Here is a 118018-nt window from a genome sequence, read left to right on the forward strand (position 1 = left end):
GAAATGAAGAAGGTATAGGAGACTTTAGTCTCACTCCTCACTAGTTGAGATATTATTTGATGAGGGAGACAACCAAAAAGTGTCTTGTAATTTTACACAATTAGATATCCAAAGAACATGCATTTAGTGGTAATCAAGAGACCAAATTTGTTGAATAATTTTTTCAAGTGGATGATAAATATCTTACCTTTTCTTCTACTTTGTAGGTTATTCTACATTTCTTTAACCAATGCACTAAACAATATTATTTCTATTATACGTTTAGATATATATATATATATATATATATAGTAAGATCTCAATCTCCTATGTTTTGTTGCAAACTTAGTAAAGATTATGGTTCTTCAAGAAGATTACAAGCAATCATGTGTGTGACTGTGACTGTGACTGACTATAGGTTAAAAACCTACAAGGAAATATTTATATATATATATATATATGATTGGTGAATGGAGTTGGATTTGACAAATAAGAGAAATAAGAGACAAGCAAATTATGGGATAATCATTCCATATGAAAAAAGGCAGTGAGACTTACTTTCTTTCAACATCATCCTATGTGTCATCTTCCACATTTCCCCTCTCTCTCTATAGCTTCCTCCAAACCCTTTTCTTTTCTTCTCAATTCTCTCCTAAAAAACCTTCTCAATCTAGTGAGAGCACAATAAGACACATTAGATCTTAAATCTTGTCTTATAATTCCCTTTGGAATTTCACTCCACACATATATTCTAAGAGCTTCATCTTCAAAACCTAAGCTTTTTAGAATGATTGAGAAAATGGCCGACAATGAATTCTCAGATTGTTTTCTCCAAATCCCACTCCCCGGATCCAACCCTTCTCTTCTCAAGAAGAAAAGAAACCTCCCCGGAACTCCAGGTAAATTTCTTTTCTTTCTGTTTTTGAAAAAGTTATTCAATGTGACTGTCGTATTTTCAAAAGTCAAAACTTCTAAATCGTCGAAGTTTGTAGTAATTTAATTATATCTTATTTCTAAAGATCCGGCAGCCGAAGTGATAGCGTTGTCGCCAAAGACGTTGTTGGCAACGAACCGATTCGTGTGCGAAATATGCGGGAAAGGGTTTCAGAGAGACCAAAACTTGCAGCTACACAGACGAGGACATAACCTTCCATGGAAGTTAAAGCAAAGAAGTAGCAAAGAACCAAAGAAGAGAGTGTATGTTTGTCCTGAGAAAAGCTGTGTTCATCACCATCCATCAAGAGCTTTAGGAGATCTTACAGGAATAAAAAAGCACTTTTGTAGAAAGCATGGAGAGAAGAAATGGAAGTGTGAGAAATGTTCAAAGAGATACGCTGTGCAATCTGATTGGAAAGCACACTCCAAAACTTGTGGTACTAGAGAATACAAATGTGATTGTGGAACTCTATTTTCAAGGTATATATATGTATATATAACTCTAATTATTAGATGTAATTAATTAATTAACTAATTAATTATGTTTTAATTAGTATGGAAATTGTGTGAAACACAGGAGAGATAGCTTCATAACTCACAGGGCATTTTGCGATGCATTAGCAGAAGAAACAGCAAGAGTAAAAGCAGGAACAACAGTAAGCAATAATTTCAACTATAATTTAATGGGTGGAGGGTGCATAGAAGATGAAACAGGGTTATTCACGGGCCAACATTTTGGTTCAATTTTGAAGCCAATATCAGTGAAGGAAGCAACAATGACAATAAGAAGCAATGTTCAAATGATTGGGGGGCCGATGATGATGTACGGTGAAGATGGAATTTGGGGAAACCAATTACAAATGGGTGATTATTATATTAATCATAATCAAAATCAAGGGTTAGTGATGAATAATGGAGGAGGAGTTTCTTCATTATACAGCCATCAATTACAGCAAATGAATCAAACCCAGATGGGAAATATGTCAGCTACAGCTTTGTTGCAGAAGGCTGCTGAAATTGGGCCAACTTGTACTACTACTACTGCCACTACTAGATCTGCCCCATCACTACTACAACTACAACAGGGGTTTTTGTTTAATAATGGGGGTGAGTTTTGTAATTCTTCTAGTACTACAAGTAGACCAATTATTGTTGTTGAGAATGAGAATAATGGGAATGGGAATGGGAATGAGATGTACACTGCAAAACGGCGTCGTACTCAGAGTGAATTTGAGTGTGGAAGTGGAAGTGGAACAACAGGAACAGGGGAGACGAGGGATTTTCTTGGAGTTGGTGCCAAAACTATATGTCACGCTTCAGCATCAATCAACGGATGGATTTAGATGCCAAATTTCATGTCTTTTTATATATTTTTGTGTAATATTTTCTTTTCTTTTTCGTTTCTTTGACGCAATTAGAGCAAACAAAAGTTGACAAATAAAGTGAATCAATCAAAAGATGGGAATGAGAAAAATGAGATTCAAGTATCTACATTTATATAATATATATTTGTTGAACTTTGAAGGAGATGATGATGAGGAGCAAAGTTGAGATATATGGTCAATAGTGTGTGTTCTTTTTCAAGAGACCTAAAAGCTGGTTATATCATTTTTAAACAAATGAAGAGGGAAATCTGCATATTCACTTGAGTATCAGGAAAGCTTGTCCCTTGTAAAATGATGGGTTTTTTGTGGTTTGATAAAAGAGGGAAGTGGGCCAAAGTTTTGGAGGGTCCCTTTTTTTGGACTCAATTATTGCCATTTTTTTATATCTGTCTTCGTTGTTGTCATGTCAAACGTGGGACCTAAACAAACCTTAAATTATTGAAGGAGAGGCTACCAAAATGTGACTGATACTTTTATACTGCCTAAGATATATGGAAGAGAAATGATAGAATTTGTTAGAGTTTTGGTGCTAGCTGTATTTTTAAGTGTGGTTGTTGGTTATTCTGTTCTGCTTTTTGTCCCTTTGAGATGTTCGACATGTTGTTCTTCGAGATGTTTTATAGGATGTTCCACACATTGCTATTCATTTTCATCTGAAAATCCTTTCCTTATCTAGAAAATTTTAGCTGCTCATTCTTAATGATTTTTTCCTTCTCAGGGCACAACGATATGAGTCTATTTCTCCTTTTTTTTTTTTTTTTTTTTCCGTTATACATATGTAAGAAATTATTGTTCTCTTTTTAGGGTTACCACTTTAAAAGAAGAATAGTGTCATTGTCTTGAGTTTTCTTTATAAACCACAAGTATCTTAATCAAATTGATTGTGAAGCAAGAAGTATGGTAGATCTTGAGGTGTTCCTCTAGATCATCTTGAAGCTTTATTCATTATATGAAAAGGGATTCTCAAACTCTGGGGAGTCTAACTTCATCCAATGAAGTGACCTTTATTTGATGTTGGAAAGATTAAAGTTATCTTTGAGAGGAAGTTTCACATTTAGGGGGAGCTTAAGTCTTCATTTAGCAAAATTAGGTTGTTGTGTTATTGTAAAAGTGTTATACTTGTCTATAAGTACAACATTGTAATCACTTAACTATTCATTAGCGAAAATATATTTCAACAGGCACACTGCCCTCAAACGTAGGTGGTATTACACCCAATTGGGTTATCAAACTTTGTGTTCAGTTCTATTGCTTTTTTTATGTGTTTATATTTTATGTTCTTAAGATTTTTGTAACATTGTGTGTAACTTGTTACGTGATGTATCAGATAACCTCTTTTAGAAGTATCTCAAATTTATATCGAATGATTATAAACGGGCATATAGATTTTTGAACCCACATCTAACAAATATTATTTTATGATGTTATGACAAAAGCAATCGTCCAACAAAGAATAAAAATAAGAAGCTAGAAATTGACACATAGATTTATGTTGTCGTCTTAGCTATAACTAGAAGTAGAGAGAAACTGTTATATTACTACGAGGAGGAACATAATACATAATACCAAGAGTTAACGTAAGTAATGGTTAGAGAGTTCATATATGACCCCTCTCTTAAACCCTAAATAGAATAGGCCTAAAATAAAACTCAAAACGTAAACCGAATAATAATCTCTATAGCTATCGAGACTCCGTGAATAATCATTTAGAGCGTCAGATAATAAATTTAGGGTATCTCGTTGTAAAATGAGTATCACATTTGTAGTGACTTGAATAATTTTTCTAAAAAAAATAATAATAATAATAATAATAATAAAAAGAAGAAAAAAGAGCTAAAAAGCGGCCTTCATTTCAAACAAATATTTATAGCTCATTTGTTTATTCAAAACTGATATAATGCTTACTTTTCTATCAACCAACCATATGTATGTTATCAGTATATTTTTCCCCCATGATTTGTCTTCTTCATTTAATGATATGCTACCATCTTCAACAACACTTTTATTTATTGATTAACCTTCTTTGTTAAAGAATCTTTACATAAGTATATACAATAACCAAAAATTTTAGAATTTGAATCAAAGTAGATGTAACTAGCTAGTCTTGAAAATTGTTCTTTTAGCTTCGGATTTCAAAGCTCTTTTAACATAGGGTGGAAAATGAAAGAAAAGAAGTCTACATCTTTTTTCTAGGAAAAAAAAAAAAAAAAAAGAGAGAGAAGAAAAGTAAAAGTAGTATGAAAAGAAACATCAATGTTTCAATTTTGTGTATCAAATCCATGGTAAGCTTTAGCATTTTCCAAGACATCATTTAGATAAAAATTGAATGCTTTCGGGATTGGAAATTTTAGGATAGCTTTGATATTCAATAAAGGGCTTGAAAGGGTCTTGCTATAATGATAGCATAGTTTGACATGTAAAAAGAAGATGCCACAAAAGCATTTCTTTTGATTTTCGCCATTTCTTGCCGTTTACTTGTGTATTGATTTTGGAGCCAACTTTTTTTACAACCTTCAATTATTTAGATAGTCTATCAACCACTATCGTTGGTAAGAGTCTATTCGCGGTAAAAGTCTATCGTTGTTGATAAATTTTACCATATTTGCAATTGTTTAAAAAATGTTCTTATACACTTGGTTATAATCCTTAAAAATACTACTGAGTACAATTATCCTAATGACAAATATGATTGGAATAAAAAGAAATAGAAATTCTAAAATGGGAAATTGATTGAGAGTTAAGAGTTATGGATTGTGAGATTTAGTAAAAGAATGGAAAATTAAGATGTTGATATTGATACTATGGGTCAATTCTACGGATATATCGATAAAAACTTTTGTAAATCAAACAATTTATAAGAAACATTTAAATTAATATTAAGTTTTTTCATTTTCTACGTAAGTTATGGATCTAATTATTAATATATAATTGTGACTAATCGTTATACTTATATGAGATATGAAAGATATCTATCAAACTTTTGATACCGATATCAAACTGTCTAATATATGGATATTCGAGAGATATTTTAATCATTGACTTGGAGAAAGATTTTAAAATTCCACACATATAGTTTTCTTTTCCAAGAAAAATTAGGTAAGCCTTGTGGAAAGTAATTACTTGTAACAGTCTCTTTTTCCCTCTCCTTTTGGGTTTTATTTAGGTGATAATGACTAGTGAACCTTTGGGATTCTACAATAGTTTTTTGTTCTATAATCAGCTAAGATGTTAACATAAAAAATATGATCATAAAACCATCTTTAAAATGGGAAATTTTGAATTTTTGTCTACATTTTCTTTAATACTTTACTTGGAATGTTTATGAATCTTTACGCTAAACTTTTTTTAATTTTGTTAAACCGAACTCTAAATTTTAACGAGTGTTTCAACTATATGATTTTTTAAATTTTTTTTTTACAGTTTTTGTAACAAAAGCAAGATATAAGGTGATGAGTTAAAATTGAATTTTCTGTAAAGTAATTACATATAAAACTTGTGAAAGGAAAAACAGAAGTAGTACCTTTTTAGACGTTTGATACCTTATTTCGTATATGGGGTGACCATCATTTGAAAATTTTAGGTAAAGGCTGCAAAGACTTAAAATTTTACATAAATGTCAAAGTGACAGTGTTGGGGTTTTTTCACTCATGTGTGAAGGCCCACATGTAAGGCCCAATTGGCCATTAGGTTTTTTTTTTCTTAATTAAAAACTCAGCCGGTGAATTGAATACACACAAAACGAGAGTGTTTGTGAGAGTGACGGCAGTGAGAGAAAAATGGAAAGAAAAATCAGAAACAAAGTTATTTCGTTTCATCGTTTTGGAGGTGAATTTATAGTCAGTTGACTTGAAATTTTCATTGGATGGCTTTTAATACCAATATATTCGATCCGAATGGTACACATTTCTTTTACAATTTTATTTAATCTCTTCTATTGTTGTCGTTCATTGTTGAGCTTTATCTGAAATATGTATTGTGTATGTCTCTAATTTTACTAGAAAAAATTATAATCCAATCCGTTATTGATTATAATAGAGATTTTTTTACTTTAGTATGTGGCTTTTTACTCCTTGCCTTGAGGATGTTTTTTAAGTTAAATTGCTTGTGTGTCTTGGGCTTACGGGTGGAAACGGTTCAGTTCGATTTGGTGGTCAAACCGAATTGAATCGATTTATTAGTTCAAACCGAACCAAATCGAACCGCATAGGTTTCAAATTCGATTTCATGTTATATTCTTTTTTTAATTAAAAACGATTCGGTTCGATTCGATTTTGTTCTTTAATTTTAAATTCGGTTTTTTTTTTAAATTTAAAGCGGTTCGGTTTTACTCTTTTTTTAAATATATATATTAGTTAAATATGGTTCGGTTCAGTTTCAAATTCAGTTTTCGAAAGTGAAACCGAACTGAATCGAGTTTTTTAGTTTCACTGAGTTTTCGGTTCGGTTCGATTTGGTTTTTAGAAACGGTTCAGTTTTTGCGGTTTGAATGACCACCTCTTGACTATTATTGTTGTTTCTAGTTAATTAATTTCATATTAGATTAATACAAGAGAGGATAATTGGTCATAAAAATATAGTGTTTATGTCAACAAAGTGGTATCAAAGATATGGTCAATTAAATTGTGATTAATTAAATGTCTTATATTAAATACAGAAACTAGTTTCACTTAAGATGGTTGCTCTTAATGGGTCAAATTATCAAGATTAGAAAAGAAAGATGAAAGATATTTTATTCGTGAATGATTTGTATCCTCCAACCTGTTTTTCTAAGAGAAGCCTCAAGATAAAACTAATCTAGAATATTGCATTATATGAGACTTCGGGTAGAAGAAGATTATCTAAATCATATTTGTGAAGAAACTCATGCACAAATTACAAGGAACAAGTTTGAGTTGCTATATGTGCGAAAATTGATAATAATAAAATGTTTATGATCAACAGATGAGGACATTGAAGTATCAAGATATGGAACACCTATGTTAGATTACTTGAAAATATTCCAAGGTACCTTCACCTCCCTTCCCAAAATAATTTTGATAAGACCCAAATTGATAAGGAGGTAAAGTCAAGAGTAAGGAAGACCTTGCAAATTTGTAAGGGTAAGGTTCTATGAAACACAGACACAGATACGGCTACACGATACAGATACGATCGGATACAGCGATTCGTCAATTTTTAAAAACTAAGATACGGATACGTCTAAGGATGCGTCGTTTTTTATATTTTTTTAAATATATATATTTTTAAAAAACGAGGATACTAATACGTTGAAGATATGTTTTTTTTCTTTAAAAAAATCTATGATATAGATAAATTTAGCATACAAGTTGATGTTGAAGTACAATAGTTAATAAAATGCAATAGAAAAGTGACTCGTATTGCAAAGAAGAAGAAGAAGATTAGAGAGAAGTATGAAGATAAACGAAAAACTTATTATTGAAGATATCCAAATGGTTTATATTTTGGTGGACTTTGTGGGGATTCAAATGTGAAGATGGAGATTAGATGATTCTAGTCTAAAGTTTGGTCCGTTATTTATTTATTTTTTCTCTTTTAATTTTGGACTCGAGTAGTGAGCTTTTTAAATAGGTTGCCTAATTTTAGATTGGGAAATATTAGATGAATTACTTTGTCTTTTTTCTTAAAAAAAAAAATACGCATAAAAATAGATACGTTAAATCGGGTGTCAGATACGTATCTAGAAAATACCTAAAAGTATAGATATGTCAAATCATATGTCAGGTACATATTTGAGAAGTATCTGGAAGTATCGATATCCGATACGTGTCTGATACTGATTCTTTACCTTACATGTAGTATCTATACTTCATAGGTAAGGTTTTTTCAATGAGTAGGAAAGAGATCTTTTGCTCTGGCCATTTCAAACTACATAATGAGTTTTTAAAAACAAATTGTCAGATAATCTTTGTAAGGAGATTGGCTTAATGTGTTATTGGTTATACGATTCTTTATAGAGAACAAAGGAAAGATCCACTAGAGATATTTGGGCGTGGGGTTCAGAGGGTTAAAAGTTTTTAATCAATCCATGCTATCAAAACATTTTTGGCGAATTTTGAAAAACCCAAATACTCTCCTTGCTAAAATTCTAAAAGGTCGCTTGTTAAACACACGAGAATTGAGTCTATCAACCTTATTGAGGTATAAGCCCTTTAGATATAATACTAAGAAACCCCCAAAAGAATGGGGAATCAACCCTTATGATAGGCTAGGTTACAGATTAGTTAGATGGTAAAACAGATTAGGAATCAGATAAAACTTGTAGCTTCCATCAATCCTTGATCTTCGAATTACTACACAAATAAGATGAATTCCTTTTTTCTTGATATGTATTTGTTTGTTGATGATAGTGATCTTCAAGATGAATTATCTACAAGCTCCCCTCGTAGGAACTTGAATAGAAGGAGCTTTTGTTTTTCTTATGGGTTGCCTTCTATTTATGAGATGTTGATTTCTTGTCTATTTTTTGCTACTTTTGTAATTTTGGTTATGCCTCGATATAAATTTTTATGTTTTTTTTTTTTTTTTTTTGTGTCACCAGGTGAAGTTTACAGAGGAGCTCTATAGGTTAGACTACAAGCACCACATCTGTAATATGTTTATTATGGTTCTCGTTGATCATGGTAGATGTTTATCATTCCCAAGTAATGAAATTTGGTGTCTTTACGATTGAACATTTACAGCACAAAGTTCTGTTGAGCTGAAACTAATATTTGGGTATTGCTATTGATGGATCCTCTAATTTTATGCTATCAATTCCTAATGATTTTCTTGAAAATAGAGCCATGGTCATCTAGAAAAACAGAAAAAGCAAAACCTTGCATCCCTAAATCAGTTTTCCCTTTGCTTTTGTCAAGTAAAAGCAATCTTATTGATATTCTATAGCAGGTCATGTTCAAGCTAATACATTGTCATGTTAATTTATATTAGTCCATGTATAAGTTGTGAAAACATTCAACTATGAGTTTATATTTTTATCAGCAAAAATACCTATGATATACAACCCTCTGGGCTAGTTTGAATGACAAGTATATATACTTGATCCTTGATCTTTTTCATTAGTACTTCTGATTTAAATTTAAATGATCACCAGTAACATTATAGGATAATTTGTAGCTGAGTTCAGTCAAAATAAAGTGATATGTTGGATAAAACAGTAATTAAGCTGAAGAGATTCTAAGCATATGGTTTTTATGGCATATTGCTAGGTGAGTTAAAATAGTAGCTTTTCTTTGCACATTATTTTGGAGTCCTCCTCATGCCTTTTCTATGATATATGTTCACTATAAAGATACCCAACCAGTTTAGTTTCGTGGCAGTGAATCTAAAGGCCGAATGATGAATGAAATCACCCAACAACTAACTTAGCACTCAACACCCACCGGAGACAGCACTGGCAGACAACAGCACGAAATCACGCGACAACCGGACAAAGAACCTCACGATGCGCACGGTAGACTCTCGGAGACAACATCCAAGTCTGAGGCAGTGATCGGAGACTCACGAAATCACCCAAGTCTCACCGTGGTCGGAGGACGCATGCAGATGCGCGGCAAAGAGTTCCCTCTATGTGGCGACCGACTTCAGAGAACCTTACCTCTCCGCGACGGCGACCGAGAGGGTTGGTTTTACCTCAATCACAATTTCTCATCCTTCTCTCTACTTTCATTTCATTCCCTCATTCCAAAACAGTCATAGTCCATCACTCCCGGGTTCTCTGCTTGAGAATACGAAGGTCGCCATCGTGGTAGTTCCTGTTTCTAGTTCGAGAGATTCTTGAAGATCTGTCTTAAAAGGTAAGGGTTTCTAAAACCTATTTTTTAAAGCATGCCGTAATGTATGTAAATGCATAATTTGTTCTTTCTTTTATATAAAAATTTCATTCTATAAAAAATAAGAATTGGGACGATCCTACTTCCGTTTAAGATTCTCTTCAATGAGATCCTTCAATAGGATACTTATATCAAATATATTTAGACCATATTTTAAGTTAGTTACGTAATATATATTGCATATTAAGATATAGATTTCACGTATTTGTAACATATACACATGTATATTTAATTATTTTATAAATATATACTCCATATTATATAATAATAATACAAACACATAATAAATTAGGACATAAACTAAGACAAATGACATCCTAAGATTATTTGAAATAAACTCATACATGTTTGAAGCTGAAACAAAGGTAGAAATAAACCTCAAAGTAGATCAGAACTAGGGGTTGGTCGGCCAACAGCAAGCAATGGCCTCAACGTTCAACCCTTCAAACACTTCACAACACTCCACTAATTTACCATGATTTCATAATCACACACCATTTTGTGTTGAAACAAATTAACAAAACTTGGTTCTTGAACAGCATAGTCCCATATGAGCTTCCCATTTTCCATTTCCAAGACATTAGAATAACTTGGCCATTATCATCCGAGCTACAGAACCAACTACTCAAACTTTGTCATGAAAGCTATTGTAGCTTTATCCAGTGAAAGAAATAAGAAGGGTATGGCTTGAAATGTGGTTCTACGGTTGTGACGAAGGAGAAGGCAAAAGGATGGGATGAGACTGAACTTCACATCTTCAGTATCCTCATTCTCATGATCATGAGCTTGTGAAGTAAAGAAGCCAAAATGAAGAAGAAGGCGCATAAGGCGGCCAAGGCATTGAGCTTTGGTGGGTTAAATATGGAGTGGTGCAATTAAACTAGAGGCTCATGGGGTTGGCCATGACTATGGATAATATCTTGGATTCCTAATTCAACAGCACATTTTAGAGACATGGAGTTGATAAATTTCAAACCACGGTTCCAAACATGAGCTTGAGATTGAAGCAACTCATTCAAATTCTCTCCCATAGCTAGATTTTGTTAATTATGTGTGTAGTTCAATATAATGCTCAGCTTTGAGGATAGAGGCAACCTCCATAATACATTTAATGTATAATTTTCACTTCTTCAAACTTTTCGGAAAAATTTGTAGTAGTATGGGAGTACCATATCCTTTATTCATACTAGAAATTCGTTTTCATAATTAATTTTTTTTAATGTAAGTCAACGTTGGGAAAAAAAAAAAAGCTACCACAGTATGCACTCCTTCCATTCATAATTTAATTTATGGCACTCATTCCATTCATAATTTAATTTATGGGTTCATAAAATTTTAGATGCAAATGGAGGTAGACTTTTCATATTACAACAGTACCTTATATTTGTTAGTGGACTTCACGCTAATGTTCTTTAAAAAAGACTTGTTGACGTGGTGAACAATAAATGGAAATATAAATATAGTGCTGGGAAAATTTCTCCAACTTGTGCAAGCGATCATTAGGTATCTTGTGTGCTCATAATCAAACTATCTGCAGCCCTCTGTTGGAAAGAAATTTTGGAGGTTGGAGGAAATTTGGAGAGAGAATTGGGAAAGAGAATACTTGTGTTATTGAGCAGTTATAATTTTTTGGCTTGATACAAATGTTAAAATATACCTCCTATTTATACTTGTTGGCTTCCTTAAATCTATGACTAGGATTTTGCTAACACATTCATGATCTAATGGTTACAAATGTTTATTTAGACTATTCTCTAGAATTACTTATTTTTCTCATACTTTCTAGAGAATCCTATCAAATGTTCTAATATTTCTTACATGTAATTCTCTAGAATATTCTAATATTTGATATTTCTAGAATTTGGACTTTTGTTTGGACTAGGCTTAATTACTTTTAACCCAAAATCAAGTTTATTATTTTAACATCTACAACCCTCATCTATTTCTACTATCATAAATGAGACTACGACTTTTTAATAAGAAAAGAAGATTTAATTTCTACCTTGCTTAAATTCAATTTCGTCTATTCTTAAAAGTGGATTTTTTTTCTTTATGGTAAATCACATAGTTCTCTAAACTTTTAGGGTTATTATTAGATTTCTTAATGGTAAGTAATGAATACAAAATACTTTATATTTTCAACTTTGTATGTAGAATGATTCTAACCAATTCATTTTGAGATTGAGCCTATATATTTCTCTTGGTATTTGAGTCAATAATCTAAAGGAGCAACCCATCTTGAAAAGGACATGTTGAGGATCTCATAGAAAGATGAGTATATCTCATAATTTTTACAAGATACATATCTCACTCCTTTCATTACTAATTGGTTTTAAGATAATATAATCTCATATTTATCTATTAAAAGTCATTGAGTAGAAAAGTTGTCTTACTGATCTCTACTTTACTTTTAAGGAAGCGTCACTCACAACTTTGAACATCTACTAGCAATTGTCAATGCATAAAACATGCATTGAGCACCCTGGACTCGACAACCTATGTGTCTAACTCCTTCAAGATGCACTACGACAAATATGACTTATTATAGCTCTTGAAATAGCCTTTTTAAAAATAGGCTATAGAAACTCTAAAAAAAAAAGTTAAAAATCAAAATTTGGGGGTACGCTCGCCCAAAATTTCGTAGTTATCTGCCCAAACATGCAAAGTTTTGAGAGTCGCGTGCTTTACCCCTTCTTCAAACACACAAAACCCATATTTTCTTTTTCTCTATTTTTCTTTCCTTTCTTCGTCTCTCCACACAAAATCCCTATCTTCTTTCTCTCAAATCTCAACCCTTATTTTCTCAAATCACAACTTTCAGCACTTGAAATCCATATTGTTCTCATTCCTCTCTTTATCATTCTCAACACCGCATGATGCCCTAAAATGTGCGCCCACATTCCATCGTTGATGGTTGATTTTCCATCGTTTCCGTCAGTTGCAACAACTTTGGCAAGTGTGATTTTCCTCACTTTACTCATCCTTAGATCTATTTTCATTTTCTTTTTTATTTGATTTTGGATTTTCCCTTTTGCATTTTTCCATTAGTAATTGATTACTTTTTGTGTTTGGTTGCTATTCGATTATAGTTTCTGCACTTGAAGGAGATTGAGCTAGCTAAATAGAATGCAATTATGTATTGGGTTTTGTTTCCTTTAATGGTTGATGATTTTGTAACTCTAGTCTACAAATTTTATGCTAGAACTCGATCCTCGATCCGGTCGAAAACTCGATCCTTGATCCTCACTGTGAAGAGCTCGTCCCCACTATAAAGAACTCGATCCAGTCCAGAACTTGATCCTTGATTCGGTCCAATACTTGATCCGGTTCAAAACTCGATCCGGTCCAGAACTCGATCCTCAATCGAACTCGATCTAAGTCTTGGTCCTGTCCAGAACTCGATTCAAGTCTTGATCCGGTCCAGAACTCTCCCACTGTGAAGAACTTGATGCTCGCCCAGATCTACCACAAAATAAAACTCACTTGATGCTCCCCCACTCAATGCTCGCTCGATTCGAACATGAGAGACTTTTAAAGCGAGTAATAACATACAAATGCTCAAATTTCAGTTTAAAACATTTTTTAGAACATTTTGAATTATCGCTTTCTTATTCTTTTGATAACAAGTTTTCTCCTCTCTTGTTCTACACTATTTCTCTTCTCGCCTTCAATTGTTTATTGCTCTGCTTTTATCATGAGTATTATTATAGATTTGTGACTATAGACAAGTTTGGAATCTTTTTGTCAATGAACCGTAGGTAGGAAAGTATTATTTTAGCATGTTTGTCATGCTTATTTTTTGCTTTTTTTCTTAATGGGTAAATAAGTTACACTTTGTTCTATTGTTGATTTCAATATATTATTAGAATTGTAAAACATTTCCATATTTTACATATCGTTATAAATTTGTTTTTAACATATTTATTCATTGTGCCTTTGTTTTTATTTTACTACTATTTTCATATGTTTAGAGTTCATGACCATTGATTCTAGAATTATTGCCTAATTACTGGCATTCATTATTTCAATGATTTATGAAGTTTAAGGTCAACTTATCCTTCCTAACCAATGCTTATATATATTTGTTACATTGAGAATAGCTAAAATGAATGACAGACTCAAGAATTTAGAGGTAATTAATAGTTTAATAATTGTGTTTACATAACTTTGTTGATTATTAATGAACCACATATTTTTAGGGTTCTTTTTAGAGTCAAAATGACAATGATGTACTTTTTATATAATTTTGACATTCAATTATGGTTTTGGGAACCAATCTAATGCTAATTCACTTTTTATGTAAGTAGATGAAGGTCAAAGATGGAAGCTCGATTCCATGATGCTATGATCCTCAAAACTTGATGAATTTTGTATTTTGTGAACCTTGTATGGTTGAAAATTACATTTGATTTATTTTTTGTATTATTGGATAATTTTTGTAATTTCTAATGTAAACTTTCAATAATGAAAGAAAGGCATTGTATTTAATGTATATATTGTGATTATTTGATATGTGTCTATTTAACTTAAAACAAGTGTTTGTAATGTAAATGGACATAATTTCAATGTTGTTTGTTATAATATAAGATTAAAACTATTTATATAATATTGCCTTAAAAAAAGGTTATCATATGTCATTAAGGAAAGACTATTATATAATAAAGATAACATTGAGAGCACGCTATTATATGTTAAAGATAGCTTTAATGACTAATGCTATTGAATGTTTTCATAGCCATATATATATATGTTATATCTCCATACTCTATTATAGCATACATTATAGCTCTACAAAAAGGTTATAAAAAGTCTCAGACTTTTAATAATATGAGCTGTCAAAATGTTTGAAAAAGGTTATGAAAGGTTTTTTATAGCCTTTTTTGTTAGCTATTGTATCCATTATTTCTTGTAATGACGTCTCTTTCCTTCCTCCACCTTAGCTTTCTATCTGTGTCAGACATAGAGTTTAACTCCTCCCAATTTCCTTCTCCCCTTTCTTTAGCCTTAGACAAAGTATTTATAGTCTCACAAAACTATCCTCGTCATCAGAAGCCTTACTTCCTACTCGCCAGCTCCACTTCATCTCTATAAAGTTGTCTTAGTCCCTTTTCTTCTTGAATTTCGTCTACCCCCTTAACTTAATAAAATCTAATTTATTTAATTTTGCCTTACCTTAATTTTTATTCTTTTATTTTACAAAACTAGACAATTACTTTCTCTTACAATTTAATTTATTCTTACTTAAACTGTCTCATTATTAATTAATCACTTTTGAAACTTTGATTCAACTTTAGTCCAATTACTTCTTAATTCTAATTGATCCAAAAGATAAGGGAGGAGATCCTTACATTAAATAAATACAATTTTATGTTTGTTAAAAAGTTAACACATACTGAGCAAATCATGATTAATGAATCCATAAAGAAACAAAAATTCTTTTCTCCTAAAAAAAATACTACTCTTTGGCAACTGAAGTTTATTATCATCAATTTTAAAGATTGTTACATGTAATTCTCTAAAAGTTAGAGTTAAATTATTTTACCTGTCTAAAAAACTTGCCTTGAATGCAAGATAGTCATTGAATCTTATTGGATAAAGCTACGTGACCAAAGAACATGTTAGACTCATATATAATGATCCAAAAGATTTGGTAGGCAAAAATCAAATGTTATTGTATATATATCATCAATAGGATCGATGAATATTTTGTATATAAGTATCTTTACCTAATGCAACTTAATTCTTATTATTCTTTGAAATGTTCCAAAACAATAAGACTAGAGTTTAAAATCAATTAAGTAAGTTTATCAATACATTATGATTCGATCATAATGAAAAGTACAAAAACCTTACGTACTAAACCTAATTATTATAAAATGGGGTTATATTCCAACTTGAAACAATTTAGGTGAAATTGTGCTTCAAAATGAGGAAGAAGGCCTTGTTAAGACATGGTCATATTAATGATAAATATTTTATCAAACAGGATCACACTAAGTTACACACTATTGTCATACTCGAATTAGGATATGCAATATAGATCGCATTTTGAATAGTATTTCTTCCAAAACTAGTTGAGAAATAATTTTGGACTATGGAAGTGTTATAAACTTATTTACGAGATTTCAAGATTTTGGTATGTTAAGATACTCGCATAAAAAAAATCCAAATGATATACAAATCTTCATAGGTACACCTAAATGTAGGTGATCCTTGAAGAGAAATAATAATCTTTTATACAATCGTTAATAAAATAACATATTTGTGTGACAAATACTAATTTTATTAGGAATTTCAATTAAAAGATTAAAACCTATGATAAGGTTAAATAACTTGACGAACTAATTCCAAGTTAAACTACTTAATAATCGATAATTTTTGTTAACATTGAATTACATTTAAAAGTCAAATGATTTCTAATAGTCAACTAGATAAGTCTTCAACATAGTGGGACACTTATAAGATAACTCAATTTTCATCAAGTACTCACTTGAAGTCAATGTAGTCATTAAATTTCAAATGTAGTGAGAGGGTTATGAGATGACTCAACCATTGAAATGATTTAATGGAATCCAAAGTTGTCATATTAGATGGCAAGTGTTGAAGCACGTGATGAGAAGTTGTATATCAAAGTCATAATCATGAGATAAAGTATATACAAAGTAATAATCATGAGATAAAGTATTTATCTCAGTCTGAATCTATGGATATTCTTGATGGGGTAAAACCCATAGAATATGGATTTATCTACAAAAGATACCTTAAAGTGTAAAATATTAATATATAGACCTTCAAAGTAAGACTTTTGGCAAAAGGTGAAAACTAACGCTACAGTTAGTGAGAGAAATTAGATTTTGAGTCCATTTTCTCACTTGTTACTATAATGGAGTCTTTATGAATTTTTTATTCATTGTTGAATATGAAATATGTAAAAAAAAAAATGAATGAACCTTTTGTGAAAAAAATTTAATGCATCTACACAAATTTAGAATTTTTCAAAGACTCGGTACCAAAAGGTTTGCAAAATTGTATATATTCAATTGAGAAATGAATTGCACAATTAGAATCTTTGAATATAGGGGTTTGATATATTATCATGCCCATAACTTTGAATAAATAATAATGTTCTTGTATAGACAAGAAAATTATTAAATGTTAAGTGAAAATTTTATCATTGATGTCTAATTACTTATTATGAATGAATTAAAATTTTGATATAAAAGTTTGACTACCTAACCAATTTCAAAATGGATGATTTGAAATGGTATGAAATATTAGATGTCCAAATAGAGATTTTAAGGACATCATGTTAAACTTGTCTCAAGCATCTTAAATTTACAAAAAAAAAATTATTTTTTAAATGTTCGACGCAATAACTTCAAATAGAATGATAGTATATTGTTCTAAAGTGAAGATAAAGTCTATGGAAATGTTTCTTAAGACACCTTAAGTGTTGAAGATATATGATTAATTATCTTCTTTAAGTACGAGACAATTAATAAATGAAACTAAATTAACATTTAATATACAAGGTTAGTTATATTGGTTAAATCAAGGGTATGACCATTAAGTATAAAAGTTAACATTTTCTCAAAATATCTATGGACAATGAGATATTTGTGTATATGGAGTTTAATATTTGATCTTTTACAAGATACAATAGATCTTACAAGGATTTAGAGAAATTCATGTTAAGATTTATCCTTGTTGGTATATTATGGACTACAAGGGAATTATTTTCTTGTGAACTAATAATATGTGTAGTTATAATACATCTCTAAATTTGAAAACGGTTTTAGATATGAATTGGTCTATCACATTTTATAAGATAATAGTGATGCAAAAACTAAAATTGAGGATATTAGGACACACCAAGGGTAAAGGCAATTCGAGAGAAAGCTTCATGGTAGTGACCAATATGATTTTATGACACATATTTTGATATATATAAAAAGATTCTCTAGGCTAAAGTGTGTGAAGATCACCTAAAATGTCCAGGACTACAAGATTTGTCATTTATGCAAGAGGGCCAGTGGGAGAACTGTGGGGTTGATGCCCTAAAGTCTCATGTCTTGTAGTTTGTAAACAGTTTGTACAAACGCTTGTGTTGTATAATATATGTTATTTACTTCACATTTCGTTTTTTGCTCAGTTGTATGTTTTATTTGCTTTACCACAAACCAATAAACATGAAATCCTTGGTTATCTGTATGTAACTTAAACATGTATGTGGTGACATACAAGTAGATCATGTCTTGAGTGATAACCAAAATGGTTTGTAGTATATGGATGTAGGAGGGAAACCTTATCCTGGTAATGTTACGGACGCGGCCCGCTTTGTGGAATGGTCACAAGTATTGTGACTTGTCATAGATGGTCTGATCCTAATCATTCATGTTAGGGACATGCAAGGGGGGCGTCCTATACAAAGAGTTTGTATAAGACCTGACCACGAAGTGTTAACGTCTCGTTATATAACACTGTTCATGACAGAGACTTCACTTCACTAGGATGACCATAGGTAACATGACCTCAATCCTGAGTGAGTTAGGAACTCTTGTCATTGAGGGCGGCCCTTTGATTTGTATCGGTGTGAGTGGCCAGGTCGTCGATTCAAACCTACCATTTTGGGGATTCGTCTAATTTGGGAGCTGGGAACTCAACTACATAAGATGGAATTCACTCCTTCCCCGAGGTAAGGACAGGTAGATAGATAGCTCCCTTAAAAGCTGATTTCAGGGCTTGAACGATGTGGCACCACACACCTTCTCTTGGCCTGAGAGGTGTTCACACATAGTTGGACTATGTTGTATTGTTCATCAGAGGAATCAGTGATACATAAGGAGTGAGATGTAACTACAGGGACAAAACGATAAATTGGCCTAGCTATAATTACGAGCATCTATGAAGAGTCATCATACTCATGATTGGTTATATCCAATGGACATAGAAATATATCTGTGGTAAGAAGAGTTCAGTTGTTGGTCTTTAGTTGAATGCTTGACAGTTAACAGATGGTGGATCTCGTGGTGAAAGAGTTTAGTCAGCTATTCACAGACCGTTGGATTCGAGGAGGCCTGGGTAGTTGGGTAAAGTCGAGAATAAGTGTTTGGTCAGTTTGAAATGTTCAAATTGACAATAGGAAGTTCGATTATATATGATATAATTGGACTGGTTAATTATATATGATATAATTGGCTAAATGTATGAGATACATTATTTTGGAGGAAATTAGATATAAATATGATTTATATCAAGTAGAGGAGAAATTACTATAGTAGATATGTGATATCAAACTTTAGGGTAAGAATATAATATGATTATATTTATTAATTATTAATTGGTTAATTATATGATAATTGGCCTAAAATTTCTCTCGGACGTGCGTTAGTTGGAGTAGCCGCTTCGGTTATGGTAACCGAAGAATAAAATGAAAACTAGTTTCATTTTACAAAGATTCTGAAAATTTGACATCGGTGTGGAAACGTAAACAATCGCATAAGTCGAAAGCCTATACGATAGTCGCTCGGTGCCTAAACGATTGCACACCTCGCGCCTAAACGATCGCACGCTAGTCCTTAAACGATCGCTTAGCTTTCCTAAACGATCGCATAATGTGTCGTATTTGTCTAAACGATCGTTCATCTTTTACTAAATGATCGCTTTGTAAAACCTACACGATCGTGTAGCTTCTTCTAAACGATAAGCATTTAGATATACAATAGCTTCCTTTTCTCTCCCACTTGCTTATCGTCTACACGATTTGTTCTTCCTCCTATCTCTATCAAATGGTACCCACTCTCTTATTAGCCTGAGATGGACTTGGTTTATGGTAGGACCATAAACAGATTGTTCATTAAAGAGATTGAAAATACATTAGAAGTAAAAGGTAATTACAGAGGTAAAATGATAATTTGAGCTATAATTACAAACTGCTCATGATGGATCAACTTACTATAATTGGAGCTTCAAATTTATAGGTCCATTTGGTCCCCTGCTAGCTCACAACGAGTAAACAAGGACCAAGAGTTTTGAAAGATTTTGAATTGTTCAAATTAAATAAGGGAATAGATGTTAATTGCATATGATATAGTTAATATAGATACATTATAGTATAAAGTTAATTTTGAATGAGATTCAAAATTAAACTTTATAATAAAAAGAATATTTAATATATTTGAATATGATTCAAATATTAAATTAATATGAATTAGATTCATATTAAAACTATAGGTTATAATTTAATATGATTATGATTCATATTAAACTATAGGTTAAGAGAGAGATAAATATTTGAATAAGATTCAAATATTTAATTTAGTAAATTAATTTATTATTTATTTAATTGATTGATTTAATTCATATTTTAATTAAACTAAATATCTTAATTAATTAAAGAGGGAATGAAGTGGGTGGTTATTTCCATTCCACTTCATGTTGAAAAACAAGGATGGAAGTTTTCTTTCCTATAGAATTGTTATACACTCTCCCTCCCTCTTTCAATCTCTGTCAACCTTGATTTTACAGAAAAATTATTTTTCTAAAAAAACTATCCTGCAGATATAAAATTTCCTTCTTTTCCAAAAGCTGATCCCCACAACCTGGTCTTTGCCAAGAGAAAAGCATGGAAGACCTTATGCTAGCATCATCATTCTGTTCACGGCAAATTCGTTGTTGTGGAGTTCCATTTGAGAGGAAGAGGATGATTGCTGTGATTAGCAAGAAAAATGGTTCTTCAAAGGTCAGTGTTTTCTTCTTCCTTGATTTTTACTGCTAACCTATTGAAACGCATAATGTATATATTGTTTATTCTTTTTTTGTGTTTTAATTTTCTAATGAAAAAGAAGTAAAGCGTTCACTCGCTTTCACTGCAGGATTCGATCTCTTCAACTAGTATCAGAGCCAAATCGCTCTTTTGATTTTGTTCTCAATTTTATACTGAAATGAATGGTGGGTAGCATACTACATTTTGCAAATAACGACATAAATATTGGCACTTCTATTTACCGCTTTAATTCATTGATTTGATCAATATAAGGTCACTGTGCTTTAGACATTTATTCTGTAAATTGAATCAGTAAGTCCGAGTCGTTCGTGGTGAAGTGTTTTTTATGAAAAAGGCCAAAAACTAGAGGTTAAAGACGGATTTAGACCCAATAGATTTCTATGAAGAATTATGTCGTTTGTCATCCTTTGTACGTCATGAAAAATATTTGACTAATATTTGTCATTGTTTTTCTGTCATGGAAAGGTCATGGTAGTTTTCTCCCTCCACGAACGTCACAGTTTTCTTCGATGTTTTTAAGACAGTTTATTGTGTTTTAATTTAATGTTTTTATTAGGGTGCCAAAACGAATATAATCTTTATCTCACATAGGAAAAATATTTAAATCTCTACTATTGTTGGTGTTTTCTTAGAAATTGAAGTAATTTTGAATTTTTAAATCTCTACCACAAAAACAAATATTATGAGGACAATTGTATTGGGTGGTAATTTTAGTTTAGGGATCTGAGTTTATCACACATTTTTTTCCATTTTCAGATGTGGCAACTTTTCATCTTCACAGATTCGTTCTTAGCCTTCTCTCTCATTCTCAAGTTCCATCTTCTTCTCTCTCTCACGTGCCATCTCCAAGTTGTCTGGCCAATCACAGCTACCTGCTTTGTTGTACCTCTACTTGTCTGTCAATTGCCAACCACCTCACTCGTTGATTTCCATTTTCATTGCATTAAGCTCCCTTTGTGAGCTCTAGTAAGGAGAGGTTGAACCAAACGATTGTGGGCAAAGGTGGCGACTGTGAGGAGGTGGTGAAGCTAATCGGCGGTGGCACAGAGTTGGTAGGGGAAAATGTCGTCACATGCGTATTGCTCTCTCTCTCTTCTCTCTTCCTTTCTCTCCTCTTTGTGTGGCAGCCCTTCCCTTTCCAACATAAAGTAGCTATAGTTAAAGAAGATCTATTTAATTACAAAATTGCTACAAGTCTTTATTTACATAAATGTCCTTCAATTTAAAACACTTAAAATAACTAATGATTTTCAATTGTGTATCAACACTATATTAAGTATATCAAGTGTATATCAGTAGTGTATCAAGTGTATCAGATGTATATACTAGTAGTTTAATGTATCAATGGTATCAAGTGTATATCAATAGTATATCAATTGTGTATCAAGTGTATATCAGATGCATCAGGTGTATCCAAACTGTTTTGACGTTTCATGGGTTGAGCTTGTTTTTTGGTATTTTTGCAAAAGTAATAAGTCTGGATTATCGAACCAATTTTTAAACTTAATTTGTCAAATCTGCAAGAAGGCCATATAATGATTCCTAATTTTTAATGATTGAAAATTTTCCTTGAAATACCAGATACGTAAATTTCATTTCCCATATTCATTAACGTAATTATTATCTCACACAGTAAAATATTTTTCCATTATCTTTTTCCACACCTTTATTATTATATATTTAAGACATCAATAAGAAAAATCAATATATTATAATATAATGTCTTCTCTTTACATCTTGAATTATTAATTATACTAAACAAAACAATAAAAATTTCATTTTAAATACGTAAAACTTTATTGTGATGCTTTGTTTATTCATGTTGTACACCACAAGTTCTTACAAACCCTATGAAATAGAAAAGCAAAATTAAGTAGTAAAAATTTCAGATAAATTCTAGTGCTTATAAAAAAACTAATAATTGATGGGTTAAGGGTAGACCTCAATAAGGGACCTTAAACCCAACTTAGAAATGATCTTGTAATCACTAAAACCTGCTTTCATAAATAGATTCTTCCATTCTCTCTCAGTTCTTTCCTTCCCATTTAGATTGACCATCATCAAAACATCAAAGAAAAGTTGAGTTTCAGTTGACTCTCTGTCTTCTGTTTTGTTTTCCATTACCATGTCTATGATGACCAATTTTCCACCTCTCTCTCTGCTTGGAATTGCATCTTTACACTTCTTCAATATCTTAATGCTTTGTTCATCATTCCAATTGTGTAAAACCCACTGATTATCAAAATCCGATCAAACTTTTAATGTTGGAACATATGTAATTTCTCAATCATATATAAGAATATTATCGAGATAGCACCTTATAAATCACCAGTAAACTTAAAAACTTGATGGATAGAGTAAACTAGAAATACTACAACATTTGATATTCTTGTTTAAAAAAAAATAGAGCTTATTTTAGAAAACGTCCCATTTTTTGTTTTCTTTATTTTTAAATTTTCTTTTCGAGCTGGAACTATGAAAACAAGAGATATACTTTTATGTATAACACCTGCATATCGTACAACAAAAGTTTTTCTTTATTCTTAAAAAATAATTATGAAAATTATCGTCCCTGTGTGTCAAACCACAAAAATTCCTTTATTCGGAGCCGATAACTTTTATGTACGAGATAGGATGAATCCCTCAAAAACTTTTATGAAAATATTTGTAAAGACACCCAACGATGGTCAATACTAAAAAAAATAACATCGTAAAAGTTAGAATAGAAAACTAAAAATTTAAACTTATGATGGTCAATACTTTAAGAAGCAGATATATATGTACCTTGAGCAAAACTGCATTTGCTGGGGGAATATTTTCTTCAAACATATCTCCGCCAACAAACCTCAAGTTAGTTTGAGTTTGTAGTAGTTGGTTAGAGATCACATGTGGGAGATCAAATACAGTGCAAGTAATATGTGGGAATGCCTCTACAATGGCTTTTCCCATAACACCTACACCACCACCAACATCAACCAATGAGTTCAACCCTTCAAACACTTCACCACACTCCTCCTTCACTATTTTACCAATGATTTCAGAATCACAAACCATTGTGTGTTGAAACAAATTAGCAAAACTTGGTTCTTGAGCAGCATAGTTCCATATGAACTTCCCATTTGCCATTTCAAAGGCATTAGAGTAATGTTGGCCATTATTATTTGAGCTACAAAACCAACTACTCAAACATTGCCATGAAGCTATTGAAGCTTTATCCAAACAAAGAAACAAGAAGGGTATGGCTTGGAATGTGGTGCTACGGCTGTGACGAAGGAGAAGGCGAGAGGATGGGGTGAGACTATACTTCAAATCTTCAGCTTCCTCATTCTCATGATCATGAGTTTGAGTAGTGAAGAAGCCAGAATGAACAAGAAGGCGCATAAGGCGGCCAAGACATTGAGCTTTGGTGGGTTCAATATGGAGTGCTGCAACTAAACTTGAGAGGCTCATGGGTTGGCCATGGCTATGGATAATATCTGGGATTCCTAATTCAACAGCACATTTTAGAGACATAGAATTGATAAATTTCAAACTATGGCTCCAAATATGAGCTTGAGATTGAAGCAACTCATTCAGATTCTCTCCCATAGCTAGATTTTGTAAACTATGTGTGTAGTTTCAATATAATCCTCATGAGGACAAAGGCAACCTCCATTATATAATTTTCACTCACCATATTCCCTAATTTTGATTTCATAATTTTTTTTTTAATATTTATGAATTTCAAAAAATAATTTATAGAAATACCATAGCATGCACTCTCTACCTTCCACTCATATTTTAATTTAAGGTTTTACATAATTCTTTGGGTAATTATTTTAATTGATAAAATTATTGAAAGTATTTTTAAGTATAGCGAAATGTAATTGTCTATCAAATGATAGACTATGATAGATATCTAAACACTAATAGATGCGTCTATCGTGATCTATCTCTGATTGACAATAACATTGTACTATATTTATAAAGAAGTTGGTTTATTTTTCTCGACCTAAAAATAATCCTAATTCTTAAATACAAATTTTATGATAAGCAACTAATTGAGGTAGACTTTTTCAATAAAACTTTAATTGAGAGTAACTTTAAAGAAGCACGTTTGGTGGACTTTAAAGGGGAATATAAATGCAAGTATTGAAAATTTTATCCATTTGTCCGATCCATCATATCTTGTGTGCACGCGGCCAAACAATCTGGAGCCCTCTAGAGCTCCCATCTATCTCTTATATCATAAATGAGACTACGACTTCTTAATAAGAAAAATAAGTTTTAATTTATATTTTCCCCGACTTATCATTTAATTTTTGTAAAAAATTTAAATTTATATCATCCACATTTCTTATAATGACTTGCATCTTTATTAAGTAAAATGGTTTAACTTTTAGTCAAATTCCAAAGACAAACACAACTTTTTGAAAACTACTTTTTTTAGTGGCTCGATTTTTAAACCATTGATAAAAAGGTAGATAATAAAGAAAGAAATTTGAGGATGGAAGTAGCGTCGATAAGCTTAATTTTTAAAATCATAAATAAAAAAACAAAATGGTTACCAAATAAAGCCTACATTTTTTAAATCCAGTTTTGTTTATTCATAACGTGGATGTTTTTTTTTTTTTTGTTAAACTACATGACGAGTCTCTAAAAGTTATTGTATTTATTAGAATTTTTAATAGTAAAAAACTGTATACTAAAAGATTTTAAATTTTCAACCTTGTAATGTTTAACCAACTAGTTTTGAGAACAAACTAAAGGCGAATCATTTTGTACATATATATTTATTGATTTCCATTAGATACTAAAATGTGTTATTTACTTCTCTCCCAATCTCTCTCTAAACTTTGTTATTAGCATATCTTTAATAAGAGTCACTTTTAGTATATACATATTTGTCATTGATAACATTACCATTTACCCTATTGATTAGTTGACCGACATAAAAATGTTGACCGACATAAAAAATGCGTCCATGTGAGAGTTAACCTGGTTTTCAAAAATAAGTTTCTCAACTTTGCAAATGTTAACATTATCTCTTTCCATGTTTTGTTATTCTTTCTTTCACACCCTATTTTTCTTCTACCTCTCACTTCTTAAGTTGAAATTAAAGAAGAAAATAAAAGAAGAAAAGCAAATCTAAAAAGAAGAGAAACTCAAATGTTGCTTTTCTAATTATTTTTAGAAAAAAAAAAAAAAACTATTGAACTAATAGATAACATGAATTTTTTAGAAAACAATAACCTAATTTCAAGTAATAAATATATAATTTTTCAAACGAAAAAGAAGCTAAATATAGAAATTTTGATAGAAGAAATTAAGGAAGAAGAAACAAACTAAAAGAGCTCATAATTATGTAGAAAAATGCAGGATCTCATATATGGCTGTAGGAGCTGAATGTTACAAAAATCCAAATTTAAAAATTTTAACTATTAAATATAATTAATGTAATACCATTAATTTTAATTAATTTCTAAAAAAGTTAAAATCTTTTTACATTTTGACTTACTACTCAATCTTTCTAATTTTTCTTATATATAAATAATTGCTAATATAAAGTGTAATCTCAACAGCTTTAGAGTATTTTAATATACAATATACTATTTGTAAGCCAAAAAAACAAAAACTAAATGTATCCCAAAAATCTTATCTGGTAGGATATAAGAATATTTGAAACTTTAGTTATTATATTAATATAGTAAATCATACATTTTAAATTTTATTTTTTGAATAAGTAGGACCCTAGTTTTATTTAAGCAATTATTTTCAACGTATTTCTACACTTTTATTTTTAAAATGTTTTAATTGTTAAATTCAAAGAGTTCTTAACTTCCGTTATTAGATTTTAAGGTAGAGTAACCTAGCATTCAATTTTTAAAATAAATTGAAAATATTTCTTATATTCAAGTCTTTTCTTTTTATTGTTTTGACATTATTTAATTTCTAAATTTTATAAAGGTATCCAATTTTTGGGACAATTTTACCCTTGTGAATTTTTATAATACCTCAATTAACCTTAAATACCTCTCATCAGACTTTGAGGTCGATGGTACGAGCACTATATCAGTTTATTTCATTACTTTTTTTTCGATGTCTCATCCATTTATTCAAATTTCTTTTTTCTTAACATCCCCATCTCTCATCTATTTACATTTCTTTCTCCATGTTACGTTATTATTACTTTTGCACCCTATTTTTCTTCTTCCTCTCAATCCTTAAGTTGAAATTAAAGAAGGAAATAAAAGAAGGAAAATAAATCTAAGAAGAAGAGAAACTCAAATGTCTATAAATTATAAAAATAAAAGATAGAAGAGATCTTTATGTAGTTATGGAAGATAATGATCTAAAAAACTATTAGTATATATGAGTGGATTGTAGTCTCGTTTTATTTTAATAATATTTTTTAATGGTCCAAACCCTCTCAAAATTCTAATTAATTGCAATTAAAAAAGTCGTAATTGTTTTTAATTATTTTTAGAAAACAAAAACCATTACACTAATAGATAACCTAATTTGAAGTACTGAATATATAATTTCTCAACAGAAAAAGAAGCTAAATATAGAAATTTTAATAGAAGAAATTAAGGAAGAGAAAAAACAAACTACAAGTTGAGCATTAATGAAATTAGTAAAACATGATGTACAAGACTAATTTTCATCATTCCTTCCATAGACGATTTTTTGAATTAATTGGCATATATAATATAATATATTTGTTTAATAATAGTATTAATTGTATTAATCCTTTTTTTACTTTTTTTTCTTAAAATAAGTTATTTTAATAAATAAGAGTACATGAAACTCAATTTCTAATGGGTCAACGATTTTCACATGACAAAAAGTCTTACATGTGGCTGTCATGTGTAGCTTAAAATTGTGGACTTGTATGTGATTTTTTCTAAACCATATGTCGGGTCCACGATTTATTTAAACATTCATGGATTTGGTACACGTCTTTTCGTAATAATGTATCGGATCCACGATTTCTTAACTCTACTTTTATAATTATTTTTCCTCTAATCCTATTTTTGTGATTATTTATTAAAATAACATTAATTTAAAAAATAAATCTAAAAAACAAAGGAAAAACGAAAAAAAGAGTGAAGGGGGATGAATGATTCAGTTAATTACAATTGGACCCCCTTTTTTTTTTCTTTTTCCTGTTTTTAATGAAGAATTGAACCCTGTCTCTGTCTATTGTCTAATTACACAATTGTCTAAACAATTAACTACAAACATTTTAATATTTTTATATGGCTTATTTATGACAAGCATGAACGAATTTAATTTATATGTGAGTGGAGAAGTTTTGATTTAAATATTCCATTTATGAAATTTATGTGGGAATGTGGGATGATTCAATTGTATGTTTTTATTTATTTCTATAGACTAATTCTTACAAAAAAAAAAAAAAAATCTAATTCTAAATTTTGTCTTCATTTTAATTTACAACTCATGGTGGAATTAATATAAAATAATTTAGAATTTTAATGGTTTTGCAAATAATGAATAAACAATCTTTTATATTCAAGCTTGATTTAGTATTAAGAGTTAGTTAATAAGAGATAAAGGAATTTATGGATGGGTTGGGAGAGTGGAGATTGAGAGAGATACCGAAACATATCATTAAGAAAGATATTCACACTTAAAATTGTTTTTCCAACCTCCTCACTATTCTAGATAACTATGAAAAAATTGAAAAGAAAATTAGGAAGACATCTACAAATGGAGGATGAGGGAAAATTCAATAACAATCATAATTAAGTCCACAGCGTAGATAAAATCAACAACAACCGTAATTACGCACATGATGTTAACGAACACAAGAAATGAATTGACAACTTTGTTTCATTCAACATTTAAGTCATCAATCCATGCTAGTTTAAATATTCGATCATTGGGAAGGAAATTCTCTACATGTAATGCCAAGACAATTGAATACAATAGAGAAAACAATGTTGTAGTTTGCATAAAGAAATAAGGAAAAAAAATGATAAATAGTACTTGGGTCTAACCTAGAAAACCCATATTTATAGTGATATCTATGTATGCACAAATTATTAAGCTTGAAGAAGACCAAAAGCTTAGAGCAAATGAAAAGTGTGTGCCTTGAAGAAGATAAAAAAATTGAAGGTCATCATATTGAGGTTATTTATGAGTGTGTGAATTTTAATCTCTTTTGAGTGGGGCTTAACTTTTAAAGGTGAGTTTTTAGTTAGTTACTTTTTCCAAAAAAAAAAAAACTTAAAATAGAACTTATATTTTAAACACCGAAAAAAAACTTAAAAAAAGAAAAAAAGAAAAAAAGAAAAAAAGAAAAGAAGAAAAGAAAAGAATAGAAAAATTATTTCAAATGGTAAAACTATTGAAAATATTTACAAGATATAGCAAAATTTTAGAACTGTCAACGATAGACGTTTATGGATACTGAGAGACTTCTATCAGTGTCTATCAATGTCACTAATAGATACCAATAGAAGTCGACTAGTGTTTATCAACCTCTATCATTGATAATTCTAAAATTTTATTATATTTTGTAAATATTTTTATTCATTTTTACATGTGACATTCCAAATTTTTAGGTGATTTTAATTTAATTATTTGAATTATTGGGATGTATTTTTGAAATTTTGAGATTTAAAATTGACCTTACTTGTTAAGGTAATTCAATTTAAGATTTGGATAATAGATTTGAGGGATTTGGAAGTTTAGATTTTAATTGGGATCTAATGTTGTCGATTTAAATTGTTGAGACAAAATTTAATTAATTTAAGTTAATGTGATGGGAGAAAATGATTAAATATTTATATTTGTATATAGGAAAATGAAGTTTGATATGATTGGGGAAAGGATTAAGTGTATATACATACATATATATAAAAGTTATTTGTCTCTTCATGAAGCGTGCACAAAAAGAAAGGAAAATTAAACCCTTTATTCATCTTCTTCTTCCTCTTCATCGTGAACCAACAACCCAAGGTCTTCCTCCAGCCGTCTGGTTTCAGTCGCTTGCGTCGACCGTCATACACCGCGCCATGTGGCGCCTAGATCAGTCTCCAGACGCAGTCGCTCGTCCGTCTGTTCGCGTCGTGAGGTTCCGATCACACTGTTGTCGAAGTTTGCATCCTAGATCTGATTCACGTGCCAGACGTCGGTATTCATCGGTGTTGCCAGTTCTGTCGCCACCGATTTTGGGTTCACTGAAAATTCCTTCTTTGGAGAATATATTGCTATCTTGATTGGGTTTTTGAAGATTCTTGAACACCCATTAAATGTTAGCTCCGTTTTATTGATACTCATTGATTTTGGGTGATAGATTAAAGAATTTCGACACACTCAACGTGTTGTCCAGTAGTTTAGAGGTGGTGTCGGCAAGTTTTTTTTTTTCGGTAAGATTGGAGGTCATTATTAATAGTTCTTGGATACCTATTGATTATTAGACTAACTATAGATTCAATTGTGGTTTAGGAGGTCGGATCTGAAAGTTTTCCGTTGCTGTCAAGTGGAGTTCAAAGTTGATTTTGGCGGACTAACAGTTGAGTTGGTTTGATTTTGAAATTTCGGGTGGTTTTGGGTTAAACACTTGTTGGGTGAGCATTTGGAAGTATTTGGAATTATTTAGATTGAGAATTGGCGGTAGGATTTTAATTTAAATTTGATTTATGTTTTAGGATTTATTCAGGGTTCAAGGATTTTGCAAAGTTAAATTGAAAACATTTGGACTTAATTCCAAGTAACTGACCTTACTATCGGAACGCCTTTGTGCCAAAAACTTTAGTTCTTTAGTTTCAATTGGGATTAAGTGAATTTAGAAGTATGTTTTAGACACTAAGAATATGTTATATGTATGAATTATTCGGCTATGCACATGCTAGAATTTGTTAGGGTTGATTGCCCTAAATCTTGTAGAGTCCTTTGTAAATCTTTGTATGAACAAACTTGTATGTGATTGATAATATTTGATATTTTATTCACTTTGTCTATGAAATATGTGATATTTTAGTTGCATTAACCACAAACCAATAAACTAACATCCAACACTACGAGTATGACTCACTTTGTAGATGTTACAAATGTTGTAAAGTGCTACAAATGATCTGACACTGATCATTCATGTATTAGACATGCAAGCGGAGATATTCTATATAAAGAGTTTGTATAAGACCGAACCACGAAATATTTAGTCTCATTATATAATACCCACTTTCATTTCACTAGGGTGACCATAGGTAACATAACCTTAATCCTAAGTGAGTTGTTAACTCCTGTTTATGAGGGTAGTCCTTTGATTTGTATGGGTGAGAGTGGCTAGATCGCCAACTCAATGAGCCTACCATTTTGGGATTCGTCTGATTGGGAGCTGGGAACTCAGCTACGCAAGATGAAATTCACCCCTACCCCATGAAATTCATTCCTACCCCATGAAATTCACTCCTACCCCCATGAAATTCATCCTACCCCGATGCAGGGATAACAATGTGGCACCACACCCTCTCTTGGCCCGAGACGGGTTTAGTCATAGTAGGACTATGATCTATTGTTCATTAGATGGATTAGTGGTACTTAAGGAATTAGATGTAACTATAGGGGCAAAACGGTAATTTGCTCCAGTTGTACTTACGAGCAATGTGAAAGGTCATCGTACTATTGATTGATTATATCCAATGGACACAGAAATATATCTGTAGTACGAAGAGTTCAGCTGTCAGTCTTTAGTGGAATGTTTGACAGTTAACAGATGGTGGATAATGTAATTAAAGAGTTTATTTAATTATTTACATACTGTTGGAACTATAAGTCCATAAGGTCCCTTTGTAGCTCAAAATGATTTAGTTGAGAATCAGTTTTTGGTTTAATTTGAATTGTTTAAATTAATAAGAGGCAATTTAACTATATATGATATAATTTTTATAATGTATTAGATAAATTATAGTTTAAATTGGAGGAAAGAAATATTTGAATGAGATTCCAATAGTTATTAAATTTAATATAAATATGACTTATATTAAATGCCATAAAATAGAGAAAAAAAACTATAGTTTATATTGTATATGATGCAATATTAAAATTATAAGTTATAAATATAATATGATAAATTGGTTATCATATTTATTTATAGTATTTACTAGTTTGGATAATAATCCCTTTTTCTCTCTAACCACCTTAGTACGTGGTAATTGGTTTTTTATGGCAAAATGAAATAAAATATTTTATTATTCTTTTCTTCCATACAGATGTACAACAAGTTTACACGAAAATTGCAGAGCCTATACGATAGGAGCTTTTAACTACATGATTGAGAAGCTTGTTATATGATAGTCATCTTCCCCAATCTTCTTCCTCCTTCAAACTCACAACAAGTAGTTGAAGGTTCCAAGTGGTTGTGTCTGCATTTTAATTCATGTTTTTCTTGAAGAAAGTCTTCAAGTGTTGCTGCTGCGTTCGAGTTCATGATAGTTTGAGAGGTTTATGCGAAAAATCATTCTTCAAAGGTATAATCTCTTGAACCCTATTTCTTATTTAAAATGCATGTTTTAGTAAAAAGTTAGAATACATAAACTGTATGTTTGTTGTAAATTTGTGTTTTCAATCTAAATGAAATTTGGATGATTCGCTTCTGCTCAATGATCTCTTTAAAATCGAGATCCTTCAGTTGGTATCAAAGCAAGGTTCGCATTTTGATTCCAAATTCAATTTCGGTATTGAAATCATTTCCAGGTTTTGGAGAGTTTTAGTTTCTACCGTTCAACTGTTATGGATGGTTGGTGATGGATGTTTTGGGGTAGTATCTCTGTTTATGACTTTCTGTTTAAATTACAAAGTTAAATTTATAAGGGCCCCTACATTTTTGGGCATTAAACTTGCAATCCAGTCTGTATTTGTTCATTTTGAGTCGTTCGTAAAGCTTCAGAAGAAAGGTTGCAGTGCATTTCAATGGAGAAGACGAAACGGTGGCCGCCGTGTTGCTAGAGCTAAACAATTGTTTAGATTTTGCTATGCATTCATGTAGATTTTTCTACACGATTCGTGTAGCATCTGCTAAACGATCGCATAGTTAATGTTATGCAATCGTATAAAGTTTGCTACACGATCGTGTTAAGTTGGCTACATGATCGCGTAGGCACTTGATAGGTAGACGATCGCGCGATATATGATACTTGACGCAAAGTTTGCGTGCTAAATGATTGTGTAAACTATCATGCTCATCGCATGGTCAGTAGCACGATCGCATAGTATACGATACTCGGGGCACACTACACGATCGTGTAGACTATCATGCTCATCGCATAGACTTTAGCTACACGACCGCATGACATGCGCTACTCGATGCACGCTGCACAATCGCGTGGACTTTCATGCTCATCGCATAGTCAAAAGCTACGTGATCACTTATACACGATCGTCTATACTCAACACTCGTTACTTGACGATCAGGACTTTGCTACACAATCAAGCTGCAAGGGTTCTTGGTGGAGCGGTTCAAGGCGAGCAGTTCAAAACCTGGTTCACTTGTTCTGAACCGGTGGACTCAACTTTTGTAATAGTTTAGTCTTTTTATTTTTCGATTTTGAGATTTACTATCTAAGTCCATCAACTTTAATTAAATATGCATGTGATGTATGTTTATTTTATATGCCATAATGTATGTCATATAGTTTTAAAACCCACCATAAGTTATGCATTTATTTTCATGCATCATTTTATATTATAAATGTTATAATATATTAGTATGCATGATTTAAATTACATAAAGCATGCCCATGCATCATATAATATAAAAGTTATAATATATGTATGCATGCTTTATAGCATATCCATGCATCATTTATATTATAAATGTTATAATATAAGGTTGAATGTCTGTATGGAATGTATGGTATAGCTTATTTCATTACATGATAATATAAAAGTTATATATTAGTAATGAATGAACATTGCATGAAGCATGACTCTACCTTAGGTTAATTTATAATTGTTATAAACAACTTATGTATGTCTAACTTGCAATGTTAGTTGGTTTTGATTGTTTCATTTCTTATCAATGTTATAATTAATGAAATTAGAATTAAAATCAATAAGAGTTGCATGCAAACCTTAGGCTTTAATCATTCTTTTAAAAGTTTTTTAAAATTTGATTGAGATAGACCTAAGATCATGTTTCTAATAAGATTAGAAATCTATGTTTAATCTTTTAAATTGGTTTAATAGGATTAAATTGATTCCTAATAAAAGAATAAATATGTGATAAATGTATTTATAAGAGACCTTTTGTCTAAGGCTGGTTCTGGCTAGGTTGGGGTACTTAAGTCGATGGAAACGTCGCACCCCTACTTGGGAACCTATCTGGAAAGGTGAATTAGATAGATTTGTTACATACATGCAAATTTGATGAAAGTCTGTTAAAGAGTTTAATAAGACTTGAATCAAAGTTGTTTAATCATCAAAAGCAAATGTTGTTTTTGAGCAAATTAAATAAATCACTTAGTTAAAATAAGTAGCCATATTTTCTAAGTTAATGAACCCTGGGAGGAAAATGGAGTAATAATACTTCACTTTAACGTCTACATATTTTTCCCTAAAAGTTCACACCGTGAGATCCATCCTCGACCTCGAGGCACCATGGGTGTCCCCCTACAGGTGGTATTTAGGTAAGTCAATACCAAGGTGAATGGAGAGAGTGTTCATAGTAAGTTGGAGCGGGACATATGACAACATATCTCCCCCGTTCTCTCTCATTAGGTTGGATAAAGTTTTATGCATTGCCTCGTGGCATCGTGGGTGTCCCCGTAAAGGATGATAATTTTGCATAACTCTTTATTTGGTCTCCAGAAATGGATAGGGTTGCTTTAGTCTCTTGTCTTAATCGACTTTTCCCTAAAGTTGGCTCATTAGGGCGGGACTCTGGGACCTAAAATGAAGGGCTACACTTGCACAAAATTGTTAAGGATGTTAACAAAATCTAGACCAAACAATGGTGACTATTAGATTCAATTACAAGGAGTTGTTTCTATCTAATGGTTGAGAATGTCTCATTTCAGTGAAGAGGCACTTGATCACCCTACGGTGACTTTTGTCCTGCCTCACTGAAGCATCATTGCAAAATAGATGTAACTTAGGGCAGACAAGACTATTTTGCTAAAACATGATTAGTTTTATAAAACTAGTTTAATGCAAGTAGACTTAATTAAGTTTGTTCTGTTTCAACAATTATATTATGGCTACTGCGACTCATAGTTTACTTGTCGCCGACAAACTAACTGGCAAGAACTACACTAGTTAGGAAAATACAATAAACATAATTTTAATCATCGATAATCTCAGATTTGTCCTTCTTTCTATTCCAGCTTCTACTGCTCCTTGAAATGTTTGAGAGGCAAACGAGTGATGGACAACGACGAATGAGAAGGCCTAAGTGTACATCTTGGCCAACCTTAACGAAGTTTTGGCCAAGAAGCATGAGCCCATGGTCACTGCATGTGAGATCATGGAGTCCTTGGGGGAATGTTCAGACAACCATCCGCATAGCTCAAGCACGACGCTCTCAAGTATATCTTCAACTCATAGATGTAAGAGGGGTCATCTGTTAGGGAACACGTTCTTAACATGATGATTCACTTCAACGTGGCTGAGATGAACGGGTCTAACATCGATGAGACCAGCCAGGTTAGCATCATTCTGGATTCCTTACCAAATAGCTTCCTTCATTTTCGTAGCAATGTTGTTATGAATAGGATTGACTACAACCGTACTACTCTGCTCAACGAGTTGCTAACTTTTCAATCCTTGTTGAAAAGCAAGGAGAAGAAGGGTGGAGAAAATGTTGTTTCATCATCTAAAAAGTTCCACAAAGGTTCGACCTCTGGAACTAAGTCTGCATCTTCTTCCTCCGGCACCAGAAAGTGGAAGAAGAAGAAGGGTGGTAAGGGGAAGACTCCTGCTAACCCATAAGATGTTGCTCCAAGGTAGGAAATACCATTCCGACATAATATGAGGCGGGGTGGGCATCGGATTAGCAGTAAATACTAAAATAGCTTTTGCCCTCCTTAGTGCTCGCTAACTTATTGTATAAGAGAGTTGTGCTTCTTTTCCTTTTCCACAGGTCTCTCGAACCTGCAGATTGCTGCTATCCCCCGAGACATAGGAAATTCCCCTTCTCAGGTCAACTTCTAGTCATACTGACTTGGTAGCAGATTCTCGGCAGCATCCTTCTATTCACATGAACCGATAGGGTCTTTAGTTACTTACATTACTAGGGATTATCCCGTGCCTTTCTCCTTTCTTTTCGTTTTTGGTAAGTCATATATGATCTTCGGGTTTTCAAAAGGTGTAGACTTTCTAAGTGAAGGAAAGCACAACGAGATATTTCAGGATCAGAATGGATCTGAAGCTTGGGCTTACTACGAGTAAGTCACCGATAACGTACAAGTATCTTGAGGGAAAGGTGAAAATAACAGGCGGGAATTTCCATCCATTTCTATAGCGCAAAAGGGAAGCTTGCAGAGCTTTCTCGACGTCGACCAATTCCTCTACCCCGCTTCTTTCTCTTATCTTTCTTTCACTATTCCTACCCCCGAGGTTGCTTGGCCGGTCTCGAACCAGCTCTTAGTAAGCTTGGCCATGGCCTATTCGGCCATAGAAGGCGCTCTAGTGAGATCCTCACAGATAGAAAAAGGGGTAGACAACCAATGAGGGTTGACAAGAGCAAATGTTTTCATTGCAATCAGGATGGGCACTTGAAGAGGATCTGTCCCAGATATTTGGCAGAGAAAAAGAAGTCCAAACAAGGTAAATGTGATTTGCTTGTTTTAGAGACTTGTTTAGTGGAGAATGATGATTCTGCCTGGATTATTGACTCTGGGGTCACTAACCATGTTTTTTCTTCATTTCAGGGTATTAGTTCCTAGTAGCAGCTTGGTGCTGGTGAGATGATGATGCAAGTTGGAACCGGACACGTCGTCTCAGCTATAGCAGTGGGAGGTCTCCGGTTATCTTTACAGAAAAAATTTCTCATTTTGAATGATGTATTTGTTGTTCCTGATTTAAAAAGGAACTTATTGTCTATAAAGTGTCTGTTAAAATGTAAATATCAACCTAATTTTTCTTATAATAAAGTGTTTATTACTAAGAATGGAGTTGATATATGTTCTGCTCACCAGGAAAATAATTTGTATGTGCTAAGGTCGTTAGTAACAAATGCCCTCCATAACATAGAGCTTTTTAAAACTATCATAACTCAAAATAAGCAACTTAGAATTTCTTCTAAGGAAAATGCCCAACTTTGGCACCTAAGATTGGGACACATTAATCTCAATAGAATTAAGAGGTTGGTGAAGAATGGACTTCTAAGTGAGTTAGAAGAAAATTCTTTACCAATGTGTAAGTCATGCCTTGAAGGAAAAATGACTAAAAGGCTTTTTTACTGAAAAATGTCATAGGGCCAAAGAACCTCAAGAGCTAGTACATTAAGACCTTTGTGGTCCGATGAATGTAAGAGCTAAGGGAGGTTATGAATATTTCATCACTTTCACTGACGATTTTTTGAGGTATGGGTACGTTTGTTTAATGCAATAAAAATCTGAGTCTTTTGAAAGGTTCAAAGAATTCAAGGCTGAAGTTGAAAATGCATTAAATGATTAAAATACTTCAATCTGATCGAGGTGGAGAGTTTTTGGATTTGACTTTCCAGAACAATTTGATAGAACATGGAATAATTTTCCAACTCTCAGCACCTAGTACACCTTAGCAAAATGGTGTATCAGAAAGGAGAAATCGAATCCTATTGGATATGGTTCGGTCTATGATGGGTTACACTTCCTTGCCTGACTCGTTTTGGGGTTATATAGTGGAGACTGCAGCTTATATCCTGATCTGTGTTTCCTCTAAAAGTGCTGTTAAAGAATCTCTGGAGTTATGGAACGGTCGTAAAGCTAGTTTACGTCATTTTAGAATCTGTGGATGCCCAACGCATGTGCTTGAGGCCAAGCCTAATAAATTAGAACTGCGTTCAAGGTTATGCCTATTTTTAAGCTACCCCAAGGAAACGAGAGGTGGTTATTTCTATGATCTCAAAGAAAATAAAGTATTTGTATTGACAAATGCTACTTTTCTTGAGAAGGACCACATAGGGGAGCACAAACCAAGAAGTAAAATCGTGTTGAATGAGCTTTCAAAGAAACCCTAAGGACAACAGAGTGTTTGTGTCGACGAACACTACCTTCCTTGAGGAGGATCATATGAGGAGACTTTCTCGCCTGTTGTCATGTTAAAGTCTATCCGCATCCTCCTATTCATTGCCTCATATTATGACTACGAGATATGGCAAATGAACGTTAAGACTGCCTTTCTGAATGGTAATCTTAAGGAGACCAATTATATGGGGTAGCCCGAGGGATTCATAACCCAAGATCAAGAGAAAAAGGTTTGCAAACTGAATCGGTCTATTTATGGGCTGAAACAGTCGTCTCGATCTTGGAACATCCGATTTGATACTACGATCAAATCGTACGGCTTTGACCAAGATGTTGATGAGCCTTGTGTCTACAATAAAATTATTAACAGTTCAGTAGTTTTCCTGTATGTAGATGATATCCTACACATTCAGAATGAGATAGGTCTACTGACATCAGTTAAGAACTGGCTAGCAACCCAATTCTAAATCAAAGATTTCGAAGAGGCTTAGTTTGTTCTTAGTATTCATATCTTTTGGAATCAGAAGAATAAAGTGCTAGCGTTGTCCCAGGCATCGTACATTGACAAGATGTTGCTCAAGTACTCGATACAGAACTCCAAAAGGGGCCTACTGTCTTTTAGGCATGGATTTACATTGTCTAAGGAAATATGTCTTAAGACACCTCAAGAGGTTGAGAAGATTAGGTAGGTCTTCTATGCTTCCGCCGTTGGCAGTTTGATGTATGCAATATTGTGTACTAGACCAGACATCTGTTACATTGTAGGGATAGTCAGTAGGTATCAGTTTAATCCAGGATAGAGTCACTAGACCACCGTTAAGAACATCCTCAAGTATCTTCAGAGAACAAGGGACTACATGCTTGTGGATGGATCTAAGGATTTGATCTTTACTGGATACACAGACTCTGACTTTCAAACTGATAAGGATTCTCAGAAATCCACTTCAGGCTCAGTGTTCACTCTTGACGGAGGAGTTGTAGTCTGGCGAAGTACTAAGCAAGGGTGCATCGTCGACTCCACGATGGAGGTCGAGTATGCAGCGGCTTGTGAAGCTACTAAGAAGGTCGTTTGGCTTAGGAAGTTCCTGACTGATCTGGAAGTTGTTCCAGACATGTCTAGGCCCATCACCCTCTATTGTGATAATAGTGGTGCTGTGGCAAACTCCAAGGAGTCCAGGAGTCACAAGCACGGCAAACATATAGAGCGAAAGTATCATCTCATTCCTAAGACAATGCATCGAAGAGACGTAATAGTCACGAAGATCGCTTCAGAGCACAACGTTCTTGACCTATTTACGAAGGCTCTCATGACTACAGCTTTTTAGGGTCACCTTCAGAGCATAGGTCTATGAGAACACCCACGACAATACTAGGGCAAGTGGGAGATTTTTGTACTGGGCCTTAGTGCCCTAGTTTATTGATTTGTACTTGTTGTATTGTACACCCACCCACTTTAGGACAAGTGGGAGATTGTTGAGGTTGATGCCCTAAACTCTCATAGGGTCCTGTAGTTTGTAAACACCTATATTGAACAAACGCTTGTGTTGTAATAATATGAGATATTTTCTTCACTGTTGTCTATGAAACATGAGATGATTCAATTGCTTTACCACAAACTAATAAACTAAGATCCATGGTTGTCATTGTAACTTAAGCATGTATGTGGAGACATATAAGTAGATTATGCCTTAAGTGATAACCAAACTGGTCTGTTGATAACTGGTAGAAATACAAGTTATTAAAGCTCAAATTATTAAAACAATGGGAGAAAGTGATGGTAAATAGGCAATATTACGATTGAATACGCCAAACTAAAAGAAAAATTGCGATCGCTAACTCTCATCGCATAAAAGTAGTTAAACTGAGTTATTCTGTGCAGGAACAATGCGATAGCGCGTTTTGAGTTGACAATCCAAGGGTACTTCAAAGATGATCGCGTGATGACCTTACATAAAGGCAGTAGCCTAATGTAATAAAACGTGATGGGGCGTAAAGCCGATAACGGTCAAATCAGAAATTTAATTGAAAGTCGTTGAAGACCATACCGTTGCAAATCCATTTAACTTCCGGTGACCATCAGACGGTGCAACAGGGCATGGAAATTAATGCTGCCCATTTACACAATCATTAATGAGAAGAACTGTTTTGTCTGGAAGTCTATAAATACTCAATGCTACCAAATCAGGAGGACAACTAAGCGAAGGGAAGAGAATTCTTGAGAAGAAATTAATTTTTGGAAAGGTCAAGAGACAGCCGAAAACAGCACGGAGAAGAGACACCAGACCCTTGCAAGAGCAAGAGTTTAAAACTTGGGAAAGAATTGAAGTGATAAGAGTAGTGTAAACCTCTTTGATCTTTGCAACTTTCGAACTTTGGAGTATTGCCATTCCTCTTGTGAAGAAAGAAGTAAGCGTCGTATGAGCGAAGAAAATACTCCTGAGCTCAAGTATGACCCATAGATTGAGAGAACTTTTCGAAGGTAGAGAAACAGATGTAAATGGCAAGGAAGAGTCCATTAGATCATTCAACATGCTTCAAGAATTAAAAACATATTAAAAAATGCTCAAATTCAGATTGCTAATAATAAAGAAAAGTAGAAAACTCAAAAGAATTTACAAGAACTCTTGAAATAGAAATAAGATTGAATTACTTCACAAATTTATAGATAAATTCATGAAGAATTACAAATCAAAATCTAACCTAGGTAGGAAACAAAAATACCATAGAGACTAACTGATACAGAGAGAAATTTCAGCCTCTATCGAAATCATGCTTCCTTCTTTTAGCAAAAAAATGAAAGAAAACTATTTATAGCTGCAGGGATAACGTCACAATGTTGGGGTCAGCGTTGCAACGCTAAATCATAGAAAAAGCCAAGAAGCGTTTCGCTTAAGATGTGATGCTCGTGCTTGACGCTGCGTTATGTAAGGCATGTGCGGGTGATGAATCACGTTAAAATCCAAAGCATTGTAATGCTGCCCCGTTTTGCAGCAAAAATGAGCATTCTGTCTTTAAGTGTTGCTCGATGCCTCTTCTAGGGTTGTGACGCTGAAACTCGGTGGCTTTAACTCGATTTCTCGATGACATTTACTTGATGCTTTATGCCCTTAACCCGATTATACTTGCTAGTATTTTGGTAAATACTCGATGCTCGATTACTCGATGGCTTTTTACTCTATGATACTCGATGGCATTTCAGTAATTATTCAATTTTCTTCAATTTGTTGATTTTCTTGGTCATTTTTTTATCCTTTTGGCACAATTTTCTCTTAATGACTCCTAAACACCTCGGGGACCGTTTTATCTACAAATTTAGCAATTAAAGCAAATAATTAACACAATTTTGGAGGAATTAACATAGTAAATATACATCATTTAAAGACCTAACAAAACACCCCCAACTTAATTCTTGGTCGCCTTTAGCAAGTCTAAACTAGAAATATGCATACATTCAAGAAAAAATGAATATTAAATGTGCATTCATTCAGAGAAGTCATTCAAAAATGTTATTATGCTCATGTGGTTTACTAAAAAATTTAATTCATATCTCTTTTTTCAACAATCAAGCAAACGAATGATACAAATGGGCACTTAAACCTTTAAAAATTTTCTAACAAAGAATTGAAGCCTATTTTTAAAAAGAAAACGTTCTTTTTCTTGTAAAGCCATAAAAGAAGAGACTACTCAATTTCAGTTTACTTAAAAGCTAAAACTAGTAGAAAGGTTATAACTAACTCTCAATTCCTCTTCGTCTTACACTGGCTCGGTTATCAGTATATAGTATACTATCTTGCAAAAAAGCGAGACACTTCTAGGACAAGAGTGCCTTTTAAACTCACGCACACAAAATGTAAATGGCATTTATTTTACCTAGAGGGATAGCTTCCATAGTCATACTGCAGGGAACCTATCACTCTTTTCTCACAGGCCCTAACTTGTTAGGGTTGATGCCCTAAATCTCATTGGGTCCTGTAGTTTGTAAACATCTGTACGAACAAATGTTTTGTGATTTATAATATGAGATATTTTATTCACTTCAGTCTATGAAATATGAGATATTTTAGTTGTATAACCACAAACCAATAAACTAAGATCACTGATTATCGTTGTAATTTAAACATGTATGTGGAGACATACAAGTGGGTCATGCCTTAAATGATAACCTAAATGGTCTGTAGTATATGGATAAAGGAGAAAAACCTTATCTTGGTGACACTACGGATATGGCCCGCTTTGTAGATGTTACAAGTGTTGTAAAGTGTTACAAATGATCTTATCATAGTCATTCATGTAGAGACATGCGAGCGGAGGTATCCTATTTAAAGGAATTTGTATAAGATTGGACCACAAAATAGTCTCATTATATAACGTCGTTCATGACAGAGACTTTCATTTCACTAGGATGACCATTGGTAACATGACCTTAATCCTGAGTGTGTTGGGAACTCCTACCTATGAGGGCGGTTCTTTGATTTGCATAGGTGCGAGTGGCCAGATCGTCGACTCAAACCTACCACTTTGGGGATTCTCTGATTGGGGAGTTGGGAACTCAGCTACACAAGACGGAATTCACTCCTTCCTCAAAGTAGGGGTAAGTAGATAAATTGCTCCCTTAAAGGTTGATTCCAGGACTTGACAATGTGGTGCCACACTTTCTATGTTGGGGTTGATGCCCTAAAGTCTCGTGTCTTGTAGTTTTTAAATAGTTTGTATGAATGCTTGTGTTGTATAATATATGATATTTACTTTACATCTAGTATTTTGCTCAGTTGCTTGTTTTATTTGTTTTACCACAAACAAAGGTAACATAAAATCCCTGGTTATCTGTATGTGACTCATGCATGTATGTGATGACATACAAGTGGATCATGTCTTGAGTGATAACCAAAATGGTCTGTAGTATATGGATATAGGAGGGAAACCTTATATTGGTCATACGGACGCAACCCGCTTTGTGGAATAGTCATAAGTGTTGTGACTTGTCATAGATGGTCTGATCCTGATCATTCGTGTAGGTGATGGCAGAAATTTGGAAGTCAATTTTACTCGACAACCAAAATCCCTCGATCGCGGTATGCGATGCATGTTCTTAAGATATGCATTGATAAACATGCGTCGATGGTCATGCGTTGGATTGCATTAATGAATGTATGCAATGACCATACGTCCTGCCATAAGTTTTCTTGCGTTCACGCCAAGTATAACGCGAACGCAAGTTTCTCGGGTAATCCGAGGTCGAACACAGGGACTTGTAGCAAAATGAATGTGGTGATGTGCATACGGTAGTTTAAATAAAAGAATAGAATATGCATCTTATCTAACAGATATTGCAATGAATTCATGCATGAAAGGTAGAGATACGAAAAACCTTGACATGAAATAAATGTATGGAAAAATAGATAAATTGCAGAGATGATTTCATTGCAACCCTTAACAGTGACCGCAAGGGCACCCTTAGTCAGCACAAGCCATGTGATCATGCAACACTCATACAATAGTAAACCACCTCCCGGTGCGAATGCTACGGCTTCTAATGCTAGAACGCATGTGATGTATGTGCAAAGGTGTCTATAAGGCACCTACACATAAGCCTCTAATTCTTGTCTATACGATGATACACTCACAAGACGACCACATATCATCATACCTATTCCTAGAGGCATGCGATGCAGTGTTGACAAACAGAGCTTATCTCTAAGATCCCCATTCTTGCCTATGTGTTCCAATTCGGTCTCCCGAGTCTTAGATTTGTGTTTTAGACTACTCTCCCAAGTATGCCTAAATGATGAATGAAGTGCTCATAAGACAAGGTAACCGCATGAATTTTGCTGACCTAAGATTGTTACTATCCCTAGTGAACAATGCATACATTGCTTAATACGACCAACCACTTACCCTCCCAGGCAGTTGGTGGTTGCTGACTTTACTTATAGACAAGCAATGCATTAACCTATAGATAGGCGTTGCAATAGCTTCACACTAAGCAAATAATATTACTCACACACTCACGCAACGCACACCTCTCAATGGGTTTCTACATGCTTCATATTCCTAATCCACATGACTAAGTATGCGATACTCAAGTAATCCCACTAAGTGTTGCAATGAAAGTAAAGATGCTAAGCAAGAAGATGGAAATGGAGTCAAAGGAAATAGAGAAGTGCATTGAAAATAAATTGTATTAATTCTTTAAGCATAAAATGTCATACAATACAATGTAAGAAAATAAAATGAAATGGAATGACCGGCTGGAAGCAAAGACTTACCTCCAGCGGATGTGCGTTAAGGCTGCCGGTGGTGCCATAGATGGGCAAAGAAGCTGACTCTCTCTAGATCTAGCTCCGATCATCACTTGGAATGGATGAAGGAGGTGAAGAACTCTCAGCCATCTTCTCACGCAATTTGTCTGGATCACGGGGAAAATCCCCAGTTTGAGGGATAATCTCCGGATAACTTGAATTTCAATTCATCAGCCTCTATTTATAGAGCTTGGATCGCCGACAACATTAATTGGACTGCTCTAAGTCTGACGTTCGGCGCATTAGTCCTTTTTGAACCTCTACCACTAACGGTGTGGTAGGTGAAATGTCAGCATCAGCATTGGATTTTCTCGAGATAGATGCGTTGATGCGTTCATTCCACCTACCTTGCCTTGATCCCATTAGTCTGCATTGTCACTAGCTGCAATCATTCAATGGCCGCATTCGCTTAATACCACAACTCTACATGATGATCGCAATCGCTTGACAAGCGCAACTCCCATGCGATGGACACATATGGCTGATTACCGTAACATCCATGCGTTGATCGATGTGTTTACCTTTGCGATGGAGTGTTTCTCCGCATCGGTCGTCTATGCGGTGGTCCGGTTTCTGCATTTGCGTTCATTTCCTACATTAGCTACAAAAATAGAATATTGAACGCATAATTAACGCAAAATAACGGGTTAGCTGAGATTCAACATGCTAATCAATGCAAGCTCACTTTCTCGTGAATTCTTATCATGATTGCCGCATATTCTGCCTAACAACCTTCATAATTCTAAGTAAAAGGCCTAAGATGACATTCATTTCTGCATGTCATCAGTAGGGGACATGCGAGCAGGGGCGTCCTATACAAAGAGTTTGTATAAGACCTAACCACGAAGTGTTAACGTCTCGTTATATAACACCGTTCATGACAGAGACTTCACTTCACTAGGATGACCATAGGTAACATGACCTCAATCCTAAGTGAGTTGGGAACTCTTGCCATTAAGGGCGGTCCTTTGATTTGTATGGATGCGAGTGGCCAGGTCGCCGATTCAAACCTACCATTTTGGGGATTCGTTTGATTTGGGAGCTGGGAACTCAGCTACAAGCTACACAAGATGGAATTCATTCCTTCCCCGAGGCATGGGTAAATAGATAAATAGCTCTCTTAGGGGTTGATTCTGGGGCTTGAACGATGTGGCGCCACATACCTTTTCTTGGCCCTAGAGGTGTTCACACATACTTGAACTATGTTGTATTGTTCATTAGAGAAATCAGTGGTACTTAAGAAGTGAGATGTAACTAAAGGGGCATAACGGTAATTTGGCCTAGTTGTACTTATGAGCGTCTGTGAAGGGGTCATCGTACTCATGATTGGTTATATCTGATGGACACAGAAATATATCTGTGGTAAGAAGAGTTCAGCTGTTGGTATTTAGTGGAATGCCAGACAGTTAACGGATGGTGGATCTCGTGGCTAAAGAGTTTAGTCAGCTATTTACGGACTGTTGGAGCTTCGAGCCACAAGTTCATTAGGTCCCCAATAGCTTGGATAAAGTCGAGAACCAGTGTTTGGGTTAATTTGAAATGTTCAAATTGACAAGAGGAAGTTCGATTATATATGATATAATTGGATTGGTTAATTATATATGATATAATTGACTAAATGTATGAGATACGTTATTTTAGATGAAATTAGATATAAATATGATTTATATCAAGTAGAGGAGAAAATACTATAGTAGATATGTGATATCAAACTATAGGTTAAAAATAATATAATTATATTTATTAGTTAATTAATTGGTTAATTATATGATAATTAAGCCAATTTTCACGTTTAGACGTGGGTTAATGGGAATGAGTCGGTTATTGTAACCGATGAAATAAAAATGAAATTGTTTCATTTTGAATGAAAAGTTCATTCGCCCCGTCATTCAATTGCCCGAAGAGAAAAAGTGAGAGCGTGCGTTGGAGAATTGTAAACGATCGCTTACATAAAACGAGAGCCTATACAATAGTCCTCTTTGCCTAAACGATCATCTACCTCGCACCTAAACGATCACACACTATTTTCTACACGATCGGATAGCTTCTCTAAATGATCGTATAGTGTGCTGATTTTACTAAACGATCGTATACCTTTTCCTAAACGATCATTCAGTAAAATCTACATGATCGTGTAGCTTCTTCTAAACGATAAGCATTTCTGCTATGTGATAACGTTTTCTTCCCTCTCACTTGCTTATCCTCTACATGATTCGTGTTTTCTCCTTCCTTTACCAAATTCACCAAAGACCACCCTTTAGGTTTTCACTCCGAGAATACCTGGGGCTCTTTAATGGTGGTGTCATCCTCATTGCGGTCGTGAATTTACGGTTGTTCGTGCTGCTATTGTTGACATTTCCGTTGGGCGTTGGTAGATCGCTTGTTCCGCTACTTGGAGTGCCGAAGTGTGAAAAACGTCTTCAATTGGTATGGCACTCTTTCCCTTGTGTTTTTGTTGTTCATAGCATGCCGTTAATTAGAGTTTATTTGCATAACTGTATGTGTTGAATATATAATGTTGTATTTCGGTCACGGTGAGATCGGAGCGATCCGAAAGCGCTCATGGAACTCTTAAATATGAGATCCTTCATTCTCATGGCCCAAGAAGTAGGACTATGATGTATTGTTCATTAGAGAAATCAGTGGTACTTAAGGAGTTAGATGTAACTATAAGGGCAAAATGGTAAATTGGCCAAACTGTACTTACGAGCAATTTGTGAAGGGTCATCGTACTATTGATTGGCCAAACAACAATACAATCACCCTTCACAAATTGCTCATAAGTACAACTGGACCAAAATTGTCGTTTTGCCCCTATAGTTACAACTAACTCCTTAAGTACCACTGATTCCTTTAGTGAACAATATATCATAGTCCAACTAAACTCCTCTCGAGCTAGGAGAGGGTGTGGCGCCACATTGTTCATGCCCCAAAATTAGCCCTTAAGGGAGCAATTTATCAACTTACCTCGAGCTTGGGGAAGGAATGAACTCCTTCTTATGTAGCTATGTTCCCAGCTTTCCAATCAGACGAATCCCTAAAATAGTAGACTTATTGAGTCGACGATCTAGCCACTCTCACCCATACAAATCAAAGGACCGCCCTCATAGGTAGGAGTTCACAACTCACTCAGGATTCAGGTCAAGTTACCTATGGTCATCTTGGTGAAATGTATGTCTCTATTATGAATGACGTTATACAATGAGCCTAAACATTTCGTGGTCTGGTCTGATACAAACTCCTTGTATAGAATATTCCCGCTCACATGTCTATACATGAATGATCAGGATTAGATCATTTGTAGCACTTTACAATAATTATAACACCTACAAAGCGAGCCATACTTGTAGTGTCACAAGGATAAAGTACCCGTCCTTATCCATCTATTACAGACCATTTAGTTTATTACTTAAATGTGATCCACCCGTATGTCTCTACATACATGTTTAAGCTACAAGATAACCTTTGATGTTAGTTTATGAGTTTATTGTTAATGCAACTAAATATGGAATAAAATATCACATATTTTATTAAATAAACAATGACTTTGTTCAAAATATTTACAAACTATAGGACCCTATGAGATTTAGGGCATTAACCCTAACATAAACTTTATATATGTTTACTGTTTACAAACTACGAGTTTTAGGACATATAACCCAACACCTTAGATAATACAATTCCATGCTTGAAAGATAATAAACCCCTCTTGGAATTGTGCATCGATTATCTAACAAGCATCTTGTCAATATAAGATGCCTGATACAAGCCTAGCATTTTGTTCTTTCGATCCCTAAATATCTGGATCCCTAGAACAAATTGCATCTCTCTCAAATCTTTCATTTGGAATTGGGCAGCTAGCCATTTCTTAACATCTGTCAGTAGACCTATATCATTCCCAATGAGTAGGATATCATCTGTGTATAACACTAAGAAAGCAACTGAACTATTGATGATCTTCTTGTAAACACAAGGTTCATCAACATTTTGGTTAAAGCCATAAGACTTGATCACAATATCAAATCTTAAGTTCCAAGATCGAGATGCTTCTTTCAATCCATAAATAGACCGATTAAGCGTGCAAAAAATTTGCTCTTAATCTTGTGTAATAAACCCCTCGGTTGCTGCATGTAGATGGTCTCATTAAGAATACCATAGGCAGCCTTGACGTCCAATTGTCATATCTCATAGTCATAATATGTGGCAATGGATAGGAAAATCCATATACATTTAAGCATGGCAACATGTGAGAAACTTTCCTCATAATCCATTTCTTTAACTTGGGTATAACCCTTTGTCACCAGGCTAATCTTAAAGGTCTGTACCTTACCATCTACACCTCTTTTCTTCTTGTAGATCCATTTGCAACCTATAGGTTTTACCCTATAAGGTTGACTTTAAGATCCTAGACTGAATTAAAGTACATAAACTCCATTTTGAGATCCATAGCCTTAACTCATTCATCTTTGTCCACATCATCCATTGCCTATTTATAGGACAATAGATCCTTAATGTCGTCATTTGATATGATGGTTAGAGTTTCTATTAAACTCATATAACAAGCAGGTGGGTTCGAAACCCTCCCACTGTGTCAAGGCTTCCTCAACTCTTGAGGTGGATGTGCTTGACTAGATGAATAAACATTAACAACTCTTCATGTTCCTTAAGAAGAAAAAGAATTGAAGAAAAGGGTGAAAAGGCTCAAGCTCAAAAAGATTTAATGAAGGGCAAGTCAATCAAGCTCACTTGAGCCTTGCTTTGACGAACCCTCTTACACATGGCCCACATCACCCAACGTGTGCAATCAACGATAAATATTTTTCTTTCTTGGAGAGAGCCAAACGTCAAATTCTTCTCTTTCTTTAGAAGCAAATTTTTCTCTTTCTTTCTTTTGATTTTTATAATTTCTTAGTTCTTATTTTTCATTCTTTTTAGCATTCTAAAATAATAAAGAACTAAAATAATTTTGAACTCTTTCTTCTCTGCAGGAAATAATCATCAAGAAAGCTTTACATTTTGCTTAAAAGATCAAGCACCCGTCCAAAAATCATGGGAGTTGTTTGTTCCCCTCTTTCTTTTTTGTCCTTGTATTTTCTTTTATTTTACAACATTGAGGACAATGTTAGCTTTTAAAGTTAGGGGTGGGTCCAATGCACGTATGCTTTGAATTTGGGTAATTTGACTTAATATCTAGAAAATAAGCCATGCTGAAATTTTTTTATTAACAATGATATATGCATGTCTAGATAATCTTTGAGTATCTGAGTTCGGGTTTTGTGGTTTGTGATTTGTGATATTTGAATTTGTAGTCTTGATAATTTTTATATACTTTGATAATTTGAGATCTTATGACATTGATGCTTTGATATATATTTTGATGATTTTGGTATGGTTTTGTGATTTTGATACATTGATAGACAAATGTTGACCCATTCTAAAAATTTTGTCATTTTTGGCTTCAAATTTATGAATGTTTTGATTGCATGAACATATAAAAAAAAATCATCTTAATAATTTTTTATTCAACTCAATTCATAATTTTTACTCACTCATTTCTTTCTAATCAATGAAAAGTTTATTACGCACTTATTTAAGTGTATTCTTTCAAGATCTTAGATACAAAAATTTTCAAACAAAATTTTGACCTCATTTAAAAACCAAAAAATCTTTTCAATCTCATGAAAAATTGAGTGTCTTGTTTCAAGTCCATTTTAGAATCCTAGATTTTCAGAAAAATTTTTATCTTTCTTGACTTTCGTTGTCAGCTCGAAAGGTCCACCTTCAGCCTTTAGGGTTTCCAACTTGTTTCAGAAGTAAGACTAGACAAAGTGGATAATAAGGGGCCTAGTATGTGGTACACATAAAAAATAGTTGCTAAAAAAAGTAAGTTAAAATAAAAGTTTGCAGGTAAAAACAAGTATTAGTTTACTAACCGTGTGTGTGCATGAATAGGGGTGAAAAGAGCTACCTTTTTCGTGTCTAGTTTGGGCCTCGTGAGAAAATAGTGGATAGGTTCCTGACGGTTGAGTGTGAAAGCTAGCCCTTTAGGTAAAAAAGATGCCTTCTACTTTTTGTGTGTGTGAGTTTTTAGGCATCCTTGCGTTAGTATTGCCTCTCTTCTTCAAGATGGTATGACTTAAACCGAAAACTGAGCTAGAGTAGAGGAAGAGAAATGAGAGGTAAATAAACCCTTTTTGGTGTCTTAGACTCTAAAATAACGGGAGCATTGCATTCTTTCTTCCATGATTTTATTAAAAAAAAAAAAAATCAAAAATGAGTTTCAATTGATTGTTTGCAAATCTTTGATTACCCAAGTGATTCTATTGAGACTCGAGATTAGAATTACATGATTGAATAAATTACATGATTAAGTGAATCATGTGATTGAATTGAGCCAATTTGAACTAAATGATTGAGTCAAAACAAATAAAGCCTTTTTGTTTGAATGTATATTTCTATTTTTCCTTGTTCGGGATGATCAAGAGTTAAGTTGTGGGTGTTTGATAACTCTTAAAACGAGCTAGTTTTCTATCCTTAATTCCATCTATTTTGTACAATTCCCTAAGATTATTGCCATCGTCTGGTTTTTTTCTCAAAATATGAAAAAAGAGAAAATAAGATTCTTTGGAAATTACTTTGACAAGAAAATAAAAGGGGATTTTCAAAAATAGAAAAATAAGGGAACCTATTTATACAAAATAGAAAAAAATTTAATTTTCTTTGATAGAGGTTAGATAGAAATTGATAGAAGTCTATTAGTATAGATAGAAACGGATAGAAGTAAAGGTGCTCAAATAACCCCGAACAACCCGGACTACCAAACCAAAAATGTAAGGGTTGGTTGGGTTAGTTTTGTTCTTGTTCAGTTGAATTTTTCTATTTTTATTGGGTTGGGTTGGGTTGTGTGTTGGCTAAAAAAAAATTGGGTTGACCCAACCCTTATATTTATTAATAATATATATGTGTATTTTTTTGTTTAAAATTTGATTACTTTGTATTGATTAATTTGTGAATTTTTAATATTTTTCTTTTAAAATTGCTATGATATTTGTCTTTGTTTAAAGTTTGCAATAAATATCATAGATTTTTAGTATTTAACAATTGAATTTTATGAGATTTTTAGTTATTAGTAATGTGTTGTATATAAATTTACATATTTTTCATTAAAAATAAAAAATAAGTTATAATTCGACAACCGAATCCAATTCAACGGGAGTTGGGTTGGGTTGAAAACTATATTTAGGTTATTTGGGTTTCTAATCCAACCAATCCGAAATTCAGAGATTAGTAAAAAAAAAACACACTCAACCTAACCCAACTCATATACACCCCTCGATAAAAGTCTATCACTTAACACAATTAAAGTTTATTAGTCTCTATTGGTTTTTTTTTTTTTTTATTTCTGTAAATTGTTTGATGCTTTTTCTATAGGAAAAAATTTTCTAAAATAAAATAAAGAAAAAAAGGCCTGGAAATTGAAGTAAATTGTGAGTCCCCAATTTTGTCAACATTGAATTGTAGAGAATTGGTGTGACCTAAAAGATCTGAACGAAGAGCGAAAGCTCGACTAATTACTTCTCAACTAACCCGCTAATCTTCTTCCTCGAAGCTTTCCCCTGATTTCCAGCCAAATATTCTGCAATTTGGCGGGTAATTATTCTATGTTCATTGCTGTTTATTTATTTATTTTTTTTGAATACTTAAATTGGGGCTGAATTGATCGACCTCTTACAGAGTGGAATCTTTGATAGTTTCTTCAATGGTTCAGAGAGATCATGATGAATTAGAAAATGATAGAAAAACATGTTCAAGATGTTACAGAAAATTTAAATAGAGACCTAGGTAAGGATGAATTAGCTTCGGTGAACATTGTGATCATCTTATGATGTGTATCCTGATTACAATTTTACTTGTTTCGAATTCAATCTCACATTTTCTGAACTCTGTGTAAGACGGAGTTGAAGAATATGCAACGACAACCTTTAAAATGTATTCTTTTCGAAGGCCCAAATGAACTTTTTTTTTTTTCCTTTTTTTTTTCTGGGCACATTCTGTTTAGCAATCTGAACGGACTTTCCTTATTGGGTTGGTTCTCCGTTGTGATTTCTTTTTCTTCAGTTGCTGCTAAGATAATTTTGGTGGTGGAAAAGCGACAGATCGATGCCGAAGGGTTTGAAGAGTAAATGTCAGTCTACTTCTCATCAGCTTTTGAAGGAAAAAGCAAAGAATCGTGTTAATGACCTTCAAGGGATATTCACCAATCTTCAAAATGCAAGAAAGGAGAGTCGTACTACTGACGTTGCTGTCTTGGAGGAACAAGTCCATCAGATGCTCAGGGAGTGGAATGCTGAGCTTAATGAACCGTCACCTGCCTCTTCATTTGTTGTAAGTTCGTTTCAACTTTTCTTTTTCTTTGCAAAGGGTGTTTTTCTCTTCTATCACTTTTTTTGTAATCTAAATGCTTCTATACATTCAATTAGGAGGGTAGTCTTGGATCATTCTCGCAAGAGTTAGCCCGTCTTCTTGAGCATTGTGACGAGCAAGATGATGCAACTAGTGCATTGGCTGAACCAAAGGCTGAGCCTGAACTCCATTGCGTTCTTGCCAGCAATCCATCAAATTGTGTACAGGTAGGCCTTTTTTTTTTATTTTCCTTTCTGGTGAAGTCCATATTTCAGTGACTAAATCATGTATTTCCTGGCATCTCGTAATCATGAATTCTCTGCATGGAATCAATATAATCCAGCTTATAATGTAAAGGATAAACTGAGAAGTATAGCCAATTAAAAAAAATTTGCACAAAGCTTCTTAACCATTTAATAAAGTTCTATTAACTGCACTGGAGACATTAATTCTGTAGTATTTTCTAATTTATGCCATTTGCTGAAAACTAGCTGGTTTATGTTGAGACCTTTGTCTACAAGCCCAGTTTCTTCAAGTATGCGACTTTTTTATTGGCTTAGTTGTTTTTAGCTTCTTATTTGTGATGGAAGTATCTGCATAATTGCTTTTGTGAGATTTGAGGCTTATCAATTAATGCAGCCTTTTTTTCTCTTCTTTTTGGTCATTATGGTATATGAGCTTCAATTTTTGTTGTTTGTTTTTTTTCCTTTCTAAAGAAATTTGACTATGGCCTGTTACTGATTGATACAATCATAAGGTTTATGTCTTTAAAATGGTTAAAAGGAGGAAATTTTGATGTATGTTACGAGAAAGCTCACACTTATTACCAATTTATCATGGCCTATCCCATATGTCTGTCAATTGAGACTTTCAGCATTTGGTTTTCTACCATCCCGAGAATGTATAATATATTTTGTATTTTAATAGATGCTAACTAGCTGAACTGATGCTGCCCCAGGATGGTTTTTGTATTTCAGAGCTCCAACAAGATAGTTTTCTTGGATTTGAGGAGTGCAAAGTCTCTCCTCCAGCTCTACAGAATTATTCATTTTACAAATCGGACATGGATACTCAGTCTAATTGTCAAAGTTTCAAATTAAATCAAAACTTTGAGCAGACCACGGTGGTCAGTAAGGATGATATGTCTACTTTGAATTGCCATATATTGAACTCACATCCAGAGTTCGACTATGGGGTTCTTATTGGGGCATCTGATGTGGGAGACTTTAGTCAGGACACAAAGCCCGATATTCTCCCAAATATCTCACCCCCACCATCTGCTTTTATGGGCCCAATATGTGCTCTATGGGATTGTTTCAGACCTGCTCAAGGATCTAAATGGTGTCAGGACTATTGCAGTAGCTGTCATTCTGTTCTTGCTATAAACGAAGGCCTTCCTGGAATGATTCCAATATTGCGCCCTGGGGGAATTGGATTTAAGGATGGTCCTTTGTTTGCTGCTCTTCATGCAAAGACACAGGCCAAAGAAGTTGGAATACCCATATGTGATGGTGCTGCAACAAGGAAATCTCCATGGAATGCTCCTGGTATAAAGCCTTTATGTTGGTTTCTAACTTTTTCTGTTTTCCTGGTTTTATTTTTCTTTTGTTGTTTTATTTCTTATAATTACCCATTTTCCGTTGTATAAGCTCTTTATTCTGTCCTAGTGAGTTGTATTTACAGTGGTTCTTTTCGTTGTTGCAGAGCTTTTTGATATTACATTTCTTGAGGGGGAGACAATCAGGGAATGGCTCTACTTCGACAAGCCTAGACGAGCCTTTGAAAGTGGCAACCGAAGGCAAAGGTCATTGCCGGATTATAGTGGCCGTGGTTGGCATGAATCAAGGAAGCTGGTGATGAAGGAGTTTGGTGGTCAGAAAAAGTCTTATTACATGGATCCACAGCCATCAAGCTTTCTTGAATGGCATTTGTACGAATATGATATCACCAATTATGATTCATTCGCATTATATAGGCTGGAACTCAAGCATGTTGATGCAAAGAAGAGTCCAAAAGGAAAACTGGCAGCTGATCCTCTGGCTGATCTGCAAAAGAAGATGGGAAGGCTTACTGCACAGGGCCCTGTTGAGCTTGGACAATCAGTTAAAGGTAAGATTACGACGAAGGTGAATAATAAAAAGCCTGATACTGCAAATATCAACCATGCTCCACATCATCAGAATATAACGAATGCTAATTGAGCAACCGATTCTTATAATGGCACATACTGGAGTCTTGCCTGCTACTGCATTTTCGTGGCAGGGTTTTACTATCAGTTTTAGTGTCAAAGTGCCTGCTTTATGTTGATATATACTCTTCGGCGCATTGTCTGGTGATCCATGGCATTTCGACCCCATTTTTTTTAATATAGAAAGGGAGATTCTGAATGCTAAATTATTCTAGAGTGGGGACTTTCATTCAATATGCAGGGAAATGCCTATTTCCAATTTGCATGAAGATGTTTGTGTTTCTGTTTGTTTATAATTAGTTTAAATGGTAAACTTTAGTTGCTCAAAAGTTGTATAGTGGTCAGTCAATTTATGTTTTAGCTGTTTGCATATTTTCACATCATAAACACAAAGCATTTGGCTTGGCCTGATTTTTTCCCATATTCCATGAATTGTAAACTTAATTTGCATAACAACCAGTGGATGAAAATATTTGCTGCAGTGTTGGCAAATTCAATAGCATGTTATGTTGTTTTAACACGTGATATGGTCATTGCAGTTTATTCAATTCTGCACAACTTTCAATATGACATTCGTGCCTGCTCTAAATCAGCTAAATTATAAATAGCGGAGAAAGTGATAGTAAGTTTAATGTTTAATGTTAGAACAATTATTAATTTATAGTTCTAAACTTTAGGAGTTATATCAATTTAAACTCTAAAAGAATATGAATTTATTCTTGAGACTTTCATAAATTTAAAGTCTAAAAGAAGATTAATTTAACCTTTAGAACTTTAGTAGGTGTATCAATTTATGCCCTTCAAATTTTGTTTGACGATCATAGTGCGAAGTTTATAATTTAAATCAATTAAACTCCTAAAAAGATTTAATTCTCAAATAAGTAAATGTCATGTTTACAAAATGGATAGTTAGAATAAATGAATGGACGATCTTCAAAGAAAATTGTCTAAAAATCTTAATTGATGCATTATGAAACTTTATGGACAATTATAAATTTAACATGAGATTTTTCCAAATAAAACATAATAGATGGTGTAAATTGATACACTAACAAAAACTCAAAGTTCAAATCCATACAATTATTAATTTGGGATTTAAATTGATGCAACTCCTAAAATATAGAGGTATAAATTGATATTTTACCACAATATTCCACACATCTACATTATGTGTACATGCAACCTCCTTCCAGTAGTGGTTGTTTCTAAAAATCCATAGCTCTAAACAACCTTTAGTTTCCTTTTCATACTTCCAACAGTATAAAATTATAAGTCGCATTATTCCACCCTACCCTTATAATTTATTCTCTTCAACAAGTGCTCCTATCATATGATTAAAAAATGCTCATCATGCAGAACCATCTACATTGGCGCCTTCCTTTTGTTGCACTGAAGACCAAGAATTTGACTCTACCCAGTTGTATGCTACAGGGGCCAGGAAAGCGTCAGGTATGCCGAAAGAGCTGACCAGTGCTAGAGCATGAGGTCGTATTTCGCTGCATAGTTTCTTCACTTCCTGCCTCACTGAAGCTAAATTTTCTGGTGATAAATAACCATAGCGGAGGAAGGAAGCATCTTCCTCCAAGCAGATCAAGGCATACATGGATCTCAGAAGACCTAAAACATTCTGTAGCATAAACCATATATATGAACGTTCATATTAGGCAAAATATATCAATGGCGATAAACTGGGAATTATCAGTGGAAAGATAATATGACCAGATTCTTATTCTCGTGTATGAAGAAACAAACAGAAAAATATGCAGTAGAGATGGAGAAAAGTAAAACAACTAAACTTTTACCTTTATTGAACCGGACGGTACGCTATTTTCAGCTTCAATAAAACACCGCAATATAGCTTTTTCAGAGAAAGCTCTGCCCAAGTCTTCTGCAAGCAGAAAGCTCTAGAAACACCAGAAAGGATAATGAAGGTTATAGGGTCGAATAGTAAGAGGTAATTCAGTAAATAAGAAGCAAATAATCTCACCTGAATGAAGGCATATTCTTTGCTATCGCCTCGTGCTTCATATTGAGATACTTCAGCAGCTAAACGATTCAATAAATCCCGCTCTCTTAAGCAAAATGCATCGGTCTGGTGCAGGAGAAGTGGTAAGAATTAACATTTGAAAATTGATATCACTGATCAGGGAAAAAAATAGTGTTTATGTTACCTGGAATTGACAGCTCCTAAGGATAGGACTTGTAAGCTTAGAAGGAAGGACAGGGCAGGCATCATTCATGTGTTCTAATCCCAACCCTTTAAATGGTTTGTTTCTCTTCTTAGCTACTACGTACTCAGCGAGGAGTGCCTTGCTCACCTGCGATAAAATACCCAACCTACTGATAAAATACCCAATCTCCTAAATCCGATAGGTATAAGAAGACAAATCAAATAAAATCTTGATGATTTATATGTATATTATCACTGCAGCATCAGAGTTCCTATGCACGCTCAGTAATTTTCTTTCTCAATATTCTTTATGCTGAGATTTTGTTTGAATTGTAATTTATAAGTAATGTGACGGAAATTACACACCTGCTGCATTAGGACATTATTGTCACCTTCAAAAGTAGACTGAACATCAAAGTCACTTATCAATTGGCCAACTCGATTTTCAGTCTTCACGCCTTGGCCTCCACATGCTTCACGACATTCCTTGTACAGAAGTTATCAAATATAATATCAATATCTTCAACCATTTGGATATCTATACCAACAACAAATACAACTCCTGACCTGAAGTGATCTCATATTGTGCCAGGTTAAGGTTGCTTTAAATGCACTTGAAACAATGTGCAGAGTTTTGACAGATTCAGGTGTTCTCTTCACATAGATCTTTTTCAATTCAATTGCAGCAAAACTCATAGCGTATCTGCACAATTAGCATCATTCAAGATCTATGGCAGCAATTACATCACTGAGATAATCATTATTCTTTATTTGATTACTCTTTTCATTTTAAACATGCGCGTTCACATTTATTGAAAGAATAATGGTAATGTCCATATCCTCAAAACAACCAAGGGATTAAGAAGCTTCCATAGTTGCAAAACAGTTAAATGGACTAGACTATGCATTCCTGCACTAAATAATGAAGATGTTTTACTGCAAAATAGGTAGACTATGCTTGCAATTTACCTGCCCACAGGCATCCAACAAAATCACATTAGGTATTCAAAATTTTATTAACTGCATATTTACAAATTTCACTCCAAATGGAATAGAAGCAACAACTAGCACATGAATATAATACACGGATTCAATGTCTAGTAGCTGACAAACATATGAGCATTCAGTCCAAGCCCAAGACTCGTTATTCAAGTCACATGTTGAAAATATGAAATAAAGTCAACTTATCCTCCCTTAAAATCAACAGAAAAAAAATTAAAAAACAATTTTAATCATAATTGCTGAATATAAGCTATCTCAAAAATGTTAATCTTGAAGGGAAAGAAAGACGAGGGATGCTACGAAGAATAAACTTCTGGATGCAAGAGAACTTTAGTTTTGAAGACTCACGTCTTAGCAAGGAGAGGCAGCAATCGCTTTTGATGACTAGGGTAGTCTAGTAATTGGATTTCAGGCCCATTTGGTGTAAGTGAGAACGCTCTCCTTGTTAATGAGTATCTTATAGCAATTGCTAAGCCAATCTGACAATAGAGTGACGTGAAGTTTATAAGTAAACGGCTAAAAAATTTGAATGAGTACTATGCAGTTCCAGATTCAACAAAATTGATAAATGCAAGGTTATAAATATAAGCAACAAACCTTTGCTGAATAAACTGCAGCAACGGCAATGGTTACACGACCAGATGTCAAAGGTGCCATAAATGCTCCAAATCTCTGAAAACGTGCAGTAAGAGAATCATCAATACAGTACCAATTCAATTAGAATCATCAAATGTTAGGTAGCTTTCTATCAGAAGAGAAAATGCAAACTCATACATCGATACATGCAATCTTATATGCGCGTGCATGCACACACATACATATAAGTAGACACTGAACAATGAAGAAAATTGACCTTGTCCGGGTCTTCTGTGGCACTTAGATATTTCCCTTCTACTGATACATCAGCTACTGAATTCAACAAATTCTCTCTTGGAATTCTCACATTGTCAAACCTGAAATACATTTTTAAAACTGCTGTGTAGAATAGAAAATATGATTTTCTCTGCAACTGAATAAAACGTATATTATCTTCAATTAAAAAATATATATATATAAGGTACTTACCAGATCCGACCATTATCAACCCCATTCAAACAAAGTTTATGGCCACAATCTGCTATACGTATGTTTGGACAGATATTACCATCTGAATCCCTTATCTGGGCTATAAAACCATGGACACCTTCATTTTTCCCGTTTATGTCAAGCTGCGAAAAGACTATAGCATGTGTTGCATGCTAAAGATTAATTGAACAACATGTCAGGAAGGAAAATTAATTTGATTGGTACACAAAATACAAATGATCGAGAAATTAGAGTTTAAAATATTGCTTTTACCTTGGCTGCCCCGCCAATCCAGTACTTCTGAGCCGACTCACAGGGAGTGTTAATAATAAATTCTCCAGTGCTTGAATCATATTTGGTCACTGTTTCGATTCCTCGAACCTAAAATCACTTACATATGAAGTTACTGTTGCTAACTTAGAAGAAGAATTAGGATTTTTTTTTTTTTTTACAAATATATATAAAAACCAAGGCAGTTGAAGCACACTATGAAACAATCTTCACATACATTACTTCCATGACCGAGCTCAGACATTGCAAAGCAACCCCTGATCGCATAATTTTCCGTTTTCTTTAACCATGCATCATGATGACGCTTTGTCCCAAAGAATTGGATAGCTCCACCCCTAGAAAGAGTAGCACAAACAAGTTTTTGGGTTTAGCAGTGATTTGACATCATGTATTCCAATTACGACAATGGCATTTCTTCTCCCTTAATACTAACAATCTTTAGCAAAGTCTATCACTAGTTTTTAAACCCACAAATGGACGAGAGAGTTAAAGATATGAATAAAAGATTAACCCTATTGTAAGTTACTCAATAAGTTATGAATTTAGTAATCATTCAACGTCTAAAAGGCGCAACGAGCATCAATAAAAACAAGAAAAATTAAACTCAAAGGAAACGTTTAACTAGTTGTTAAATAGACACGAATTGGGATAATGACTGACAAGTATTAAGCTGTGAATAATATAATCATCTCGTCTATTCAGCATTGTAACATACCATAGGTGGAAATGAACCCCAATCTTAATCGCCAAAGAGTGATCATAAATCCCAATTGCCTCAAACAGCGCAAACTTCCTCCATGCAGCTTCAATTCCGTTATCAGTAAGCCAACCCTTAAAAACGCCATTATCCAATAGGTACTCAATCCGCTTCATGGTCATCTCCCTCTGCTGCTCCATTGATTGATTATAATCAGGGGAAACAAAGACTCGGCCACCAGATTGCAGGGGATTGAACAGCTTGCTCTGCACCATTAGCCCAAAAATCCAGTCCCGGTCTGGAAGATTATGTGCATCCAGGAGGTTCCGCATCTCTATGATGTCGAAGGAGAAGCGTTCGGAAAGCTCTGGAGGAGAGAATTCGAGACATGGATTGGGGCTAAGAAGTGAAGCAGATTGACGAGGAAGAAGATGATTAGAAAGCACCTGAGTTCTCCAAGAAACGCGCTCCATTGCAGAGAAATGAAGAGAGGAAGATGAAATTGAAAATGGCGAAATTCAACTGCTTCTGTAAGATCAAGATCAGGTAATGTACATATACAATAAAAACCAACGCCATGGGGGTTGAACTTTAGAGAGACAGAGAGAGCGCGTGTCACGCGCGGGTCCAAATAATTTGTATCGGATTTAACCTTTATTGGGTAAAAACTCATTGTTTGGTTCATTAATTATTAAAGAGGTTTATTATTTTGCTATTTGCATTAACTCACATTTTATACTTCATTATTCGCATAACTCTCCCAATTACTCTCCTCCTATAATAATTATCAATTCAACTCAATTTTACGCCCCAAACGCCCCTTTAAAGATAAATAAAACCTATGCGATTTAGGCGATCAAATTATTGGAAATAATATATGGATTGAAAATTACGGTAATAGGCCATAGCAGACTTGACAATGTCGTACCTTTAATAAGGATTAAATCAATTTACTCAACTTGAATAATCTTTATTAAATAATTAATCTAATTCAAGCATTAAGAGAATTGGATGGGTTCTAATTTACGAATCATATATTTAAAAATTTATTCTAAAAATAAATAAATATGTTAATATTTAAAAACTTTAGAAAATTTTTATAAATAAAAAAATATCAAACTATTTATAGAAAAAACAAAAAATAAATAGTGATGGACGTTCATTTTATTTTATTATTTTCATATAATCAATTTATATATTTTTTTAAATGCTATATTTTAAAGAATTATTGGAGAATAAATGATTAAAAAAATTTGAAATAAAAAAATCAAAATAAACATATCTATAGATAATTATATCATAGATAAATATATATATATATATTATATATATATATATATATATATATATATATACTTTTTAAAATTAATAATAAATTAGAGTTAGGTTATTTCGATAAATACATGTACCAACTCAATACATAAACCAAGATAAATGGTACAAGTTGAATTAAATTATTCAAAATTTTGGGTCATCGAATTTTTAGAAAACCCTACGCACAAGATGAAGTCGTATTAAGGTCATGTTAACCCTATTGAAAATGTAATAGACTAATGGGAAAAAATAAGTTGACCAATTTGATTACTTTTAGTATTTACTTATTTCTACATTTGTCTTAGTATATGGGTCCCATATCCAAATCTATAATAAAATAACGTAATATAATTGATGAATAAAAATTACTCAATTCAATTGTACCTAATAATTTTGTCTTAATGTTACCCTATCATTGTAGTTACCGTTATGACTTCCATTATTATTACTGTTATATCTAAAAGTTATCAATTTTCACATCTTTATTGTTACTTGTTATCGTTACCGTTACTATTGCTGTTAGATCTTTAAAAGTAAAAATAGAGGAAACGTAACAGTAAATTTGACAAAATTCATAATTTTAAGTAAATATGATCAAAATCAATCCAATTACATTTGCGGTTTAAGCTCATTACAATTGATCAATAAATAAATTTTGATTAAGTTAATGTTGTAAAAGAAGTTAGTTTTTTTTTTTTTTTTTTTTTTTTTTTTTTTTTTTTTTGTGGAAAAGGAAAACGATAGAATGGTTTCTTATTATTTTCCTTGAGATACGTGTAAGAATCAATCAACTGTGCTTGTAAGATCCTTATCCGGAAAGCAAATAACATCGCACCGTTAATTTCATAATGAATGGCAAAATATATTTTTGTCCCTACATATATTTCGTTCTAAAGTTTTAAACGATAAACTTTACGATCTTAAATTATTTATAACTTAACTTTGACAGGTCTACTTCATTTAACCAATAGATAAATTCACATTGGACAATATTAGTTGAGATTTATGTTATTATCATCTTAAAGAATACCCAGTTTCTTTTTTTTAGAACACTTGAATAATGCACAATTAATATGCCATGAAAGTTCTTATTTGTAGCATAGAGACCTGTGGAAAATTTGAAAGATAAAAGAATTTATTATAAGTTTTTTAAAATATGAAAGGCTAAATGAATATATTTGTAAGAGTTTAATAAGTTATTTGAATGAAATCCATAAAATTTCTGACAACATCTTGAAATTTTGAGATGTTATAAGGTCTGATATCTCGTTTGGAATGAAAATTATTTTTTCAAGATGTCGGAGAAATGTCAAGGTTTTGATAACGTATCAATAAATTTTGAGAAATCTTTGGATCTATTTAGCGTTGGCAATCTTGATTATGTTTTATGTTTCCAGATTTACTGAGTTCAACAAATATGTATTTGATAAATAACCCAAATTTTGCTTTTGGAAATTGTTTTTAGATCCTGTGAACCAAATAGTACTAATTTTGAAAACAACATTTTTATGTTTTTATTGTATCCATATTTTGAGTTTTAAATTTTAAAATGCAGAATTTTATTGAATAAACATAAAAGCATTTATAAATACGGTATGTCATATTATAAATTAAAGTTTTGTAATTAAAATATGTACGATAAATTATATAATATTACAAACCAATAATTGTACAATTTTTTTAACATACAACATGTTCATAAATAAATTAATAATAGTTTATTGTCAATTAATATTTAGTGGATAACTACAACTAGTTTATGGTTTATAAATAGAGTATCTAACACATTTTAGACAAAGATTGAATATGTTACCAAATACATATCTGTAAATAGAAAATACAACTATGTTTTCATTAAGAGTGTAAAAATCTAAACCAAACCGGTGAACCAAATTGGTTCGGTTCAATTCGGGTCAATTTTTAACAAAATATAAATGAAGCAAACTGAACCAAATCAATTGGGTCTGTTTGGTTCGGTCTGCCGTTTATCCGAACTCACCATAAAATAAGTTAGGGTTTTAAACTTTTCCTCCTTTTTGTTTTTCCCGTCACAACCATTCAACTTAAAATGAAACTCATCTCTCTTTCTCTCTAAACGAAACTGTTGTGTGCTCAATTGTGTTTGGTTAATGCAATAATAATATCTAAAATTCACACAAGTTTTCTCTTAAACAAAGTATAAACCAATTAGGAGGTAGTCTTGGTGAGGACCGAGATTGAACATGGGGATTTTGATTAAATAAAGAACGAAATCCGTTCATGATTTTCTACGGTTAAACGCAGGTGTGTATGTATCAATTAATGGTGATGTGGGTGATGGTAAGACATAAACCAAAGAAATGGAAATAAAATGTTGAGAGTGTGATAGTGAAAGTGAGAGAGTGAACGTGTGGCACAAAAGTGAATTAAGAAGAAAAATAGATGAGAGAATAAAGTTGGAATAAGCAATCCTCAAACCTCTAAGCCTGATGACAAGCTTATGTTCATGTTCTTAACCTTTAGGACTCTTCCTCTCGGCAAGTTAGCCACATAAATCATGTCTCCTTGATGCATGCTTAGGTTACTTGTAACGTAAGGAAGTTCTTATCTCTAAACACGTCACTTACCCGGGTTAATGAAATCCACAATCACTTGCTCTCTCGAGTAGTTAATCATCATCTCATGATTCTAGTGGTTAAAAGAAATCAAAAGTTAGATTTAAACCTTCATTATTCGAATGAACATTTGCTTAATCATTAAGCTCGTTGGAATGAGGATTAACTCATCCAAACTCACTAAGGATTTAGCTACTCATGGAAAGGAAAATAAAAGTGGAAGAAGTAGATGATGAAGTCATGATGTATATAAAAATAGAAAAAAGTTTGTTACAAGGTATGATGAAAATTTGTAGAAATAGAAATACAGAAAATGGTAAAGATAAGATGATGAATGGAGGGAGATGATGATCGCCAACAACCTTTCCTACTTCTATTGGCCTGAAATGGATGTTATTTTGTGCTTTGCGATGAACAGTGGAGAAGATAGTCTCTCGAGTCTCTTTCTCTGGCGACGATGATGGTGGCTCTCCAAGAAAGATTATCTCAGGAATGGAAGAGAAGATTGTTCTCTAGAAATTCTCTCAAACTCTAGAGAATGCTCTTCGCCCTTGTCATTCTCTTGATATGGTGATGTTTATGATCTCTCGATTATTCCTCTCTTCATTTTCTTCATTTGGAGCTGAGGTATATATAGAGCTTGGAGCAGAGACCACTTCTGCCATATAGGACAGTGGCAGTTGCGTCAGATAACTTTTTCACGTTTGTAGTTGAAGTAGTCAGTAGTCCTCTTAGATGCATTTGACATTTGGCTCTCATGTTCATTGCTTAAGTAGATTCACCACATTACTTGTATTTGAATTTCTTGTTCTATCTATTGAGCCTTTGGATCTTCTTTGCTTTATGAATCTTTTGGCCGCATGGTTTGTCTTTGGATCCAGCGCATGGTTCTTTCTTTGTTTTCACTTGTATTCCTGCATAATAAACGTATCAGTGATATCATTTTCACTTAAGCTCTCTTTTAAACTCTGTGAATGCATGGAAAGCACATTTTCTCAATTTTCCTATGACTCTAATGCTTTTCTCATCAGATACTTCTAAATATTCTAAATCTAAGAGACAATAATATGTAGAAATATAAATTATCATATCCCCAAATTTAGAATAATGCTTGTCCTTAGGCATGTCTTCAAGTAATATTTCAAACAAAATTCTGACTTTCTATATGTTGTCTAATCTCTCAGGATACTCCCACAACTTATGGATCACTAAGACATTGTATACTAGCATGCTTTTCTCACTTCCTAAAGGAATGTATCTGAACTCTAAAACTCAGCAATTCTTATCCTCAAACTTGTTTTCCTCATTTTCTTGATTTAGCTTGGTTTTTAATTTTCAGGTAATGTGTTAAATAAAAAAATTTCTCAATTTTTTTTTCAGGTGCTGAGCTCGATTACCTCTTTCTTTTTGGCTTGATCACACAGGTGTTATGCAGATCATCCAACTATGGTTAGGTGTCAATTTCAACTTAATACTTATCAGGCGGGATTTCTTTACGCTGACATTGCAGTCGTCTTTCTTTGTTGAGTTTCTAAATTGAATGTTGATCTTAGTTACTCACTTTTTTTTTTTGGCTTGCCTCCACAGATGTCATGTGAACATTCAGCTATGGGTGACTGCCATTCACAACTTAATTTTTATCAACCCAAATTTCCTTGCATTGCCATTGGGCTTAACAAAATTTATTAAACTCCTTTTTTCTTTTCTTTTCTTTTCTTTCTATTTTTTTATGCTTTGAGTTGCAAAGGCTTTGAATTCATCAAATCAAACCTCTCCCACCATTAAATTTTGGAGGTCAGTAAATGATAGGGGAGGAAATATAATTCTTGTTTTGATGATGATTTAATATGCGTTGATGGTCATGCATTGATCATGCGTTGATAAGAAGAATATGTAGTAATGGTATATGCGATGATCACACGATAATCTAAAGGATATGTAGTGCATTAATCATTTATGCGATGACCATGCGTTCCTACCACAAGTTTTTTTGCTCTCTTGCCAAATATAACGAGAATGCAAGTTTCTCGAAACGATCCAAGGTCGAATACAGGGACTTGCAACTAAAGAATACTTGTAAAGTAATGTGTTTGAAGCGGTGAATAAAAATAAAAAGAAAGAAATTAATTACTATACGCTACTCCTACTCCTAGCTAAACAGACTGAGCAATTGAAGTTTGATTATGAGAATTGGTAGAGATGGAACAACTATTAACACATGATGAGATGCTTGGAGGAGTAAGGTTGGGAGAGAAAATTTCACCAAGTCGTTAAGTTGGTCGCAAGGGTAATCTCAGCTCACCACACTAACGCATCGCACACTTCTTGATGGTCAGCCACTTGTTTATATCTCTATAATGCATGGTTGCGTTGAGCATAATATTACTCCTATCTCTAAGAACACTGCTTACTTTGCTTAGTGAGTTCCACTACTTACCCTCTTGGGCAGTTAACGAACGCGTCTTTATGCTATTGCTCTCAAAATACTGCCACACAAATAAAATTTATAAATCATCGAACTAACTATTTATACTAACTAGTAATATAAGAGGTAAGTCTGAGGTCGAACCTCAGGGAAGCGCGGAAGATTAGTTCCTCGAAGCACATTTTCAGTTAAAGAGATATGGTTTTCCTTTAAGTTGATAGGAGAAGTCCTTTTTGCCTAATTAACCTATTGCTTCTAATGGGATTAACCTACAAATATTTGTCAAATATTACAAGGTAATCACAAAGCATTAGAATCACACAACAAATTATTGGGCGTCAATCAATAATTAAAATCATGCAATTCATAAACACAAAGTTCAGATTAAAACCCATTAACAAGAACAAAAAGATTGCATTCCAACAAAACTCCCAAATACTACATTGTTCCAAATTCTCCTAAACTAGAAAATAGCTAGAACTTACCTTCCCATTAAGATGAAGAAGACAAATCCCCACATCATTCCATTAGTTACATGAGATGAGAAGAAAAAGGGAGAAAAATCAAGTAGGGAGGTAAGAAAAGGATAAAAATCGGCTGGAGGCCGATTGTGGGTCGATGGTCTGCCCTAAAACGCGAAGGATTGTATTTATAGAAAATACTATAGCGTCGCAAAGCTGCTCTGCTCCGCAGCACTTGTCTGCTTCAATTTGTAGTATTGCGACGCCACTTATAATGTTGCCACGCTTCCCTGTTCTTCACCGAATGGGTAGCTACTGTCTTATAGTATCGCGCAATACTCGTTTGAGCGTCGCAACACTTTGTCTAGGGGTGTTTTCATTTGTTTACTTCCTCTTGAAGTCTGATTGCTCAAATTAGCTTCTAATTGCTCAAAATTACCCCAAATAGCTCGTAACGACGAATTCTACCTCCAAGATACTCGATGTCTACAAAATCATCAAATAAATACATTAAATATAGTAACAACCTAGAATTAAGAAGAAAAAAATAGCACAATTTTGGTGCTATTAAACACCCCCAACTTAATTTTTGATCATCCTCGATCAAGGTAAAATTATACATTTACACAAAAAATACACTTGCTCAATCACAAGGGTTGTTACTCTAGTCTCAATAGTCTATAAGGATGAAATTTGCAATCAAAAAATGAAATCCAATTACAATCAATCAATAAAGCACATTTAAAAATAATTCTCAACTTTTCATACATGTGTGAGTCAAAAGCCTACTAATTAAGCTCACAAAGGTTGGAATGGTTTTAAAGGGCCCTCAATTCAATTTTCTCCTACACTGGCTCGAAGGTTCAATAGTGGAAACCTTATTTAGACACATCACCTTTGTTTTGGCTTGCTCACACGGGTGTCATGCGAATCATCCAACTACAAGAAATGTCTCCTAACAAGATGTTAAAGCTTACTCATTCCTCGGGGTACTTTAGCTCAAAGGGAAACTACGGGTGTCATAGCTGCCTAGGGTCAATCATAACCTAAGAAAGAGGAGTAATCCCTTTAAAAAATAACATACAAACTTGCTCTTACTTTACAACACACTCCGCCTTTTACAAACTTGCTTTTTACATACTCTACACTTGGCTTTTATAATACAAAACAAGAGTTTGGAAAAAAAAAAAAAAACTTAGGCATGCATTACTCGATTGAGCTTTCAGTCACTTACCATGTATCACCTAGGCCTTTCTAGGTGACAACAAAAACATAAGCCCAATAATACAACTCTAAGGACGTAAGACCAAACCTCATTGGATAAGGGACTTAAATATGCATGAAAGATAAGAAAATTTTTTAGAACGGGCTAGAAATCATGATCATGCTCTTTAAACATAGTTTCATGCAAACCTAATCACAAAAATGGTGCGTCATAAACTACTCATCATAACAAACCAAGCAAGAGAGCAACAAGCAAATTCAAGCATACAAACATCGTCCGAGCACAACGCTCAAGGACCCCATCAGTTACAACATACTGCACCCCCAACTTAAAATGATACATTGTCCCCATTGTATCTCTAATCTAAGCCTAATAAAAAATAAAACAGTTAAGGGAACAGAAAACCTCCCCTGATGACATTTTCGCACACGAGATGGTGGTAAGAGGACTACCTCAAATTGATCTTCTTATTCTTTAGGACAAATGGAAAGAACCTAAAAAATAAAAACAAGAAGTTAAACTAGAAAGCAGTAAAGGAAAGCAATAAATTTTATCACCTGGCTCCCTCTAGGAAGGGCAAATTCTTAACGTAGATTGCTCGACGTGACTTGTCCACTGCTAAGGCAAAAAGTAATTCTCGTATTTCTCTGGTCCCTTCTTGGATGATTCTATATAGCCTGGTAAGGCTATAAGGCTCTTCATCTTCTGAAGAGAACCAAACAGGTCAAATTTTGGTTTTTTAGAATATGGCGAAAAGGTAAAAAGAAAGAATTAAAAGACTCAAGAACTGACTCAACTGAAAATAAGGACTTTGACTCAACTGACTCGACTAACTCGTGAGGCGAAGGTGAGAAAAATTAAAAATTGAGAGGAATACCAGTACAAAAGAATAGGACGAGGCATGGGAGTTTCTGACTCTTTTACCTGGAATTCTTCCAAATTAAGCCCATACTTATACTTAACCTCACAAACTAGCAATCATGGAGTGACATCCTCATCATCACTAGAGTAGTAGTACTCCACAAAGAACTCGACCTCTGAGGTATAAACGATGAACTGCTCTGATGTGTTCTCCAATTTCTATATGGTCTTCATTAACTGGGCAACATGGGTGATCAATCCTTGCTGTGAAGCTTGAAGATTTTGTTGAGACTAAAAAGAACTATTAGCAAGTTCAGAAATTGAAATTCCAATTTCATACATGGGCATGAATCTTTCGGAAGTAGTTCCTGCTCTTCCATCGTGCCAACGTGGACTACTCATACCTTTGGGTCTCTGGAAAATAAAAGGAATGGCTGGCAACAGCTCGTCCGGCCTCTCAACTGAAGTTGCATGTCGAGCAAAAAGGTCACTCGGACTTTGAAAATCAGTCCTAGCCTATGCCTCGGGGCAAAGACTCTTCTGCTGGATGCGTTCGAACTCTTGCTGCCTACAAAGGTCGTCCTGCTCAAACTTAAAAAGATCTGTCACCAAACTTCATAACCAAAGCCTCTAAAGACATACCTGACCCTAAAGACTAAGCATGAGTCAACTGGTGTGATGCTGTGAAATCTTGGCTGCTAAAGCTCTATTGCCATCCAGAGTATCCATGATCAAAAGACTCCCCCCACCAAGAATGGTGAGGCTCGTAGTCTCAAGGACCATAATAACCTTCCTCAACGAATCCAAATGGTGCTGGCATCCATTGCAACCTTAGGTATGCTTGCGTGGGATGCCTCTTGAGTAGGCAACTCCCGCACACCTCTACTTTCTGTGATCTCCTTCTCACCAAGTGGCCAACCAAGGAAGTCAACTCAGCAAGATCGTGGCAACTTGACCTTTGGAACTTGACCTTTGGACGTCGAAGATTGATTCAGAAATCCTGTCATGCTCAACTGACACAAAAATAAAACAAATCAAAGCAAAAGAAACTTTAACTAAAAACTAACTAAGAAAAACTAATTGGCTTCCCTGGCAACGACACCAATTTGACAGACGTGTCTTTATGGTGTTGCTCCCAAAAGACTGCAGCACAAATAAAATTTATAAATCAACGAACTAACTATTTATACTAACTAGTAGTACAACCGCAAGTCTGGGGTCGAACTTCAGGGAAGCACGGAAGATTAGTTCCTCGAAGCATGTTTCCAGTTAAATAGATAAATTGGGGGGTTTGGTGTAGATAAGATAAAGGAAAATGCATAAAAAAAATCAAGTGCAAGAAAATAAAAGATAGAAATGAAATTAAAGAAACGATCCAGCTTAAGGGAATCAGAATTGGCCAATGTAATTTTTGTTCATCGGGTTATTTAAATGCAATTTAGTTTCTTGAATATGCCTAGCCCAATTGACTTTTACAATAGGGTTGGGTTTCTTGTTTCGTCACTTGATGTATACGGTCTTCTTTACATGATAAAATATATTGTTTTTCATATCATCATGCCTTGGATTTCTCATTTCAATTCTCTTTTCTTGCCATAGGACTTTTGTTCCATTGATTTTATCTCTTCCAGCAATTGTTCTTTCGTTGACAAAGGAAAACCAACTAAAGGTTTATTCTTCTACCAAGCAGTCTTTCATTACCAGAGCATTTTCTAGAAGTATTTTTATAATTATTTGTTTGGTTTACTTTTTTTAGCATTACTCAATTAATATGAGAAAGCTAATATCTTTTTGTCCTAACTCTTAATATATAGATGGTTATTACTCTGTTGATGTATACCTTATTATACTAGTATTCTCGATTTTACTTTGGGTTGGCTGGTAAGCCATAAAAATGCATAAATTTTAGTTTAATAACATATACCTTTGTTTGGCCTTTTAATCTACCATTGTGTATCTTCATCCAGCAATTACATTTGGCATTCTTGTAGCAATAATTTGAAAATGAATGTTTGAAAAAAATTGGGTCCATTTGAACAGGTAAGAGAATGTCAAATTAATATAGAATTAATCATAGATTAATATAGTTAGTTATGTTAATTGAGAACTTGGATTTTTTTTAATAGAGCGACCAATGAATATCTGAAGGGAGCATGGAACCTTGTCAAATAAGTAGAGAACATGTTGGGTCGGGTAGATAAAATTTTGTATCCATACAAGACACGTAGGAACATGAATCATCAAACCTTTGATATTGTTTATGAACATTTGATTATCAAAGGTATGGATTTAACTTATAGAATTTGGTAGCATCATGGTCAAGAAGTACCTATAGAGTGTATCTTTGATGGTCAACCCTTTTGTAGTACTTCTTTCATGAGCGACGAAAAAGCTGATGAACCATTTGTAAATAGTGATGTCAATCAAAAGGTTGTAGATGCAAACACTTCTTTGTATCCTCATTGTACAAATATACAAAAATGTCAGTTGTGCTATCCTTATATAAGAAAAAGGCTACTAATGATTGGGCCAATACAAGTTTGACAAGCCTTTTAGAGTTATTGCGCAATATGCTACCCCCTAACTGTTGGGTTTTATGTTCTAAAACTTGTGGTTTATAAACATTAGAACTTATTCTGAGAATTTCGATAAAGTTGTTGTTGAATATATTGTTTTTTTTAGAAATCTAATAAACCCAAGTCCCTTGACTTATATGTGTACTTGAACTTTATGTGGAGACATACAAGTGGATCAGGTTCGAGTAAATAGTCAAAATGATCTACAGTATATGAATAAGATTGGGTACCTTATTCTAGTAATACTATTGGATGCAGCCTACTCTATAGTTATTACAAAGTGTTGTAAAGTGCTGCATACGAAGTGATCCTAATTCATGCATGTTGAGACATGAGAAGTGGGGGTGTCATGTGCAAATTAGTTTTGTGCAAGATCGAACAACAAAACCTGTCACTCTTACTTTATAACAATGTTTACTGTTTAAGACTGATTATTTCGAAGCGATGACCTAGGTAACTTAACCTTAATCCTGAGCTAACTATGAAGTCCTGTTTGTTCGGGATTATCCTTTGATCTGCAAATGGTGATAGTAGACCAATTGTCTCTGCTCAATAAGTTTACCATTTTGGGGATAATACCAGATGAATAGCTAGGAACATAGGGTGTAAGAGAAAATTCACTCCTACCCGATTAGGGTTAGTATAGAGGTTGTTCCCTTCAAGTGTTGATTCTAGGTCTTGAACAAGAGGCCTCACCCTCTCATTGGCCTGAGAGGGATTCAATTTGTTGATTGGATCACAAATCAATTATTCATTAGGGGATCAGTAGAACTTAAAGAATAAAAGGTAGTTTTGGGGGTAAAACAGAGATTTGATCTAGCCATTATTACGAGCAACCTGTGAAGGGTTAATTTACTAATCATGGTTATATCGAGGGGACATAATATATCTACAGTGAGGGGAGTTCAACTATGGGCTTTATTGGAATCACCCATTAGTTAACGAATGGGGGTTAGATCGGCCTAATAAGTTTAGCCGATTAATCTCGAATCGTTGAAGCCCATGATCTGTAGGTCCGAAGGTCCCCCTACTACTCGTAAATGGGTAAACTTTAGGATAGCTTGAGAAATTAATTTGAAACGTTCAAATTAAATGGAACAAGAGAATAAATATTTAAATATGATTTAAATATATAAAGATGATTATTGTACAAAAATTAATTTATGAAATTAATATAAGAAAATAAATTTTAAATAAAAATGATTTAAAAGTCATTTTGTGTTTTTAAAAAAATGGAAAAACAATTTACATGGTTGCAGAAAATGGAAAATGGATTTTCTCCATTACCATCATTTTTATGCTCACACAAAAACCATTATCTTCTCTACTTTGATTCTCCAAGCATGAGCTGCAAACTATGCACTCCATCACTTTGCATGTTCATCTAATATATAAAGAAGATTAGAGTTGTTGGGAAAAAAAAAAGAATATAGAATTTTGAGAGAAAAATTACGGTGAAGAAGAAATTGTCTTCTTCAACTTGCTGCTAGGAGCTTTTCTTGTTTCTCCACATCTTCAAGTTGTTGTTGAGTCCCACAATTCTACCTAAAATTCCAAGAGCATAGTAGGGAAGGCTTTGAGGTGGTTCACGTTGATATCAACAGATGTTTTCTTGGAGAGTTCATCAAAGGTATGTTCTGAAAACTCATTTTTTATGAAGAGCATGCTTTAATTTTTGCCAAAATTAGTGAATTAAAATGCTTATGGATCCTTGATACTTCTGCTGCATGTTATTTAACTCTTACACTAACAACGTTATCCTAAAATACACTTATGAAGTAAAGAAGTTCTTAAAAGTATTTGATTTAGAATATGAAAAGTTTCATGCTTGTGTAAATGATTGTTACTTGTTTACGAAAGAGAATAAATATTTAGAGAGTTGTCCAATTCGTGGACATTCTCGATGGAAGGTGGATAAGTATACCAAACAGATGAAACGAGGTGTTCCAAAAAACAATGTTGAGATATTTTCCATTGATACCAAGATTGAAACGAATATTCCAAATGCATGATGTAGCTGAATTACTAATGTGACATATGAACTATAAAAGCAGTGATAGGAATATGGGGCATCCAGTTGATTGGTTTCGCGAGACTCAATTGATGCAAAGTGGCAAGACTTTTCAAATTATCCATGGAACTTAAGATTTGGTCTTATAATTGATGGTTTCAACCCATTTTCTAACCTTAATAGTAGGTATAGTTGTTGGCCAGTTATACTTGTGACATACAACATACCTCCTTGGTTATGTATCTTGAAAGAAAATATAATGCTAACATTACTAATTCTTGGTCCTAAATAGCCTGACAATGATATTAACATTTATTTGCAAACATTAATTGATGACTTGAAATTGTTATGGAATGGAGTGGAAGTTTATGACGTAGTAAACAAATCAAACTTCAATTTGAGAGTTGTGCTTATGTGGACAATCAATAACTTTCCTACTTATGAAAATCTTGCTAGTTGTACAACAAAGGGCAAGACAACATGTCCAATTGTTGGGGAGCACATATATTCCTAATGGTTGTACCATTGTAAAAAATTACTGCAAATGAATCATAGACATTTTTTGGGTTCATCTCATTCGTATAGAAGAAAGAAGTCATGGTTTGATGGAAAAGTTGAACAACAACAAGCTCCTAGGATTGCAAATGGGAATGCAATTGATGTCCAACTCAAAGATTTTTAATTTTTTTTTTTTTTTGAAAAATTCGAGAAGAAAAACGAAAGAGACAAAAAGAGTTGAATGGAATGTGGAAAAAGCGGTCAATCTTATTTGACTTACCATATTGGAATGTACATACATCTTTTTCACTAATGTTGTTTACTTGGCTAGGCTTTGATGTACATTATGTTATGTACCGACAAGTTTTTACTCTAATGTAGGAACTTGTATTACGCCACAACTTGGACATCATACATGTTGAGGAAAATGTATGCGAGAGCATAATAGGAATATTGTTGGATATTAATAAAAAATCAAAAGATGGATACAATGCTCGAAAAGATTAGCAAGACATGAATATACGACATGACTTACACCCAAAAGAATGTGGGAGTTAAGCATACCTTCCTACAACTCTACACATTTTCCAAATCAGAGAAACAATTGTTTTGCAAGGGATTACATGAGTTGAATTACCTGATGGTTATAGTTCAAACATTTCGAACTGTGTTTCAGTGAAGGAATGCAAGGTAATGGGATTAAAATCTCATGACTATCACGTGTTAATGCAACAACTTCTACCGGTTGTCATTAAAGGAATACTTTCGAAGGGTTCAAGTCATTCAATAACATGAATATGTGCATTCTTTAATAAAATTTGCCAACGTGTAATTGATCGAGAAAGTATGTTGGAAACTAAAAATGAGGTAATTGATACATTGCGCCTTTTTTAGAGATATTTTTCTCCTTCCTTCTTTGATATCATGACTCATTTGGTCATTCATTTGGAGCGTGAAGTTCGTTTATCTGGACCAATTCAATATCGTTGGATGTATCCATTTGAAGGTATCTTACTATCATATCATATATTATAGGTAGCAATTAATTGAATATCTTAAGTATCTTATAATTGATATGAGATTATCCTTAGATACTTGAAGACTTTCAAAGGTTAGGAATCAATCACGTCCAAAAGGATGTATTACAGAGCGTTATTTAGTTGAGGAATGCATTCTTTTCTATAAGAATTGTGTTCAAGATTCAATTGGACTTTATGCCAAACAACATTGAAATGAAGAATTTAACAATGGTGTCATACTTGAAGGTCGTCCTATATCTATTAGAATGAGATTACATTATCTGATGACATATTGAACCTAGTGCATCAATATGTCTTGTTTAACATAGCTGCAGTGGAACCATATATAGAATGAGTAATCTATCAATTGGAGACTATTTATTTTCTTTTAAAGAAGGTATTATAATTTTAATGAATGATTTATAAGATATTTTAGAATGCATAAGAAGAAATTGATACTATCGAATAAAAGACTTGTAAATGATGATAGTCTCCTAATGAAGATTCACTCGAAATAATTTCCACTTTGGTTGAAAGAGAAGATAATTTTTTGCTCACTTATGATAATAGTCACAATCATGTATTCATCTAACATTACAGTTTTTTTAAAATGGAACAGATTTCATTAGAGGTAACACAAAAGACTCAGATATATTAAAATGACTTGCAAATGGACCTCACAAGACTATAATGTCATATTCAGGATACATTATAAACGGTCAGCGATTCCATATAAAAAGCGTAGAAAGATCCACTCAAAATAGTGGTGTCTCAATTGATGCAAGTACAGTATGTAGATCAAATGCTAAAGATAGATCTCCAAAAATTGATGTGGCTACATATTATGGAGTCCTAACCGAAATAATTTTATTAGATTACTATGTCTATCGACTTCCATTATTTAAGTGTGATTGGGTCAAAACCCACAACGAAGTTGATGATGGATTTACACTTGTTTATTTACATCAAACCCAAATTCAATTCATATGTGAGCTATACATTATTGCATCACAAGCTTAACAAGTCTTTTATGCAAGAGAAAATGAAAATTCTCCTTGGTATGTTTTATTGAAAGCACCCCCTAAAGGATTTCATGAATTAGACAAATATGATGAGAACGTTGACACAAACTCTATAGGTGAAGGATCCTTCATAGCACTTGACGATATTGATGAAGAGTTTGAATGTCGTAACCATGCAGAGATAGTTGTAAAGACATCTTATTATGATCACTCAGAACCTATGGTCATTTTGTGAATTTCACAAACATAACTTGTGGCCATTTAGTGAATTGATGCTAACATAGAATAATAGCCATTTTGTAAATCTGCACTCGCAATGCATACTTAGCGACACTTAGTATAATATTAGTTGGTATTTTTGGGAATACAGTGATAGATGGTCATTTTGTAAATATGCACAATATATTTCCAGATTATATGCATTGTGAACCATTTCAATCTTTAATGCTCTACAAATATTTTACATGAACGGATGAAAATCTAATAATCCTGTTAGAGTAACGTCGGCAGATATTCCAATTCTAATCCTAAATTCCTCATTGGTAAATTCATTTATAATTTTTTTCTATTAATTTAGTATTCAAAATTATTATTGTTTGAAAATTTTCTAACCATATTATTAGTAAAAAAGAGTGTCACTACCAACACTTCCCATAAGTGTTTGCTGCTAGATCGGGTCAGTTCAGGAGAAGTCATTGCTAGAGGTAGATGGTCTTCCAATGATCCATCAATCCTTGTCCATCACATACCTCTTGGCCCGAATGCAGTTTGTGTGTGGGTTGATATGGTAAAAATATCAAATTCCTTCTTATGGAGGCCTACATCTGACATTATTGTTATTGACGATGTTGTGGGCACTATTATTGCATGGCCAATTGGATAATGTCAAATTATGTAAGAAAACTTATTTACTATTTTGTGAATTAAGTATTTATTTTGTTCATTAGTTAATCTATTATTAGATTCAGATTATAATAATTTATGAAAGCTATTTTTTTATATTTTTATTAGGTGATTGATATGACGACAAACATCGGATGTCCATATTTTTTGTGGGAGAATTTTGGTATCGCTATAATCTAAACATCTCTTTTGATTATATCAACTTTTTGGGATTATATATGTAGTCATTTTATTTGGATTAAGAATTTACAACTTGTTCTATTAGATAAGAACTTTGTTGGAACATACTTTTGATGACTATATCAAATCTTTTGGATGAATATAGTGTTTTATTTCTTTTATATGCTATAAATTTGAAGATTTTGGTTATAATTATGATTGTAGATTTGGATGAAATGTGAATTACATATTTCTTCATCTAGATAATAATATGGGCAAACATTTTCTATAAATATATTTTTATAATTAATTCTACAATAATATTTGTGAAAAAAAATGTAAAATCTAAAAAAATGTTATTAACAAGTGCTATTAAAGATAAATTATAACATTGTTTTTACTACTACAAATAATGCTATAGAAAATTTAATAACATTAAAATTCATGCTTGAAGAGGGGGTATTTATAGCCTTTTTCCATTATGATGAAAAAATGCTAATAAAAATAAAGGACTTTCAATAGCGTGTCTAAAATCACTATAGAACATCTTTTAACATTTTTTTATTGCAATAAAAACTTTTGATGGTACTTTTTCCAATACAATGAAACGTTTCCATGACATTGATTAAAGCTATCATATGTCAAATTCTATAGCGACATTAATAACTATACAAAAACGTTATAGAAAGGCGAGGACTTTTAATAATATCGACTATAACAGTATTTATAATACATTTTAAAAACTCTTTTATAGCATTTTGACAATAAATGTTATTGAAACATTTTGATAGTGTTTTTTATAGTGATGGAAAAACACTATCAAAACATTTCAATAACGTTTTTTTAGCATTGGATAAGCATTATTGAAACGTTTTGATAGCGATTTTCTAACGCTATAAAAAAACACTATCAAAACGTTTCAATAGCGATTTTTATTACGCTATGAAAAAATTTTATAGCGTCATATATGCGCTATCAAAACGAACTTTTTATAGCGTTTTTTATAGCATTGAAAAAACACTATGAAAAGTCATGGACTTTCAATAATATGGGCTACGACTAGCATTTCGAAAACGTTATAGAGTCTACGATAGCGTTGTTTTAATGTTATTGTTAGTGATATTTCTTGTAGGTGCTAATTAGTTGTTCATTTGCATTAAAGAGCAATTCTTGACTAAGATTGAATTAGTAATTCGGAAAGCCTACGTTACTAACTTATTGTTCTTGAATTACTAAGCATGCATCATTGTGAATAAGATTAATCCTAATAATCTAAATTCATACATTTACACTTTTTAGTTGTGGTTGCCCTAAGAAATTAAGCACATAGACATGCTATTATTTCTAGCATTCACTGGATAAAAAAAAGTTGGCCAAAAATCTTAAATCCAATGTATAGAAGTTATTTCACATTCAAGAATTAATTTTAGTAGGAGTTTATTACAGAATTCAAGAAATTACATGAGAGATTATTAAAGATTCAATCTCATACCAAGAAAATTAAGAATCCAACATAAACTAAACTAGATTACTTACCTTAATGTAGCATCTCCTTCAAGATTTTATCAAGGAATAGTATGGATACATCAAAGGTAAGATAAGAAACAAAGAAAAAGTGTAGAAAGGTAAGAAACTTGAGAGAAATCAAGTGGGGATCGGATCTTTCATGTGAAATGGTGAAATTTTGCTTTTATATCAAGGGTATAGTATTGCAATGCTAAGGATAGCATTGCAACTCTCTTATCAATTTCATACCTCAAGCATTGGAATAGCATCACAATTGTAGTGCGACGCTAGCTTGCGACAAGACGCGTGTGCATGTGCGGAAGCTAGTACTTCTTCAAAACTCGTAGCATTGCAACGTCAAGGGTAGTGTTGTGATGCTGCCTTGTTTCTTCGCCTACTACTTTCAAGCATTGCACAAGAGCGTTGAGGTGGGGTTGTAATGTGCCTGTTCTGTCAAATGTTTCAATTGAGTGGCATTTTGGTAATTTTCGTGACTTCTTCAATTTTATTGATTCTAAGGTGCATTTTAACTCCAATTTAGATCATTTTTCTCCTAGATGACTCTTTTGCCCTTTGGAGATGAATTTGCCTATAAAAAGAACATTTAATGTATAAAAATCATACAAATATGGTAGAGTTAAGAATATAAAACAAGCTCATTTTTAGAGCTATCACCCAGTCAGATGGGTTCCAATTTTTAAGCAAAGAAGATTATGTTTGTAAGAGGAAAAAGCCCTTGTATGGACTAAAGCAGTCTCCAAGGCAGTGGTACAAGCGATTAGACAGCTATATAATTTGACTTGGTTATAATAGAAGTCTGTATGATTGTTGTGTATATCACAACAAAGCTGATGATGGTTCAATGGTTTATTTGCTTCTATATGTAGATGATATGCTCATAGCTGCTAAGTCCAAGTTTGATATTCAGAAGTTGAACGACCTTTTCATTGTAGAGTTTGATATGAAAGATTTGGGTGCAACTCAGAAAATTTTGGGTATGGAGATCTATGGAGAGAGATTAAAAAAAAAAGCTTTTCTTGTCATAGAAAAGCTATATTCATAAGATATTTTCTAGGTTTAATATGTCAGCTAAGCATATAGATACTCCTAAAACTACAAATGGTCATTTTTCATCTATACTTTCACCATTGTCTGAAGCTGAGAAGAAGTATATGTCTCGAGTTCTGTATGCTAGCACAGTGGGAAGTTTAATGTATGTTATGGTTTGTACTATGCTAGATCTCGCCCATGTTGTTAGTGTTGTCGTAGGTTCATGGGTCGACTTAAAAATGAACATTGGCAAGTTGTTAAGAGGATTTTCCGTTACCTTAGGAGTACGTCTAATGTTGGTCATTTATGGGAATGATACAAAGTGTTTAATAATCGATTATTTTGATTCTGATTATGCAGGAGATATAGATAGTAGAAGGTCATGACTGGTTATGTGTTCGCTCTTATTGGTTTTGCTATTAGCTAGAAGAAAAACTTACAACCTACAATTGCTTTATCTGCTACTGAAGCAGAGTACATGGCTTTGACAATAGCTACTAAAAAGGGAATCTAGTTTAGAGGGTTTGTTGGTGATCTTGGTTTACATCATGATCATGCTATAATGTATTTGAGATAGTTTGAGTTCAATATGCTTAGCCAATGATCAAGTTTATCATGAAAGGACCAATCACATAGACGTAAGATATTACTTCTCGATAAGTGAGCAGAGGGTAAAGGTGATAAAAATTGCTATAGTCGATAATCCTGCTAATATGTTTACCTAGTCGGTTCCACATGGCAAGTTCCAAAATTGCTTGGACTTGTTGAATGCTCTGAATTGTTAGTGATCCCTTTTGGGACACTCTAAGGCATAAGGGAGAAGTTTGGGTATGTCTAACAATGTTGTTTATGTTGCATCTGGTACATCTGTTATTTATGAGAGAATTCAAGCCAAGATGCAGATTTGTTGAAATGTCTTTAATCTGTTATCTAACATTACGAATGACCTAAGTTGAATTCGTATTTGGCATGTTCAATTATTTATGGTTTATTTACGATTATGACCTTGAATTTTAGATAAGTGTACTATATAAACTCTCTAATCCTAGAGGCACCATCATTCTATATTCTGTAACATTCTCTCTAATAAAATTGTCCTCCCTTTACCCTATGTACGTAGCTAACACACTGTTAATGAACCACGTAAATTTATATGTCGATTCTCTATTCTTTTATCTTTTCCGTATTCTTTACTTGTCAATTTCGTAACAAGAGAGAATACAAAGGAAATGGAGTATTAGGGAGAGATGTTATGATGATGAGACAAGCTTAGCTTATCGTTGAATAAATAATATAATCAAAATACACAAAGGATTATCAAGAAAATCATAAGTATTTGGTACATTTCTTCTCCATATATTTCCCTCCCAATAATTCTTCTTCTTTCTAAGCATAATCGATCAAATTCATAGGTACAACCTACCCTAAAAAGAGCACTAGAAATTTTGCATGGACATCCCACTCTCCAAGGAACACCAACAATTCTTTCCCCAACAAAAAAGAAAACCACAACACAATACAGGACCAGATCAGGAAAAAAAAAAGAACTTTTTTAAGGAGAAAAAAAACAAAAACAAAAACAAAAAAGACCCATTTTTGAGATCAGAGAATATATTCCAAGTAGTTTTCCAGTTAAGAAAATTGTGTAGGGAGATACGTTTTGGTTAGTTATGAAGAACAGCAACCAGCTTTCTTAACTGCAGAGACATCATCTTTAGAGCCAATATCAATGGTTTGTCCTTTGGGAAGAACAGTCGGGTCATCTCCAATGTCGAGAATTTTCCTGCTTACAACTCGGTAGGTTTGTGTGAGAACTTCTGTGAAAGAATTCTCGACGTTGAATGACTCTAGTGCTGAAGTTTCCATGAAATATGTTCTCTCTCTCTCCGCAAATGCTTGTGCATCTTCCGTTGATACTGCCCTTAGATGGCGTAAATCAGCCTTGTTTCCTACCAGCATTATCACTATGTTGTGATCTGTGTGACCTCTTAGCTCCTTCAACCATCTCTCCACGTTCTCGAATGTCACGTGTCGTGTCACGTCGTACACTATTAATGCCCCTACCGCTCCCCTATAGTATGCGCTCGTGATCGCTCGGTACCTGTGATGATCATCAATCACTACCTAAGAGACTAAAACAATCTCACTGCTAGAGAAAATTTATATTAAAACTATGAGATACACTCTCAAAACACGCATACATCTCAAATTTATCTAATAAGTTCTTTAACTTTCAATTTTGAATTTAATAAGTCCTCAATTTATTTGACATCTTTTAAATTTCATTAGATGCCAAATATATAAATTTTGGGTCCCATTAAGAATCCGTAGACCCTAAAATATAATGATCATATTTAGTAGACAAAATTTAAAGTTTAGGAGTCTCATTAAATATAAAATATAAGTTTCGTATTTAGTACATCAACTCAGTTTTAAAAATATTTTTGAACATGTCAATGACATATTCGAAACAAAATTGCATAATTTTTTTTGTTCATTGCTAACATAACCAATATGTAAAACATCATTGATATTAAAGCCACAATTACCTCGGATAACTTTTTCGTAGATTACCTAAATTATTAATAATATTCTATATATCCTTTCAAAAAAGAAATAATAATATTCTACGTAACACAACATTTACAATAGGAGATGTAATTATACTCAATTTGATTATAATACTCGTGAGCGAAGAAGAAAGATGTGATTCGAATTCTATCCAGATTATAATCAAACAAGAGGTAAAACTATCTAAATTTCTCTAAAATTGAAAAACTAAATCTTAAAGAACTTTTTAAGATATTGAATAATGAGGATAATAAAATTAAAATAAAAATTAAGGAAAATAACGAGAGAGAGAGAGAGAGAGAGAACCTTTCTTGGCCGGCGGTGTCCCAAATCTGAGCCTTAACGATCTTATCATCGACACGAATGCTACGAGTGGCGAATTCAACGCCGATGGTTGATTTGGTCTCAAGGCTGAATTCATTTCTGGTGAAACGCGACAACAGATTTGATTTTCCGACGCCGGAGTCGCCGATCAGCACCACCTTGAACAGGTAATCATAATCATCATCGGCTCTGTACGCACCCATTAATTCGATCAACAAAGTATTATTATTTGTAAAAAATAATGGGATCTGGATATCTTCTGTTCTTTTGGATCAATATATATAAATAAAAATAATAATAATAATAATAATAATAACAACAGAGATCCCGACAGTCTCTGAGGGAAGAGAGAGAGAGAGGGGTAGAGGAGGCTGCCGGAGGAGAGAAGAGATTGAAAGGGGAGACAATTCAAAAACCGTATCCTTCCTTAGAATGTTTTGGTTTGGTTTTTCTATTTGCTAATAAAAACATCATCAATTTTTGTCTCCCTACCAATCAGATCCAAAGTTCCTTCCTTCCAATTGTTTGGCCTTTTCTAATTGAAAAAAAAATAATAATAAAAAAAAAAAAAATTAATTTTGGTAAGAGTTTAGATTTAGACCCATTCCTCTTATTTTATTTCCTTTAATCTTTTTTATATATATATATATAAGTCAATGAATATAATAAAAAGGTCGAATTTTGATTTGGTGGAATGGAACGTAAATCAATCTCTTCGGTTGCAGTTGTTGTAGCGCCCAATTTGGACTATGTTATTTAATTTTTGTTCAGTTTTCTCTTTTCTTCAAATTGTATTCCCCTCTTGCTTTACCTCAATTAAGATAATAATATAAAATAACACTTGTAATGAAATAAGAAACAACAAAATAACAATGAATGCAAGATAAGAGAGAAAAGTAGAAGAGAAGACGTAGAGAGCTAATATTGAACTCAATTGTGGTGTGTCTTACAAAGGCACCATACACTACTATTTATGAAATGATGTATCTTATAACATAGAATTCAATGGAGGGTCCATGTTACAACATGAAATTCAATGGGAAGTTTATGATGTTTGATAACATACGTAGATTATGGATATCTACACTAAATAATATATTATAATATATATTACATTTATAATACTCCACTTTAGATATCCATATTATATAAAATAAATGTCTCGTTAAAACCTTACTAGAAAAAGCCCAATGAAAAAAAATCCGAGGGAAGGAAAAAGAGTATATTATTTTATATACTTCAGTGACTGCTTCAATAAAAACCTTGTTAGGAAAACAGAGGGGGATAAAACCATAGTCAAGGGAAAAAGAGTGCAGCACATTCACTCCCCCTCATGAAAACTGTGAAACCCGGATCTCAATTTTCCTACTTAAGTAAGTAATTAAGGAAATAAACCAAGTATAAGTTAAATCTTATGTTGAAGGGAAATCCAAAGGAACCTGCGCCTGTAGCGCCACCCAAGCTATCAGGGGGCTACCACCAAGGTCAAATGTGGCCAGAGTATACCGGAGAGTCCAAAGTAACCCAGGCCTGTGGTGTGTATCTATGCTTAGCCTTGAGGCAACTCTACATGCACGTATGACCTTGTGATTTGGTTTACACTGCAGGGGGCATTCTTTGTCTAGAGTGACCTGTCATTGTAAACGAGTATTTAAGGTGTGACAAGTTGGTATCAGAGCATAAGTTTCTAAGAAACATGAGGTTTGTATTCAGGAAAACCAGAAAAATGTGTGGTAGAGTAGATTCCATAGGTTTAAAAGAGAAACCTAAGAATTAGTCAAAGTGAGACTAAGGGGAATAGCGAAAGTGGCGGACCTAGTAGACAACCTGAGCTGGAACTCACAAAGCTATTTGAAGATCCGTCGGGGAAGGTAAGAATGAATTAAGTTATTCTCAATTAGAATTTGAGATAGGAAAGTTATTTGTAGATAATTTGGTTCGATGACTAGCTAAGAGATGGCTAGGAGAAGTATCATTGGACAAAATAAGGAAATTAATATCAGAATAGTGCAGTGGAAATGTAGTAATAGACAAGGTTATAAAGGTTTGCGACAAAGATTGTTGTAAAACCTTAAACCGGAGTAGGTCCGAGAAAATTTTGAGGATAAAATTTTCTTAATGGGGAAGTAATTGTGAAACTCGGATCCCAATTTCCCTACTTAAGCAAGTAATTAAGGAAATAAACCAAGTATACGTTAAATCTTATGTTGAAGGGAAGTCCCGAAGAACTTGCATCTGTAGCGCCACCCAAGCTATCAGGGGGCTACCACCGAGGTCAAATGTGGCCAAAGTATACAGGAGAATCAAGAGTAACATGGACCTATGGTGTGTATCAATGCTTAGCCTTGAGGCAGCAATGCGTGCATGTATGACCTTATGATTTGTTTTACATATTGGGGGCTTTCTTTGTCCAGAGTAATCCGCCGTTGTAAACGAGTATTTTGGGTGTGACAAAAACATCACTTGATACTCTTGGCTTTCACATACAAATATTGTGAGTTACCTTCTCAAATGTTGTTGCATATAACACCTTTGTCAATAAGTCTCCCAAGTCGTCTTTTGAAGAACTTTGTTGAATAGCGATGTCGGTATTTTATGCTTTATCGTCTTCATATAATAACACTATTGGCTAGACTCGTACATCATCAATATTTTAACATGATTAAAGTAGTTGTTATGATCTACTTCATAAACGGCCATAATACAAAAAAAAAAAAAAAAATTCTATGTACTAAGTAACCTGTTTTAGATCTAGTTCTTATGGGTTAGATAAGTAACCTGTATCTTCACATTCAACTAGACCACAATTAGATTTATGAGAATAAAATAAATTCATGTAAACTTATTCTTCAAATAAAAACATAACATATTTTTAACTCTACTCCAATATCTTTCTTTGGAGGAATATTATATTTATGTTACGATAGGTAGCGTATACACTAGTAAAGATATAAGTGCACTTATTTTTCAAAAATTATGGTTCTCTGAGACCTAAAGTTCTTTATTATATTTATGATATCAGATTATATAAATTTTCACACCAAGTGAATGAACCATCGTAGAAATGTTCAATGGTAGAACTAGTCCATATAAGATCTTATATGAATAAATTGATGCAATTTCATCTGCTTTATATTTTATTTGCAAGTTAAGGCAAAACTTATCATCTCAATTTATTTCTTAAGAAATTTTATTTGCTTTTGAAATCTCTTCAGGAGTTTATGCTTGAATTATCAATACATATATAAATAATATATATAATAAATCTCAGGTTGTGATTTCTTTATAAAAGCATATGGAAAAATAGGGGTTATTTTTATAGCTTCATATAAATAAATATTCAATAAAATGATTATATCACATTTTTCAAGAATATAGTTATTAAGAGAATCATATAAATGTATAATAACTACAACCATAAGATATATGTAAAGTTTTTCATACACAACCAGATAAATTTGATATTTCATGGTATTGTATCCACCATGGGAGAATATGTCTCATTATAATCAATATCATTTCTTTACGAGAATTATTGTGGAACTTGTCTTGCGTTATATAACATGATCTCAATCTTTTTGTTTTTCTTACAAATATTCACTTGTATCCCACATGTATAGTATTCTCTAATGTTTGAACTACTAGTTCTCACGATTTGAAAAATAAGTTTATTTCTATTAGATCGTTTCTTTTTACATAAGTCAATCATTTTTATGTCGCAACATTTTTTTTCAATATACTTGCGTATATAATACTCATTTTCATAAATAATATCATGAGCAACATTGTATTAAAAAAATATTATCAACTTATTTAAGTATGGTTCTATTTTTTTCTTGTCCTGACATATAATTTATCGAGATCTCTTTATTATCCTTTTTTACTTCAAGATTCTTATGTGTACTCATATTTAGGATTCCTGTGTACTCATATTTAGGATTCCTTCTGGAATATCCATATTCTTAGTTGAGTCATTTTGATTATTTACTACCTTTTTTCGTGGATCTTTATCTTTGGAACTCATGTGTCTATCATGCTTCAGGCATGTTGCAAATTTGTTAGTATTGACAACTTATTGTATTGGGATATCAATTTTAGATGGTATATTTGCAACCATTTTTTTTTAACTTGGTCAGTTTCTTGCAACATAAATGTTCTGAAAATGCATCTATGCATTTGATTTGCAATATTTTGCAAATGACTTATCTTTTGAACTTCCAATTCAAATTTATCTCTATGATGATCAAAATGAGACAATACTTATACATTTTATTCAACTTATTTTTCTAAGTTCTTCTTAATTGCTCCCCCTAATGTTGAAAAATTTATCTCATTAATAACAAATAACAAATTGTATAGTAAATACATCACCTGTCAGGGGTTCAAAATATTTATTAATTGATATGAAATCAATTTTAACATAGATTTTAATTTTCGTTCTTGGGTTTTATGCCTTCAAACTCGTAGATAGTAAATATTATTAATTGATCGTTATCAATAAAGAGTTATCGACGTTAATTCAATAAAGGTTATTATTCGTGTTATTTGTCTATTTTGTCTTAATAACCCTAAATCCAATAAATTAACATCCAAGGCTATCTTATGAGTCTTGAACTGTATGTGAAGACACACAGGGATCAATGTTCAAGATACAGCCTAAAGGGTCTATAGTATAGGGATAAGGTTGAGTACCTTATCCTGGTAACACTATAGATACGACCTACTTTGTATTTGATACAAACGTAATGATCTAACGCATTCGTGTAGGTGACACGCGAGTGGAGGTATCCTATGTAATGAGTTTGTATAAGACTGGATTGCGAAATAGTAACCACTAGATGTAACACCATTAACTAGTTAGGTTCCTATTTCAATTGGATGATCTAGGCAACTTAATCTTAATGCTTGGTACATTATGAACTCCTGTTCACATGGAATTTTTCTTTGATTTGTATGGGTGATGGTGGCCAGATCGCCAACCCAATATGCCTACCATCTTGGGGACAAGACCGAGTAGGGAGTTAGGAACATAATGATACAAGATGGAATTAACTCATTCCCGCCTTAAGGGTAAGTAGATGAGTGTTCTCTTAAATGGTGTCTCTGGAACTTAAATAAAGGGTCCTTCCCTCTCATTAGCTCAAGAGGGTTTCTGTTTACTGGTTGGACTATAAACAGGTTGTTCATTAGAGGAGCACTAATACTTAAGAACTCAGAGGTAACCCAAGAGTAAAATGGTAATTTGACTCAATTGGTGTTACGAACACTCGTGAAGGACTAACTTACTGGTATTGGTCTATATCCATGGATACAGAAATATGTTCATAGTGAGAAGAGTGCAGTTGTGTATCTTTAGTGAAATGTACCCACAGTTAATGAATATTGATTAATTTTGTTAATGAGTTTAGCCAATTAATCTCATATAGTTGGAGCTTCTGATCTACAGGTCTACCAGGTCTCCTCGTTAGCTCAATAGAGGATACTTAGAGATAATTTGTATTGTTCAAATTAATTTAATGAAACTATATATTAATGTGATTAATATATAATTAATCATAGATATGATTTATAATTAATCTGAAAAGTAATATTTGAATAAGATTCAAATTAATTAATTCAAGTGAATTAGATTCATAAAGAATTAAATAATAGAAAGGTGTTGTACATATACATGCGAGACATATGTTAATTAAATATATAAATTAAATTAAATTTAATGTGTAATTGGTTATTTAATTATTGTGCAAATTAAAATTAAATAAGTATTATTTAATTGTGTAAATTAAATAAGTGTTATTTAATTGTGTAAATTAAATAAGCTAATTAATTAAATAATTATTAAATGGACTAATTAATTAAATAGGTGTTATTTAATCTATTTAATTAATTACAGAAAAGGAAAATATATATTAGGAAAAGGAAAATATATTAGGGAAACGTTTTGACTCTTCCCTATATAAAAACCTTCTTATGGCCCTTTGCAAAACACACGATACAGTCTCATTGTAGAGAAACTCTGACAATACACAACTCCTTAGTGTTATTGTGCAGAATTTTCTCTATGCCTCCCTACTCTAAAAAAAAACACTATTCTCCTCTCCCTCTCCAATAGTTGGATACTACCTATCCTCTATTGGAATCCTAGGAGAATAACGAGGTTTATCTCGTGGTAGTGTTCGAGAACATTCAAGGAGTTGTTTGTGATCAAGACTGTTTGGAGATTCGTTCATTGGAACTTTAGAGAGACTTGTTCGTGGCATTAAGGAATCTACAAAGGTAAGAATCGTTCTAATCATTTCCCTAAAAGCATGTTAATTTAAATTTTTATTTATTTTGTTTAGTATAACGATTTTGTTTAATATAAAATCAAATCGCGAATGCAAGACATTCCTCATCGAAACGCTTCCGCTGCGGGATCTGATCCCAGCAATTGTATCATCTTAATTGTTGTTGTGGAACAATCTAAACATTTGCTACACATGAAATAATTTGGCTTCTAGCCATAAGTTTATAAGCTATTGACTTAGAGCATATACAATAACATGATCATACACATTTAGGAGTTTTGCTACTTGAACATAAATTATAGGATGTTCAACACTTATCCCAATCAATTATCAAATGTTTGGGATGCAAACTCGTTAGCAATATCAAAACAAAATAATAAGTATATATGTGTCCATCAACTGGATGCGCCAACAAAAATCATAAAATATTGAAATAGTTCACTTGGTGGATTAATAAATCCAAATATTCAACTATATATCTGTTCCACAAGTAGGAGAGGTTCAATTTCAATTTTAGGAGAGGTTCAATTTCAATTTTACCTAGTGAGAGTTTCATAATTAATTTCTTGAGAAGAGTCACACATGACAATTTATTAGATAGAAGAATCTTTTAGTTCTTCAATGGGTGTCAATGTATGGTTTCAATAATTATTTTCAAAGAAAAATATATTTGGAATAATGAGCTTCAGGTTCATTGTTGCATACATTTCAAGTACACAAATATGTGTGAATACAAGTTAGAAGGAAAAAAATATCTTTTTTATATGTGTTTCCCATAGAATACACAATAGATATAGTATATAAATATCATATATATAGTTCTTATTATCAATCTTTCTAGATGATGTCTATTACAACTTATACCTTCCAAATTTACTAAACTTCTCTTTGAGTTACAAGAGAATAAAGTATATCAATTGTCAATTTTGCTCCTCTGGCAAAATGTTACTTCCTTTTCTAAAATCTTTTATCAAATTTAAATGACTTAATATCATATTTGATTCTTCACTTCAAACAATTTGAATTTTGGAAAATATAAATATAAAATATGCATATATAGATGTACTATATGCAAAACATAAATATTATTTATTCTTATTCTCTTCAGAAAATTTAAAAGAAATTCAAATATCTTATGTACAAGTTTTCAAAAACAATAATAATCTCTTTAGAAGATTCTAAGAAATTTGTAACATACTATCATATTTAGGGGTTAAAAAGATAAGTTATGATATGTTCAAGAGATTCAAATAAGTTTTCAAATTTTGCTTCCACACATCGTTTCTTTTTCATTAATAAGGATTTTAATTCTTATTGTACGACAGTACAAGATTATTGTCTCTTTTGCATCACATTTGAAAAATGAAATTTTTCTTCAAAATATTTTATATATATATATATATATATATATATATATATATATATATATATATGGTTTTAATAGAATAATTACTTCTTCATTTATTAACATGATTCCGACCTAAATGATTAAATATTGGAACATTCAGTTTAGGGAATAATATTATATTATATGGTCAAAGTTCATTATTTTTCATAGAAACATGTACGCATATGTTTTATTCAACCTCAAAAGATATTAAATAAATATTCATCACAATATTTCAAACTTTCTTTCTCAAATTTCTAATACAAGAGTCTGACATGTTTGATATAGGCTTATTAGTTCATAAGCATTTATTAATTTAAAATAAGAGCAACTATATGTGCATGGCAAAAACAATGAACATTAATTGATTTATGTGTATTAAATTAAAATTAGCCTTAGCAAGAGTAATAGCTATTATGCAGAATTTTCATACTTTTCCATAATGAATTCAATCAAATAAATATATATATATATATATATATATATATATATATATATATATATAATTACTTTGTATAAATTTCAAAAGCTCACAAATGTTCATATGAGAATAATTTAAATATTCAACAATCAAATAAATTTTAATTCTAGCATAACAAACAAAAATTGACTAATTTAACTCTCAGGTTAGTTCCTAGGTAGAGGTATTCCCTGTCAACCTTAATATAGCTAGAACAATCCTTAGATATAGTTAATTAATAGATTAATGAATCTAAGTGCATGGTTAATCTTATTAAAACAAATTCATTTTAGGAAATAATCTTTAATATTTTGAATCTTTGTAAATAAAATTAAAGATAATTTTGAATATTTATTCTCATATTTGAAAGATAAAATAATATTATTAAAAGAGAATCTGAACGAATAAAAGATATTATTGTTATGAGAGAATTTTACCTTTTACATCAAATTTTATTTAGAATTATGTAATCCAATTAAGAAAATAAATATCCTAATTTAATTTTTCATATGTAACAATTATATTCCAAGATATAGAAATATAAACTAATTGGAAAAATATCTCAAACAAATCTTTCAAATATAAGAAAATTAAGATGCATGATTTGCAATCTATGATAGAATTTACATACATTACACAAAAAAATTGATCCATGCATGATTTATAACATCAGTTGCGACATCTATGATATCATAAACAGGATAAGAACAAATAAAAGAATCTACCTTATAGCAAAGGAATAAAGTTATGACAAATTTGTGGATATCAACACAAATTTAATAACATATGTAGGTTATGGATATCAACACTAAATAATATATTATAATATATTACATTTATAATAACCCGACCTTTTTTATTTTTATTTTTTCCTCCCTTCAGAAATTGTTTCTTGCTTTTTTTTTTAATTTAATAACGGAGATCGAATCTTCATCATCTAAAGAAGAAAGTCATGTCAATTATCTTTAAACTAAGTTTTTCTAACTTTCACGTAATTTCTAAAATTTGTCTTTTATTCTCATAAATGTTTGAACTTCTAAGAATTGATTTACGATGGTTTCAAAAAAAAAAAAAAAGTGTTTGATTTAGGTGTACTTTTTAATTAGTACCAATTTAAGATGAAATGTAAGCATTTGGCTTGCAGTGTAGATTATATGATTTAGCAAATATGTATTTAGAAGACAATTTAGATTATGATTTTTTAAGTTATTCTAGGTTTATGTATTCGGACAGTACAGATTCTAACAATAATTTTTTATGTTTTCAATTTCCAAATTTTTAAATTTTAAATTTTAAAATATAGAATTTTATTTTTTAAAAAGGGTAGAAATAAAGTACTCCATGTTATAAACTCTGAGATATTTTTTTAATTATTAAAATATATATTAGGTAAGATATTATAAAATATATAAAACAATAATTCAAAAAAAAAAATTTAACATAAAACTTCTTTATAAATTAACACATAATAGTTTATATTTGACCTAATATGTAATATGTTAATTATAGTTAGTTTTATGGTTTATAAATATAATATCAAATATATTAAAATAATTGTCTAAATTAAAATTCGATTTTTTTATATGCTACCAAACATATATCTTAAAACATGAAATACAACTACGTTACCTTTGAAAAGCTTATTTTAAAATTTTTATTTTTAGATTGTCTACCAAATAAATCTTTTTCTTAATACAATAAAGTCGAATGTGGTAAAATTCAAACTACAAATCTCTTGATTACTATCACATATTAGATGTCAATTGAACTATTATCGCTCGGATAAATAGGCACTTAATGAGCTGCACAGGAGAAAGAATTAACATTAAATTGGGTTTTAACATGGAAGACATAAATTAATTTTGTAATATATGTATATATAGGGATGCTCAACAAATATAAGAATCAAAATGTTAAAAGTATTTTATTTTCTATGAAAATGCTGGAAGTAATGAAATAAGCAAACTCTATATATATGTTTTCATCAGAGTGAGTTAACGTCAATGTAATCTTACCAAACTATATAATTCTAAACCTTATATATGACCTTATTTTTCTTCATATGTTTCAATTATTCAAATTTCTAAATTTAATTCTAAAACATAATATAAAAGAAAAAAGCAACTGAAAATAAAAATTATAATTTTTTTTAATGTAACAAACATTAGCATGACTAATGAAATATGCAAATCAATGCGTAAATGTTTTAATTGCTTAACTAGCTTTCATTTAGGGTAATTGTAATTAGTAGTATTTTTAGGAATAATAATCAAATGTATAACATCATTTTAAAAAAATTATAAATATAGACAAGTCTATCAACGATAGACTTCTATCATTGATAGACTCTTACCAGTGATATGGTCTATCACTGATAGACTCCTACCAATAATATGGTCTATCACTAATAGACTATTTAAATTTGACCATATTTGTAATTTTTTTTTACATTATATTATATCTACTAATACTTTGGGTTTAATGTCTATATTTGCAATTGTCCCTTTCATTTATTACCATTCTCAACTATTTATGGTTAACATTAATAGTTGAAATAATCTAATATTGTCTACTTGAATATAATTCAACTAATTAAGATATATATATATATATATATATATATAGTATTCAGGTTAACTTACGAATACCTCAACTAATTTCATGGATTAACCTACATGACCCTACAACTTTAGTATATATATTCGTATTCAGGTTAACTTACGAACACCTCAACTAATTTCATGTATTAACCTGCATGACCCTACAACTTTATTATATATATTCGTATTCAGGTTAACTTACGAACATTTCAACTGATTTCATGTATTAATCTGCATGATCCTACAACTTTATTAAGAGGTTTGAGGATATCGAATCTTCATCCGCATCGACACGTATTATTAAAAAATAATAATAAATTGCAGAAAGTTGTCCAAATATCCATGGAATTGTAATGCATTTGAATGGCGTAATTTGGTTTACAAAGAATGGGTCGAGTCTGCGCAATAAGAATGTGAACGGCGACCGTTGGAAAATACTTAAATTTTGACACGATTTTTTTTAATTCAATTTTAATATATTTATTTTGAAAAATCAAATCTCGACTAAAGTTGAATGGATATTCCTTGCAACTTGTAATTGTGATTTATTTCCATTTGGACAAGGTCAACTTTGACCATCAATCTATTTGGTACCTTAAACCTTTATTTTTTTTTTTTTCTCTCGATGGTTCAATTTGGTATATTAAATCAATTTTTATTACCAAACTATAAAATAAAAAAAATTCATGAACAAAAAGAAAGCAATGCAATAAAAATGCATATGAAAACGATGTTAGCATGCCAAGATGTTGTTTAATTAATTAATAATGGAGACAGTATGAACATAATTAACGGATAAAAATATAAATTATTATTTTAAATGTCAATGATTTAATCTTATGCTTTATAATTGTTGGACTATGATTCTAGTATTTGAATTTTCATTCATCTACTCTTTATTTATAAATCACTATTTTAATAGATAAACATTAATCTTTATCATTTTTTAGGAAATTTCAATAGATAATAAAAAAAACATAAGGGTATTTGTAAATATAACAATGGTTTTTTAAAATTACAAATATAGCAAAATAATTAAACAGATTCCCGAATTTCTAATTTTTACAATTTTACCTTCATATATGTATCAATAGGTGTATCTCATATACTTTATATTTTGGTATATCAATCAATTGATATACATTATATTTGGTATATCAATCTATTGATATACTTTATTTAAAGAATGTCATTTATACAAGTGATATAACATGACTTTAATTGTGTTATGGTCAAAGTTGTTTGTTTGATTATGGTAAATTTTATTTTTATCTTTTTTTTGTGTTGATATAGATTTATGTTCATTCTATTAGTTCAATTTTGATGTTGATGATATATGTATGTTATATGCATTAATTTGTCAAGTGATATATCAAATATAAATTATATTGTGGATATGTATTATTTTCAAATTTTTAATATAATTTTAATAATATATGAGTTATATTTAATTTGATATATCAATTGTATAACATATATTTTGTATGTCATATATTAATTGATTGATATACCTAATTTAGAAAGAAAATAATATCAATGATGTTGTTGATATACCAAATATGAAGTACATCATTTAGAATGATATTTAAGATTTCACATTGGTATTTCAATTGTATATTAGTACTAATTCAAAATAAATTGCAAGTAGATTATTAATCTTTCAATGTTGTATCATAATAAGTTGAAAATGCAATACTAAGTGTTTAGTGTATCAATAATTTATCAACACTCATTCAAATTTTATTTAAATTGTAACATTGATGTATAAATAATATATCAGTAGTCATTGAATTCATTTCATATACATTTTTAGTATATCACTCATGACCTAAATCTATTTTATTTATTATATTGGTGTATCAGTAATATATCAATACTCATTCAAAATTCAATTTCAAGTATATATATTATTAATGCATTAGTATTATAGTAAGGTACTTATTCAAAATTCATCTAAAGTATAAATTAGTTTATCAACATTATATCAATGTTTAAAAAAGGAAAAAAAAAAAAAACTAATTCCAAGTATATCATTAGCGTATCAGTAGTATAACAACATTTCTTCTAAATAAAATTTTAAGTATACTATTGGTGTATTACTTTATGTCAACAGTAACCCATAATTTATTTCTAGTATAAAACATTGGTATATCATTAGTATATTATTACTTCTTAAAGATACATTTGTTCAAGTATATTCATTACATATTGACACATGTTCAAAATTCAATTTCAGGTGTAACGTTCAATATGAACATTCATTCAAAATAGTTACTAACATAACAGATTGAACCATTATAAATTAATTACAATGTATTAGAAAAACAATATTAAATCAAACAAATAATAGTAAATGAACAAACACTTCTTGACTGATAAATATCTTATATAGTTTATCTTTGGTATACTAGTCAATTGATATACCAAAGATAAAATATATCATATGGTCGATATACCAAATATAAAGTATATCGGATATACTACGATATACATGCTGGTATACTAATAAGGGTAATTTGGAATAATAAAAATGAAAATCTGCTTTTATATATATATATATATATATATATATATATAAAAAGCAGATTTCCTAACTAAATGGGTAAATTTATGATTTTTTTTTTTTAACTATTCTTGTAACTGCCCATTTTACCTACCATTGTTGCCCCTCGCTACTTTTAATTCAACTTTTTCACTAATATTTTTCTTCAAGAGAGAAAAAAAACTGTTTCACTAATATCTTTATTTATTTATTTATTTTTATATATATATATTATCAGCCAAGATTGTTATCCTTATCAATTAAGTTGAAACGTTTCTAGATTTGTTTGTAGTTTTATTTCAAATTGAAAGTAGAAAACGTCAGCATAGATATGACTAATATTGAATTGAACTGGTTGAATTATTAAAATTCAAAAGTTTTAAGAGGGACAAAAGTAAACACGTTATATCTCTAAATTTTAAAGTATATGCGTGATTCTAATTCAACTCTAAATTTTCAAGTGTCTAATAACTCTTTAAACGTTCAATTATGTATTTAATAAGTATTTAAACTTCAAAAACTATATATATATATACTATTAAATCTTTTTAAATTTGAATATTATAGATCTTTAAATTTTCAATTCTATATTTAATAGGCTCTCGACCTATTCATTTTTTTTTTAAAAAAAAAAACTATTGATCTACTAGATTCAAAATTGAAAGTTTAAAATCTTATTGGACAAAAAATAGACTTTTATATCTAATTGATCAATTGATTATTACAAATTTTGAATATGGTAAAAGACCTATTAGCCACTAAATTGAAAGTTAATGAATGTATAAGACATTTTTAAGGTTTAAATACAACATATTAGACACAAAATTGAAAGTTCAAAAACTTATTAGATACTTTTAAAAGTTCAAAGACCAAATAAAAGGATCAAATCAACACAAAACTAAAGATTAAACTTGTAATTTAACCAAAAAGAAAAAAAATATTTTATTTCTATCCCTTACTAGTTACTCAGAATCAATTGTCATGTTCCTTTGTTTTCTTTCTTTTCTTTTCTTTTGAAGTTTGAAAACTACCCATAATTTTCTTCATCAATATGAGAAATTATTACAATTTCCAAAATCAAATATTGATTAATTAATCATAAACTTTCAAATTTTTAACGTAATCCATGGCATATTTCATTTTTCCTTGGAACAAGTGTGTTTTCAAGTGTAGAGGTTCTCTGTTCCCATGGCCAGAAGTAAAAAAAAAATCTCTCTCAATGAACACTTCATGTGTGTGTATATATATATATATATATATTCTTTGAAAGCATAAAAACATCAGCTCTTTCATATTAAACAAGAAGATTAATATAAAAAGCAAGCACAATGAGCATCAGTATTTGGAAGAGGAGGCCAAGTTTGCCTCAAGAGAAAACAGCATGACATGAAATCCAACTCAAAGAAACACACATGTTCTGGCCTTTCGTCGCTTTCTCTTCAGTTTCGGTGGCTGTAGAACAACCTTGATGGCAGCATCAAACACAGCCTTGACATTCTGCAAATTAGATCAGTTGATCAAAACTGTTAGGATGGGGTTCAGGACACGGTTAAACTTTCCACAACTTGATTTGAGTTAGTAGCATAGCATCAGCCAACTCTGTTTTGGTTACTTGCAGAGCCTAAATCTTAAAGTTGAACTGAAGCCTAGATATTATATCATTTACTTGTGTGTACACCATCAGATGATTGTTAAATGACACATCTTCAAGATCAAAGATTTTTTTTTCATTGCTCTTTTTTGTAAGATATATTTGGTTTGAATTACCTGCTGAGTTTTGGAGCTGCACTCTATGTAAACAGCAGCTCCAATTGATTTCTTCAGCTCTTCACCCTGTCAAATAAGGCCATCAAGAACTTTCTCCCCATCAGATTCATGAACTTGAAAACAACTACTAGATGTGGTTCATTTTAAAAGCAGTACCTGCGCTGTTGTGATCGGTACAGCACCGGGATGGCTAGTCAGAAATTGCTTGTCGTCCCTTAAATCTGCAAACAAAGAACTAATTTATATATCGAATGACCCATCAATTTCTTCTATCAAATTTTCTCTTTTCTCCATGATGTGTTTGAAGTTCAACATAATTCTCATTACCAAGTTTGGTTCCGACAAGAACAATCGGCACAGTCGGGGCATAATGCCGCAACTCAGGGATCCACTGTGAATTGAGATATCAAATAAGAAGCCTGTAATTCTAATAGCAAGAAACTATACTTGATTACTTAAACAAGAGCAAATGATAAACAACCTTCTTGGAGATATTTTCATAGCTAGCTTTGCTGATTAGAGAAAAGGCCAACAGAAACACATCTGCACCTCTATAACTCAAAGGTCTCAGCCTATTGTAATCTTCCTGTCCTGCATTTACCAAATAACCCCAAAAATGAAGGGCTTCATTTTCTTGGTTTAAACATGACTTCACTCATTTTACTCATTAACCAATCAACCTAAATTTCCATTAACTGAAGTTCATTAAATCACCCCTGAACTCAAAACTTAAGCTAATGGGTTACAATAAATTTAACTGTATCAGTACTTGTTCCCAAATCGCCAATGCTAAGTCAAACACAATCCTCACAAACAGAAACCCAAATTCAAAAGTGGATACAAAGTAAAGTTTCTGACCAGCAGTGTCCCAAAGCCCCAAGTTGACGGTGCTACCATCCACCACCACATTAGCACTGAAATTATCAAAAACTGTCGGCACATAGTCCTACAATAATTCCCAGCAAATGAAAGAGGGCAAATCAGCTATAAGCTTCCATATGACACTAAGAATGGAGAAGATAAACGAGAGGTGAAACTTACAGTTGGGAAAGTGTTGCTAGTGTAGGAGATGAGCATGCAAGTCTTCCCCACAGCCCCATCTCCAACAGTAACACACTTGATGAATCGAGCCGTACTCATTTCGAAAACCCCTTTTGAGTATTGTCTTTACGCCTTCACTAATTACAACTGCAACAATCTCTCAGCTCAGAAAATTACCCACTTCTCTGAATTTCGTTTCTCAGTCTCCATTGAGAGTAGAGGCAGATAGAAAAAGGTTGAAGAAGAAGAAGAAGAAGTGGGAATTTGGGTTTGAAATTTGAATAGAAATGGAGGGGGTGAAGAAGGGCATTTAATAATCTGAACAAACTTCGAATCTGGGTTCCACTTTTGGGTTGTGGGTGTGTGTTTTTTTAGGGCTTTACCATTGATTGCCACCAAAAGCTTTCTGTTTCTTTAAGCGGACGGCCAAAAACCCAAAAAGGAATACAGCCGAATTGAGGGCGTTGGGTGATGGTGTTAGTTGGTTAAGTGTTAGACAAGGGAGAGATTAATATGATGAGAATTAAGACCGCAATGTATTTCCTTAATCACACAAAACCTACGTATTTATCTTTTATCTCTTTTTTTATTAGGATTTTCAGCAATGAATTTTTGGTTATCGAGGATATAATGTTTAAATCAGTTGAACTATTCTTAAGTTGACAAGGTTTATTTTTATTTGTAAAAACTCTATTTAAATATAAGATATGTCAAAAAAAAAAAAAAAAAACTTATTTAATATTGTAGCTATATAATTCTCAATAACAAATTTGAAATTTGAATGCTTTTAGTAATGGTTGGTTACAAGTTCAAAGTAGAGTTATATAGTAGAGTTATCATATATTGTGTTCATGTGTTGGTTACAGTTTAGAAAATGGTGGTTGGACTTCTCAAGATAAACGTTTTCAAAATAATTTTTGAAAAAAAAATATCTTTTTGTTATTAGGTTTATAGTATAATTTTAATTTGGATCTGGATTTCAAAATGTTACATTTTTCCTTCCAAATTTTGACTTTAATTTCTAGGTTTCAAAATGTTACATTATTACCATTGAGTATTTAATGGTTAATATCTCCCTAATTTGTATCATACATAAAATTACAAAAATATCCTCTCTAGTCCTCTATCTCACTTCCACCATAGTTGTCACAGGCTACAATCGCCCTCGGTTGGCCACCTTAACAAACTTTAACTGCCACCATAGGCGATTAACTTTGACGACTAACTCCGACAACCAACTCACACGACAAACTCTATCAACCACCTTTGATGATCTTCATGAGTGACCAACTTGACTACATCCAATGACTACCATTGACGGCCAACTCCAATGACCACTTCTAACAATCACCACAAGTGACCTACTATGGAGACTAGGCGATCATCTTTGTGCAATCACCTTCAACGATCAACTCTATTGACCAACGACGACCTTTGGTAACCAACTTCAACGTCCAGCTCTAGCTAGCAACTTCGTCGATCAACTACATCGATTATCTCCAATGACTAAGTCTTTACTCTAATAATGAATTAGATCGATCACATGCTAAAAGCCTCGACTAAGGAAAGCATTTTGAAATATAAATTTGAAATTATCGGTTTAAAGTGTTTAATAATCGTCATTTATAGACGTCATTTATAGAAACTTGACATGAATAAAAATATTTTTAGTATATAGCAAACCAAACAAATGTGTGTATAAAAATACTTTTAAGAAAATATAACTATACATACGAGTGCTTTATTTTAAATAGTTCTTATAAAAAGTGTCTAAATGAAATGACATTATAAAAAAACATTTTTTCCTATTCAATTTAAATAAACTCTAATTTAGATTATTAATCGTACAAGGACAAAGTAGAGTGAAAATCCAAAGTACATGGCTAAAGATGGTATTTTAATCAATTTATTCTAAGGCCATATTGTACTCTTATGTGAGATTTTATTTGTCGGGCAGCTGGGTTTCTATTAATTGTGATTTAAATATATACAGGAGTATAGTCCATTTGATTATGATATAATAATATTAAGGAAACTGTAATAGACAGTTTTTTTTTATGGCTAATAATTAAATGTATAGCAATTTTTTTAAAGAGTTGTAAATATAGTAAAATCTATCCGTGAGATTCTATTGTTGATAGACTCTAATTAGCCATATAGTCTATTATCAGCGATAGAATCTATTACTAATAAGATTCAAGAATTGCATCTATATATATTTTACTATTTCTGCAAATTCTTTTGCATTGTGTTATATATTTGCTAATACTTTGAGTCTGATTGCTACATTTATAACTAGATTTAATCATAATTAGAGGTGGGACAGTTGCGAATATAACAATCAAGTCTGAAGTATTAGCATATACAGGATAATATAAAAAAAATTACAAATATAGCAAAATTTAGATAGTCTATCAGTGGTAGACCCTATCGTTGGTAGAAGTCTATTAATGATAGACCATATCGCTGGTAGGAGTCTATTAGTGATAGACATGGCTAGTAAGAGTCTATCAGCAATAGAAATCTATCGTTGATAGACTTTGTTATATTTGCAATAATTTTTAAATATTATTACAAATTTAGACCCCATTTGGTAATCATTTAAATTTTTGTTTTTGTTTTTTTTTTTTTAAATTAAGTCTATTTCATTCACATTTATTACAATGATTTACATATTTCTTAAGTGTAATGATTGAATTCTTAGCCAAATCCAAAAAATAAAAACAACTTTTTGAAAGCATACTCTTTTTTTAGTTCTCAAAATTTGGCTTGGTTTTTTAAATTATTGGTAAAAAAATAGATAATAAAACAAGAAATTTGGAGAAGAAAGTAGTGTTTATAGGTTTAATTTTCAAAAATAAAAACAAAAAACAAAATGGTTATCAGATGAAGCCTTAGTTTTTATCCCTAAAAATGTTATTCATTGCGATTAGCTTAAAAGTTCATATAAAATTGTTTGCTTGTTTTTTTTTCTCTTTTCATTTACTTTATCCGTTAATTCAGAAAAGGAATATGATTTTAGTTTGTTCAAAATTAAAGGAAGTTTAACTAAGATTCTAAATTTCTTTGAATTAACGGTAGAAAGCAGTAAGCATATCCAATATATATATATATAAATTATTTTTAATAACAAAAAAGTATGTGTAAATTGAATTTTGAAAGTTTGGAAACTAATGTTTCAAAAAATAAAATTAAAAAACCTTTGAAAACTAACAATTTGGTTATTGTTTTCAAATTTTAAAACTTAAATTTCTTTACCTTTTCCTTTTTTATCCTTTGCTTTTCACGAATAATTTCAAAATTCTAGCCACATTTTTATAAAGATTTTCTCATTAGCTTATGTATTTTTTTTTTATTAAAGTTTATTGAATTTTTTAATATAATTTTTCTTTCTTTGCCTTTTAAAAAAGTGTGCACAATCAAAATTAAATATATATAGTGAAATCACAATCCAAATTTTATTTAAAAAAGAACATATATAGTGAAATTAATTAAATATTTCTAAAAAAAATTATACCTTAAAGATGAAACCTTCCCCCACTAATATAATTTTACATGAATATACATTTTTTTTTAAAAAAATATTTATTAAACGATCAAAACTCAAAGTGCCATGGATTGACCAACTAGTCACTAGCATTTAAAATATGAATGATCTTTATAAAATTGGTGTTTAAACTATATAGTGATTAATTAGTCATCTAATATCAACTAAATATCCATTCGTTTCATATTATAAGATGAACAGGATCAATTGTGTTTAATTTAAACACATTCTTAAATGTGACAACGATGTCAAACTAAATTGAAGATGTAGATCACATGAAAATTAATTAACAATCTTTTATCTAGATCCATGATCATTTGTAGGGAAATCATAGGTAATTAATGTGAAATGAGAGTAGGGTTGATGGGGTGGGTGTTGGTGGAGAGTTCGATATATATGAAAAGAATCATTAATTAATATTCAACAAAGTTTGTTAATTGGGTCCAATTTGAATTTTTATTAAAGCAACTTTTGTGAGACATACATTTACAGCTGATGCCATCATTTTTATTGTGCAATTCTTTTGATTGAAACCAATCAAATTTGAGAAGTGGATAATCATTTAGCACTGCTTTTGGGGGAGGGAATCAATCCAAAGAGGAATCACAATCATTGAACGGTTGTGATTTAATTTGAGTTTGATATTATGATGAAAGTGTTATTTCTGATCATTTGGATCCGTTTGATAACCATTTTATTTTTTATTTTTAGTTTTTAAAAATTAATGTTGATTTTCTAAATGATTTCCATTTTTCTTAAATACAGTTGTTGAATCCTTAATCAAATTCTAAAAATACAAAAGTTACTTTTTTTTTTAATTTTCAAAATTTATCTTAGTCTTTTAAACTATTGGTAAAAAGTGGATAACAAAGAAAGAAACTTGGAGGTGGTAGTAGTATTTATAGATTTAATTTTAAAAAACAGAAACAAAAAACCAAAGCCACGTTTGGTAACCATTTTGTTCTTTGTTTTTGTTTTTGAAAATTACATCTATGAACACTACTTCCACCTCTAAATTTCTTCATTTGTTATCTACTTTTCACTAATAATTTAAAAGACTAAGCTAAATTTTGAGAACTAAGAAAAGTAGCTTTCAAAAAATTGTTTTTTTTTTTTAGAATTTAATTAAAAATTCAACTATTGTAATTGAGAAAGATGTAAATCATTCTAAGAAATATACATGAAATATGCTTAAATTTTTTTTTTTTAAAAAAAACTTAAATAATTATCAAACAGGATTTAAATAATTACCAAATAAGATCTTAATATGGGGCGTTTTTAAATTGGTATATCATTCTGCAATTATAGTCATGTCCTTGATTCCAAGTTTATATATATAGGTTCATTTTTAAATATCTATTTGTGGCTGCCATGTGTAAAAGCAATAAATTATATCTACTTGGTCCGACCTAATTTTTTTTTTCTTTTCAAATACTCAAGAAAAAAGGTTAAAATTAATCATGTGATCATAGCCTACCTCAATAGTTAAGAAATGCTTTCAACTTTGTAATGAATGGAAGAGAAGAAAACTCAAAGATGGGTTTGCTAGTAAAGGAAAAGGTGATAAAAAAAGATTAATAGGGTGTATTTCATCATTCATAGCTAAGTTGCCTTCGGAATCCTCCTTATTTAATACTTGCATTATATTATCAATTGATAGGTCGTTATTTATCTAACAAAGTGCATCTTTTTTTTTTGTGGCTCAATCAAAGCAACTACAAAATTAAGTACGATTGGTTTGCACAAGAATATCAGACTATCAAGTGCCAAATCCAAATTTTGAAACCCCGACCAAATTCAATTTGGTTTCAAACTATCATGCATATGTTGTCTATAATGTTGTCATTTTGGTATGAGGGATTTGAACATTTGACCTTAAGAAAGAAGGAGTCTACCTATGTCAATTACTGTTGAACTATGCTTTGTTGGCAATAATGATGTCGGTAGCTTCAAACTTTACTTGGAAAGAAAAAAGTTTAACATTGCTTGATTATGTTTCAAATATAACAATGTCAAATTTACTAAAATTATAGTTCCAATAAGTAATTTTGTATCATATTATTCTTAAATATGACAAATGAATTTGAGCTTTCTTTAATCCCATGATAAATACGTACCACATTATCAACGATACATATTTTATATTTAATTCCACATGATATAGATGAAGATAGTACTCTTATCCTTCCAATGAGCTACCTAAACCCTAATTTAAATATTTTTTTATTTAAAAAATGACATTGGTTTTTTCACCATCATAAACTAGCAATAGCCATGCATCTTTTCATTTACAAACCAATTGGTTGTCCTTCTTATCTTGTTTTATTCATTATTAAAATCATACACTCCCTTTTAATTTCCATTAACCATTAACAACTTGACATATATATCAAGGGAAAAAAGAACTTGTAAGAACACTCCAAACCCTTTCTAATATAAATTCATTAATCCTCCTCTCCATGCATTAATTCTTTTTTCCATGCACATTCATAGGTTTCTTTCACCAACCTAAATACAAAACTCTCATTTTTCTCTCATTCTCTTAAAGATGCAAAGGCACAATAACGGAGTTTTGCAGGTTACACCCGCTTGTGCAGCCTGCAAACACCAAAGAAAGAAATGCCACGAGACGTGCCCGCTAGCACCGTACTTTCCCGCAAATCGGAACAGGGAATTCCAAGCCGTTCACAAGGTGTTTGGAGTGAGCAATGTGACCAAAATGGTGAAAAATGTAAGAGAAGAAGACAAGAGAAAGGCTGTGGATTCTTTGGTTTGGGAAGCTGTTTGTAGGCAAAACGACCCCGTTTTAGGGCCCTATGGTGAATACAAAAGGGTTTTGGAAGAGCTAAAAGTGTGTAAATTATTGACTCAAAATCAAAGCATTATGAATGGAGGGCAAGTGGAATTGGGTTATAAACCAATAATGCCTTGTTTGGGAGGGTGGAATAATAATAATAACAACAACAATATCAATAATAATGCAAGTGAAAATTTGATTAATAATGGGAATGGGATTATGGGGATTATCAATGGAGGAGTTAATAGCAACCATTTGTTTAGTTACCTTCATGATAACTATGTAAGTGCTATTATTGATTCAAGTCCTTATAGTAATTCTTCAACTTATAATTTACAAAGCCCTGAGAAATTGATGAGACTGCAGCAAGATAAAGAGATTAGTTCAAGCATTGTTGTGCCACTTCAACAGCAACAACAGCAGCAGCATCCAACTTTTCACCATTGTTTTTAGCCAACTTTGATCTCTAATTGTTGATTTGCATTTTTAATGATGATCAACTCAACTTTTGAATCTTGTTATTTAATTGATATAAACATTTTTTTTTTTGGTGTGGTTTTTAGATATCATCTCATGTGTGTGGTAATTTAAAAAATTATACTTGGTTAGCTTTAATTATCATACATATACTTAAATGATATGGAATTTAAGGTCGCTTTCTAATAGAGGCGGATTTATAAAGGTGCCAAGTGGTGTCTACTTACATATATATACATTGCTTTTTATTAAATATAAAAATATTTAGATATATTGAATATATAATAAAACGTGCCCCTAGCATATTTGGACACTCAAACCGAGATGTCAGTGATCTTGTATATATTTTTTATCATTAACTATATGTGACACAAATTTAGACGTTAATAAGCTAAAATTGTAACCTTATATAGAGTTATGCCCCCTAGCATGAAATTCTGGATCTGCCACTATGTCAGTCGTTTTGACGACATTATATGATTTGAATATTATATTGATCTATCTAAAATTATAATTATATGAATTTCTGTCCCTCTTCCCCTCTACATAAAATCCTGGAACTGTCATTACTTCCTAATTAGTTTAATATCATTCTGTTAAGATTTTAGTACTAGGAAACTAGGGTCCTTTTTAGATGAAAATAGTTTAGGGTAGGGAAGTTAAAATATCCAACTTATTAAACAATGTGATAATCTTCGACAATATTATATTTGATATATTCCTAAGTTTAACTATAAAATCATTTATGAAAATAGTGATGTCTTAAATAGTAGCTATTAAAGGGAGCGTTAAATCATAACGGATTTTCAATAAATTCCAAAAAAAGAAAATGATTTGAAATCTAATATAATTTGAAAGTGATTTCAAATCTTGATTTTACATTTAAAAAAATCGGAAAAAATAGTAGAATTTTGTAAGATTTCATAAGATTTAGGGAAAAAAAAACTTATTTAACCTTGTCCTATTCTATTTTTTTTTATTAACAAATCATAATTAAAAACTATATTAGTAACTTTTGAACTGTTCTTTAATTAATTTTACATCAAAATACAAAATTTTAAATACATTCCTATTCTAAAAAAAAAAAAAAATTTAATACATTTATTTTGAATCTTTTCATTTCAAACTAAGTAAAACAATTTGAAATCATTTTTCAGATTTCGGATAACAAAGATTTAAAATCATTAATTCTTAAACTTTCTCGAGGATGGCTAGAGTTTGAGCTAGAAAATACTCAAGCTGGGTTTGATTCTTTTAAGTCCAAAATCACATTGAGGGAAAGAAGGAGTTACCAAACTTGGTTTAATTAAAGGAACCAATCAACTTGAATAAATCGTAACCTACTATTCAAACCTCAATCACAATTGTTATTGATAATTTTGGACCTATAAAGATGTTCAACAAAAAGAGTAAAATATTGAAAGTAAAAGTAGGAGAGTTATCTCATCCCAAACGATCTCGAGAATGGCGAGAGACAGGATTTTGAAAAGTTCCTATGAAGAAATTGATCTCAATGGCTATAACCTCTCTTAAAACAAAATTTTCAAACACACTATTACAGCTCATTGTCTATATATACATAAGTTGTAAACTGTTGAATAACAAGAAAACACAAAAAAGAAAATCTGTAAGAAAGGCAACTCATCTTCTTGTAGTTCTTGATAATTGAAATTACTCCTTCCTATGTAGGCATTTTAAGCCAAACCACGTACATCCTTGTGTTCAACTTCTTCTTCTTATTCTTCTTTGTGATACATGTTTGAACAAATCTATAAATAAAAAAAGAACATTTGGCTATTGATCTAATACATTTGATGTTCTCACTCATAGAAGTCCAATGTCAATTTAAATTAAACATAAAACAATGGTACTTTCAATCCACTCAAATGATGTTCTAATTACTTTGCTTTTACTTTTAGCCAAACAAGCCAAACAAAGTAAACATGGGGACAAATTTGACAAAACTAAAAGTTTAAATTAAAAATACAAGAAAAATTCATACTCTTAAAAACAATAATTAAACAAAAAAAAAAAAAAGACAAGCAGTAGCATGAAATAGTTAACCACCAGAAGTACTTAGGATGTTTAAATAAAAAGGGAATATTCAACCACATCAGTGTTACGAAATCGACAATTAAAGAACACAAAAGGAACGTAGAGATAGAGAAGATCGACACACAGATATACGTGGTTCACTAACAGTGTGTTAGCTACATTCACGGGCAGAAAGAAAACAGTATTATAGAGAATGTTTTCAGAAAATTACATCATAAACGGCACCTCTAGGGTTAGAGAGTTTATATAGCGCACTACTCTAAATCCTAGGGTCATAATCGTAAATAACTACAAATAAATAAATATGTTGAATACAAATTCTGAATAGATTTCGGGGGTGTTGCCCCCAACCCTCATCAAGGCATGCCGCCTCTGGACCTGACTCGTTGACCGGTAAACGAGACTCCGTACTTGGTTGTTCAAAGCACCAACAAATAGATTCAAGGCATTCCAACAATCAACAAATAGAGAAATAAATAGTTGTTGAGACAGAAGACTTATATAAAAGAAGGTCCTTTAAATAGCTTGCTTTGAGAGACTCTTGTACTGTATGATTGATCTGTGAAGATTCATTTTGAATCATTGAATGAAACGGAGAAGCTACCAATTTTCCACAATAGATGTAAGCACAAGTTGCTGAACCACTTAAACCTTGCTTGTGATCATCTTCTTTTTCCCTTGCTCTCTCTCGTTCTTCAATTTCTTTCTTTCTCATGAAGTAAAGATTTGCATGTTGCTTCTTTGCCTTTAATGTTCTGTAAAAGGTAAAGTTAGGGAGAGAAGAACTTTAGTACAACACGTGGGCTATGTTTGTTTGAAATTCATTGACACAAAATATTTCATTTTCTTTTTTACCTTCCATGCCAGAAACAGAAAAATTACATCAATTACCAGATTATTAATTCCTCGGTCAAAAAATCCTCATAAATTCGACAATTCAGAACTAACCCACAACCAATTCAACAAAATCAAAGCATATATAAGGAGAAACAAAAACGAAAGAGGAAGGTAAAAGATAAAAACATTCAAAACAGCAGGTTTCACGTAAAGGCCATAAGGAAGATTCTCAAGTTTAATAGCTCTACTAGCAATCCAAATTGGAATAAGCTCCTTGTGAAGAAACCGAGAAGAAATGAGTAAATTCTTAGGAGAGGGTTTCGAACCAAACTCCATAATGTATCTCAAGCTAACCCAGTCTGTTTCATAAAACTCCATCCGTAAGTGGGATAGCTTATTATCATTCAACTTTTATAATATTGTATCGGTAGATTCCATTTTAGAATTCTTAGAAGTCTCTAATTGTGTTATTTCGATTTCTTCTTTCATCTTTGAAAGTGATCTTAGAGACATCAATCTAAATCCCATATTTTATTAGCATAAGCACTCCAAAAAAATTGCATTGTACCCACTACAAACTCAAGATACAATTTAATCACATTATGTTCAATCCAATTTCGATAATTCAATTTGTTAATCCCATTCCATAGACACAAGCCACAAGCATTAAGCTATTTTCTATAAGTTTTAGAATCTGGAACAAAAATCAAACTCTTATCCATTTTTTCATTTTATCATTCCCCAATATGCTCAACATCACTACGAGTTTTGATCTCAAATTGCACAAAAACTACTTTAAAATGTAGATGAAAAAATAATGTTTGAAGGTTTAATCTTTTTTTTTCTTTAAAGTATTAAATAAAATGATAGAAGAGTTTCAAAACATTGTCTAGTATTGTCTAATATTTTCTTTAAGGTTACTGAAACACCTCACAAACAGAATCTACATAACTTCTCTCACAAACCAAGCCTTGTCTAAATTCTTCAAAAAACTTAACAACGTGCAATATCCTTCCCAACTTCAAATCCAAATTCTACAACCCAAATCAACATTCCAATCATCTCATTTCCAAGGAACCAACCCCACTCCCCCCCCCCCCAAAAAAAAAAGCACGATCAGAACCACTTCTTAAAGAAAGTTGGGGGAAGAACAAATTTCACAAAAGCCATCAAAGTCTACACATAAATCTAAACCAGTTTCATATCCTTTTCAAGAATTTAGGAAGAAAACGACATAATATGTTAAAGAAAGAGAAGTTTCACATTGTACAAAACCAAACAACGCACCTTTCATATTCTAATTAGAAAGAAGAAAAATACATTTTTATGGGTGTCAAGCATATTTAAGCACTATAGAACCATTTCAAGCACTCTCGAGCCTTTCCAAGCAATATCAAGAAGAAAACCACCCGAACTCGCCCGAGAGTTTGTATTAGGTAAAAACCGTAAAATTGTGAAATCAACATCTCTCTTAACTTCTCTTGTAAGTTCCTAATATATAAAGGAACATAAATTGATTCTAAAGGCAAGAGATTAGTGAGAACTTCTCTGTTTTTGAGTGATTGCTGCAAATCTCTTCAAGAAATCAAAAGATTCAGCAGTGGACATAGGTCTCTGACCGAACCACTTTAAACCTCTCGTGTTCTCCTTCTTCTTTTGTATCACCTCCAATTTCCAACAAGTAATTTGTTAAGCTTCATTTTTAGAAAACGAGAGAGAGAGGATTTCAATTCAAATTGAGAAAAGTCTGAGAATTACCTTTAATAGCTTGAAGTTTTGTTGCATGTGAAAGGTATTATGGCAGCACCATCTTCTTCCGCATGTTGGTCTTCATTGGCTATGTTTCTTCATAGTTTGGATGCTAGTTTGAGAAAGGAGCGATGGGAAGATTATGGAAAAAATTTGAAGGGGCTGAAAATCGGTTTCAATTTAATCTACGTTTGGAGGATCAACCCCTAGTTTGACTGTCAAGTGAAATTTGTGTGGTGGATTAAAATTTATGTGGTGTTGAGAGAAAAGTGAGGAAGGATGTCACACTCCTCCCCTGGTTATCTTCTTAATTCGGAAAGAGATGTGAAGGCTGAAGAAACTCTTATACAAGAGTACCTCTGAGCGGAAGTGGATCTTTCCAAAAGCATTGTGACAGAATTACCACATTTACACTCACATATACAGATATGCATCAAACTACTAAATTACCGGCATGCTTAAAGATAAATAAACAAGAGAACGAGTAAACTTACTAGTTGAAGACTCTCTTCACTTGAAATCTCACTCTCTCCACGAACGGAAGCTTTCACTCTCGCTGGAACTTCAAGCTATCGTTCAGCAACAACCGATCGTCTACCACAAACAACTCCACACGAACAGACGAAGAAGATGGGGACAACACCACCACTTGGAACCCTTAGTATTCTCGGAGTGAGAATCCAAAGAGTGGGCTTTGTTCAGATTTGGTAGAGGGGAGGAGGAAAAGAGATCGTATACTACGATCAAGCAAGTGGGAGAAAGCAATGTCTATCGTATAGATAAGATGCTTGATCGTTTAGGTGAGGTATACGATCTTGTAGGAAAAGGTAAGTGATCGTCTATACGATCGTTTAGTAAAGCTCGGGTGCTAAGCGATGTTTAGGAAAAGGAAAGCGATCGTTTAGTAAGCAGCACGTGCGTGTAAGCGATCGTCTAGCAAAAGTGAGCTATCATATAGGCTCTCAATTCACTAAGCGATGGACAGCAGACATACTGTGAGCTAAATAAGTGCGTTCTTTCGATATATTTGCAAAATGAAAATAATTTTCATTTTATTCTTCAGTTATGAAAACTGAATGGAACTCCTCACTAACACACGGTTACGAAGAAAACGGTGGTCAATTATCTCATAATTGTCCAATTAATAAATAATAAATATAATCATATTATATTCATAACCTATAGTTTAATATCATATATCAACCATAGTGTTTTCTCATCTACTAGATATAAATCATATTTATATCCAATTTCCTTCAAGTTAATGTATTTCATACATAAAGTCAATTATATCATATATAATTAACTAGTTCAATCATATCATATATAATTGAACTCACTCTTGTCAATTTGAACATTTCAAGCTGACCCAAAAAATTGATTTTCAACTTTATCCAAGCTACCAAGGGGACCTTATGAACCTATGGCTTGAAGCTCCAACGGTACGTGAATAGCTGACTAAACTCTTTAGCCACAAGATCCACCATCCGTTAACTGCCAGGTATTCCATTAAAGACCGACAGTTGAACTCTTCTTACCACAGATATATTTCTGTGTCCAACGAATATAATCAATCATCAGTACGATAACCCTTCATAGATGCCCGTACGTACAGCTGAGCCAATTTACCGTTTTGCCTCTGTAGTTACATCTTACTCCTTAAGTACCATTGATCCCTGTAATGAACAATACAACATAGTCCTATTATAATATACATATATTAACTCCAACAGTAGGTTGGACACGAGACTTTAGGGCATCAACTCCAACAGTAGGTTTACTGACTTCAGTTAAGAACTGGCTAGCGACCCAATTCCAAATGAAAGTCTTGGGAGAGGCTCAATTGTTGGGGTTGATGCCCTAAAGTCTCGTGTCTTGTAGTTTGTAAACAGTTTGTACGAACGCTTATGTTGTATAATATATGATATTTTACTTCACATCTTGTTTTTGCTCAATTTTATGTTTTATTTGCTTTACCACAAACCAATAAACATAAAATCCCTAGTTATCTGTATGTAACTTAAACATGTATGTGGTGACATACAAGTGAATCATGTCTTAAGTGATAACCAAAATGGTCTGTAATATATGGATATATGAGGGAAACCTTATCCTGGTAACGCTATGGATGTGACCCACTTTGTGGAATGGTCACAAGTATTATGACTTGTCACAGATGGTCTGATCTTGATCATTCGTGTAGGGGACATGCGAGCGGGGGCGTCCTATACAAAGAGTTTGTATAAGACCTGACCACGAAGTGTTAACGTCTCGTTACATAACACCATTTATGACAGAGACTTCACTTCACTACGATGACCATATGTAACATGAGCTCAATCCTGAGTGAGTTGGGAACTCCTGCCATTGAGGGCGGTTATTTGATTTGTATGAGTGTGATTGGCTAGGTCGCCGGTTTAAACCTACCATTTTGGAAATTTGTCTGATTTGGGAGCTGGGAACTCAGCTACACAAGATGGAATTCACTCATTCCCCAAAATAGGGGCAAGTAAATAGATAGCTCCCTTAAGGGCTGATTCCAGGGCCTGAACAATGTGGTAACACACACCTTCTCTTGGCCCGAGAGGGGTTCACACATACTTGGACTATGTTGTATTATTCATTAGAGGAATCAGTGGTACTTAAAAAGTGAGATGTAACTACAGGGGCAAAATGGTAAATTGGTCCAACTGTACTTACGAGCATCTGTGAAGGGTCATCGTACTCATGATTAGTTATATTCGATGGACACAGAAATATATATGTGGTAAGAAGAGTTCAGCTATTGGCCTTTAGTGGAATTCCTGGCAGTTAACAGATGGTGGATCTTGTGGCTAAAGAGTTTAGTCAACTATTCACGTACCATTGGAGCTTCGAGCCACAGGTCGATAAGGTCCCCTAGGTAGCTTGGATAAAGTTGAGAATCAGTGTTTGGGTCAATTTGAAATGTTCAAATTGACAAGAGGGAGTTCGATTATATATGATATAATTGAACTGGTTAATTATATATGATATAATTGGCTAAATGTATGAGATACATTATTTTTAGAGGAAATTTGATATAAATATGATTTATATCAAGTGAAGGAGAAATTATTATAGTAGATATGTGACATAAAACTATAAGGTAAGAATATAATATGATTATATTCACTTATTAATTAAATTGGTTAATTATGAGATAATTAGCTGAAATATTATCCTCAATCGTGCATTAGTGGGAGAAGTTGTATCGATTATTGTAACCAATAAAATGAAAATTTGTTTCATTTGACAAAGAGTTCGAAAAAATTACGCAAACGGTGCGAAAACGTCTTGATCGCATAGTCGAGAGCCTATACGATAGAGCTTCATCGTCTAAACGATCGCACGCCTTTCTCTAAATGATTGCTTAGCTTTCCTAAACGATCGCCTAACATGCCGCATTTTCTAAATGATCATTTACCTATTACTAGACGATCGCTTAGTAAAACCTAAATGATCGTGTAGCTTTGTCTAAACGATAAGCACTCCGCTATACGATGGCTTTCTCTCCCACTTGCTTATCGTCTACACGATCAGCCTTTCCTCCGACCTCTACCAAATTCACCAAAGACCACACTTTGGATTCTCACTCCGAGAATACCAAGGGCTCCAATTGGTGGTGTCGTCCCCGCTTCTGCTTGTTCGTGCTTGTTCAAGTTGTTGTCGTTCGTGTAGACGATATTGCTATCGTAGCCGACTGATTTGCTGGGCGATAGAGTTCGTAGAGGTTCTTCCGCTGTGTTGAGTTCGAGATTAAAGAGAGTCTTCAACTAGTATGTGAACTCAATCCCTTGTAGTTTATTTATCAAAGCATGTTGTTAATTAGTGTAATTTGCATAACTATCTGTTAGAACGTGTGTACTGTATTTTGGTCACAATGAAATCGGAAAGATCCGAGCGCGCTCATGGATGCTCTTTGTTAAGAGTTCCTTCATCAATTTGTTCTTGGTATTTAGATCTTTCAGGATCGAAAGAACAAAGTACCAGCGTTGTCTCAGGCATCGTATATTAACAAGATGTTGATTAAGTACTCGATGCAGAACACCAAAAAGGGCCTACTACCTTTTCGGCATGGAGTTACATTGTCTAAGGAACATTGTCCTAAGACACCTCAATAGGTTGAGGAAATGAGATGAGTCCCCTATGCATCTGCCGTTGGCAAGTTTGATGTATGTGATGTTATGTACTGGACCTAACATCTGCTACGTTGTGGATAGTCAGTAGATATCAATCTAATCCAGGACAAGGTCACTAGACTGCCGTTAAGAACATCCTCAAGTATCTTCGGAGAACGAGGAACTACATACTCGTGTATGGATCTAAGGATTTGATCCTTACTGGATACACAGATTCTAATTTTCAGACTGATAAGGATTCTCAGAAATCCACTTTAGGATCAGTGTTCACTCTTAACGGAGGGGCTGTAATATAGCGAAGCACTAAGCAAGGGTGCATCACTGACTCCATGATGGAGGTTGAGTATGTAGGGGCTTATGAAGTTTCTAAGGATGTCGTTTAGCTCAGGAAGTTCTTGACTAATCTGGAAGTTGTTCCAGACATGTCTAGGTCTATCACTCTTTATTGTGATAATAGTGGTGTTGTGGCGAACTCTAGGAAGCCTAGGAGTCACAAGCGCCGCAAACATATAGAGCGAAAGTATCATTTCATCCGTGAGATTGTGCATCGAGGGGACGTGATAGTCATGAAGATCGCTTCGAAGCACAACATTGCTGACTCGTTTACGAAGGCTCTAAAAACTACAGTTTTTTAGGGTCACCTACAGAGCATGGGTCTACGGGACCATCCGCGACTGGACTAGGGCAAGTGAGAGATTTTGTATTGAGCCTTAGTGCCCTAGTTTATTTTTTTGTACTTGTTTTTATCTTGTACACCCACTCGCTTTAGGACGACTGGGAGATTGTTGGGTTGATGTCCAAAATCTCGTAGGGTCCTGTAGTTTGTAAACACCTATATGAACAAACGCTTGTGATGTAACAATATGAGATATTTTCTTCATTGTTGTTTATGAAATATCGGATATTTTAGTTGTATTAACCACAAACCAATAAACTAAGATCCCTGGTTATCGTTGTAACTTAAACATGTATGTGGAGACATACAAGTGGATCATACCTTAAGTAATAACCTAAATGGTCTGTAATATATGGATAAAGGAGGGAAACCTTATCCTGGTGACACTAGGATACGACCCGCTTTGTAGATGTTCCAAGTGTTGTAAAGTGTTATAGATGGTCTGATCCTGATCATTCATGTGGAGACATGTGAGCGAGGGTGTCCTATACAAAGAAGTTCTATAAGACTAGACCACGAAATGTTTAGTCTCATTATATAACGCCGTTCATGACAGAGACTTTCATTTCAGTAGGATGACCATAGGAAACATGACCTTAATCCTGAGTGAGTTGGGAACTCCTGCCTATGAGAGCGTGATGCGTTGTAAATGAGATGAAATAATGGTGTATGATTGCGATGATGATTTATGCGTTGCACATGCAAGTTTTCCTAGTAAAACACAAGTATAAATCTCACTAGGTTTCCTAGTAAGTCCAAGGTCGAACACAAGGATTACTGAGATACTATGTGGCAATAAATTTTGATTCCTTTGCGGTGGCAAAAACAAACAAGCTTGGTTGGTGTTTTGTTTAAGTATAAATTCTATGCGACGGGTTCGAGTAAAGAGTTGTTGAAATCGAGAATACAATGAGTATGTGATGAACGAGTTAAGAAGGGATTTAGTTAATACTTCCTAGATTGCATTCAGTTATGCGATCATGCTACACACACACAATAGCATGTCACTCTCAATGCACATGCCATAGTTCCTGTTTCTAGGACGCATGCGATATATACGATAATGTCGATAGGACTTATATCTAAGCCTCTATTCTCATCTATGCGATGATAAATGATACATACATACACAAGGTGGCATACTATTATATCCTATTTCTAGGGTGCATGTGATGCATGATAGCAAACAGAACTTATGTCTAAGTTTCTATCTCTTGCTTATGCGGTTCTAATATGACTTTCTCAAGCCTAGATTCTAATCTGACTCTCTTAAGCCTAGATTCTTTCTTTAGACTACTCTCTCAAGTATCTCTAAAGGGTGATTAACGCATACATAAGACAAGATGATCGCATAAGGTGAAGATCCTAGGTCATGCTAGCTAGGTACTTCTCAACCCATTCAGAAATTTAGCTACTCATGCAAAATGTGAAGAGATTGAACAAATTTTGAGATGAGAATTCCATTTTATAACTAAATTTAGAATACAAAACAACAATGGAAAGTAGGGATAAGAAGCCTAGTAGCAACGTCTTGCTTCCTGTGGCTTTTACACTGTCTTTTTTCTCTACTTTGCCCAGAAGAATATCCTTGCTTTCGCAAGTGTCGGCCTTCTCTTCGTTTATAGCACTTCCTAGCAGTCTTTCGAGCTAGCCAGGAACGATCTCTTGGCGTCTTCTTCACTTCATTTGCCTCCGTCTTCTAAGTATATGAATAACTACAGACTAATGGCTATCTAATCCTATATGGTCTATCTTCTGTATGCCGCAAACTCCTTTATCGATGGTGGCCTTCGGTATTTATAGAGCTCAAGGTGAAGAAGCTTCTCTCTCTAATGATTGAAATGATGGGAGGTCATTAAATCTTCTATCTGATGCGCCGATTAATGGTCACCAAAAAGTTGAATGTACTTGCTATAGTGTATCGTTAACGGCTTGTTAACTAAATTCGGATTTGACCGTCATCAACTTTCTGTCTCATCATGATTTATTAAGCTTTCACCTTGATGCGCCATCTTTATGCGGCCACCTTCTTGAGCACTTCTCGCGAGCGCATACGATCGCATGACTTTGCGGTTGTAATCTTTCAATGTGTGCGGACGCCAAATTTCTTGGATCGCAATGTTACTTGCACCAACGCATTTTTCCTACACAAAATAAATAAATTAACTGCTTTTATGCGATCGCAATATTCTCAGTTTACCGCTTTTGGACATGATTTTGTATATTTTTATCGTCACATTCCCTCATTGTTTTACTTATTTGCGCTATAATAACGTGTATTTCTGGCCGTTATCATACCTCCAAATTTAAAACAATGCTTGTCCTCAAGCATACACTAAAGATTTTCTTTAGAGAGTCAACCGCTTTTTCCTTACCGAGATTTCTCGAGGTGCCTTATTCAAATTTTATGAACCAAAATCTTCTTAATTTCTATCCTGGTCTTTTCCTGAAATATTTCTAATACTAAGGAACCGCAAGTTTAACCTTCAAAAATACTTTTCTTGTTTCCAGAACATCGCATGATTTATTTCAAAACTTTTTTCAACCGGGGTGTTTCCGAATGATTTTTATCCTTGCGCGTTTTAGATATTTCTTTTGTGACCTTGCGCTGATCCAAGTGCCTTACCTTCGTTTTGGCTTGTCCCCACGGGTGTCATGCGAGCATCCAACTACGAGCACGACGCTCTTTCTCAGTCTAAACTCATACCTATTTAGCAGCGGAGTTGCGATCATTTGATTTATGTGTTGATCACGATTCCTACCTTCATTTTGGCTTGCCCCCACGGGTGTCATGCGGACATCCAACTACGAGTGGGGTCCGATCTCAATGTTATGATTTTTTTTAAGATGTCTAAACGTAGCAAGGTTGAAAATAAGTACTAGTACCCC

General features: G+C 32.6%; 7 protein-coding genes, 2 long non-coding RNA genes and 2 pseudogenes across 11 annotated transcripts; 6 read left to right on the forward strand and 5 right to left on the reverse strand.

The window, feature by feature from the left end:
• The first annotated feature begins 432 nt into the window (after positions 1–432).
• LOC120088733 (zinc finger protein MAGPIE-like) lies at positions 433–2402 on the forward strand. The gene is made up of 3 exons (XM_039046165.2): positions 433–878; positions 999–1395; positions 1493–2402. The coding sequence occupies exons 1-3, from the start codon at positions 767–769 to the stop codon at positions 2256–2258; spliced, it is 1275 nt and encodes a 424-aa protein (XP_038902093.2). The 5' UTR covers positions 433–766; the 3' UTR covers positions 2259–2402.
• A 19178-nt stretch (positions 2403–21580) lies between these two features.
• Positions 21581–24586, reverse strand: LOC120088885 (putative O-methyltransferase 3). Of its 2 annotated transcripts, none has more exons than XM_090305693.1 (2): positions 23721–24586; positions 21581–22065 (listed from the first exon to the last, which is right to left on the reverse strand). In XM_090305693.1, the coding sequence occupies exons 1-2, from the start codon at positions 24522–24524 to the stop codon at positions 21880–21882; spliced, it is 990 nt and encodes a 329-aa protein (XP_090161819.1). In that variant the 5' UTR covers positions 24525–24586; the 3' UTR covers positions 21581–21879. The 2 variants fall into 2 exon arrangements, with proteins under 2 accessions (XP_090161819.1, XP_038902252.1); XM_039046324.2 differs by lacking the exon at positions 21581–22065 and adding an exon at positions 22629–23168 and having other exon boundaries at positions 23721–24576.
• Positions 24587–29749: 5163 nt separating this feature from the next.
• On the forward strand, positions 29750–30907 carry LOC150033281 (uncharacterized). Its single transcript, XR_016524013.1, has 2 exons — positions 29750–30313; positions 30393–30907. It is a non-coding gene; the product is annotated as an uncharacterized LOC150033281 (long non-coding RNA).
• A 20904-nt stretch (positions 30908–51811) lies between these two features.
• Positions 51812–55523, forward strand: LOC120089375 (transcription factor VOZ1-like). Of its 2 annotated transcripts, XM_039046820.2 has the most exons (6): positions 51889–52062; positions 52147–52254; positions 52531–52797; positions 52893–53042; positions 53774–54362; positions 54520–55523. In XM_039046820.2, exons 3-6 carry the CDS (start codon positions 52573–52575, stop codon positions 55014–55016), a joined length of 1461 nt encoding a protein of 486 aa, XP_038902748.1. In that variant the 5' UTR covers positions 51889–52062; positions 52147–52254; positions 52531–52572; the 3' UTR covers positions 55017–55523. The 2 variants fall into 2 exon arrangements, with proteins under 2 accessions (XP_038902747.1, XP_038902748.1); XM_039046819.2 differs by lacking the exon at positions 52147–52254 and having other exon boundaries at positions 51812–52062.
• A 580-nt stretch (positions 55524–56103) lies between these two features.
• Positions 56104–60857, reverse strand: LOC120089524 (acyl-coenzyme A oxidase 3, peroxisomal-like). The gene is made up of 13 exons (XM_039047025.2): positions 60247–60857; positions 59749–59866; positions 59514–59621; positions 59241–59413; positions 59029–59128; positions 58773–58847; positions 58524–58654; positions 57741–57876; positions 57540–57659; positions 57175–57321; positions 56991–57095; positions 56806–56907; positions 56104–56630 (listed from the first exon to the last, which is right to left on the reverse strand). The coding sequence occupies exons 1-13, from the start codon at positions 60699–60701 to the stop codon at positions 56352–56354; spliced, it is 2049 nt and encodes a 682-aa protein (XP_038902953.2). The 5' UTR covers positions 60702–60857; the 3' UTR covers positions 56104–56351.
• Positions 60858–69448: 8591 nt separating this feature from the next.
• Positions 69449–74377, forward strand: LOC150033282 (uncharacterized; annotated as a pseudogene).
• Positions 74378–75117: 740 nt separating this feature from the next.
• Positions 75118–76469, forward strand: LOC150033283 (uncharacterized; annotated as a pseudogene).
• Positions 76470–81105: 4636 nt separating this feature from the next.
• On the reverse strand, positions 81106–83344 carry LOC120087957 (ras-related protein RABA1f-like). The gene is made up of 2 exons (XM_039044982.2): positions 82730–83344; positions 81106–81953 (listed from the first exon to the last, which is right to left on the reverse strand). Exons 1-2 carry the CDS (start codon positions 82948–82950, stop codon positions 81521–81523), a joined length of 654 nt encoding a protein of 217 aa, XP_038900910.1. The 5' UTR covers positions 82951–83344; the 3' UTR covers positions 81106–81520.
• Positions 83345–97235: 13891 nt separating this feature from the next.
• On the reverse strand, positions 97236–99377 carry LOC120088498 (rac-like GTP-binding protein RAC2). The gene is made up of 7 exons (XM_039045846.2): positions 98832–99377; positions 98649–98736; positions 98272–98381; positions 98118–98181; positions 97947–98011; positions 97791–97856; positions 97236–97520 (listed from the first exon to the last, which is right to left on the reverse strand). Exons 1-7 carry the CDS (start codon positions 98928–98930, stop codon positions 97422–97424), a joined length of 591 nt encoding a protein of 196 aa, XP_038901774.1. The 5' UTR covers positions 98931–99377; the 3' UTR covers positions 97236–97421.
• A 5549-nt stretch (positions 99378–104926) lies between these two features.
• LBD2 (LOB domain-containing protein 2) lies at positions 104927–105628 on the forward strand. Its single transcript, XM_039045050.2, has one exon. The coding sequence runs from the start codon at positions 104927–104929 to the stop codon at positions 105626–105628; it is 702 nt and encodes a 233-aa protein (XP_038900978.2).
• Positions 105629–107836: 2208 nt separating this feature from the next.
• LOC120088738 (uncharacterized) lies at positions 107837–110558 on the reverse strand. Its single transcript, XR_005485016.2, has 3 exons — positions 110303–110558; positions 110089–110209; positions 107837–108462 (listed from the first exon to the last, which is right to left on the reverse strand). It is a non-coding gene; the product is annotated as an uncharacterized LOC120088738 (long non-coding RNA).
• Positions 110559–118018: the final 7460 nt, after the last annotated feature.

Source organism: Benincasa hispida, chromosome 10, assembly GCF_027475165.1.
Source record: "Benincasa hispida cultivar pf3 chromosome 10, pf3_genome.v1.1, whole genome shotgun sequence".
Lineage (NCBI taxonomy): Eukaryota > Viridiplantae > Streptophyta > Magnoliopsida > Cucurbitales > Cucurbitaceae > Benincasa > Benincasa hispida.

Excerpts from the sequence above, each read along its gene's own strand:
- LOC120088733 (XM_039046165.2), top strand. The coding sequence starts at position 767 with ATGATTGAGAAAATGGCCGACAATGAATTCTCAGATTGTTTTCTCCAA. Across the intron at positions 879-998 it reads AAACCTCCCCGGAACTCCAG|ATCCGGCAGCCGAAGTGATA; the intron begins GTAAATTTCTTT and ends TTATTTCTAAAG. Across the intron at positions 1,396-1,492 it reads TGTGGAACTCTATTTTCAAG|GAGAGATAGCTTCATAACTC; the intron begins GTATATATATGT and ends TGTGAAACACAG.
- LOC120089524 (XM_039047025.2), bottom strand. The coding sequence starts at position 60,701 with ATGGAGCGCGTTTCTTGGAGAACTCAGGTGCTTTCTAATCATCTTCTT. Across the intron at positions 57,877-58,523 it reads CTGCCTCTCCTTGCTAAGAC|ATACGCTATGAGTTTTGCTG; the intron begins GTGAGTCTTCAA and ends CTAATTGTGCAG. Across the intron at positions 57,322-57,539 it reads ATAATGTCCTAATGCAGCAG|GTGAGCAAGGCACTCCTCGC; the intron begins GTGTGTAATTTC and ends ATTTTATCGCAG.
- LBD2 (XM_039045050.2), top strand. The coding sequence starts at position 104,927 with ATGCAAAGGCACAATAACGGAGTTTTGCAGGTTACACCCGCTTGTGCA.
- LOC120088885 (XM_039046324.2), bottom strand. The coding sequence starts at position 24,524 with ATGGGAGAGAATCTGAATGAGTTGCTTCAATCTCAAGCTCATATTTGG. Across the intron at positions 23,169-23,720 it reads CAAATGCAGTTTTGCTCAAG|TGGGTTTTACACAATTGGAA; the intron begins GTACATATATAT and ends TTTGATAATCAG.
- LOC120088498 (XM_039045846.2), bottom strand. The coding sequence starts at position 98,930 with ATGAGTACGGCTCGATTCATCAAGTGTGTTACTGTTGGAGATGGGGCT. Across the intron at positions 98,737-98,831 it reads CTAGCAACACTTTCCCAACT|GACTATGTGCCGACAGTTTT; the intron begins GTAAGTTTCACC and ends GAATTATTGTAG. Across the intron at positions 98,182-98,271 it reads ATGAAAATATCTCCAAGAAG|TGGATCCCTGAGTTGCGGCA; the intron begins GTTGTTTATCAT and ends CTCAATTCACAG.
- LOC120087957 (XM_039044982.2), bottom strand. The coding sequence starts at position 82,950 with ATGGGTGCGTACAGAGCCGATGATGATTATGATTACCTGTTCAAGGTG. Across the intron at positions 81,954-82,729 it reads GACACCGCCGGCCAAGAAAG|GTACCGAGCGATCACGAGCG; the intron begins GTTCTCTCTCTC and ends TGATCATCACAG.
- LOC120089375 (XM_039046819.2), top strand. The coding sequence starts at position 52,573 with ATGCCGAAGGGTTTGAAGAGTAAATGTCAGTCTACTTCTCATCAGCTT. Across the intron at positions 52,798-52,892 it reads CACCTGCCTCTTCATTTGTT|GAGGGTAGTCTTGGATCATT; the intron begins GTAAGTTCGTTT and ends ACATTCAATTAG. Across the intron at positions 53,043-53,773 it reads ATCCATCAAATTGTGTACAG|GATGGTTTTTGTATTTCAGA; the intron begins GTAGGCCTTTTT and ends ATGCTGCCCCAG.